Below are 144,179 nucleotides of genomic sequence, written 5' to 3'. Positions count from 1 at the left end.
GATTTGATCTTCCAACTCACTAATTGTTCTTTAGCTGTTTAACTCCTACTAGTTAACCCATCTATGGTGCTCTTTATTTTGTTACTTACCTTTTCCACACCTAACATTTCTACTTGTTTCTTTTTGGTGATTTTTTAAATTCTTGTTAATATCTTCTATATTTATTTATTTATTTATTTATTTATTTATTTATTTATTTATTTAATTTAAACTTATCTTTATTGTTGAATGTATTACAGATGTTCCTCATTTTCCCCCATTGACCCCCTCCTCCCCCTCCTGCCTTTCCCTACACTGTTGTCTGTGTCCATTGGTTATGCATATATGCATATAAGTTCGTTGATGTATTTCTTCCCACCCCCCAAACCCCCTTCTCTTTAAGGTTTGTCAGTTTAGCAACCAATTTGTTCTTCTTAATTCCTTCACCTTTTTCTTCCATTCCCCCAACCCCCCTCCCATCTGGCAACCAACAAAATGTTCTCTGTATCTATGAGATTCAGAGAACTGAACAGATACTGCCTGTTCATTTTGTTTGTAGATTCCATTGTTGATAGATATGTATTCATTGCCATTTTGTTTGTTCATATATTTTATCTTTTTCTTCCAAAAGACCCTTCAACATTTCATATAATAATGGTTTGGTGCTGATGAACTCCTTTAACTTTTTCTTGTCTGGGAAACTCTTTATATGGCCATCGATTCTAAATGACAGCTTTGCAGGATAGAGTAATCTTGGTTGTAGGTTCTTGCTTTTCATCCCTCTGAATATTTTTTGCCTCTCCCTTCTGGCCTGCAAAGTTTCTTTTGAGAAATCAGCTGACAGTCTTATGGGAACTCCCTTGTAGGTAACTAACTGCTTTTCTCTTGCTGCTTTTAAGATTCTCTCCTTGTCTTGAACCTTTTGCATTTTGATGATGATGTGTCTTGGTGTGGGCCTCTTGGAGTTCATCTTGTTTGGGACTCTCTGTGATTCCTGGACTTGTATGTCTGTTTCCTTCACCAAGTTAGGGAAGTTTTCTGCCATTATTGTTTCAAATAGGTTTTTGATTTCTTGTTCTCCCTCTTCTTTTTCTGGCACCCCCAAGATGCGAATGTTGGCACGCTTGAAGTTGTCCCAGAGGTTCCTTACACTATACTCAGTTTTTTGGATTCTTTTTTCTTTTTGCTGTTCTGATTGGGTGCTTTTTGCTTCCTTATATTCCAAATCGATGGTTTGCTTCTTGGCTTTACCTACTCTACTATTGAATCTGTGTAAATTAATCTTTATTTCAGTTAGTGCCTCCTTCATTTCTGACTGTGCATCCACCATTTCTGACTGGTCTCTTTTTATGCTCTTGAGGCCCTCACTAAGTTCACTGAGGTTCTCACTAAGTTCATTGAGCATCCTTATAAGCAGTATTTTGAACTCAGCATCTGTTAGGTTGCTTATCTCCATTTCGCTTAGTTCTTTTCCTGGAGATTTTTTCTGTTCTTTCATTTGGGACCTGTCTCTTTGTCTCCTCATTTTGGCTGCCTGCCTGTGTTTGTTTCTATGTATGACTTAATAAGAGATATGGGGCTAGCTGAGACCAGATGCTCCTGGTTTGAAAGATTTTAGGAAAATCTGAAGCAGGATCCAAGACAGGCTAATCCTATGCTTAAACAACTGGCAACAGCTTGGGTGGGCCTGAAAGTTGGGTGGGGCGGGGCCTCAGGGAGTCACCAGGGCGGGGCTACCAGTGTGAGCCAGGTTGCTGGAGTCCCAGGTATGGCAGCTGTCTGCTGCCCCAGGGAAGTGTTCACCAAATGAACAAAAGCCTCTGACAGCACATTTGTCCCTGAGAAAGCCCCCTCTCCAGCCCTCGCTCCAATGCCAAACAGCTCAGTTCTTCCCTGTATGTCTCTGGTGCCCCTCGAGCTGCCTCCCCTCCAAGCTTAGAGGGAGAGAGTCCGATAAGTCCGTGCGCGGGCCCTTTAAGAGGAGCTGCCTGGGGCTCCAGCAGCCTCAACCTCCCTGAGCCGCAGTTCCCGCTGGTTTTTCCAGCCAGAAGTTACGGGGACTTCTCTTCCTGGCACTGGAACTCTGAGCAGGGCACCTGGTGTGGGACGGGGACCCCTCAGTCCTCAGGAAGGACCTTCCCAGCCGAGGTGTCCTCCTGATTTTTATCCGCCACACGTAGGTGTGGGACCAGCCCGTCCGCCTCCGCCCCTCCTACCAGTCTGGATGTGGCTGCTGCTTTAATTCCGTAGTTGTAGAACTTCCATTCAGCTCGATTTCAGGCGGTTTGAATGACGGTTGTTCTGTAGTTTAGTTGTAACTTTGATGTGGTTGTGGGAGGACGCGATACCGCGTTTACCTACCCGCCATCTTGGCCGGAAGTCCTGCTGAGTGTGTTCTTGGATGGACCTGTGGCTCCTCATAAGACTAGACGGGAAACGCGGCCCGTAAGTGTGGAAGCTGGAAGGGCCCGGGGTGCCGGGAATTGACCGAAACAAGAAAGCCGCAGCTCCCCTTCTGCAGCCTTTGTTACGTGCGCCCAGCCCGTACTGGGGCCGCCTCTCCCGCATTTATTTAGGTGAGTTTATAGCACTTATTTTATTTTATTTTTATTATTTTATTTTTTATCCTCACCCGAGGACATTTTTCTATTTTTTGTTGTTGTTCAGATAGAGTGGGAGGGAGAGAGAGCGAGAGAGAGAGCGAGAGAAAAAGAGAGAGAGAAACATCGACGTGAAAGGGACACATCGAGTGGCTGCCACTTGCACGACCAACCAGGGCCGGGGACAAACTGCAACCGAGGTACGTGCCCTTAGCAGGAACCGAACCCGGGTCTCTCTGGACCACAGGCCGATGCTCTAACCGCTGAGCCAAACCAGCCAGGGCTATAGCACTTATTTTAAACTCTTGGCTCATCTGTTTGAATACTCCTGCCCAATGGCATATGTTGTGCAGTCTGTTTGTAGTTATATTTCTCCAGTCATTTTAACTTAGGAGCTTCTCCTCCTGTCCTCTCCTGGTATCACCTGTTACTCCTCCCTCTGCTCCGTTTTGTGATATGTGCAGGGAAAGTGCCAAAGACACTAACTGAGTCCGTTCCAGTGAGTTTAGGGAGATGGTGCCCTGGGCTGGAGAGTCCCTGGCACCACAGAATCACTGCTGATTCCTCTGGGCCTTTGGCTTTCCATCGGGCAGCTCCTCCGGTCAGGATTTCATCTTTACACCTTCAGGCAGGATTGGAAGGAGGCAGTCCCCTAGCATGCAACCTTCCACCCCTGAGGGTGTGGAAATAGAGGGAGTAGATGACTCAGAGGCTAGCTGTTTTGTCTCCATCTGCTCGCCTCACTTCCTCTGAGCAGGACTGTTTACTGCGTGGATCTCCCTGCAGACACCTGCACCGACAGTCCAGGCTGCTGCCTCCGAGCTCCGCACTGAAGACGCTGGCAACGATCGCCATAGGCCACTCCAGGGAGCTCAAGGGCAGCCTTCAGGGACGGTTCTCCTCCTGGTCCCATCACTGCGGCCTCTGGGTCCCTCCAGCTCAAGCTGCAGTCACCCCTCCACACCCAAGAGGTCAAGGCAACCTTCCCAGCATCTACTGGGGCAGGATTGTTTATTTCATTTGTTTTTGTTTGTTTCCCCAAATGCATACTTTCCTCTTGCTTCTCCATGTCTTCAGCATTGATGAGCAAACAGCCTAATTTAGTTTGCCATCTTCGGAGGAACCTAACATAGTAAATACTTAATAAATGTTTGTGATTGATTAGAGAATCTGACACAGAAGCATATCTTTCTCTCCAGTTTTGTTTTTTTGTGTTTGCTTTGATTCTTTAACAAGAAAGGGTTTTCAACTGATTAAGGTTTAGGTATATCCCTGACAGACAGGGACAAGAGAGAAAAGAATGGATTTCTCCTTGTGAGTTGACTAGGTGCTGGGAACTTGAGGTGGGGATGAAATTTACTCCACACAATGTTTCACTTCTCTAAATCAGGTAACCACTCTACGCCCCTAGTCAATCTCAGGGATGGAGGGAGCTTTCTCACCCTTGGGTCGTGCAAAAATCCCAAAAGAAGGAGCGTTATGTAGCCTAGAATGCTGTGGAAAGACCTACTTTCCAGTTCCTACTTGCATCTCGGGGGACTCTGCAGGCTTTGGACAGAGGCAGTTCTGCAGCTTCTCTGCTAGGCACCAGCCCAGGGGGTTTTCTCTGAGATTTTCAAAGCAACAACAGAAAGTGTACAATCTCCCTCCCTTTCAGTGCACACCCCATCTTCTGGGGGGCGGGGAGGCACACAGAAGTGGTATGAGACTAACCCTCACAAATCAAACTCCATGTCCACTTATCTGCGTTGTAGGGACTTTCTCTCCCCTTCCCTTTAATTCAGGACCATTTCCATCTCCATATCTCCAGATGTGTCTCCATTCCCTCTGGGCTGCGACCATCCATCCTGCTCCCCCAAATGAGTCTGAAACACAAAAGCTCTTTCTCTCCCCTGCGGGATGCTGCGTTGAAGGATGACAGCTCAGAACCTGGATAGCACAATGCCACCTTTTTCAAGAATGAGGTTGGGAAAAGATGAACCGGTTAGGTTGTATTCATTTAATTTTAATTCGTACCTTATTATACAGATGTGTTGTCATCTAACCTCCTTCGGCACCTTGTCACAGTTGCTGCAGTCCGATGCCCGGGTCCTCAGCTGACGGAGAGGAGGAGGACGTGTTTGAGTCACTTTCCTTGCTCAAGGCGACCTCGCCCGGGGGCAGCCAGGGTCCGGCAGCTGGCTCAGGATCGTGGGTGAGGCACAGAGTCTGCCCCCCTTCACTCCAGGTGGTACAGCTCTCAAAGGCCATCCACAGAGCTGCCTGTGAAACTGGCTGAGGCCTGTGACTGACTGTCCCCCGTTTGGCCCCTGCCCGATCCTGCTTCCTCCCCTTCCCTACACGTGTCGGCCTGAGGACACTCTCCAAGGAACTTCCTGCACACACGGTCTCTGCCTCAGAGTCTGTTTCCCAAGGAAAGCCCCGGAGATAGACACCATATAGTCACACTTTATGAATGAGGAAACTGAGGCTCAGGAAGCTGAAGTAACTTGGTCAGTGGGGAATGATAGTCAATTACAAAAACTGCCTGACTCCCAAACCTTGGATGCCTTCTTGTTCTGAGGGATTCTGGCCCTCACTGGGGCAGGAGTATGGGGTAATTCACTTGCCTGTTTGCTTCCAGACCCCAAACCTATAGTTATATTACACACACTCACACACACATGCTCCTTTGCATCAGGGTTACCATCTCTTTCATGTCAAAAATTCCCAAAGAGGAGGGGAACCACAGGCTGGGCACCCCCAGGCTGAGGCTGTGCTCCCCCTGCAGAGTTCTGAGGAGGGGAGGCTGCCACCGGGCTCCAGGGATGGCTGCCCCCTTGAGGGTCTCCCTAACATGCCCTGCCTCCCACCTCCCTCCTCACCCCCATTCCTGACCGCTCAGAGCTGGGGGCGTGCCGGTTGTCAGCTGCCACAGCAGGATCAGGAGTCAGTCCTTTTTTTAAATTTTAATTTAATTAATTAATTAATTTATTTATTTACATATATATGTATGTATTTATTTATGTTACAGATGTTTCTCCTTTTCCCTCCATTGACACCCTCCATCCCCCCTCCCCGCCCTGTCCCCAGTTTGTTGTCCATGTCCATTGTTCATGCACACATGCATATAAGTTCTGTGGTTTATCTCTCCCCACCACCCCCTCTTCTGGGGATTGTCAGTCTGTACCCCACTTCCACGTCTCTGGGACTACCCCATTCCTCAGACTGTTATGTTCATTATATTCCATAAATAAGTGAAATCATATGATACTTGTTTTTCTCTGTTTGGCTTGTTTCGCTTAGGATAATATTTTCCAGATCCCTCCATGTAGTCTCAAAGGATAGGAGCTCTTTCTTTCTTACAGCTGCATAGTACTCCACTGTGTATATGTAGCACAGCTTTTTTATCCATTCGTCTACTGATGGACATTTGGGCTGTTTCCAGATCTTAGCTATTGTAAATAGTGCTGCTATGAACATAGAAGTACATATATTCTTTCTGATTTGTGTTTCAGGCTTCTTAGGGTATATTCCTAGAAGTGGGATCACTGGGTGAACACATGGGACTACATCAAACTCAAAAGCTTCTGCACAGCAAAAGAAACAACCACCAAAATGGAAAGGCAACCTACTGCATGGGAGAACATAATTACCAATGATACATCAGATAAGAGGTTAATTTAAAAAATATATAGAGTGCTCATACAGCTCAACAAAAGAAAGACAAACAACCCAATTAAAAAATGGGCAGAGGAACTAAATAGACACCTCTCCAAACAGGACATACAAATGGCTAAGAGACATATGAAGAAATGCTCATCATCACTAATCATCAGAGAGATTTGAATTAAAACAACAATGAGGTATCACCTCACACCTGTCAGAATGGCTGCCATCAACAAATCATCAAACAACAAGTGTTGGCGAGGGTGTGGAGAAAAGGGGACTCTGGTACACTGCTGGTGGGAATGCAGACAGGTGCAGCCACTATGGAAAACAATATGGTGTTACCTCAAAAAATTAAAAAAGGAGTCAGTCCTTCTTTAGGAACCAATGCTCTCTGTTTTGGGGCCTTGGTTATAACCCACTCTCTCCTCTTCATGCCCTCATCAACACGCTGCTCACTGTAAACCTGTTGGTCTTTGCCTGGGGCCTTTCTAAGAGGTGATCCTGTTTGTGTTGTAGCAGAAACACCCTGAGCCCACCTGCTGTCAGAGCTATGAGCTCCACCCCACCTCGCACAGGGGGCCTGCTGCTCTCCCATGGACACCCCGCTGGGCTGCGCATAAAGGAGAAAATACAAAGAACCCCCTGCTAGATGTCTAACAATGTGCCCTCAGGTGCACAAACTGTGTGGCTCATTTCATCAAAATTACTGTGTGGCTTTGCAGTCCCCTGAGACCTGGCCAGGGCTCTTTCCTGGTGCTTTTCTCTCCCCAGGAAAATGAGGAGAGGGTGGGGACCTGGGGTGGCTGTCCTGTCCAATCCCAGCCAGAGACTCTCTGGAGTTGCCAGGGACACTGGGGAGAGGTTCGGGTCGGGCTCTCAGCACTCACAACCCTAGATCTGGCCTCACATGCCGTCAGGTGCCGCGGCTCAGAGGATCAGCCTCCTCTGTTGGTCGTTGATGCGATCATGCCAGGTTGTCTTGCTTGGCTTTTTTTTCCCCTCTAAAATTTGTATTAAAATATTGGAAGAACAAAAAGGTGAGTGGATCACTTTAAAAGCTTAGAGGAGTCCTGCCACTTTGGTAGCAGACAGGAATTATCAATGTGAGAAGCACAGCAGTTTGTGGGTACCCCAGCAGCAGTGGTCCCTGCACCCCTCATGTGTGCACCCACCCCGCAGGGTCCCTCCAGGGCTGTGGGCTTCCAGGACACCCTGCATCAGACCTGGGAACATGACGGTGAGGGGAGAGATCCATTTAAACCCATCAGAGAGCTTACCAAGTCCAGAGAGAAACACTAACACTAATGACAGAATTAGACGGATAGAAGTAAAGCTCTAATTGCCAAGAAAAGGAGGCACATGGGCCATGAGAGCGTGTCACAGGGACCTGACCGGGCAGCCTCCCTAGGAGTTGGTGACCAGGCTGACTGGGCAGGGGGACTGGCAGGGCAGGCGTGGCCATGCTGGGCAGAGGGGACGCCGCGGCCAGAGGACTGTGGGCCGGTGAGGACTGCGAGGGGCCAGGAGGGTGGGAGGGGAGACCCACAGGGGTGATGCGACCGAGGCAGAGAGGGCCCGAGCAGGCAGAACAACGGAAAGTCTTTACAGTATTTGAAGCGGTTACATGAAATGTCTGATGTGCACCTTCTAACAAATCACCATTGGCTGCAGCAGAGAACAAAACAGGAAGAGATGATGGAGACCGGTGAGGAGTGAGCACTTGGACCACAGTGATGGGCACAGATGGAGAGGAGGGAACATATTAGAGATCTTTTTGAAGAATCAGTTAAGACTTGGCAGTGGGTTTAATGTGGGAGTAAGGGAGAGGGAGGTGTCAAGGAAGATACAGGGGTTTTGGCTTCATAACTGGTTATATAGTAGAAAAAGGATCAAATCTGAGGGCAGATAATGAGTATAGTCCAGACATATTTAGTGTGAGGTGCTTGGAGACATTCGAGAGGGCAGGCAGAGGGGCAGCTGGCGACCTGTGACGGGAGCTCTGGGCCAGGAATCTCATCGGTGTTGTAGGTGGTGACCCCAGCCCTGGGCTTGGACGAGTTCACCCAGGGAGCAGTTCCAGGGCAGGAAGAGGGGAGGCTGTGGTGATGGAGAAGCCCAACAGGAACTCAGCCTGCAGGAGCTCAGAGGAGCCTCTAGAGCAGGAGACACAGCAGGGGAGTGTCCAGTGGTGGATACAGTAGAGGATACATTTCACCAAGGAGAGTGACCTGGGCCCCTTGGCTGAGGCGACTAAATGAGTCCATTTTTATATCAATGGACCTTCCTTGATATTTTTCCAATAACAGGTTAATTACCCCTAGAAGTAAAGAAATTTTGCCTAAGATTATAGTTGCCCTGTGTGTTGGGAGGCATTTGCAGGTACTTGTGCACTGGTGAATAATGCTCATTTTGATTTCTGTAATCTCTGTTACACCCACTATTGTACCGGTCCTCTGAGGGGGACAAAAGGAGGCTGGGCCTTTAAAATCGGAAGAGCAAGAAGAATCGAGGCTGCTGATGTGCCCCCCTAAGCCGGCGTAATGAAGCGCTCCTTTACAATTTGGCTGTGCGTCTCTGGTTATCTCGCTGACACATTGTAACATGAGGACTTTGCTTCTGGCCACAGTGGGACCAAACTGACCCCCACTTTAAACACCTACTAAAACAGACGAGGTTCTTCAGACATGTTTTAAAAAGGCAGCACAGAATGACTACCCCTGAGAGAAATGAATAGGGTGAGTCCCACACGTGACACAGTCTGCTGCCTGGGGAGCGTCCCGGCTGCCGGCTGGGAGGGAGAGCCAAGCAGAGCCTGATGGCCCGCCTTGGCCCAGGAGACAGGGTGGGAGTGTGGGGAGACCGAGTCAGTCTTTTCCTTCTCTTCTTCCAGAGAGCCTGGAACGCTTTGAAATCTGGGTCTCACATGGCACCTTCCGAGGGGGCGGGGCCCATGGCAGACAGTTTGGAAATAGCTGCAAGTAGCCTAGTGAGCAGGTAAAAGTAGGGCCTGCAGCCCAGATGGGAGAGTGAAGGAGGGCCCAGATCTGCTTGGAGCGAGCAAGTCCCGAGGGAGAGGGCCGCCTTCCCCGGCAGTGAGGGGCTGGTGAAGGGGGTAACATTCGCTGTGCGGATTTATAGAGCCTTAGGGACTTTCAGGTGCCAGCCAGTGCAGGCATCCCCACCCCCACCCCCGTCCCCTTCCTCCCACCCCACACCCTGCTGGGTTGCTCTTACTTGGGCAACCTGTGTTTGTGAACTTCCCAATAAGAAACAGCCACCAGAAGCCCTCCCACCAGGGAGACACCCAGCCCTGGAGAAGAGAGACCCAGCTGCTATATTTCCCTCCAAACCACTTTAGCAGGTTGTAGTTTACGTGGTCCCCAGGCTGACCCTCCCTGGCGGCCCAGTCTGGCACACCTTAGAGCCAGAGACAAGGAAAAACTTCCTTTCTTTGTCTTCAGCCAGCTTTGGGGACTAACACCATACAGAGGACGTGTCCCCAAATCAATCTGCCGGAAGGCTTGAGTGACCGGGGTCGGAGCCAGGGCTGCCACCACAGCCCCAAGGCAGCAATGCATCCCGGAGAGAAAGGCCCAGCAGACTCCAGCCAGCAAGTCTGCTCGGAGCGGGGCCAGCGGCCTGTTCACTCCCCGCAAGGCCTGTGGGGCTGGTGAGAGGGCCCGGGAAGGACGCGGAGGGAGCTGGGGCGGGGAGCCCGGGGCAGGGGGCTCCGGACCTGCAGCCTCGGCCACCATGCCTGCGTGACCTGAACCACGGCAGCTCTGGTCTGTGGTTTCTGGGTGTTTTCCTTGAGAGCTGGGTGAAGAGAAAGGCTGTAGAATATTCACCAGTCATTACATTTGTTTCTTTAAATTTCTACTTAGAACACTGTGCCTGTCAGATACGAGAGGAGCTCAATTAGGCTCCAAATGTCACAATTCCTAGTAATTATCATCATGCACAAACAATGCAAAATGCTCTACCATGAGTCTGATTTGAAACATTAACTTTTTAAACTGCTCACAAATGAATCATTTCATCTACAATGAACCTTTTTTTTTGCTCTCCCAGAGATATGCAATAGATAATTACTGAGAAAAGAGTTGGGGAAATTTCCACATGAATAATGTGTTCAGAAACACAGAAGCAAGCGTCTCTCCGACCTGTACAAAGCAGTGCCGCATGCGGTCTGTTACTGCAGAAACCTTCTAAAACGGATTCAGTGCAAGAAGTCCTCGTTGAAAAACATCTGTGATTTGAGGCTTGTCAAACTTGAAATATGCATGCGCGACATGGAGGTGTGTGTGTGTGTTCCCCGTAATAGAGTCCCTGTGCTCCTCTGTGTAGCCCACGCAGAAGTGGGCACGGAATGATTAATACAGAATCCCAAGTGCCGCATCCAAGGAGAGCAGCTGACAGAGTAACACAGAAAAGAGCAGAGTCAGTGACTGCCATGGTGGGAAGACTTGGTAACTATAGCAACTTGCTTTGGAAGTTGTTCTTTCTGTGCCCCAAGTCAGGTCAACTCTGTCAGCCCTCCTGTTGTCACACTGCAGGGAGAGAGAAGCCATTCAGGAGAGTCACGCAAAGGGCAGGAGAAGGAAAGTGAACATCCTTCAGTTCCCCATGGGACTAAGAAGTAGCAGGTTAGGAGCAAGAATGAGCAGGGCAATTGCAGAAGCATGGGTTTGGAACTCTTGCAAACAGAATGAGAATTCTTTGTACTGGATACATCCGTCCAGTTGTGTCCATTCTGATGTAGCTGGCGTGGGACACAGAAAAAGACAGCACCCTCTCGAGAACCAAGACAACGAAGAGGGCACAGGCAGGCTCAGGGTATTTCCTTCAGGCTCCAGGATAAGGAAGCCTTCACCCGGTCCACAGGGAGGAGGGACCGGACTGAACAACCAGACATGCCCCCACCCCATCTTAGATAGGTTTTTGTAGGTGCAGCAATTTAAAAAAATATTGAACTGCTATTAAAATCTAGATAGTTGAAACCACTGGGTGAGCTCGTTTCTTCTTCTCATCAAATTCTTTATAGTTGTCATTAAAAAACCTAGAGCAGCCCTGGCCGGTTTGGCTCAGCAGTTGGAGCATCGGCCTGAGGTCCAGAGAGACCCGGGTTCGGTTCCCGCTAAGAGCACGTACCTCGGTTGCAGTTTGTCCCCGGCCCTGGTTGGTCGTTTGATGTGTCCCTTTCACGTCGATGTTTCTCTCTCTCTCTCCCTTCCTCTCTCTCCCTCCCACTCTATCTGTACAAAAAATGAAAAAAAATGTCCTCAGGTGAGGATTAAAAAAACAAACAAACAAACAAACAAACAAAAAACCTAGAGCAAAATGAGCTCCTCAAATATGGTTAGACAAAGGTTTCCCATGTCACCAGTTTCCAGTTTTGGGGGTGTCTCTGCAGAGATGGTTTATGCACATACAAGCAAATATTGTGTTTATGAATGATCAGTAACTTGCTGTTTTACCCTTTGGCTCTTCTTCTGGGTATTTTTTAAGGGGGATGAAAGGGGCTCACACAGAGGGTCCAGAAGCTTAAAAGTTGCCACAATCGTATTTCTGAGTTCGTGGCTCAGTCATACCTACAGCATCCCACTCTCTTCCTTTCTCTTCTGTACCTGAGGGTGGACTCTTCAAATCTGAGCGTCCTTCCCCTCCTGAGTCCCTGACCCCTTAAAGCCTCTCCAATCCTGACCTCATTCAGCCTCTGGAGTCCTTGACCCCGTTAGGATTTTTCCTTCTTTCTTTTTTTTTGTTTTGTCATTTCTTTGTGAAAGTGCCTCTCAGTAGGAAGTGGTCCTGAGTTTGCAGTTAAGGTGAAACCATGCTTTTGAACAGCAGACCGTTGAGACTGCTAACCCCATGTGGGAATTATACCTCTCAGAGGAATGTATGACCCACGTTCACCCCGAGCAACCTTTCACTTAGGAACCTGGGCAAATGAGAAGGGTCTGAGCTATGATGTAAAAGCTGGAACACAAAGGAAGGGGTCAACAGGAGAAACAATGCAGAGAAACGGGATGCGACTGACAGCGGACTCGGTTCAGGCAATGGAGAGAAAGGAGTGAACGACCTCTCCGTCTTTGAATCTAAGATTTTAAGCTCAAGAAACCTGAAGAATGGGGGGATCACTGATAAACAAGATGTTCTTTGTAAAGGGCTTTCAAAAACCTTTTTTTTTTCTAGGTTGAATACTGTACGCATCAAATTTTGGAGCCAGACCAGGCATGGGAAAATCTGTGAGGTAATGGAGTTTCTCTCCGACCCTTCTCTGCACCTTTTCTCCCTCACTCCTCTGCCTGGTTCCAAGGGCTGTTCTTCCACTCGGCTGCCTGTCATCTAACCCCTGCTCAAGTGATGAACAGTGTCGGGTGGGGGCTGATAAGGGCAAAAGCTGTGCCCTCTCCCAGGGTGGCCACATTTTAAAAGGAGACTCGTGAAGAAATAAAGTCTTAAGACAAAAAAGAATGCACCTACATGAGTGGTATTAATGGGTCCCAGGGTTAATTTTTTCAGATGAGCTGGTAGTCCTCAAATCACACCATTGGTTAATCAAAAGATTAATTCCATTTTATTGGGACCACTTGATTTCAAAGCTCTTCTTGCCTGAACAGATGGTGGCCTACTGAGGGAGCTGTAGGCCGATTATTGTGTGAGGTACAAAGTTACTCCTAGCCATCCATTTATTTCTTTTAGAAGATAACATATTTCCTGATAGTCTGTTTTGGTGGGATTTTCTGTGGTCCATAGTAAGTCTTCCCTAAGTGGGATTATGTAACATTTAATAGCTTATTGAAGAAGAACAAAAATTTCATCACTATATCCAAAGCCATCCAAAGAGGCACATGGCTCTTCTAAAGAAACAAGTCCCCGCCTCTCCAGTTAAGTTGCACGCCACCGAAACAGCTGACCTGTTATCATGAGCAAGCACACTCAGACCAGAGCCAGGAACTCAATAAGGCACACACAACAGCCACCAATTCTAACGCAGCTGGGTTTACCAGAGGTCCAGCTAAAGGAGACACACACTGCTTCACCCACTCCAGGCATCTGACATTGGAAATGTCCCCATTGTATAAGAAGTAGACTGGTATAGTGGAGAAGGGCATGGGCTCTGGAGCCAAGATATTTGGGTTCAATACTAGTTCAGCCTCAAGTGACCTCAAGACATTTGTTTAACCCACTAACATTTGTTTGGACTCCGGGACCAAATTGATAGCCACCCTGCAGGGTGGTTTTGAAGACGAGATGACACAATGCATGTAACACTCAGAACAGTGCATGGCATAGAGTTAAAGCTACCAGTGCGGCTGTTGGTGTTTTCACTCACTAATGGAAATATTTCATATTCAGAATTTGCAGGCATTCAATTTTGCATTTTAGCTTGTTAAAATGCAACCAAAGCAGTATCTAGCTTCTTTTATTAAACCACTTTGAGTTTCCCACTGATGTCCCAGGGCCTAGTAATGGCTTCCACATGTAGCAAGGGACTAGAGCCGTTAAGCCACACACTCAGTGGCAGAGATGTCAGGGGACCTCCAGAGTTACCTTTAACTTGTTATTGCCCTTTGGGGCAACATAAACCCTTTTTGTACCCCTTCATTGTCACACTGTCCTTTGGTGAGAGATCTAATTTCAACTGAACTCAGCCAACAACTTCTCTCTTCTGCTTCAAGTAGGCACCCTGACAACGGAGATAAGGCAGTTAAAAGACACCACACAGAAATATTTTTCACATCCATGTCTTTTTTTTTTTTTAATGTATATTTCAAAGTGAGATTTTTGAAGAAGTGGCATGCAAATATTAGTTTCTTCAGCTAAAGGAGAAATAAGGTCCATCTGAATATATCATCTCAATGAAAGGCATCTGTGATATGTAAGGGTTTGGAGAAAACTGATACCATTGAGGACTCAAGAACATCTGATAAAACACTGAATGAATGGGTCTTTCTCATCATGATGTTTTATTACTATTTCACCATGGAGCCATACAAATATTTGTTGACTATTTTTGCTGAGTGCTTTCTCTTTATATAAAATGCCTATCATGTAAATGTTTATTAATCTATTAAAAAGTAACAGTAATATTAAGCATTTAAATTGGGTGGTTGAAAAATTTTATTTAGAAGTATTATCATTTAGATACTACATCCTCTCCGTTTGGCATTTAACTAGGGTACCTTTTTAAAAATATCACAGGAGAAAAAATTTCTATACCATATTGTTTTGAATAATGTCTATTTTTTGTGGATTTCAGCTGGATCCCAGTAAAGAAACACAGTGAGTTTAGTACTTTTACCTGTTAGCTTAGCTAATCAACACAAAATTAAAGTCATGTATAACCTCAAGACAGTTTGTACTGCTATGGATAAAATTTTCACTTTAATAGCATTATTTTAAAGTATGGAAATGGAGCATATTTGAAAGAACTCCAGAGATAACACTTTTTTTGTTTTTGAGAAGACAAATTATTTCCTGCTGAAAATATAAGGCTGAATCAAATACCAATGTTAGAGGTCTAATAAACTTTGTTGATGAATTACAGGAGCACACAAAATCACTGAAAGATAACTCATGCTAGGCAAATATATTAAACTTATATGCATAATATGCATTTTCTTCTTCAGTCAACTTTATGAGAAACTGAATAAAGTATTTTAACTTTAAGCCAGCCCAGAGATAGCTCTGTTTCATATCTTATTCTGTTACCAAATCTTTAATACTTTTATCCTATTTGTAGACAGACTAGATCTCCTACTGGATAATGGGATACCTGGCACAAATTAATTTATCCCAAGATATCAAAAGGTCACATTTAGGATAATTTGAGTTTTACCAAAGAAAAACAGGGTACTTCAGGGTCACATACATGCAACATTGGGGCAGGCAGAGCTGAGCTGGCCACACTGGCTGCAGCACGGCAGTCCTTCCTCCACAGCTGTGTTTGTTGAGATGTCACTTACAAGCTCTCTCTTGGTATTACAATCACAAAATAACCAAGACAACACAAAAAATGGAGAGAATCGGGAGAGAGAGGAAAGAACTCAGAAAATGGAGATAATCAGGAGAGAAAGGAGAGAATGCAGAAAACGGAGAGAATAAAGAGACAGGAAAGAATGTGGGAAATGAAGAGAATCAGGAGAGAGAGAGAGAGAGAGAGAGAGAGAGAGAGAACACAGAAAACAGAGAAAATCAGGAGAGAGAGGAGAGAATGCAGAAAATGGAGTGAATAAAAAGAGAGGGAAGAATGCAGAAAACAAAATCAAGAGAGAGAGGAGAGAACACAAAAAAAACAGAGAATCAGGAGAAGGAGTAGATAATGCAGAAAACAGAGAGAATCAGGAAAGAAAAAAATGAGGAAAATGGAGAGAATCAAAGAGAGAAGAAAACAAAGAGAACCATAAGAGAAAGGAGCAAACGCAGAAAATGGAACAAATCAGGAGAGAGAGAGAAAACACAGAAAACAGAGAATCGGGAAAAAGAGGAGAAAACACAGACAATGGAGAGAAACTAGAAAGAAAAGAGAGAACACAGAAAACGGAGAGATTCAGGTGAGAGAGGAGAGAATGCAGAAAACTAAATCACTAGAGAAAGGAGAGAATGCAGAAAACAGAGAAAATTAAAAAAATAGAGGAGAGAACACAGAAAACAGTGAAAATCAGAAAATAAAAGATAGAATGGAGAAAACAAAGACAATCAGGACAGAGGAGAAAAAGCAGAAAATGGAGAGAATCAGGAGAGAGAGAGGAGAAAACACAGAATACAAAGAGAGTCAGGAGAGAGAGTGGAGAACACAGAAACAAAGAGAATCAGACAAGAAAGAAGAGAACATAGAAAACAAAGGTAATCAGGAGGGAGACTAGAGAACGAAGAAAACAATCAGAAGAGTGTGGAGGGAAGGCAGGAAACAGAATTACAAGGGAGAGGAGAGAACACAGAAAACAAAGAGAATCAGGAGAGAGTAGAGAAAACACAGAAAACAAAGACATTCTGGAGAGAAAAGAAAGAATGCAGAAAATGAAGAAAATCAGGATGGAGAAGAGAGAAAACTAGGAGAGAAAAAAGAGAGCACAGAAATAGAAAAAAGTCAGGATAGAGAGGAGAGAAACCAGATAATAGAGAGAATCAGAAGAATGAGGAGAGAAAGGAGAAAAATGAGAGAATCCGAAGAGAGAATGTAGAAAACAAAGGAAATCAGGAGGGAGACTAGAGAACGAAGAAAACAATCAGAAGAGTGTGGAGGGAAGGCAGGAAACAGAATTACAAGGGAGAGGAGAGAACACAGAAAACAAAGAGAATCAGGAGAGAGTAGAGAAAACACAGAAAACAAAGACATTCTGGAGAGAAAAGAGAGAATGCAGAAAATGAAGAAAATCAGGATGGAGAAGAGAGAAAACTAGGAGAGAAAAAAGAGAGCACAGAAATAGAAAAAAGTCAGGATAGAGAGGAGAGAAACCAGATAATAGAGAGAATCAGAAGAATGAGGAGAGAAAGGAGAAAAATGAGAGAATCCGAAGAGAGAATGTAGAAAACAAAGGAAATCAGGAGAGGGGTGAGAACACTGAAAACAGAGATGCTCACAAGAGTACAGGACGCAGAAAACGGAGATAGGCAGGAAAAGAGGGTGGAACACAGAAAACGGAGAGCATCGAGAGAGCGGAGAGAATGCACATAATGGAGTCAGTAGAGAGTGAAGAGAACACAGAAAACAAAAAGGATCAGAAGAAAGAGGAGAGAAAGTAGAAATATCAAAGAATCAGGAGAGTGTGGAGAGACCGCAGAAAACACAGGGAGTCGGGAGAAAGTGGAGAGAACAAAGAAAACAGAGAATCAGGAGAGAGAATAGAAAGTAGAAAAATGAGAGAATCTGAAGAGAGGGGAAGGAACTTTGAAAACGAACAGAATCGAGAGAGAGAGGAGAGAATGTAGAACATAGAGAAAATCAGGAGAGAGAGGAGACAATGCAGAAAACAAAGACTCTCCAAGAGTGAGTAGATAAAGCAGAAAACCGAGAGAGTCAGTAGAGAGGAGAGGACATAGAAAGTAGACAGAATCATGAGGGAGTATAGAGAACGCAGAAAATGGAGAAAGTCAGGAGAGAAGAGGGAATGCAGAAATGGGAGAGAATCAGGAGAGAGACGAGAGAAAGTAGGAAAATGAGAGAATCAGTAGAGAGTAGAGAGAATGCAGAAAATGGAGAGAATCAGGAGAGAAGGAGAGAACACAGAATGTGGAGAGAATCAGAAGAGAGATTAGAGAATGCAGAAAACAAAGAGAGTCAGGAGAGAGGAGAGAACTCAGAAAACAGAGATAATCAGGAGACTGTTTAGGGAATGCAGAAAATGCAGAGAATCAGATCATGTAGAGAAGTCAGATAATGAAGAGAGTCAGGAAAGAGTGAAGAGAATCTACTAACAAAGAGAATCTGGAAGTAGTAAAGTGATCTCATAAATTGGAGCTAACCAGGAGAGGGTGAAAAGATTGTGGAAAACAAAGAGGGTCAGGAGAGGTTAAGAGAACTAAGAAGCCAGAGAGAATCATGAGAGTGTAGTGAATGCAGCAAACTGAGAACCAGGTAGAGTGTAGAGAATGCAGAGACCAGAGAGACCCTGTGAGAATTAAGAAAATTCAAAAAATGGAGAGAATCAGGAAGGTGCTGGCAGGTAGGACAGGAGAGATGGGTAATGTGTGAAAGAGTGAGCAAGTGTGATAGAGAGTGTGTGTAAATGCGAGTGTGAGCGACAAACCTTGAGCAGTGCAAAGACCCAGGGCAGAGCATTCTAGTGCTGTGGATTGCTAATAGCCGGCTACTGTGGTGTCCAAGCCTGGGCAGTGCAGAGATGCTGGGCAGAAGGTTTCTGTGCTCCGTATGAGGAGCATCTGACTACTGTGGTAAGCATTGTATCAGAGAGCTTCTCCTTGTGTGGCCGGGAGGACCCACCATTTTGGAAGATCTCTGGTATTCCCTGGGAGGAGGAAGTGGTAGGGGCTAGGGCCCAGTGACCTGAGTTCACCAGAGCACCTTGCACTATCTGTCCAGTGGAACAGCACACAGTAGCGGTGCCATCAAGGTGCCTGCTGCAGTAGTCTAAACCAGCTGGAAGCCGAGCACCATCCCTCATAGCAGAAGCCTAAACTGAGCCCAGCAATTTCCCCTATAACAGCAGTGACTGGGCGGGAGTAGAGCCCCACCCCCAACAGCATTGGAGGCTCAGGGAGTTTCAGGAAGTGTGACCCACCCCCAAGAGCACTAGTGCCAGTTTGGGAGCCCAGCACCTACCCCCACAACAGTGACTGGACGGGACTGGAGCCCCACCACCAATAGGCAGTAGCTGCTCAGATAAGCAGCTTAGACCCATCCCCAGCAGCAGCAGCAGAGGCTGATCAGGAGCAGTGCCCTCGCCCATGAAGCAGGGCTCAGGCACTCGAGACCTTCCCCTCACAACTGCAGCAGCAGATTTGGAGTGGAGCACCTCCCCCCAGCAGCAGCAAAGTCCCAGGAGTGGAGCATCCTCACCCTCCAAGAGCAGCAAAGAATTGGGACTTGAGAGCACCCCCTGGTAACAGCAGCAGCAGAGTATATTGGAAGCTGACGCTTGCCCCAAGCAGTGACTGATCAGGAACTGAGACCCACCAGGCAGCAGCTTATCCCAGAAGCACATCAGTGAGACCCACATATTCCAGCAGTGTACCAGTGGGACCCACTAACCCCAGAAGCACACCAGTGAAACCCCCACACCCTAACAGCATATCAACAGAACCCACAAACCTCAACAGTGTGCCAGTGGAATCTACGCACTCCAGCAGCATACCAGAGGTTTCCCACACAACCCAGCAGCATACAAGCAGGACCAATGCACTCTAGCAGCACACCAGCTGGACCCACACGCCATAGGCAGCAGCAGCAGCAGCAGCAGCAGCAGCAGCAGCAGCAGCAGCACAGATCAGCAGCTGAGACCCATCCCCAGCAGCATCAGCAGAGGCTGATCAGGAGCAGTGCCCCAGCTCAAGCAGCAGTAAATCTCAGGTAGCCGAGACTTGCACAGCAAACCAATACCAGCTGCCAGTTGTCAGTCCTCCAGGACCCACAGCAGGCAAGAGGCGCCATACACCAAAACAGTCTAGGAGGTACATCAGCCTTATTTGATACACACTGACCTGCCTACATACTCCAACCTCCCTCATTGGGCCTAGAACTACCAGATTGCTAAAATGGTGAGACAAAGAAACAACACTCAAAGAGAAGAAATAGAGTAATTACCAGAAAAGGAACTACAGGAAATGGAAGGAAGCAACTTGTCTGATAAAGAATTCAAAGCATTGATTTTAATGGTGCTCAAACAATTTGATGAGAACTACAAGGAACTTAATAAGAATTATGAAGAGCTCACTGAACTACTTCAGCTTAAAAAAAAGAGGTGGAAGCTATGCATAAAAATAAAGAGGAAATAAAGAATGACATAGCTGTTATGAAAAATACCTTAGAAGGGTTCAATACTAGATAAGAAGAAGCTGAAGACCGAATCAGCAACTTAGAAGACAAGGTGGAAAAAAAACTCCACCCAAATAGAGCAGCAAATGAAAAAAAATTAAAAAGCAAGAGGAGAGTTTAAGGGAGCTGTGGGACAATACAAATGTAACAACATTTGCATTCTAGGGGTACCAGAAGGGGTAATCAGAGAAAGAAATGGAGAACCTGTTTGGGAAAAAAAAATGACAGAAAACTTTCCTAAATTGGTGAATGAAAAAGTCACACAAGTCCAGGAAACACAGAGTCCCAAGCAAGATGAACCCCAAAAGACCCACAGCTAGACACATCATAATAAAAATGGAAGGCATTAAAGACAAAGAAAGAATCTTAAATGAAACAAGAGAGAGACAGAAAGTTACCTATAAGGGATTTCTCATTAGACTGACAGCTAATTTCTCAATAGAAACACTGTAGGCCAGAAGGGAGTGGCATGAAGTGTACAGAGTAATGCAAGGCAAGAATCTGAAACCAAGACTACTCTATCCAGCAAGGCTATCATTTAAAATTGAAGGAGAAATAAAGAGCTTTGCAGATTAAACAAACAAACAAACAAAAAAACTAAAGCAATTTACTATCACCAAACCAGCATAGCAAGAAATGCTGAGCAAGAGATTGTTGTAAGAAAAAGAAGAAACAGAGAGAGGAACACAGGCATAAAATAAAAATGGCAACTAATAACTATCAATAATAATCTTAACTGTAAATGGCTTAAATGCTCCAATCAAAAGACAGGGTAGCTGATCGGATAAGAAAACACGACCTATATTGATATGCTGTCTACCAGCAACCTAACTCACAATGAAAGACTCACACAGAATGTAAGTGAAGAAATGAAAAAAATTTTTTCCTAGCAAATGAAAATTTAAAAAAAAAAAAGCTGGTGTAGAAATACTTATATCTGACAAGATAGACTTCAAAACAAGGCCCATAGTAAAAGACAAAGAAGGTCACTACATAATGTTAAAAGGATCAATTCAACAGGAGGATATAACACTGGTAAACATATATGCACCAAAATATATTTAAAAACTTCTGGAGAACTTCAAGGGAGAGATCAATAGCAATACAATCACACTGGGTGACTTTAACACCCCACTGACACCACTGGATAAATCTTCTAGACAAAAAATTAACAAGGACATAGAGTCCTTAAATGACAAACTAGATCAGTTGAACATACTTAATATTTACAAAACATTTCACCCCAAAGCTGCAGAATATATATTCTTCTCAAGTGCACATGGAACATTCTCAGATAGACCACATGTTAGGACATAAAGTACGTCTCTAAAAATTCAAGAGGATAAGAATCATATCAAGCATCTTCTCACATTACAATGGCATAAAACTAGAACTCAATTACAACAAAAACACACATAAATATTCAAACACTTAGAGGCTTAATAGCATGTTATTAATAACAAATGGGTTACCAACAAGATCAAGAAATAAATTAAAAACTTCCTGGAAACCCATGAAAACAAACACAGAACAACACAAAATCTATGTGGCACAGTGAAAGCAGTCCTGAGAGGGAAGTTCATAGCACTACAAGCCTACCTCAAGTAACAAGAAAAATTCTTAATGGACTTTCTAACCCTACAACTTAAAGAACTAGAAACTAAACAAAAAGAAAAACCCAGAGCGAGTAGAAGGAAAGAAATAGTAAAGGTCAGAGCAGAAATAAATGACATAGAGACTTAAAAAACAATTCAAAAGATCAATGAAACAAAAAGCTGGTTCTATAAAAAGATAAACAGGATTGATGGACTGTTAGCCAGACTCACCAAGAAACAAAAAGAGAAGACCCTAATAAACAAAATCAGAAATGAAAGAGGAGAAGTAACAACTGACATCACAGAAATACAAAGGATCATCGAAACATACTATAAACAATCAGACACCAACAAATTGGACAATCTAGGCAAAATGGACACACAGTCTCCCAAAACTGAACCAGGAAGAGATAGAAAACTTGAACAGAACAATAACAACAAAGAAAATTAAAGATGTTGTTAAGAAACTTCCAGCAAAAGAAAGCCCTAGGTCTGGATGGCTTCATGGGGGAGGTTTATTGAACATTCAAAGAAGATCTAATACCCATTCTCCTCAAATTATTCCAAAAAATCCAAGAAGATGAAAGACTTCCAAAGTTATGTTATAAGGTCAGCATAATCCTAATTCCAAAACCGGATAAAGACACTACAAAGAAAGAAAACTACAGGCCAATATCCCTGATGAACACAGATGCCAAAATCCTTAACAAAATATTAGCAAATAAGATCCAGCAATACATCAATATAATTATTCATCATGTCCAAGTGGGATTCATCCCAGGGGTGCTAGGATGGCACAATACTCACAAATCAATAAATGTGATACACCACATAAGCAAAATGAAAGATAAAAACCATATGATCTTATCAATAGATGGTAAAAAAGCATTTGACAAAATCTAGCACTCATTTCTGATAAAAAAAAAAAAAAAAAAGCTTAGCAATGTGGGAATAGAGGGATCATATCTCAACATAATAAAGGCCATATATGAAAAACCTAAGCCAACATCATACTCAGTGGGCAATAACTAAAAGCATTTCCCTTAAAAACAGGAACAAAACAGAGATGCCCACTTTCACCATTCTTATTTAACATAGTACTGGAAGTCTTAGCCATAGTAATTAGACATGAAGAAAATATAAAAAAGATCCAAATTGGAAAAAAAGGAAGTGAAACTGTCATTTGTTGCAGATGACATATTGTACATAGAAAACCCTAGAGACTCCATCAAAAATCTACTAGACTTAATAAATGAATTTGGCAAAGTAGCAGGATACAAAACTAATGTCAAGAAATTGACGGCATTCTTATACACCAACAATGAACTGACAAAAAAGAAACAAAAAAAACAATCCCATTTACCATTGTGGCAAAAAAAGTTAAGCTACCTAGAAATAAACTTAACCAATGATGTAAAGGACTTCTTCACAGAAAACTACAGGTCATTGAAAAAAGAAATAGAGGAAGATATAAAATAGTGAAGCACATACCTTGTTCATGGATTGGAAAAATTAACATCATTGAAATGTCCATACCACCCAAAGCAATTTATAAATTCAATGCAATCCCCATCAAAATACCAATACATATTTCACAGAACTAGAACAAATACTTCAAAAGTTCATATGGAACCAAAAAAGACCCTGAATAGCCACAGCAATCTTGAAAAAGAAGGACAAAGTAGGTGGGAATCACAATATCGAATATCAGGTTATATTACAGAGCTACTATAATCAAAACAGCCTAGCACTGGTACAAGAACAGGCACATAGATCAATGGAACAGAACGGAGAACCTGGAAATTGACCCAAGACATTATGCTCAATTAATGTTTGACAAAGATGGGAAGAGCATACAATGGAGTAAATATAGCCTCTTTAATAAATGGTGTTGGAAAAATTGGACAGCTACATGCAAAAAAATGAAACTAACCCATCAACTTACACCTTACACAAGAATAAACTCAAAATGGATAAAAGACTTAAATGTGGCTTGTGAATCCATAAAAATTCTAGAAGAAAAAGTAAGTAACAAAATTTCAGACATCATATGCAGCAGAATTTTCACTGATACATCACCTAAGGCAACAGAAACAAAGGTAAAAATGAATACATGGGACTACATCTGCACAGCAAAAGAAACAACCATCAAAATGGAAAGGAAACCCACTGTATAGGAGAGCATAATCATTAATGACACATCAGATAAAGGGTTAATTTCCAAAATATATAGAGTGCTCATACAACTCAACAAAAGGAAGACAATGAAACCAATTAAAAAATGGGCAGAAGACCTAAAGAGAAACCTCTCCAAACAGGACATACAAATGGCCAGGAGACATATAAAAAAATACTCAACATCACTAATTATCAGAGAAATGAAAATTAAAACAACCGTGAGGTATCATCTCACACCTGTCAGAATGGCCGCCATCAACAAATCATCAAACAAGTGTTGGCGAGGGTGTGGAGAAAAGGGGACTCTAGTACACTGCTGGGGGGGATGCAGATTGGTGCAGCCACTATGGAAAACAGTATGATGTTTTCTCAAAAATTAAAAATTAAATTGCTATTTGACCCAGATCCCACTCCTAGGAATATATCCTAAGAAGCATGAAACACCAATCAGAAAGAATATGTGTACCCCTATGCTCATAGTAGCACTATTTACAATCACGAAGATCTGGAAACAGCCCAAGTGTCCATCAATAGATGAGTGGATAAAAAAGCTGTGGTACATGTACACAATGGAATATTATGCAGCTGTAAGAAAGAAAGATCTCTTATCCTTTGAGATGACATGGAGGGACCTCAAGAGTGTTATGCTAAGTGGAATAAGCCAATCAGAGAAAGACAAATACCACATGATCTTACTTATTTGTGTAATATAATGAACAGGGTGGGCTGATAAAAGAAATAGACCCAGAGACATAGAAAGGAGTATAGTTCAGGCTGACAGACCTCAGAATATGGGGGTGGGGGGAATGAATGAAAAGAACAAAAGAACTTATATGCATGTATGCATAACCTATAGACATGGACAACAATGTTAGGGGAGAGAGGCAGGATGGGGAGGAGGGTGCCTAGGGGAGAAAAAGGAGAAACATCTGTAACAAAAATAAATTAATAAAAATTGAAAGAAAAAAATTTTAAAAAATAAAAGAAGTAAGGTACAGACTGACAAACCTCAGAAGAGGGAGTGGGGGGAAGGGAAGTGATAAACCACAGAACTTATATGCATGTACCAATGGACATACACAACAAACCGGGGACAGGGCGGGTGGGGATGGGAAGGAGGGTGTCAATGAGGGAAAGGAGAAACATCTGTAACAAAAATAAATTAATAAAAATAATTTTTAAAAAAGAAAAAAAAAAAAACGGAGAGGATCAGGAAAGAGTGAAGAGAACTCAGAAAATAGGAAAAACCACCCTAGAAGCTTTATTAAGCCAATATTAACCTGATTGCTTGACTTCTATCCCTCTGTGCCTCAGTCTCCCAATTCTGTCTCCTCTGTGCTCAAAACACCACCAGACAAGACTCCCCCGGGGCCGCCCGGTTCCAGCGCTGCAGCCAAGCACCCTTTGAGGATCTAGAAGTAGATTTCTCAGAAGTAGGACCCAGTAGAGAAGATAAATATCTCCTGGTTTTCATCTGTACTTTCTCCGGCTGTGTTGAAGCTTACCCCACACATACTGAAAAGGCAAGAGAAGTAACCAAAGCTCTACTGAGAGACATCATCCTGAGATATAGAATGCTATTGACTATAGGATCAGACGACGACCCAGCCTTCGTAGCAGTAGTACAGTAGGTAGCTAAAACTCTAGATGTCCAGTGGAATTTACACATGGCCTACCAGCCCCAGAGCTCAGGGAAAGTAGAATGCATGAAGCAGACCATGGCAAAACCATGTCAAGAAACCAGCCTGCCCTGGACTAATATACTACCCCTAGCTCTCCTGCAAGTACATGATACCCCTCGAGCAAAGATAGGGTTCTCCCCTTTTGAAATATTATACAGGACACCTCTCCCACTGATTAAATTTTAAGGGTATATAAAAGAACTGGGAACTTTGGAAATCCAAACACAACTACAAGGACTAGGAATTACCATTCTTTTTTTTTTTTATCCTCACCCGAGGACAATTTTGCATTCATCTTCAGATAGAGCGGGAGGAAGAGAGGGAGAAAGAGAGAGAGAGAGAGAAACACCGATGTGAGAGAGACACACTAAGTGGTCACCACCCACACATCCCCAGCTGGGGCTGGGGACAAACTGCAACCAAGGTACGCACCCTTAGCAGAAACTGAACCCAGGACTCTCCTCTACGCAGGCCGATGCTCTAACCACTGAGCCAAACTGGCCAGGGCTGGGGAAGCCATTCTTGAGGTACATAAGTGGGTAACTGATAGAATACCCATTTCCCTGGGAATAACTGTACACCTCCACAGACCAGGGGACCGGTCTGGATAAAAGACTGGGAAAGGGAACCCCTCAAACCAACCAGGAAAGAGCCCTATTAGTTATACTAACCACTCCCACGGCGCTCAAGGTTGCAGGTCTGAATACCTGGATCCACCACGCATGGGTGAAGGCAGCTCACCTGCCACATAACAATCCTAAAGAGTGACCACCAGCAGAACAATGCTCTGCAGGTCTCCCTCGAGAGGACAGCGGAACCTGCTGATCGGTCTATGGCAAGCACCTGAGGACTCTGCCAGTAGAACTGATGGCCATCACCTGCTGGACTGACCCCAGCACTGGACTCTGTATCCTTAGGAGCCTTACAGGATCAAGTAGACGCCTTAGCAGCAGTAGTATTACAAAATAGAAGGGGTTAGACCTACTGATTGCTGAAAAGGGTGGAATATGCCTCTTCTTAAATGAGAAATGTTGCTTTTATGTTAATCAGTCAGAAATAGTTAGAGACATGGCCCAGCCGTTAAAGGAACAATTACTGGGCATCTTGGGGACTCCCATTAGCTGGTCATCTCTTGATGGTTTTTATAGCGCTCCTCTTTGGCCCTTGTATTCTCAATATGCTAACCCGTTTCATTTCCTCTTGCTTAGAAACAATAATGCTCCAAATGGTGCTTTAAATAAGGACCCCAAACTACTCACCTCTGAATGGTGAATAACTCTAGTTGCTGCATCCCTCCCCTTCAATGTCCTTATTTCAGCAGGGAGGAGTCAGAGAGATCGTCTCCCCTCTTCCTCACGCAGCACTTAAGGGAACTCTCTGTCCAAGATATTCTGTCTGCTGGGAGCAGCTTGAGAATCAAGAGTGGGAGTGTAAAGGACAAACACATGCTATGTGAACATACAGTAAAAGTTTTCCCATTAGGCAGACCTTACCCCCTGGATTTGAAGAGAATGGCAAGAACTAGCTGCTAATAGATAACCACTGCATTGTATAGATAACCATTGCGTTGTGTACACCGAAACTGCTTGCTCCCTCAGGCATAACGGCTACCTGCAAATATCTGCTTCTGTACGTGCTTGCTCGCAAACCCTTAACCCAAATTCCTTAACTGGGGCTAAGACAACTATATAAGCAACCCCACCCCTGAGCTCGGGGCTGCTCTCTCCTCTGCGTAGGATGGGACAGCCCCCGCGCGGCTAATAAAGCTCTCTTAATTTGAACCCAGTTCGGAGTCTGAGTCTGGTCTGTCTCGTTGGTATATAACAGGGGGGGGGGGGGATGAGAAGGCCAGCCAGGTGCAGCCCCTTAGACAGTGCAGAGACCCCGCCCCCACCCCTGGCTTTTATAATTCCCTTACACCCCCCATCCACCTAAACTACAGTGGAACTAGAAAGCCCCCAAATACCTGGAGGCTTATCATGTATAAAAGGCGGCTGAAACCCAGGCTTGGGGCTCAGCCTTTGGAGGTGACTCCCCTGGGAGAGCACCAGTGTGCATTAAACAGTCCTTTTCTAATCCTCCCACTGTGTGCAGTTCTGTCTCTTCCCACCGACCGAATTTTTGCTACAACACGGGAAGACGCTGAAGGCCGTTAACAAACGGACTGTGAGACCTCAGGAGCTGGCCAGCTCCTCAGTGATGAAAACAGCAGTTTGGACTGCACACAGCTTTCGAGGAAACATCCCTCTCCCTTCATGCTGTGTTTTTCTCTGCTGTCTGTGCTCTGTAAAAGCTTGTGCTGGGAAAGCCAGGCACCCCGGTGTGCTCATCTGCAGCTGAGTGGAATTCAGCCCATCAGCTTCACCAGCGGCAGCCCGTGGGTGCAGCAGAAAACGTTCACCACCTGGGCTCAGGGAGCCCTAGCAAACCCATGTCTTTCACAACAGCCCTTTCAGTTATTTTTTCGTAATCCAAACAGTGCACTGAGGTTTTCTGAGACCTCAGCACTTTGCATAACAATACATAATCCTAATGTAGACACTCAATTGGTCCTTGGCCAAGAATTAGTCTCTGAGGGACTTGCAAACTTTTTTTCTCCATGATAAAGGCATAGAATGACCGTCTCTGTGAGGCTCCTTGGGGGTGGGATGGAGGACTGGAGGTGGCATCAGCTCTGGCAGGGGCGCTGGGAGCCAGCAGACAGCAGAGGGACTTGAAGCCCAACAATCTATTCAGAAGGTCTTCCCCCACTTTATAATTATTGTAATTTTATAATACAACGTATTTTAGTATCTGGTCAGATTTTCTTCTATTCATGATTTTGCTTTTCAGAATTTTCTATTCTTCCCCATTTTCACAGATGAAGTAAAATAAAGCAATTTAATTTTTTTTTAAAATGTTGCTGAGATTTTAATCTATATCACAAGGAATGTATAGACAACTTTGGGAAATAGTCATTATTATATGTTTGTTTGTTTTTCTATTCAAGAACATGATGTTACTTTGTTTATGTATTTATTATTTTATGTGGGAAGCATTTTAAAATTCCATGCAGGTCCTGCATAGTCTTGTTAAGGTTATTTCTAGGCCTTCTATTGGCTTTGTTGTTATTGTGTGTTCTCACTGATTATACATTTAAGTTACTGTTTGTATCTATAAAGAATATTTATTCATGCATCTTATGCTTGACAATTTATCCTGGAAGGTCCTGTTAGAGAGATGACTCTGGGTTAGCAGAAACACGTGTGTAAAAAGTGGTCGGTCCTGTGAACCTGGATGAGAGTCTGAATGTTTCTAAATGCTCAGACGCTAAATTACTATCGGGAAGGATCAGTGCAATACCTTTACGTTTTATTTTGGTGGTAATTTAGAATGTCAACTATGTTTTTCAAACTTTCAAATTTGAAAACAACATGGCTTATGTTAAATACACAGTTTTCCAAAACTACAAGTGCTCATTTGGCCTCAGATTTCCAGTTTGGAGTAGGAAATCAAATTCCTAAAATGCCTGGGCAGAAACCATTACTTTTGGATGATGTGTGATTAGTTGAACTGAATTTCATGATTATTTTAGAGTGCATTATTTTAATGTAGAAAGTGTTCTGGGGTCCATCTTTGTATTCGGGCTCTGCGGCCAGGTCAAACATGTAGGGTCTGTGTCCAGGGTCTGGGTCTGGCTCTGGCATCTGTCAACCTAGGTCATTGGCTCCCATTCAATGCCAACAGGAGTCCCCAAGTTGGGGTTCAGTGAGGCAGCCAAGGTGAATTCCCCCTTATCCAGACAGCTCAGCTCTGCTCTGCTGCCCGCGATGGTTTCTAGTCTGGTCCTGTCATTTCTACTTTTCTCTGCTCCTTTCAGACATCTTCATCCGTTCACTTAATGCCGGCGGAAGGTAGGTCAGCACCAATTCATCCTTGAAGTGTGGATTGTGTGAGAGCCTCTGTGTAGAAATGGCTGCCAGGCTCTTAAATAAATGAGCCCCTTTATCCACCCAAAGCCCTTCTTAGTAAGTATGTTCTTTTTCAGGACCCACATGTTTGATGTCTGGCATGTGCGGGGCACAGGATGTACTGGTGTAAGAGAGGAGAGACCTGGAGGGGAATATTTATGTATTGATTTTATTTATTTATTTTTTCTTTATTGATTTTAAAGAGAGAGGAAGGTAGAGGGAGAAGAGAGATAAAAACATTGATAAGAGAGAACATTGATTGGCCGCCTCCTGCATGCCTCCCATGGGGGATGGGCCCACAACCTGGACATGTGCCCTGACTGGGAATCGAACCAGTGGTGTCTTGGTGCATGAGTTGATTCTCAACCACTGAGCTACAGCAGCTGGGCTTATTGATTGATTTTAGAGACAGAGACAGAGAAGGAGTGAGGGAGAGAGAGAGAGAGAGAGAAACATGGATTTGTTGTTTCGCTTATTAATGCACTCACTGGTTGATTCCTGTGTGTGTCCTGACTGGGGATCAAACCTGCAACCTAGGCGAATCAGGACAGCGCTCTAAGCAACTGAGCTACCCAGCTAGTGCTGAAGGCAAATTTTTAATCTAAGCTCCAATCAATTTTTGAGGAGCAGAGAGAAAGGAGGTGCTGGAGACTTGGAAGCAAAATTTCTATTCTGACACTAGTCCTTTGTATGAGGGGTGATGGGTGTTTTGGTAAGGGGTGAGGAGTCATTGTTGTTGTAACTGGTGCTCTCTCACTTTAGGGGTCTTCCAGGGGCATTTCAAAGGTATGTCCTTCTGGGTGCCCAGAAACAATGCACAGAGCTTGGTTAAGGCAAAGATAAGCCTTTACTAAGGAATTTTTATATATTGGGTTTGACTAACCACCACATCCTGTTTAATTCAGAATTTATTAACAGATCACCAAAGGTTAATTTCCAGAGAACCCCCTTTTTTCTCCACATCATATATTTTCCTTGGTCAGGAGTCTATTCAGATCTTTACCCATGTTTGGTGGGGTTGTTTTAAGGTTCATTGTGTATTTTGAGCAGAAATCTTTTATCATATACATGTTTTGCAATGATTTTTTCCCCCCCAGTTTGTGGCTTTTTTAGTCTCTGAACAAGTTCTTTCACAGAGTAGTTTTTAATTTTATAAAGTCTACATTAATAAACATTTGTTTTCATTGATTTTTTTTTAGAGAGAGGAAGGAAGAGAGAAATAGAAACATTGATGTGAAAGAGAAACATTGATCAGCTGCCTCCTGCACACCCCCCACTGGGGATCGAGCCTACAACCTGGGCAGGTACCCTGACCAGGACGGAACCCAGACCTCTCAGTCCATGTGACGACACTCAGTCTGCTGAGCCACACCCACTAGGCTGTTGTGCTTGTACTGATGTTTTGTATAGTAAGGTTTTATGGTTAGGTATGTTTGAAATTTAGAGGTTCATGGTTTCACAGGTTAGGACTGTGGGATAGGGTTTTAGGGGTTAGGTGAGGTTTTGGAGTTATGCTCTTGGGTCCCTGTCTGGAGTCCTGTGGACAGTGTGAGAGTCTGGGGTTTGTGGTTCACCTCCTGTGTCTGGCATCTGGTTCCTGGTGTCCAGTGTCCAGGACCCACTTAGGGATCTTTGTTCCTAACAACACATGAGAGTTCCGACTCCAGGGTCCGTGGATCTGATGCAATTGTATTTGGCTCTTTGTCTGCTGTCCGGATTCTGGTCAAGTGTGGCTGGCTTCCTGGATTCGTGTGGGGTCCCTGTGCAGGTACGTCACTAGGGTCTGATGTACGGTGTCCTGTGTCACTCAGTCTTTGGCACCTGGTGTGTGGCATTCATAGTCCAGAGTCTGGCTTTGGGTCTGAGGTTTAGCTTTTGATTTGGGTCTTCTGTATGGACCGGGGTCTGTGTCTGGGGTCTCAAGACTGGCTCTGGTGTCTGGTGTCTGTTAACTGATGGTCATTCTCTTCAGCTGAACACCAGCTGGAGTCCCTAAGGTGGGGTGCGGTAAAGAAGGCAAGTGGCTCATTGTGACACAGCACGGCTGTGAGAAGCTCAGTGTTGTTACAGGGGAACCGTGAAGCTGCACCGCTGTGGAAACAGCTCAATATTGCTTCTTCCTAATTCTGCAGCATCATGGCTTTGAGGAGGCCTAGGGTGAGGCTGCCCTGGGAGGATTCCCTTTCAGGCTACACAACTCAGGTCCAGTTATCCACCAGGAGCCCTTCCTAATAAGTGTCTCTTTTCTTAGCATCCACATATCTATTGTCTACCATGGGAGTTGCACAGGGAGTCCTGGGGTGAAGGATGAGGAGAGAGCTGGAGGCGGGCTTTCTATCCTGGCTCCAACCAGCTAATAATAATTTTGACCCAACTGGTTCAAGAATATAAGTATGAGTTAAGTTTAGAAAAATCTATTGTTTTTATCTATGTCTGTATTTGATCTATTATCACACTAGCTGATTAAAAGAGATAAGCAAAATCTCAGCAGATGCAGAAAACACATTTTAAAAAATTGATGATTTAAAAAAAATACATTTTTGCAAACTTGAATAAATGAAAAATTCCTCAACCCAATAAAAGTTTTAACACAACAGTAAAAATCATATTTAATGTATAAAATAGAATCAACATTTGATACAATCGACACCATTAGAAATTATTTAAAATGCTTTTCAAAATAAAAATAAAAAGGGACTTCCCTAATAACATTTGTTAAATTAAAGCAAATATCCTATTTAATGCTGAAACATTAGAAGCATTCCCTTAAAATAAAGAATAAAATAAGGACTTTCCATTATTACTCTTTTTTGGGGGGAGGGGGACTTCACCTTCCAGTACAGAAAGAAAGAGAAGGAAAATTATAGATAAAAGAATTTTAAAGAAACAAAACCATCATTATTCACAGACAGTATTCATTATATAAATAGAAAATGGAAGATAAAAATAAACCAATTATTAGAATTAGTAACTGAGGTCAGAATGTATACTAGATCTAAATATATAAAAATCAATTGCATTTCTACAAAACAAAATATATACAATATGTATAATTTTTAAAGGCTATTATATACAATAGCAACAAAATACAAGGTACTAAAATAGAGGTAATAAAAAAATATATTTTTATGAAGGAAATTATAAAACTTTGTTGAAAGATATTAAAGAAATTCTATATAGGTGAAGATATAGTAAGTCCTCACTTAATATCTTTGACAGATTTGGCAACTTCAAGCAAAACAATGTGCAGTATAACAAAACTAATTTTACTATAGGCTAATTGATTTAAAAAAGAGTTAAGTTCCTATGACATTTCATCAATATTTTAATGAAACAACAACAAATGAAATAATGTAATTTGAGGACCTATTGCATATACCATGTTCAAGGATAAGAAGAATAAATATCGTAAAGCTGTTAAACCCCCAAATAATCTATAAAGCCAATATAATTCAGTCACAATCCCAACAGCATTGTTCATAGAATTTGACAACTTTGTCTTTTTCATTTTTATTTATTTATTTTTTAATCCTCACCCGAGGACATTCTTCCATTCTTTGTTCAGGTAGAGTGGGAGGGAGAGAGAGGAACAGAGAGAGAGAAACATCGATGTGAAGGGACACATCGAGTGGTTGCCACCCGCACAACCGACCAGGGCCGGGGACAAACTGCAACCGAGGTAGGTGCCCTTAGCGGGAACCGAACCCGGGTCTCTCAGGACCGCAGGCAGACGCTCTAACCGCTGAGCCAAACCGGCCAGGGCTAACTTAAGACTCTTTGGCCCATGCTCTAACTGCTGAGCCAAACTGGCCAGAGCAACAACTTTGTCTTAAAATGTATATAGAAGAGCAAAGAATCAAGTACAGACATGACAGTTTTGAAGAGCTTCTGGGTAAAAATCCTCACCTTAGCAACTAGGCAGACTTCCCTAAACCTAGAAGGATGAAGCAATGTGTTACTGGGACAGGGCCAACAGAGACTAAGGACAGAACAGAGACCCCAGGTATCAATACATCCATGTGAACACTTGACCGTGTGGCAGCAGTGGCTTTTCAAATCATAAATGAAAGGACAAAGCAGTCCAGCGTTTTTCCCATTTGTCTTCCCAAGTACCCACAGTAAGAAATGTATTTTATATTGCAATCCAAACCACAGTTTTGTGTACATAGGTAAATATATACATATAACTAAAACAAGTTTCAAGAAAATTAGTTACAATTACTATGTGTGATGCACTCTGGTATTTTCTACTCAGCCCCATTTTATAAAAAGGTAATCCTCAAAATTGCTGCAACCCACAAAATTGATTTCATAACTACTACATAGTTATGACTCATTTTGAAAGTCATGTACAATAGGTTCTTGATAAAGAGTTCTGTGCAGCTGGTGCTACCGTGTTAAACAACTGTTCCCTGCAGGTCGGAGAGGGAGTTCGTTTGTAGCATTTGCCCATTTCTGTGGTATAAATATCCCCACCATACTGATACAAACTAGCAACGTGTTTAACAACCAGCGAAATAAAGTCCTGAGAATTTAACAACGGACTTCCATGAGCTGGCATGCGGCGGCTCTGCACCACCAGTGATTCTAGATGCCCACCCATATGAAAGGAAGAAATGATTCAATCTCTACATCACACCCTACGCAACATTAATTTCAGGTCAATTAAATACCTGACATATAAAAAGCAAAGTTAGATGTGAATGGGGAATGGGAAAAACAAAAGTTAGGAAAGTAAAAAAAAAAAGTAGTATATCTTTTTGACCCCTGGGTAGGAAAGAATTCTTAAGTGATATGAAAAACATAAGCCACAAAGGGAAAGTTTGATACATCATTACACTTAACATAAACATTTCTGCGCATTAAAATGCATCACTTAAAAAGTGAAAAGACAAGCCACAGACCAGGATAAAGCATTTGCAACTCATATATTCAAAACTTTAAAACAATTCCTACAAATCAATAAGAAAAAATAAGCTAGTAGAAAAATAGACAAAAACACATGCATTTAATTTACGACAGAGAAAATCTAAGCACAAGAAAATGAAGAAGGAAGGAAGGAAGGGAGGAAGGGAGGGAGGGAGGGAGGGAGAGAGGGAGAGAGGGAGAGAGAGGGAAAAAAAGAAGCTGAATCTCCCTCGTGTTAGATCTATCAGCCGGGGTTCAGATCAGAAAGCAACATTCACATCCAGTCTTTCAATACAGGCATTTAAAATTGATTGATTGATTGATGAGAGAGAGAGAGAGAGAGCGCACGCGAGAAACACTGATTTGTTGTTGCATTTATTTATGTATTCATTGATTGATTCTTGTATGTGCCCTGACTGAAGAATGAACTCACAACCTTGGTTACTGGGGACGATGCTTTAACCAGCTGAGCTACCCAGCCAGGGCTAATCCAGGATTTTAATACAGAGACTTTAGAAACCCCAAAAGTAGGACAACCAAGAGGCATAACTGCAGGAACCTCCTTACTTTTGCGGGTGTTGTGCTCCTGAAACCTGCTGAGCACAGGGAGTCCAGCCTCGGTTTCCTTTGCCGCATCCTAACTGGGTGAGGGAGAGTGTTTTTTCTTCTTCTCATGGTTTATTTTGCACAGTTCCCACCTCCCTGAAGATTTACCATAACGAATTCAAGATTTAAACAATGTAAGTATCTAGGTTAAAAAACACCACTTACTATATGAAGGGTAACGATGAAAATCTACAGGCTGCACAATGACTTCTGTGATTTTTTTCCTGAACAGCACAAGAATTCGGCTAGTCTGAGAACTGCCTTGTGACAAATCTTATATAAATAAATAAAACATCACCTTGCTCAGTGAGAGACACCCTCAGCGCAACAAACACCGGGATGCATCTCACGGAAGATGTCAGCAGCCTCTCCCTGGGACGTGCTCTAGGAGCAGTTGCCGAGCACAGAGAAGTGCTTTTCTCAGACGTCCTAAAGGAGAGGAACTAGAACCGTAATCACATCTGCGCAGGCTGCCTCAGCAAACACTGCAATCAAAACACTCCCCCCGCTCTTCTCATCACAATGGGCTGGGATGGCTAGTTAGAAAATCCTAAATCAGAACCCAAGCTCTTTGCATTCGAAAGTTACCAGTGCATTTTCAGGTTTACCTCCAAGTCTCCGGCTGCTGCAAAGCAAGGACAATGTGAACTACAACATGGAAGCGGTCTGTTCCCCTACTTGCCTTCACGGCTACAGTTACGACCTCCAGGATTTACTGTTTCCTACCGAAGCAGAGTTGAAGGTGTCTCATCATGGTCCTGCCTCCCAGGCCTGTCCCCTCCAGAATGTCCCCTCCACGCTGGATTTCAGTCATTTACATGTCAACTTCACAGTTGCCTCATGTACTAGTACTTATTTTACACCTTTATTTTGCTCAGATATAGATTGGTTTGTGTCTCCAAGGTTGTTCATGCTCTACACAGCTGTGAGAGCACACGTGTGATTTACTGTCACACAACAGAATATTCACAAAAGTATCTGAGAGAGGGCTTGCGTATGGAATATGTAAAGATGCACCAGCTCAGTCACAAGAAGACAATCTCATGTAAAAATAGTAAAAGATTTGAATAGACATCCTACAAAAGACAATACACCAAGGCCAATAAGCACATGACGATGAAGAAGATGATGATAATATGTTCAACATCGCTAGACATCAGACAAATGCAGATTAAAACCCCAGATACCACTACACACTAAAATTTAAAAGATTAATAATTCAAAGTTGGTGAGAATATGGAATAACTGAGTCTCATACAATGCTGGCAGGAATGTAAAATGGTATGACCAGTTTGTAAAAATAACAAAACCCTGGCATTTCCTTAGAAGTTTGAAACAGTATATTCAAAAAGCATGATTATCTAACTGGTATACATATCTACTTTAGACTTAGAAATATATGCAGAATAAAATAGGGTTAAAATAAAGGTAAATATACAGTTACCATAGAACCCAGCAATTTCATTTGTAATTTTGCAATCAAGAGAAATGAAAAAATATGCCCCCCAAACGACTTGGACGTGAATCTTCTAGGGCTGGGGACAATAGCAAGTTTCTCTCTAAGTGACACAGCATTGTAAGAGCTGGGCCCCAGGCCCTCAGCTGCCACCCTTGGTGTGGAACCACACACATTCGGGCCCAGGACTGGTGTGCTGCACCCAACGCAGGGCCTCCACTCCACGAGTGGACGTCGGGCAGCAGAAGAGAACTTTAACCAGGAAAGAAAACACGTTTTTGCATTTAGCTAGAACACTCTGGCACTGTTTTGGGATCTGCCACACTGGCAACCCTGGGTGAAGATAACTCACAATAAAAACCAAAGCAGAAAGATACCAGGAGGCGGGGCCAGGTTGAGGTTGCTCTTCCTTAGCTCCAATTCTAAATATTACAGACAAAACAGAGTCTGGTTCACCTGCCCACAGCTGGGGCCTGTGGCTATCAAAGGAAGCAGCCCCGAACGTCTAGGTCAAGTTCACGTGCAGAGGCGGTGCACTGCAGAGGAGGTGGTAGCCGTCTTTGCCAGCATGATGAAGCTGAGGACAGGCGGGTCTCATTTTACTGCACGTCGCTGTATTGTGCTTCACAGGTGATGCATTTTATTTTACAGATTAAAGGCAAGCCCTCCACCAGCAGAGTCCTACTGACTTTCTGGTCTGGAAGCGACCCTGCAATCTCTCGGAGGTGTGCCTGTATTCTGGAGTGGAAGCTCCTCTCACCTCTCCCTTACATTAAGGGGGTCACTGAGGGCCCACAGTGAGATGTAGATAAAACACAATCACCTTACCTTCGAGAAGCTTCTCTCTGTTCTTCACAGACTGTGGTAAGCAGAATGGCTCCCCAGAGATGTCAACACCCTAATGCCTGCCACCTTTGAAAATGTTCTATTAAAGGGCAAAAGGGACTTCAGAGCTGTAAAGTTAGTTTCAGATCGGGAGGTTATCCCAGGTGACCTGGGTGGGCCCATCAGAAGTTTGGGGAGAGGTGAAGCATGAGGAACTGGATCTACCCGATGCTGGAGGGGGAAACAGACAGCATGGGAAGGGACTGTGGGCTGTTTTTCCCAGCAAGGGCTGTCCCCCAGCTGACAGCTAGCGAGGACATGGGGAACTCAATCTGCAACCTCAAGGAACTAAATTTTTCCAACAATCTGAATGAGCCTAGAAGCCCAACCTTCCCGAACAGCCTGCAGAGAAACACCCAGGCCGGCTGACAACCTGATTTCAGCCTTGTGAGGCCTTCAACAGAGGACCCAGCTGAGCCCGGTCGTGCCCAGATTTCTAACTATGAGATAATTAATGGGTGTTGTTTTAAGCCACTGAGTTTGTGGTGATTTGTCCTGGCAGCAATAGAAAATTAATACATTTTTAAAAAGAAGCAAGCAAGCAGAATTATTAAGCAAAAGTGACTTTGAGTGTAATTCTTTCCTCAGTGCAATGATTTGAAGCAGTTTTGAGTTCTTTGCTCAAGCACAGCCGTCACAATCTAGACTCCCACCTGTGCCCCACTGTATACGGGGCATTCCATGTGGGACTGAGGTTCTATTTGGGGGGACTTTCTCTCCAAGGCACAGAACACACAGGGATGCAGGATGGCTTTCAGTGAGATCGAGACTGCAACAGGAAGGCCAATCCTCCGGCTACTGTGCTAATCCTGGAGGATGATAGGCTATGGTTAGCTGGTATGAGATCAGATTGGAGAGGGAGACTCTGGTACCTAATGGGTCTAGAGAGGCTGACTAGGTGGAAAGTAGCGCCAGTGAATTAAAGATGGAATTCAAGAGGAGGAATAGGCTTGGGGAGATCACGGTGAAAGTTGTTTGGGACGTGTTGAGTTTGAGGGGCCTGTGGAAGGAACATCAAGGTGGTATCCGGCAGGTAAGTGGATATAGCCAACTAAAGCTCAGCTGATTCTCAATTTGGGAATTATTAACATATACGTTTGATGTAATGTGTCAACGAGATAACCAGAGATGCACAGCCGAATTGTAAAGGAGTACTTTATTACATCGATAGGCTGAAGGGAGGCTCTCCCCAAATCGACAGCCCCGAGCCTTCTTTGTTGCCTGCTTTTAAAGGCACAAACTACAGAAAAAAAAAACAACTTCATTCTCACCCTAGCCAGTTTGGCTCAGCGGTTTGAGCATTAGCCTGTGGACCAGAGAGTCCCAGGTTCAGTTCCTGCTAGGGGCATGTACCACAAAAACAAAACAAAAGTACATTCTCTTGGTGCCACTTTTGGCACCGTTAAGGGACAACTATTAATCTTTTTCTTGTGGTTCCTGAGTTTCCCAAGGCCTTCATTAACCCCTTATCTTTAGTTTTCTTTGGGTTTCTCAAGGCCCTTATGTTTACAAAAAAGAAACTGCAGGGTGTGTACATGCAGTAACTGAGGGTCAGAATGAAGTTATTACAGGTTGATAAAATCATGTGAATGAGATAACTCAGAAGATGCATGCGGGCTTTCTTTTACTTTAAAATATAAGAAAAGGAATGCATAAAGTAACAGAGGAGATTTTGTTTGCTTGAGGGAATTAGAAAAGTCTTGGAGGAGAAAAGGGGGTTAGAAATGAGAAAGCATCCAGAAGGGACACGATCCCTCTTAGGGGAGAGGAAGGGGGTGGTAGGTGTGGAGCTGAACGTTCCTATTAGCCGCCAAGGAGCACTGCCAGCCCAGGGTTAGATCCTGCCCAGCAAATGATGATGTGGGAAGAACTGGTCCCTCTGACACAGACAATAGCATGGTGATTACCAGAGGGGAAGGGGGTGGGGGGAGGTGAAACAGGGTAAAGGGGAATAAATGGTGATGGAAGGAAACTAGACTTTAGGTGGTGAACACAATACAATATACAGATGATGTATTATAAAATTGTACACCTATAACCTATATAATTTTATTAACCAGTGTCACCCTAATAAATTCAATTGAAAAAGAAGAGGGAAGCATAGGAAAATATGGGTGTTCAACTAGCCACTTGTACACAGGGAGCTCCATAAACTGGTGTTAGAACTTGAGTGTTAATACTGTGTTCCTCTTGGCTGCATCGTTCATTCCGTGAAGATTTAGCTATTACAAAATCATCTGCAGGGAAACTGCAGACTCTTCCCACCCCCGTTTCTGTGAAAACATTGCTGCTATCTTAAATAAGACTGAAAAATCGATTAGCTTATGTAATCGCCACCTCTGCATTCCAGTTTCCTCGTGAAAGAGCACAAAGACGTGTCTTGATACGCTTTCTGACTCCCACCCTGGGAGGCATTTGAAGGCTGCACACAGCAGCAGGGAGGGAGAACAGGGGCTCCCCACTGGACTGCCCGCTGGGGAAAGGACCATTCAGGACAGAGTGTTCCTCACTTTCCCAGCTGGTCTGCATGGGCTCAGAAAGAATGAAAATTTAACCCATTCCAAAGCACCAAAGGATTACTTTAGGCCATGGGACCAGATGCCACACTTTCATTACCTTTCCCAATGCCTCTGGTTTTGGCTAAGAATAAACCAGCTGTCGAGGTGCTCTTAAACTCTCTAGCACACCTGATCCAAACTGCATGGATCATCCCCAATCTTTTATTGTTGCCTTTTAAGATTTCCCTCAAACACAGACCCAATACTGTAGCATTCAAACACATTTCTAGGACAGGGATTAAAAAGTACTTAAGTATATTTTTATTCTACTCTGTATCTCTCTCTCTCTCTCTGTCTCTCACACACACACACAATGTTTAGATCACTTAATAAGTTATAACATTCCATGTTTTAATATTAATAACAAGAACATACACGATCATTTCCTGAGTTAACAGTGCAATGTAAAATTTAGTCTGTATTGCTAAGACATTTTACAGCATAGAAACATGATCCAAGTGATCATTTACTTTATTATGTCATAAAACACCAGAGCTCATTGTAGAACAGTGATACAATTCAAATGGTAAGAAACTTTGTGATTCATAACAAACAAACTGTACTTGTTTGTTGCTGTGATTGACTTTCCAGGTCAAATATCAGTAGTAAAATAAGTTATGGTATAAAATAAAGTCAACAGGTTATCTATAGTGAAGGAACATTTGATTTCATTTAAGAAACTGAAGCCTGGAGTCTAGTTAACCTTTTAGTATATACAAAAATGTTGTCTTAAAAAACCCTAAGCGATCACAAATTTACATAAAACAGTTGAATAAAAGACAATGACAGGTCTCCATTATGCTGTAAAACTGTGGATCTCATCTTTGGAAAAGTTAAGATCATGCAGTATCCTGGAAAACAAACACAAAGCACATGTCTGTTAAGGGAAATGTTTATAAATAAAGAAGTAAAATCAAAGTTTAGCACAGTACCTTTTCATTTTCCCCATTTACTATGTACTTTAAAAAAATCCACAATTGTCACTCCTAAAAAGTTAATAATTCTTTAATAACATCAAATAGCTAGTCAGTGTTCAGTTATTCAATTGTCTCATAAATGTCATAATTTTTAAAAGTTTATTTGAATCAAGATCCAATTAAAACCTACTCACTATGATTAGCTGATATCGTTTAATAAGATTCCCCTTCATCTCTCTCTGTACTGCACTTTACATGACAAAATCAGGTCTTCACATGCTGAGTCATCCACAAACCTCATTTTGCTGCATCCTTTTGGTGTATATTAATAACATGTACTCATTACTCGTATTGCACATAATTTTAATAACTGGGTCTAAAGGCTGTACCAGACAGAGGTTAAATTCTTTTGATAAGACTACTTCATAGGTAGTGTTCTCCTATCAGGAGGCTAAGACCTGGTCACCTCTTTTTGGATGCTAACAACTATCGATGACCTATGGTAGATCCACCATTAGTTCATTAGGGACTGAAATTGGTGATTATTCCACTTCTATCATTCCTTCTTAATTTATGAGCTGAGGAACTCTGTAAAAAAACCCAAAACTTCTCATTTATGTGTGGTTACCCTGTAATATAGCTCATATAGAAAAGGCAAAATAAATGCTTGATGTTTTCCTTCCTTTATTCACCAGTTTTCAAAGAAAGGAGTTGATCCCCACAGCAGTCTATCTTTACTCTCTCCACTGAACAGAAAAAGCAGAAATACTGCTTAAGGGTAATTCAGCTTAGAAAACACTACAAATGAAGACTAAAATCTTAGAAATGGCCCTGTTTAAAATGCTCCTGAACATAATAAACACTGATTTAGTACTCACTATATGTAGTCAGCGTGCTAAGCTGAGACAGTCTCTTTCTTAAGGAAGAGTTTATGATTCCCATCGTTTAAAACAATTTTTATACTGCACTCTATAAAATAAGCATTCAGACACTTAAAAAATAGCAGTACAGTGATACCTCGGTTCTCGAACATAATTCGTTCCAGGAGGACGGTCGAGAACCGAATTGTTCGAGAACCGAAGCAATGAAACCAATAGGAAAGCGGACTCCACAAAGCGTGACTCTCTCTCTGCACTCACACTGACGACGCAAGCAAGGCGCGCTGGGCCGAATGAACGCCATTCGGCTCAACTCGGCTCATCTCGGAAGTTCGAGTTCCAAATATTTGTTCGGATTCCGAGACAAAAGTTTCTCGAATCCTGATTTGGTCGAAAACCGAGGCGTTCGAGAACCGAGGTATCACTGTATTTTACTTCAAACCGTGTTATTAGTCTTCACTACAATTTTAATAATTTTGTTTGAGCTTTAAAAATGTAAAAGTTTAATAGTAATTAAAATGTTTTAAGTTGAGAGAGCTTAAGCAGAAGTACATTTTCCTGAAAGTACCAAAATCCAGAAATACACTTAAATTTAATTAAAATACCTTTTAAATACAACATGAAAACACTTTTTAATGTCTTTATTTTTGAGGTCAATTTTTTTCATTTAAAATTAAAAATAGCAAGAAAGAAAATTATTTAGAAAATATCAGGATTAGTCATATACCAAACAAGGAAAAACAGGACATTTAAAGATCCAAAAGTGGCTATATTTAACCAAATATTTTAAAGTGACATTTTAGACTTAAATCAGATCAAGGTGAATTTCAAATATGATAGCCACTACTACTGATTTTTATTATCTAGAGTTCAACTGTTAGTCTTGGCTTATTATGTTCATTCAGTCTTTCCTTCTTGTCATGCGGTCTGGCTTTTAATCATTGGATTATTTACTTTCACCCAGTTGCAAAGAATGAAGAAAGATCAAAAGCTACAATCAGATCAACGTTGCTTATTAATTATTATATAACACTTTGGTGGACGAGGAGGTTGAACCTAGAGCCCCAAGTAAGATCGTGGCTCCAATTGTGTGGCTGTGCCCACCCTGTCACCATGAGCAGAGACGCTGGGAGCTGGCTGTATCTAGCTTCTGTGTTCACGTCTAAGTCCACATAACCTTAGCTTCCAACCCTTCCCGTGCATGAAGGGTAAGCACTCTGTCATGTTCGCAGGCTGTAACAGACTACTGGAAGTGCAGGTTCGTATGGATAGGAGGCACTGAGAGCTACGCAAGGCCCTTTCACGGTCTCGGGGGTGCCCTTTGCTACTACGATGCTACTCACCTTATGCCTTGTTCCGTAAATGGCGTTGGTCCACAAATGCAGATGAGAACTCTGGACTTGTCTGAACTTCTTTTTAAAAATTCAGAAAGAAGACCTGGTGAAATGTGTTCCTTTTTGCCCTTCCATTCAGAAGTAGGTGCTGAGAGAACAAATTCAACATCAAATCTAGAGGAAAAAAACACATTTTTAAAAGTCTATTATTTTAACATATGATGAACATGTTTCAAGTTCGCTAAAACACCACCTCCCCCAACCGAAATTGATATAATATGTAAAAACTGATACATGTGTTAGAAAAGCACTGGACTAGATTATAAGCAAAAATTTAACAGAACATACAGGTAAATCCACATTTTCTAAGGATTAGCTTTAGCTACTGATGAGAAGAATAATTTGGCATTTTTTATCGAACTCATTAGAAAGAACTCCAAGGGATCTCAGAGAATTACACATTCCTATTAACAATCCGCTTGTGTAAGTCAAGTACAGAACAATCACCATGTGCATTTTAATCGGACTCAAACCGTTTATGAATTCTAGAGCCTCATAACCAACAGCATATTTGACTTTGTCCTGTTGCTGTCTTGAAGGCCTCAACCTCATTTTACAATCTCCCTATCTCACACCTGACGTTCTCTGTGGATGGTGCCACGGTCCACCGGGTCGCACAAGCCAGAAACCTGGGGTTCATCCTGGGGACCTCTCTGCCTCACCCCCATATCCACATCCTCACCAAGACCCAGCGCCCAGTTATTTGTGTGCTTCTCTCAGTCTTCAGGGCCACTCGTCCATTCTCCCCCTCCTCCCTGTAATGCTTGTTGTGCCCACTCCACGGTTCTTAGCTAACGACCACGTCTACAGGGAAGCTCCGAGACCTTTGGGGTCCTTTGTTACATGTGTTGCAGAAATATTTTCCTCGTCCTTTTCTTTAGAGACCTTACTTCAGGTTTTAAATGTGGTCACCAATATGATAATTTGATTAATGTCACCTTCCCCGCTAAATCATAAATTCCTTATAAGAACAGGGACCATGTTCACTTTGGCTACCACTAAGTTCCTATGGTCAACACAACAGAGGCACTTAACCACTATGGAATGAAACATATGACAGAAAAAGAAAGGGTACAGAATTAAAATGAGAAAGAAGAACATCAAACCAAGTTTCACAGTGTAACTGCAGACCATCCACCCTCCTCCCCACAGTTCTGTATTCTGTTAAGTGAATGGCTGGTGAAGAGTCAAGTGAATGACCGAAAATTCTATGCTGTAACTGCTCCCTTTTAGCAAAACACAATGAATTCTTACCATTTTCAGCAGCATTGGATCAAATGCATTTCTTTATTTTCCAGTGAGTAAAATATTTTCTCAAGAGCAGAAGGAATTAATTATACATTAATCTCAATCTGAAGAAAAACCTGAGCAGCTTCTCTTGTGAGGGGGCCTGGGGAGTGAACTATGAGAACAGAAACAGGACGCTGCGGGCGCAGCAGCTCATGTGGCTCAATCAGGTTAAGGTTCCCAAGAGCTGATGAGCCTGGCACAGGGACAGACCAACTCAGAGAGCCAGCCGGGGGCAGAACCCAGCCCAGCTCTCTCCTAGACCCGAGCCTCTGGGCCTTATTGCCCATTTGTGGAACAAGGTGGGAATCTACATCATCTCTTATCATTCTAATCTTCTGATTTTATATTTAAAAAGTATGTTTTATTTCTTACCTTCAAGGTTCCCATTTAGTTTTAGCAGATATACTAATCCACCTTATACAAAATAACCTCCTCAAATTTTCTTTCGCTAGTTTATTTTTCCTTTCTAGTATATAAAATTAAGATAGTTTTAGATAGCCCTGGCCGGTTTGGCTCAGCGGTTAGAGCGTTGACCTGCGGTCCTGAGAGACCCGGGTTCGGTTCCCGCTAGGGGCACGTAGCTCGGTTGTAGTTTGTCCCCGGCCCTGGTCGGTTGTGCGGGTGGCAGCCACTCGATGTGTCCCTTCACATCGATGTTTCTCTCTCTCTCTCTCTCTATTCCTCTCTCTCCCTCCCGCTCTACCTGAACAAAAAATGGAAAAATGTCCTCGGGTGAGGATAAAAAAAAAAAAAAAAAGATAGTTTTAGATAAATTTGGAATGTAACCTTTGTTTATTGTTCCATGAAGGTGAGACCCTTCATCTTGTTCAATGCTGTACCCACGCCTGGTCAAGGTAAGTGCATAAAAAATACGTGTTGTAAGCATAAAGAAATTTATTTACAAAGAAGCCATACTGACTATAAAGAAAAACTGTCAACATAAGAATATAGGCTGGCATCTATGAAATCACACATAAAAATGTCCGTGAATTCTCCTCTGTGCCTTTTTGAGGAAGAAGGTCCAAGGCTTTCATCAGATCATGAAAGAGGACCCAGAAGCAGCTCCAGAACCACTATCTTAAGAAATTTACCTTGTTGAATTAAAAATCTCTTCTGGCTCTATTTCCAACACGTCTGTCACTGGAATAAAACTGCTAAGATACACAAAACTTATATACTAGCAATCCTGTCATATAAAAATATTCATAACTTTCCTTTACTGAGATGCTTAAAAAAAAAAAGCCCAGTACTGGCATACTTTCTGCAGGCATCTGCTACGAGGGTAAGTGCCTGAGATCCTTACACAAATAGTGTACACTTCTCATGCATTTTGTATTTATTCACATAATGGTCCCCTGGCTCCCTGGCTCAAAGTTCTGGTTACTGAATAGAAAAAGTTAAGAGGGGCATGAATGCAATTTTTAAAAATATTGTAAAGAGCCCTCTATCCTGCTTAACTTCTTCACAGGACTCGAGAAGAACAGGTACAATCCCAAGTTAAGAATCAAGAATAATGAAGGATTTCTTACACCACATCAAGATACAGACGGCTACCATGGAGTCAGTCTCCTGAAGAGTTCTGAACGGAGGCCAACTTCCTGGCTTAAGCCATCACAGCCTTGGGGCACGAGAGGGCATGCACGAAGAGCCCGCAGTCACCCAACAACGAACTCGCCTCTAGCCAATCAGCTTCCAGAACCTACCTCTGTCATATTTCTCACGCGACCCCAACCTTCCCACTTTGACTGCTGCCACTCCAAATAAGGACCTATATCTAAAATACTGCTCTAACAGCCTGGGCCCCAACCCTCGTGACATGCCATCGCCAGTAGTTCTCCTGAAAGCCCAGATCCAATCTTACAATCTTTGCTTCAAAAGCTTCAGTGGTCTGTCACTGCCCAAGCAACAGTACTTCAGAGTGTTTGGGGCCCCAGCCTTTTTTGGTTTCTCTAGCTAAAAAAAAATACTAGAAACAGCAGGAAAACTTGGTATTTCCTCATTGAAAAATAGTTCACAAAATAAATAACTAGGAGGTAAAATTATACAAAATACACGTATTACAAAAACATTTCTCAAAATGAACCTATGAAACACTAATGTTCCTCTAGATGTTAGCAGGACTCCGTGAAAAAGGCTAACTATCAAATAAATTTGGGACTACTGGGTTTTAGAAAAAGTTAAATAGATTTCTTCAGAATTTCTCAAAGTGTTAAATATGCTACCTTTGGAGTAAATCTTCAAGAAGATAATATGGGACACACTGTTTTTTAAAGTTATTTAAGGGGGAACATATGAACATTCAAGAATCATATTCTATAAAACACACCATTTGAGGAGCATCTGGGAGAAAGTGGTAGAAGGGTCCAAATTAGGGGCCCACATATCTGTGAGCATCACTGGCTGGGGGAAAAAGGGGTTAAGGCACACTGTTCATTTTACTTATGCTTCTCAATCGCTGGCTTCTGCTAACTTAAATGGGAACAAGACACTGCTGCCCCAATGCTGACAGGAGTGTGGAAACAGTGGGCCATTCCCTAGGAGCCTGTCAGTAACAAAGGGAGACAAGCAGCACCTGATCTTAGCCTAACCCGTTTCTTCAACCATAAAACAGGAGGATTAGTGATCACCACTGAGATTCCTTCTAATATGCATAGAAAGTTTAATGGTTTTATTTTTACAGTTATTTCACATTGTTCTCCTTCATGCACTATATTTACTTCAACAAAATTTCTTCAACAAAACTGGACTCTGCTCTTTGATAAAATGCTCTGAACACCCTGTTCTTTTACTCATGAAATCTTACAACCCAGATTTCTCTTCCTGTTCTCAAAATGTTAACTGTTTCCCAAGGCCCAGCTCAGAAGCCCCTCCTGCCAGGAAGCGCTGATCTTCTCTCACAAAAACAGAATTACTTTCCTCTCCCTAGACTTCTCTAACCTGGGATTTGTTCCTCCCAAAGCACAGACTTGACAGTTGCAGCTGCAGTCCACTTCTCCCCCACTAGGGTACAGTCTTACTCATTCTGTATCTTTTTCCAACATTAAACACATTTTGCAAATAGCACACAGAAGCTTGAAGTGAGGCACGTGATCTGTTGGTGCACAACTGGGTACACAATCCTTTGCCTCTGTGCCCCACTCCCGTGCTGCTTGGAATCCTTTCCTTTTCTCTTTCCAGTCTGCTCCAACCACTGACCTCAGCCTTTCCAGAGCGAAAATAAGGACTTTAACAACATATGTGTGCTGGGTGCAATATGCTTTACATCTCTAGAGGGTATTTATCAAAATACCCTCAATAGCCTTAGTACACTTTCACATGGTGACTCTAGATGAATTTTTATCCTGCACAGTTAGAGAGGGTACAGAACAACTTCTTTTGACTATGTCAAACAATAGGGGATTGGTTACATAGATCATTACTCACATGACTGAATGCAGTGCAGCTATAAAATACCATGGTACAGCCTGGCCAGTGTATCTTAGTGGATTGAGTGTCCTCCCATGGACTGAGAGGTCCCGGTTCGATTCCCAGTCAGGGCACATGCCCGGGCTGCGGGCTCGATCCCCAGTAGGGAGCATGCAGGAGGCAGCCGATTGATGTTTTTATCTCTTTCTCCTTTCCCATCTCACTTATCCCCACCAAAAAATCCATAAAAAAAAACCACATTTAAAATGAAACAAAAAAAATCATGGTATAGTGAAGGCTTTCCCAAGTGGCATTACTGGCATTTTGGGTTGGATATCTCTTTGTTGGGGGCTCCTAGTGCACTGTAGGGTGTGAGCAGCATTCCCCACCACTACCAGCTGGGCACCCGTTGTACTCCCTCCAGCAGTTGTTATGATAAAAAATGTCTCCAGATATCAATGTCCCCTAGAGTATTGAAGGGAAGGGGACTAAATCACTCCAGGTTGAGAACCGCTGACTTAAAATATTCTATATATGGGCTACATACAACACACTAAGTAGAAAATGTAGTTATATAAAGTACAGTCAGTATAACTATTCTATTTTAAAAATACAGAACAAAAAAGTGTGTATGATGTGTCAGAGTGTGTGTGTGTGTGTGTGTGTGTGTGTGTGGAGAGCAAGAGAGTGTGAGAGGGAGAAAATAGAAAGACACAGACCATAAAGGTTAATAATTGTTCTTTAAATGGTAGGATTACGGGTGATTTTCCCTTACAATTTTTCTATATAATAATTATGTATTACCTTTATACATAATTTGTATTAACAAATTCTACTATTTATATAAAAGTATATGCTACTAGCTCTACTAAAATAAAGTTACTGTCTCCAAAAATGACTGCTTTGAAAGGGAAGAAAATACTTGTTATATTTATATATTCTACATGTTGCCCAGAATTCAACCTTATTGTCAAACTGTCCCACCCCTTCAAACTAGTTCTGCAAAGGCCAGGACCTCAGAGTCAGCGTATCTACTGAGGAGAGGAGTGGACCAAAGTGTGACCCTGAGCCAGCCGAGCCTCAGTAGTTAGGAGATGAGTGAATCTTAATTTGGATTTTAGCGTACATAGCAATTAGCTGCATCTGCTACAGTACATAACTGCTTTCTGTTTAGCAAGGTGGGGAAATGAACTTCCTTGGGTTGCATGAGAAAATAAGCCAGCACAGTGTCTTGTTCACTGTTGTATCCCTGTGCACAGGCACACAGCAGATGCTCACATGTATTTCACAAATGGACGAATGTTACAAACATGCTAATTCTGGGTTAGGCACCTACATATGCTGTCTCACTGCCTCCACATCCAAGCAATTCTGTAACGTAGGTATTGATATCCCTGTTCCACAGATGGAAAAACTGAGGCTCAGTCAGATCAAATAACTTGCCAAGGTCACAAGGTTAAAAGTTTCCATTATTCAATGACAATTCTAAGAATTTCATCTGCTAAGCAATAATATCATCTAGATAAATGAGGACAAGCACTGCATGCTTGCTGGAAATATTTGATCACATACCAGCCTCATTATCCATCCTTCCTATTCCTCTTTGTTCCACACAGAACTGAATGGAAGGCTGAGACCTAATGCTGACAATAAAGCACTTCACTTCTTTTAACTACAAAATGCAAGAAAAAAATTTTATATTCTAATCCAATAATAACTTAACCAAGGAGATGTGTTCAGATGTCACATTTTGTCATCAGAAACCTTATTACTAAAACTAGAAGTGATATATATGGAATATAATGAACATAACAGTCTGAGGAATACAGTAGACCCAGACACATGGAAGTAGGGCACAGACTGACATCCCTCAGAAGAGGGGATGGGGGGTGGGGGAGTGGGAAGAGATAAACCACAGAACTTATATGCATGTATGCATGACCAATGGACATGGACAACTAAGCCGGGGACGGGGCGGAGGTGGGGTGGGGTGGGGGGGTGCCAATGGGGTAAAAAGGTAAAATATCTGTAACAAAAAAATAAATAAAAATTCATTAAAAAAAAAAAAGAAATTTCTAAAAAAATAAAAGTGACATAGGAGAGTTAAGATGTAGGAAATGGTGACTTACTATATAAAAATTAGCTTTGAATGCTAACTAAAATATAGATGTGACTAATTTAAATTCCCTTATATTAAATCTGCACTTATACTTTCCATTTATGTATGAAACTCAACAACTATGGTTTTGAGTGCAGGGTACTAAAAGTGCATCAGTAAGCCTTTAAGGCTAGGTTTCTCCTGTATCACCATAAAGCCTCAGGATGTTGTAAAATTCCGTCTCCACAAGCATGGCTTTTTATCTCGCAGTGAGGGCACGAGTGAGCAGGGAGCATGGATTATACTGTGTCGGTGCCAGCCAATGCCTCCGCAAGGAGCGCTGTGTCCCCAGGAAGAGGAAGAGGTTGGGGCAGACAGGGAAGAGCACACAGGAGGCAGGCAGGCAGGGCAGAAGGGGAGGGGCAGAAGAGGGAGGATTATGGCAGGCCCAGGCGAGGTTGGCACACTGTCACTCCTCTCAGGAAGCTGGGGTGTCACTCACCGGTGAGTGCCGTCAGAGCCAGTCATCCAGCAGAGGGGAAAGGGGCCTTTCCTCATCCTCAACACTGCAGCCCATGCAATGCCACCAACCCAAATTATGTAGACCAAACAAGAAAAACAAAACACACAGGTGACTTTGTTAAAAGACACTTTATGCTCAGAGGCTATCGATACTTTCCGTTTTACCAATTACTTCTTAAATCAAGTGAAATTCCTATTAAAAGACTGAAAGTACAATGTCTGTTCATTAAAATACTGGAAAATGGATTTTTCTTTCATAAGGGGACTATTTTAAAGAACATACAAACACTGCCAAAAACGCCACTAAAGAAACCTCGCTGAGAGAGCCTATGCACGTGTTTGAATTCTCTCGTGCCCAGGGAAGCAGGAGCTCGAACAGTGGTCAAGAAACAACACATGTTCACAGAGGTCCTCCAGAACCACAGTCAAACCTGAGGCAGGGCCTCACTCCAAAGCATTCACACTCTTCTCGCCCTCACCGAGCCGCAGGAAGTGGGAAAGATGTCATTTTAGTTTGAAGCTAAAGAAACAGGCCCACAGAGTTAGACATTTTAAAATAAAGTCTCAAACTAGTAAAGGTGGAATAAAAATTAGAATTTAGGTCTTTAGGCTTTTCAGTAAGTGCTACTTCTAATTTTCCACTTGAAAATTAGTGTAAAAGACACTTAAAAACCTAGAAATGTGTATTTCTTTCTAAATCATGCTCTAGATTGCCATACTACTACCTGCGCATGGTAAATATTCTTAGGTTTATGTCTTAAGTATGTAAGAATAGTAAATATTTCAAGGATAAATAAGTTCAGGTCATCCTCAATTTGTGATAGTCATTTATTAAAAGAGAATGAGGAGGAAGATAGGAGACAACTGGAAGGAAAAAAACTAGAAAAGACCATAGCATTACCTTATTAAGAATATTCCAAAAATATTCCAAAGGACCTGGAGCCCCCGAGAAACAGCTGAGTTATGAGGTCTTTAACTTTAATTTTATAAAGCCTAGAACTATCCATACCACATTATTATAAACATATTTACTTCAGATACTTACAAAGTCCTGAAATTATTAGAAATAGCTTTTGATGATTACAGAAAGTATCTTAGGTTATCCAATTCACTTTTCTTCTAAACAATTTATCTACTGCTTTCAGATTTCCCAGGGGAAATATGGTATATGTCCATTTAAATTATCTTATTCCAGCTGCCTGTCTAGGGCTCTTTTTCCAATAAAACAAATTTTCACTTTGCTATCCATGCTTCCTCATTCTACCACTGAGTTCAGCCTAACTCAAACTTTTTCTATTGCCTACACCAGCATTTCCCAAAGTATGTAGAGGACCAGTAGTGATACAGCTATTAGTAAATGTTAATGTAAACAAACAAAAAAAGAGAATCTTGCTAAACAAAGGAAGTCATTTATGGACATTAGCATATTAAATAAAGGCTCTAAGAAATCCTGCAGTAAAGAAATCCATCTCGCCAAATTTATTTAAATCTTCAATTACCAAACTGGCTACACTGAAACCCAACTCAGTATAAATAACATAACATAAATATAAAACCCACATATTGATACACATATGATGCCACATTAATCTTATCAAACTACTTCTTTGGGGAAGGGGTATTAACATTATTTACATTTAGAAAATTATTGATTAGCCTATTTTTTCTTTGGAGAAGCTTCCTGGTCAATTAAAAACTCCACCCAAAGGAAATAATGCTAAAACTGACTACACATATATGAATATTTAAATGCAGAGCTAGTACCAGTTTAATACCTTTTATCGTTAAACGCTAATTTCTCCAACTGGCTTCTCCATATTATATCATCCTCTGTTTTATTGAAGAACATCAGCTTCACTTTCCTTAAAAGAAAAAACAATAACAACAACTCAAAAATAACTATTTGATTAAACTGAAAATATGCATGAATGGATCAAAAAGTGAACTAGCATAAATGTTTTTTTAGTGCCAATTAGGTAACCAAAAGAATCAAAATAAAAAGAATCAAGTTAATAAAGTAGCTAGGACTTGAGGAGGCAGAGTTAAAAATGAGTAAGGAAATGACAACATGTCTATTAAGGTCCACTAAGTAACTACATAATTTAGAATACCTTATACTAATCTAAGCCTCACAAAGCATAGTAATTAAAGATAAATTTACATACCTGAGACTGGACATATTAATCAAAGCATAATTCAGTATTTTAACCATCGGTGTGAAGCCTGTTCCGGCTGCCAATAAAAAGAGATCTTCTAATTCTTGGGGTATTTTAAAACTGCCCTCAGGACTGCTTACGGAAACAAGATCTCCTAAACAATAAAATATAAACTATATCAGAAAAAAAAAAAACAAATCAGGGAAACTGAGAAGGCTACAGTGAGTAACAGGATGAATGCTCAACTTTCAGACTACATCTCAGCCTTTAAGGTTTGTAAGGTATTTTTAAGAATACTCATCAGGCCCCCAAGTATGTCTGGATTACACTACTATAATCAAATTAATAATGAGGTTTTATTACACTCATTTCCCAACATTAATTTCCCAAACTATCTGGAGTCTCTAATTTTCAAACTACTGCCAAGTATTTAAGTACAAATTATCAATAAATACAGACTCTAAATAGATTGCTAAATTAAATTATAAGCACCTACAAAGCAGGGTCCATGTCTACCTGTCTCACACAGTACAAGTTGGAGAAAAGATATTTGGTACTTAGATATTCTTTTTTTTTTTAATCCTCACCTGAAAATATGTTTTTATTGATTGGGGGTGGGGGGGAAGAGGGAGAGAGAGAGAGAGAAAGAGAGAGAAAGCATTGATGTGAGAGAGAAACATTGATTAGTGGCCTCCCATACTCTCCCTGACTGGGGATCACACCCACAACCTTTTCGCTATACAGGATGGTGCTCCAACCATCTGAGCCTCCAGGCCAGGACTACATATTGATTCTTAACCACAGCAATAAGACTAGTAGGAGAGAAAATTGAAATAAAAATGTGTTGTAAAATCTTATGCTAGTAAATGTGCTGACTTCACTTCCATCAAATCTTTGAAAAGATGCATTAAAGCAAGAAGAGCTTGTTCTGAATTCAAATCCTATAAAAACAAAGCAAGATTAGAAATTGTACTTGGAGTGTGCTACTTCCCAATACAGAATCAAAGTAGTTGAGAAAACCATTTTGTGAAATGCAACTGACATAACCACTATGCACCACTCATATAAGAGAACTGTCTTTAGGACATTTCATAAATTTTCAATGTAATTTGAAAAATAAAAAATTAAGCTGTCCATATTTTAAAAATAATTTGAAATTTTTCAATGCTTAGATGTTCACAATGTTTCCTTTCTTTTCCATAGCAGGTTAGTAAGAATCTTGCAGTAACTGATGACTTATGCACCAGAAAGTAACAGAGCTCCTTGTTATAGTTTGAAAGAGACCAAAAGATCAGAATATCCTCAGGACATTACTAAAGAAGCCTCACAGAATGACACTAACTTGGTAACTTTTGTCCAGAGTCCAGTCCTTCCAACATCATAAAACTGATTCGACCCAGGCAAGGTACCTGATGCTAATTAAGTTCACAAGAGATTAAGGGATACATGCCACAAAGGTCACTGATTTACAGCCAGGCTATCTGTGTCTAGTTACCTGAATATTACACACCCTTTCTAGGGCATCTCATTCATGTGACATCTGAAAGGCCAAAATAATCAGATAAAAGTTGATGGTGAACATGGGATTGAACATAAAGTGGCTAATTTACAGTTATAGCGCAGCTTGCTTAGCCATGATGAGGCTGCACAGTTATCACTACCATGCCAGTATACCTTCCTCCCAGTGAAACAAGAATTCATGCCACGTCCAGCACCCTGGATAAAGCTGAAAACACACTGATCTTGAGCTTTAGGCTTTTCTTTTACATTCTCTAGGCTAACTCTCCACCCTGCTCTGCTCACTCAAGCTCTATAAACAGGCTATAGTACTAATGGTTAAGTTCCACTTGCTACATTACAACCATGTGTCAGGTCTTCACAAGATGATCGTCACCTTCACTAGATCTGTGGGTATTCCAAAATTACTTAAGTTCAAATTTATAGTCAATATTTTGATTTATGTACCAAAGGTGACTAGTCACATCGTTGTATAAGAGTTTTAAGCTTAACTTTCAGAAAACAACATGATTTTCTTTATTTCCAAATTTCAGTGATCTACTTCACTGTTACTCCAATGTACTGCTAATACTGCCATAAAAAAGGAAAGAGCACTTTTACCGTTAGGAATAGGCAGTGAAAAGGTAAAGACAGAAAGAGGAGTAAAAGCAGAAAGAAGATTCTCTAAACCTTAATAAATTTCATTATAGTCTTTTTAGTTATTCTTTCAAAGTAAATTTATTGAGAGCCTATTATGTGCCAACTGCCATGTGAGGTGCAGGATATATAAAGATTAAGACACTCTACCTTTAAACCCAAAGTCTACTAAAGAAGAGATATTACTAATTCTTAGCCCAGCACTATGAACAATGGGTAAGGTTCATAGGGGTTCAGAGGAGGAGAGAAGATTCATAAAAGAAGTGATATTTCGTTTGGTTCTTTTAAAAGGACACTTTATAGATAGAGAAAGGGGGCTGATGGGCATCCTAGGTGAGGTAACTATATGTACCTATGAATGAAGATGACAAGCTTGTGGAACTCTGAGTAGCACAAGGATCTGTACATTGAGAGATGAAGCTGGAGAGATCATGAAAGTCTTTGTAGGTAGGTCATGCAGGGGACTTAGGTAATGGAGACTCAGCAGAGGTTTCAAGGCGGCAGAGCAACATGGTTAAATCTATCCTCAGAGCAGTTTGGAAAAAGAACTGGAAACTTCAGATAGAAAGAGAAAGACCCCAGTTAGAGGAATTAAGAGAGACCTGCTAGAGGCCAAGAGAGAAATGATGAAGGCTTGATCTAAGAGAATGGCTGAAGGGACAGAAAAGAAAGATTAGAAAGTCACTGGGAGGTACACTCAACAGAACATAGTACCTGACTGGACTGGGAGGGAGAAAATGGGACTCAAAGATGGCTCAAGCTTCCAGGCTGGGTCAAGAATGAACAGTGAGTGATGCTGTAAAAAATAAAGATGAGTATGCAGTAATGATAGGTTGGGTGGGACAAAGAGAACATGACGCTGGCTGCAGACATGTTGAGTTTAAGGTATTTGACAGACTCCCAGATAGAGATAACTAGAGGGCAGTATAACGTGTGATCCAACAGAGAACACAAATGGGGTAAACAAACAAACAAACAAAAAACAAACACAAAATACTAACCAATCTGAAGCTGATCAAGCTCTGGTGTAAAGAGTCCAGCAGGATAGATTTTGATCAGAAAGTAGATGTATCTATTATCGGGAAAGCCTGGTTCCTTGAACTCTGGGAGTAAGGAATCAGACACAGGTGTATATGGCTTCACTATTTCAGTACCTAGAAAAAGTCACGACAAAGAAATTCAATTCTAAAAATCTAAAAAGCTCTGAATGAAGATAAAACATACAAATATTATGATGCAATCAGTATATATTTAAAACTGTATACCTAATGTTGATATAATTCTAACTATATATTCTAAATGTGTATAGTACAGATATATATATACCCCAAGCCAATATGAGCTGAAATAAATTTAAAAAATCAGTATTTTATCCATAGTATAAACAATCTATTTTTATTAAGTGTGGCATAAGACTGGGATTTATGTTAAACTCAGACAATCAACTATTCCATCAGCATATAAACTTTGTAATAGGTCACAATAATAACGACATCAAAAGTTTACACAGAAATTTAAGAAGGTACTTACATAATAAATTTTAATTATACATCAACTTTTTAGCAATGCTTACTGATCATTTATTTGGGTTGAAGAAAGGGAAAAATTTCACATTTTATGTTATAAATTTTAAATTGTTTTAATGTTTAATATAGTATATATTACTTTGGTAACTGAATGAAAAGATTATTAATACAACTACTTTTAAGAATATAATATTAAAATAGGGTAAAATTAAAAATTCATGTTATATTTTAGCTAGCCAAATTCCGGAGAGAGGAATCAACACACATTTGAAAGACCACACAACACTGCACATGGCCGCTTGAATCTATCTGGAAATTACAGTACATTGACGATAACTGCACTGGGGAGGATCCCAGCTGTTGAAGGATGACCTGGCATTGGATGATGGACAAAGACTTCCTAGTGCCATCGTAACAGACCACGCCCACCAGGTCCTGGCTGGCAGTCTATTAGACTGACTGCTGGAAACACCAGGACTGACATGGGAATGTTACCTTTTGCAGCTTGAAAACACCAAGAAAATGTTAGACATCAGTAAGAAGGGTATTTAAAACAAATAAATGAGGCAATTTTAGGATGAAAAGGAGGGAAAAATAATTCACACAGTAAGGAATACATTTACAGGTCTTCTTATCCTGGTGGCACATATAAGGAAATCAGTTATAGTCATCCACTCATCTTGAAATTTTTTCAAGTTTATAAATGACACAACTGCAAGTGGCCTCTAAGAGATGCTGGTGCGTGTTTCCAGGAGCTGCCTTCACGAGGGGCATGTGTGCACTTCCTCGCCTCTTTAAGGCTTGTTAGTAATAGATGACAGTGCTGGTGGAGCCACCTCTGTGACTAGTGGCAATTTCTATGGCACGGTTACAGTTCCAACATGTAGGAACACTGTACCCACAAACCTAGAATCTGGCCATCCCTAAATCTAGCTGCCAAAAGCACTTAACAGTAACCTAAATGGGTGCTTCCTAAAGCGATCAGCAGTGATTTTAACTGCTTATAACAGAAGAAAATGCTCCCCCGAAGCCTCGACTTGCCTTACCTGTAATAGTCAGCTTGAGGTAAACATGCTGCCCAGTTGGCACCTGAAGGTGAGTGCCTGGTGGCAGCATCAAGCAGAAGAGCTTCGTATCATGAGTGACATCTTCCTTGGAAATTAACTGGCACTTTCTGTAGTACAGACCTAAAAAGTGATTCATTTTCTCTTAGTGATGAATAAGTGAAGAAAGAATAACACTAGACCCACTAAGAGAAAGCACAGACTCAGCTTTTGCTCTTTGGTTGAGTCTGAATTTCATTGAAAGGTCTATATATTTTTTAAATTAATCAGTATTTTGAAAATTATGTAGTGTTAATTTTTTCCCATTTTATTTCCTGAGATATCTATTTTTCTAAAACCTTTGACTATTTCTATAATTTGAAAATAAACTTTATAGCCTAGCTGGTTTGGCTCAGCAGCCCATGGACCAATGAGTCGTGGGTTTGATTCCAGTTGAGGTCACGTACCTCAGTTGCGGTTCGTCCCTGGTCGGGTTGTGAAGAGGCAACCCGTCGATGTGGCTCCATCACATCGATATTGCTCCCTGTCTCCCTCCCTCCCACTCTACCTGATAATAAGTAGAAAAATATCCGCGGGTTAGGAATACAAAAAAAAAAAAAAAGGAACTTTATAAAATGAGCATTATATTCCTCAATTTGTTACTATACCATGTTAAAATTATAAGAGATTAAAACCTAATTTATTTCTTCCTAAATTCACTTTTTTAATAATTCCATCTTTTAAAGCCTTGTATTAACAAAATATATAATTAAATTATAGATGTGAAAAATATTCGACAAGCAACAAATCTACACTCTAAATTCTTATAGAATGAAAAAGTTCTGAGACTCAAGTATTGAAAGTTTAACAATATTATAACTATTAAATAACTTTAGAAATATTTCTTTGATAAAGGCTAGAAAAATATACATTCTTGTGTCTCTATGTTTGTATATATGTATACGAATTATAGAACATTTTAACTGTCAAAAAATGATTAAAACAAAAATATGTCTAAGGATGTAAGTAGTAATTATCTAAAAAATCAGTTTAATAAAACTGAAGATACCAGGTTTTTGGTGCTAAAATACAAATAAACAAAAGGAATCAGGTAGATCTATAAATACTAGAAATATTTGAAATTAATATCCCAAATTCAGAAAATATTATTTGTATACAGAGCAAAACAATAGCACTTAGGTTGGACAAACTTGTTACAAAAGTTCTGAAAGCATTCACATTTTCACTTGTAAATTCCCTTTTGGATGTAAACAGCATACCAGAATACAGTGATGATGGTGGTTGTTTCACTGTTTCCTCTCTTATAAAACAGCATTTACAGAGATGTACCAGAAATCAACCCTGAAAAAGCGTTTCTTATCTTAATTATTTTCTCTCTTTTTTTTACCCTAAAAAAACTTAAGTATGTGTCAAAAGATTTGTCCAGATCACAGGACCTGGATGCCTAATATATAATAAAAAACTAAAATTCACAATCCTAAGAAATTATTTTGGCCACCGATTCATCCAATTTCTCTTTTTTCCTTATCCCTTTTGGACCCCAAAGACCCCAGTCACTAAATTTTCTCACCTGCACCATGGCAGCTTGGTGTGCACGTGAGTTTAGAGAGCATCGCTGTACATAAAAGCTCAAGGCACCATTCAAGTCACCTCATTTTAGTGCCAGGGTATAGCCGGGACCAGATTACAGCTAAGGGTACCTCCCTAAAATTATCCTGGAGGCCTAATCCAGTGCTGGACCAAAACATACAGGCTCACCCACAAGGAGACATGAAGGTTCAAATGATCTCATTACTTCTAGACTTTTCTGGGACCCAGAGTGAGACTACAATCAGAGACCTACATACTACATGCCTAAACATTTACGTTATAAATTAGATGAACAACTGCTAAATAAAAATACGCTCTATACTATATCTTGAAATATATCTTCATCAATGTCCTAGGAGGCCAGGTTCAAAGTGTGGATTGCTGAACTCCTCAGAGTGCCATGTAGGAAGAGGGCAGGGGACGAGAGCTGCACCACACTGACTGTCCAGGGCTTGCCCCGTCTATTCTCAGCCAGGCTCTGGCTGACACGGAGTGAAATGTGGCCACGCCAGCCCTAATGTTCACCTTACCCAATAGCTCTTCCCATGAACAGTCTTGGGTAGTTCTTGTTTAGAAGTAGATTTGGGGCCATTTGTGTAGGGACATCTGGGTTCCAATATCTGGAGTGCAGTGCTGAAGAAAGGGTGTGAACTCCAGGTGGACACTTCTGGGCCTTCACACTCCTCTTCCTCTGGAGGGCGTGGCTGGAGGAGAGCCTCTGTGGAGTTCTCCATGTGAGTCCAGGGTGGGGGCCCCTTCAGCCCGTCTAAAGGCTGCAGTGTTTTCCTCTAATCAAATCTACTGCAGGCCCTTCTGACAACTTTACTGAGGGATGAAAAGGTTCGCCTCCAGACGTAACAATTTCATGTCAACTCCATCAACTCCAGCATTTGCCAGAAGGATCTGCTACAGTAAGTATGTATCTCTTCCACTATTCTTGAAACACAAGGAAACCGTGGGTATTACAGTGATTTACGGGCTTTCCTTGCTAGAGATTTAACACCACTGAGATCATTTCAACATCTTTCCTACAAAGTCTGCTAGCATTTCCAAAGAACATCCCAACTATAGGTTCTAAAAGTTTTAAGAAAAATTTTATAAAGTTTTCATATTTCAATTGGACTGAGGAGAGAAAACTACAGCTGACGCATATGAGGGGAAAGGCGTAGAAATCAGATGTGCTGCTCCTGCAGTCTGGACAATGCCATTATTTAAGTGTCAGGATTTTGGCTTTGTATGCATAAATAATTACACAAGAAAATGTGAAATTAAATTCTATACTTGACATGAGAAAGCATTGCATTAAAAGTCTTCAACTTATATGTATATTTTCAAAAAAAAATTCCTTTAAGCTAAGAAATTTCAGTAGGAGGAAGCTAGTATGCTAATTAATAATTTTAGTAATCTGTACTGAAAACCTAAGAACCATGTGATGGACTGAATATTTAAGGATACTGATGTCAAGTTAATCATAATACTTTGATGATATAAGTATTCAGCTTTGCTATAGTGAATAAAATAATCTACAGCTTTTGTCCTGGTTTAAGAAGGGAAAAGGACAGAGAAGAAATTATCTTTGTTAACTAAGTCAAATATTTGAAAATATCCCCTAAACTCTGAGTCATTTAACAAAGTAGAAAACCTAATTCACTGAAAAATATGTGCATGGCTCCAGTTTCAGACAAGAAAGCTAAAGCTACCTATGGTGGCTCGGGACTCGAGGAGAAATACATGGCGGGGATACAGACTTCATGGAAAGCCTTGGGAAATTACAGACAAGAATAACTGAGCAATGTTCATTCCAACCATTTCCAAGTGGAGGTCAGCCTTGGTTCTCAGTATCATTTATTTCTTGGCCTTGGCTTTTATTGGGGCAAGAGATTTCACTTTAATAATATCTTTTCATTTTTACTGTCTTTTGCCTAATCTCTTCGGATCTGTTAGATCATACTGTTATTCCTCTATATTCTCTATCCCCACTTCACACCACAAAATTCAGACCTCCCGCTCTGGTAAAATTAATCTATTTAACCTTTCCCACACATGACTTACATTTTTTTCCCCTCTACAACCTGCAAAATGCCTACTACAGTAAGTACCCATAATATTTCGAAGCTCTACCTGAAAGCCTCTCATAGATTTTGTAATTTTATTTATTTATTTATTTTATTAATTAATTTTTGTTACAGATGTTTCTCCTTTTCCCCCACTGATTCCCCCCTCCCTCTCCCTCCCTGCCCTTTCCCCAGTTTGTTGTCCATGTCCTCTGTTCATGCACATGTGCATATAAGTTCTGTGGTTTATCTCTTCCCCACCACCCCCCTATTTAGGGGATTGTCAGTCTGTATCCCATTTCCGCGTCTCTGGGACTACCCCCTTTGTAATTTTTTCTTAAAGCTACTTTCAAAACATTGCTTCAAATCCACTTCCTTCAGTGAGTTATTCAAGGTCAAATTCATCTGCATTTGTTCACTTGAGATTACCTCAGAATATGCTCAATTTGTACTATATAATTCAGTCTGTTTCACTATTAAAGTATTCTTAAAAAAAATTTTTTTTATTTACTGATTTGAGAGAGAGAGAAACATCAATTTGTTGTTTCATTTATTTACTCATTCATTAGGTGATTCTTATATGTGTCCTGACTGCAACTTTGGTTATCGGGACAACGCTCTAAGCAATTGAGCTAGCTACCCAGCCAGAGCAAAAAATATTCTTCAGTCTCATATTGGTGTATGGTTTTTCCTCCACCTGGAAAAATAATTTCTGATGCCTTTTATTTGTTCACAGTACCTAAAATAGCTTTCTACACACAATGTGTACTCAAAAGATGGCTATCTGATACTTTTCTGAAAATTAAAATATCCACAAACATTTTCATAATTTTAAATATTTAAAGATAGTAAACTGAATACATGCAGTTAGTTCCTTTAACAACCACACCCCCAAATAAAAGCAAAGATGTTTTGTGTGTGTGTCTGGTTGTTTTTTAAGGCATAAGCCTGAAAGGACAGAAGATCAAAAGTGTTAAACAGCAAGAAAACTGTGCGAGCTGAGAAGCCAAAGAGATGATTGAAACTGACATAGCGGACTCAATAAAGCTGATCCTAAGCCAGAAGTACAGAAAGCCAAGAATCAACAACCCATTTGTAATACAAGATCCCTTTAAGGCTCAAAAATTGGCAGGAACAAATACCTCTGGATCAGAGTGAAGGCAGAGCTAAAACCACTTTCTGGAAGTGGTTTTAAGATGCTTAGATGCCCCCCCTCAACTTTCCTGAAGTCTTCCTCTATTAGCACAGCTACATGACTGACCCTCTCTTATTCTGGCAAAACATTCAAAGTTGCTCTCCAGAAAGGATAAAACACAGGATTTCTGAATGTGAGTATGTATTATAGGTTGAACTGTGTTGCCCTCAATTTTCATATGCTAACATCATAACCCCAGCACCTCAGAATGTGACTATATTTAGACAAAGAAAAATAAAATTACGTAAGTTTACAGGTACTCTAGCATCCCCCTGCCCCCCGCCACATGACTTCTGAATTGTTGGGTGCAAGGTAGGAGAATGTTCACCCTGAGACTCTGACCAAATACTGGCATCAGACTTTCCCAAAGAAATGATCAGCCATACAGTGCATATATTACTGCAGACAAGCCATACCTACATGCGTAGTTTCCAATCAGCTTTTAGAGTTCCACCCCAAAATATGAGCAGAAGATAGTCAAGGATAAACAGAATTTCAAAGAAAGCATCTAATATATATATATATTAAAAACTTTAAGGACACAGAAATAACACAGAAAGAAAAAACTCTAAAACACTACAGTCATTTTTGGAAAGATAAGAGAAGCTAACAAGAAAAGATACTAAAACAAAGAAATAAAAATCAAAAGAGGTATTAGAAGTTAAAAATATGATAACAGAAATAAGTAATTCAACAGAAGAGCTGGAAGGCACAGCTGAAGAAATCTCCCAAAAAATAGAACAAAAGGACTAACCTGAAAATGAGAGAGAAAAGATCAGATAATTAGAGGACTGGTTAAGGAGGTTTACAATAAGAATACTTCTAGAAAGACAAAATAGACCATGCAGGGAAGAAAAATTAGTATTTGCAAAAAGTAAGGGTTATAAGTTTCCATAAGAATTCACACAAAAGAATGCATATCTAGCCCAGGGATGAAGAGAGCCCCACACTAAGGCATATCAAATTGTGAACCTTCAAAACACTTGTACGAGGAGAAAATCCTACCAATACAGTGTGTTCACTCTGAAAAGTCATCAAGTAGAACACTTGCAACATGTACCCTTTTCTATAAATATGTTGTTATACTTTGATAAAATGCTTAAAAAATAAAGGAAGAAAGAAAGTAAATGAAGAAATGAGATGAAAAAAAAAAACAAACGAATTACATCCTTTAGGAATAAACTGAGAAACTGGTCTAGGTAAGCAGAAAAACACTAAACATGTCTTTTTTAATAGAAAAAAATTAGATGTGTATATGAGGTATAAACCTAAACTTGTTTTGGTGCCTTTTATCAAAGGAAGCCTGAAGAAGTGAATGGTGGACACCAAGCTAAGCACAAGTGGGCTTCTCCATTCAGGTACCATTACCTAATGACTTTGTTTTGCCTAAACATTAGACAGTAGAATCTGAAATGTAATCTCTGTTGAAAAGAAAAAAAAAGTACCACTTCAACTTTTTTTTCCTTTTTATTGTATTTATTGGGTGACACTGGTTAACAAAACTCTACAGGTTTCAGGTGCACAGTTCTACAACACATCATCTATACTGTACACTATACTGTGTGTTCACCAACCCAAGTCAAGTCTCTGTCCATCACAATTTATCCCCTTATACCCTTCTACCCCTCTTATACCCCCTCCCCGTGGCAATCACCACACTGTTATCCATGTCCATGAGTTTTTTTTTCTCTTGCTCAATCCCTCTAACTTCCTGCAGTCCCCCTCCCCCCATTTCAACTTCTTAGAGGGAGACACAAGGACCCTTTCGCTCATCCCAAAGTGGCTCTCCACACTCTGGAACAAATGTGCCACTAACGCAATTTCTTAAACACAGGACTGAAAATAACAGAACAGCATACCTGCATCTTTCTTTGGAACAAATGAATTATGATTCTCCAGGGGACGACCAAGACATTCCCAAGAAGTATTCTCCTTTTTCTTTAGGGCAATCTCTATCTTTCCCACATTCTGAATAACCCGCACTGAAAAAAATATAAATTTCATTTATGTTCACTGATACTAAATATAAAATTTTATTTTAAAACCAATCGTTCTCAAACAATCCAATCTGTATGAGTGGCACTGATAATTAGTAAAATAAATAAGATTTTGTACACATATTCACCAAAATTTTTATACCTTATATGATGTTAAATCCAGCTTAATTTACTTTAAATTCACATGAACTTCTTTCAAGCTAATTCATCAAGGACCAAAATAATATGTATTGCTAGTTTTCATAGAAACTCAAATATAGCCATGGCAACTAATTAACATGTAGCTAAAAAAAGGGGGGGGGGTTAAATATACACATTAGCCATTGAAAGGACCCATAAAGGCAAATTTAATTTGCATACTTTTAACATTTTTCAGTTGGGACCTGAGGGGTTCTTAATGAGTGAATTCAGTAGACCAATACTGAGCCTAATAAATGCACAAACTGCCTCAGTAGAATAAGTCCCTATAAAGTGCAAGTGAATCTTTGACAATTAAAAGCCTTCTATGTTATCTTTATTTTTTTATTTATTTATTTTTTTTATCCTCACCCGAGGATATTTTTCCATTTTTTGTACAGATAGAGTGGGAGGGAGAGAGAGGAAGGGAGAGAGAGAGAGAAACATCGACGTGAAGGGACACATCGAGTGGCTGCCACCCGCACGACCAACCAGGGCCGGGGACAAACTGCAACCGAAGTACGTGCCCTTAGCGGGAACCGAACCCGGGTCTCTCCGGACCGCAGGCCGACGCTTTAACCGCTGAGCCAAACTGGCCAGGGCATTATCTTTATTTTTGAATGAGTAAAATAGTTTAGAATATATGGATAAATTAATAAACCACAGACTTTTATACACTGATTAAATTTTATGAATTGAATGTGAGTTTAAAGACCTAAAGTATAGTTCATTTTGTCTTTAGAAACAATCTATCTGTTCTCCCTCACCATAAACACAAAATTTCACAGCAATTCAATAACTTCTCATAATAGTCAAATGAATTCAATTCAATGAGCACTGATCTGAAGCTTACCAAACATAAAAACATGTTTATGACTTTAAAGAGCTAAATTTATGCAATTTATAGAGTTACTACATAGAAAAGTGTACATAGAAAAGGGGAGACAGAACCAGTATAAAGTATTCTGACAGTATTTTAAAACAAGAAAAAAAAATACACACACACACACACACACACATACACACAGTGGAATATCATTCAGCCTTAAAAAAGAAGAAAATTTGTCATGCTACAACATGGGCAAATCTGGAGGACATTATGTTAAGTGAAATAAGCCAGAAAGAGAAGACAAATATGACATAGCATCTCTTCTCTTATATATGGAATCTTAAAAACAAAACAAAAGTGAACTCGTAGAAACAGAGAATGGAATGGTGATTGCCAGGAGCTGAGGGGTAGATTGCCAGGAGCTGAGGGGTAGGGGAAATAGTTATAAGATGAATAATTTGAGAATCTAAGGTATAACATGGTGACTACAGTTGATAATACCATATAGTATAATTGAAATTGGCTAAGAGAGTAGAACGTATGTTCTCACCAAGAAAAAAAAAAGGTAAAATATGTGAGATGATGGTTGTGTTTATTAATTCAATTATGCGAATCCTTTCACAGTGTATACCTGTATCAAATCATCGTGTTGTACACATTAAATATGTTATTATATTTAAAATAAAGCTAAAAAAATCCCAAGAGACCACCATTCAATCATGAGTCTTCTGTTGTTAAAACAGCTGTGTAAAATCCACATTGTGTATTTATATGCAGCAATATTCATAATTTAACATGCTTTGTCAACATTAAACATTCAAATATATATACCCAAGAAAAATTTGTCTGATCTAGTGTATTTCTACAAGCTGAATGACAGGAGTAGGGCAGAGATAAGGAAAAATAAAAGAAAGACAAATTTATTACTAAGAAGAAAAGGGAAGAATAAAGAGATGGAAGGAACAAAAAGAAAAAAAGAGGGAAAAAAACTCTGAAATCAGAGAGAAGAGTATATTTAAAAATTAATGCATTCTTTATCTAAAAAAATCACATCTTTGTTTTGCAACAGAAATACGTACACGTGAATATAAAACAAATGCTGACTCCCCTTCATATATATACATGTATGTGTGTATGTGCATATCATGTACATACATAATTATTTTTGGGTAAAACTTACCAGAAAAATCTTCTTGAATCTCATGGCTTAGCTCTGGGAAAAAAAAAAAATAAAAATCTAACTTTAATTCATACAGTTGATGAACATCATGTAAGATCTTTTAAATGGTTCTTTTATGCGCTATTTCAAATCTCTCAAGATAAGTAAAACATATTCTGAGAGACCAAAAGAAACTGTATACAATCAAAATGTAGAGTCAAATTATTTAAACATACTAAATACATTTCTTCATTTTTCCCTAATTCTCCCCCTATAAATTAAAGAGTAAATACTCCATTGCTCACAGGTGGTAACCCACACTACTCCATGTGTGGTCCCTGACTGACAACCCTACAAACCAAGAAGAAAGCAGGGCAGGGAGAGAGGCCAGGCCAGGTCTAGCTTGGTTTTCCCTTTCTCACTGTTCTCTAAAGTTGAATGCTCATTCAGTTATTAGAGAGAGTTTACTGAACAGCTATGTGTACCATGCACTTTCTAGGTGTTATGGGTACAGCAGTTAGTGAAAGAAAAATCCCTGCCCTTATGGAACTTATATTCCAGAAGGAAACACAAGAAATATTTTTATAAACATCTGCTCTAAATTCCACTGTGTTAATATGGTTATATGGAACTTAAAATTTACAGCATTTTAGTCTTCTGATTCAATATTACCAACCAAGAGTTTCATATATATATATTTTTTTATCCTTACTCTAGGACATTTTTCCATTTTTGTTCAAATAGAGTGGGAGGGAGGGAGGGAGGGGGAGGGAGAGAGAGAGAGAGAGAGAAACATCGACGTGAAAGGACACATCAAGTGGCTGCCTCCTGCACAACCCCAACCAGGGCCAGGATGAATCAAAACCGAGGTACGTGCCCTGGACCGGACTCAAACCCATGGACCAACGCTCTAACCGCTGAGCCAAACCGGCCAGGGCAAGAGTTCACATTTTTTGAATGTGAAATTTTTGTGTGTTTTTTTGGTAAGTATGCTAGATATATTAGCTACATGCAGTGTGAACAAAATTAGCCATACTATTTGAAACACAGCAGATGCTGGTACAGAGGTTTTATTTTATTTTTTTAAATTATGACAGTGCTAATGAATAATGTATAGACATCTCCTATAAGAGGCAATTAACATTAGATCTTAGGCTAACAAAAAATAGGATAGGACATATTTCTAGCAGAAAGGTTGTAGGTTTGAGATTGATTAATGAATGTGGGGGGGGGTGGATAAGAAAGAAAAGCACAATGATCAGCTCTGACCAAATTCAGGACTGCAAGTACTTCATTAATATAGCAAAGCACCAAGCAGGATCCTGAGCTAGCTGAGATTTAGAGAATTTCACTCTGTGCTTTACAAAAGTTCTTTACATAAGAATTCATATGTTGCCCTGGCCGGTTTGGCACAGCGGTTAGAGCGTCCGCCTGCGGTCCGGAGAGACCCGGGTTCGGTTCCCGCTAAGGGCATGTACCTCGGTTGCAGTTTGTCCCCGGCCCTGGTTGGTCTTGCGGGTGGCAGCCACTCGATGTGTCCCTTTCACATCGATGTTTCCCTCTCTCTCTCTTCCTCTCTTTCCCTCCCACACTGTCTGTACAAAAAATGGAAAAGTGTCCTCGGATGAGGATTAAAAAAAAAAAAAAAAAGAATTCATATGTAAAACAATTATGAAGATTATTTTCTTCTTGCTGTTGTTTTTTGTTTGTTTCATTTCTACCTTGTAATTAGAATATAATCTTCATAAAAGGAGAAAAGAGTGAAATCCTAGAGTCAAGCTCATTATGGGTCAGAAATGGATTCAGAATCTGGTTTCTTTTATTCCAGATTTTAGTCCTGAGTTTTTCCTTCTGACAGATCTGTAATCTCTCAAGACGGAAGTGAACTGTATGTTTGGTCTTTGACTATGGAGGGATATAAACAACCTTGCAGTCCATGCTGCTTCACTGCAGCCTCTGACTTCCCTGTGACAGAGGTGGCAAGAAACAGGCCAATGAAATTAACATGCGGTGAAAGGTGCTCAGTAGAAACGTGACAGACAGGCTTCCGGAGATTTGTTTGTAGGTGTCAAGTAAGAGTCTAACAAAGCTGGGGCAATGTTTCATATTATTACTGATTTTGATTACATCTAGTTGGTTAAACTTGGGAAAGGTGAGGTTATATTGCCATTTGCTAGCAATTTCATTAATATAAAGAAGTATCTGAAAAAAATTGATCAAAAATGACCAAAATGATAGCATATTAAATATTAAATCAAAATAACAGCAGATAGCCCTGGCCTGGTGGCTCAGTTGGTTTGAGCGTAATTCCATACACCAAAAGGTTGTGAATTTGATTCCCAGTCAGGGCACATAACCTGGGCTGCATGTTTGATCCTTTTTTGGGGCACATACCAGAGGCAACCGATCAATGTTTCTCTCTCTCTCCCTCCCTTCCATTCTCTCTAAAAACAGATAGATAAAAAGAACGTACCTTCGGGCGAGGATTTAAAAATAAAAATAAAAAACAATAGTAGATAAAATATTTAGTACCTAGACTTCAGACCAAGTTACTGCCATATTTAACAGAAGCTGGAGTTCTTTCCACTAATAAAGAATAAGGTACTTACCAATATGTATAAGATATGAATAATCCTTGATGATCGTTTCTGCTCTAAAGGAATCATACTGATGATCAACTATTACTGAGTCTAATTTTAAATCCTTAAATAGAAAGCAAAAAGAGAAAGATTAAAAGGTATTTTTTCCCAGACTTCAACAGCTATACTTTTAAGATGATCAGTGGAACCTTACATGGCACTTCTTTACAGACCCCACAAGATACATAAACATTACTCCTGTTTTTTATCTCCTACAACCCAGTTCTCTTCAAAGCACAAATTGCAATCTGAATTACATACTTGTCTGTGCTTGCTATCTACCTTACTCATCTCTAAGCTCTAGGCATAAGGAACTGTACAGAGAATACTGCTTGGCATCTAGGAGATGCTTAATAAATATTTATTGAATAAATAATTTGACAAAAACAATTATAATCAGACCAGGAGCCAATATATTTGTGTTAATTTTAATCTTTCCACTATTGTGTGATGCTAGGCAAATTATACAGTCTCTCAACCTCAGCTAATCAAAAAAAGAAGATCACTGACAAATTTTTAGATGTCTCTAATTTCCACAAAGCCTTGGTGCAAGTTATTTGGGTACTTATCATTGATATCAGTGATTTTCAACTGGTGTACCATGGCAGGCCTAACAAATTTTTAAAACATGCAACACTTATACTTGATCTTAGCCAAAAACAGAAAAGAGGCACAGATACCTGGAACAGAGGGGAGAGGGGAAAGCGGATGGGGGACTGGATGAAAGGTGAAGGAATTAACCGAAAACATATATACATGACACACAGACACGGACAACAGTGTGGCGACAGCCAGAGTTTAGGAGGGTGGGGGCTAGATGAAAGTGGGCAAAGGTGGGGGTGGTGGAATAGGGATGGAAAGAGACTTTGCTTGGGGCAATGGGTGCACAATGCAGTGTACAGAAGATGTTTTATTAAGTTGAACACTTGAAATCTGTATGGTTTTGTGAACCAATGTCCCCCTAATAAATTCAATTAAAAAAAACAACAACCCCCCCCATGCAATACCTGACTATTTAAGCAAGAAAACTGACCTCTTTTCCCTTAGATTGTCAAATAAAAAAATGACAACATCCAACATATAATAATACGTAGAAACCTTCCCCCTTCCTGTAGTCAACTCTTCTCTGTGCCTCACTGATATTACTAATGGCAGTAGACGCCAGCTTCCCTAGGCTCTGCCCTCTTGGTTTTGGACTGTACAATGAGACAATAACTAGAGGGAGAGGAAGGAGGAGCAGGCAGTGCCTGTGGCACTCCTGCTATATCAGGCAGAGGCTGGTGGCTCTTATGGAATGGCCAAACCATGCTGCAAGAGTCAGAGGAACTCACTTGCTCAGATGTGGTTCTGCTACTACAGAAGTAGCATGACTTCTCAAAAACCCCTAGCTGCTAGAAGTTGTTTTTAAATCCACATGGTTCTTGAAATGTGGGAACCATGTCATTTTGCAGGCTGGGTTTGGAGGTGTTGTAAGTTGCCTGCTTATTTATCTAAATTCCCAGCTGGACTGTAAGCCCAATAAAAGCCAAGTCTCTATGTATCTGGCATATTCTTAGATCTCTGATATGTAAGAGAACGCTGCAAATAAAGTAGGTGTTCATCAAATAGTGAATGAATTACGTCCTGAATTTTAGTTTCAAAAGGGTGCCTGAACCCCATTAGTGGTTTCAGCATTCTAAGCCATAGCAATGAAGTCTCTCCTGTCTCTCAATTCACAATTTATGGTCAGGAAATTAGTTCTCATGGTGAAGTTAAATGGGATTCTCACTTTTGTCATCCATACTTTAAAAAAAAAAAAATCATAGAAAGGCACATAAAACCTTGCTATCCAAGTTTTTTCTAAGAGGCTGTAGCATGGTTAAGAGCATGTGCGGTAGAGCTGGCCTGCCAGGGTTCACAAAGGTACATCTGCCACTTACTGAATGACTTTGGGTAAATTACTTAATCTCTCTGTTTCCTTATCTGTAAAGCAGGGATAACAAAAGTATTTACCTCACAGCGTTATTGTGGGGGGGTAATAAGTCAATACAAGTAAAGTGCTTAGAAAAGTACCTGGCACATAGCTAACATTTTTCTTTTTCTGATTTTAAAGATGTGTTTACCTTCTGTTTAGTATATATGACAATGGTGACTAAAGAGGCTGTTTGAAACCAGTCATAGCTGTAAAATATCAAGAAAAAAATGAATAATTATATCAACAATCATGTGCATTAATATATAGTAAATCATTAATTGTCTAAAATCTACAGTGAGAAATATATTTTCTAGGTAAACTTTCTTTTCTTCCTAAATAATCATTGGTCTTACCATTATATAACTGGCAATATTTTCCAAATTTAAAATACCTACAGTTCCATGTGTTCCAATTTGGATTAAAAAAAAAAGATATTTTTGACAAGACACTTCTTATAAATGTTTCATTTCTCCTTACTAAAATCTTCTTTTATCAGAGCAGTAACAAAACACAAAATGTTTTCTTAAGGAACATAAAACCTACATGCTTATAATTACTTCTACACCTCCCTGTCACAAATATATTATTACTCAAGAAATTCATTCATCAAGGTTGTTTACTAGGTAAACAATAAAACTAAGTCTTCTGTTTTGTAATAGCTATTAAACTGATTGTTTTTTTTTTTTTTTTACTTATTACCTACATATAGACACTCATAACTAAATCCTAGAGGAAGAATCCTTAGGGCATTAACTTATATAAAAATAATTCAACATATTTTATATGAAATGATTTAACAGATATGCAGGATGCTGCTGATATAAAATAGAGGACATCTGATAAGTCATTAACAAAAAAATATATGAATAGCTTAATTTACTAAGACAATTAGAGTGTGATAAATACATTTTGAAAGATTTTCATTAAAATGATTTAACAAATTAGATATACAAAAAACAGAGTAATTAAATAAATTATGGTATGGTCATATAATGGAATGCAGACAAAAATACTTTTATAGAATATTTAATAACACAGGAAACTGGTCATAGAATACATCATAATACCAATATTATCAAAAGAGAATAATATGAAAATAGGTATTATATGAGTGAAACTGGGTGGAATAAACCAAATATTAAGACCATATACCTAGGGTTGAGGAGATTAAAATTGATTTTTTATCACTTTCTTTTGTATATCTCTGAATTTTCCAAGTTTTCTACCATTAATGTATATTTTATCATCAAAAAATATTTTGATAGTTTTTTTTTTAACTTTTGGTGTTTAAAACAAATCAAACTTCAGTATATTAAAAACTCATGTTTACAGAATAGTTTGTTCTCCAATAATGCCTAATAAATAAAGCACTGCTGTTCTGTGTCAAAGAAGCATGACTTTGAACATCGGCCTGCGGACCAGAGTCACGGGTTTGATTTTGGCCAAAGGCACGGACCTCAGTGGCGGGCCGTCCCGGGCACCGGTTGAGGTCATGTGGGAGGCAACCAATCAATGTCTCTCTCACATCTATGTTTCTCTCTCTCTCTCTCTCTCTCTCTCTCTTTCTCCCTCTCGCTCTAGCTGAAGATAAATATAAAAATATCCTCGAGTGAGGATAAAAAAAAAGCAGCATGACTAATATAGTAAGCAGTAAATCAAACCCATAGCTGTTTTATTTTTTTAATGTGTAGATTTTGGTCTAGAATTAATTTAGCTTTTAAAAAGTAAAATAAGAATGCATACCTTGGAGAAATAGGGCCTTCTTTGGCAAGTGTATCTGTCACTTGGCTCTTGGGAAGCATGCCTTCATAAAGAAAAATAAACAAAACAGCCACAGTTCATCATCGTAGCATTTTTCTTTCTTTTAATCTTTCCAGTAAACTTCTTATTGAAATATTATAAAAGGACACAAATCACAGATGTACTACTCAATAAATGTTCATAAAGTAAAACGTACCCTGGTAGCCAGGCACTGTTTGCACCCCTTCCCGATCACCACCCCGGCAAGAGTAACCACTATTTTAACATCTTGATTAGTTTATGCCTCTATTTGACCCTTCTAAAAACAGAATGGTAAGATATGTTCTCTTTCGGTCTGTCTCTTTTTTTGTCCAGCACTATGGACATTGTAGTTCTTTTGTCAAATAAGCATGATTGATAGTAAGCAATAAATCAAATCTGGAGCTTTGAGATTTTATCCATGCTGTTGAATGCAGCAGTAGTTTGCTCCTTTTTATTACTGAGTAGTATTATATTGTATGAATATACCAGAATTTATTCATTCTCCTGTTGATGGATATTTGGGCTGTTTCAACTACTATGAAGAGTGCTGTTATAAATATTCTTGTACATGTACATTCTTAAAAAACATATATCAACATTTCTGGTAGGTATACAGGGTGTGCATATGCTTAGCTTTAGTAGATACTATTAAACAGTTTTTCAAAGTGGTTGTACAAATTTACATTTTTCACCAGAAGTGTTTGAGAGTTCTCGCTGCTTCAGAACCTCACTGACATGTGGTATTGTTTTGTTTTGTTTTTTTCCACTTCAGTCCTTGTGGGCACACAGCAACAAAACATTCTAAAAGTCCACTAAGGCTGTGGTTTTCAAATTTTATTAGAAAACTCTGAGACATGGAAGAATTCTGGAGATTCTATAAATATTACATATTTTCCTCCCACAACAGGAGTGCATTGTTGTATCTAGAAGATTTTTTTTTTTAATCCTAATCCGAGGACATTTTTCCATATTTTTTCAGATAGAGTGGGAGGGAGAGAGAGAGAAACATCGACGTGAAAGGGACACATCGAGTGGCCGCCACCCGCACGACCCAACCAGGGCCAGGGACAAACTGCAACAGAGGTACGTGCCCTTAGCAGGAACCGAACCTGGGTCTCTCTGGACCGCAGGCTGATGCGCTAACTGCTGAGCCAAACTGGCCAGGGCATTTCTAGAAGATTTTGTTTGAGAAAAAGAATACTGCTGCTAAAGACTTTTGAAAATCACTGCATTGATTATATTATTTCTCAAACTGCATAGGAAAAAAATTAATGTTTAGTCTTTGGTGAGTCTTGAAATTTTCAAATTAGAAGTCATGGTAATTATATAAAGTTAGAGTTGGGAGGCACCTTTTAAGAGAAGCTAGTTTAGAGATTTTCAAGGTTCTTTTTAGTTGGAGAATTTCGTGTTGAAGAACAAGCTTAAGTGCAAGCACAGGTGTCAGATGGCCAGGTTTTGGGGATGGGGCTGACTGGGAGCCCTAAGTTCAGGCCTTACTCACTCAGCGTCCATCTCTTTCCATGTAACTCTGCAGAATACACTTACTTTTCAGATAAACAAAGGAAGTCTCTGAGATGTGACATAACAAGGCCAAAGATATGAAGCAATTAGCAGTGAGCAAAAGAAGAATGCTCCACCACAAAACTATAGGTATAATACAAGAGGTAAGACTACAACAATTAAAATGTATTCTTTGTAAAATGACCGCCCCCCCCCCAAAAAATAATAATCTTATTAAGTTATTTGAGAAGCCCTAAAAGATATTTTATTAAGAGATACATACTCTTTTTGGGCCTCACATAAATAAACAAACAAACACATCATAATCTAAGAATTTCTATAAGAAAAAGCTATCAATACAATTAATAAATCATTAGTCAATTTTGACCTTACATAATCTGATTAGTACCAGGAAATCTGGATTTAAGCTCAGTGTCAGCACTGTGACTTATGAAAACCACTGTTTCCTCCTCTTCAAATTCAAACCAGTACAGACATCTGTCCTGTAGTCTCATGAGAGAGCAAACAATTCCCAAACATTCTAAAATCTATAGTACCATGCAAATATAAATTATTAGAAGAGAATATGCCATAGGCTAAATAATATACAACACCTTACACATAATATCCTTGGGATAAGTTGAAGGTATCTGAGATGAATGTGGGGTGGAGTAAAATAATTAGGTAAAGTAAGTTGGACTGAATGGACATTCTCCCTCTCAAAAATGCTGATTAATGAACTGATGTCAACTTGAAGGAATGAAGAATCTAGTGAACTATACTAGTCTATCCCATTCAGTATTTTAAACAACTGTATGAATAAAGACTTGGAAGGCAGGTAGATCATATCTGCAAATACAATGACTTACCTCATGGACTTAAATGGGTCAAACATGAGAGGCACCTACTATAGCAAAAGTAGGTTTACAGTTGTGAGTGTGTGAAACAGTTTACTCTTGCATTATTATTACAATAATAACCTGCATGTCTTTTTCCCTACAACTTTTGCCTACCTGTGTGTGTGTGTGTGTGTGTGTGTGTGTGTAAAATCATCTTAGAGATCTATGGTCGTAAGAGGTAACTGTGCCAGTCAGACCACTGGTATGTTATAGTCCATTTTTAGGGCCACCTTTAACTGAGATATTAGTTAAATGCAGTGCATCCAAAGCAGGGCAATAGATTCTGGAAGCCATATGTGGTGGGAAATGAAATGCCCAGTCCATCAGTAATTAGTCTTTAAGTGAAGGCTGTCTGTGTAGTACCACAGAAGAGCCAATCATATGAAATTTAAGATCAGTGCCTCATTTAAGCAGTGTTATACTATTGGACAAGCAACTTCAGTTGTTACATCACAAACAGCATAAATTAATCTACAATACAGACTATTTTCTCTAGTTATAAAAATGTAACTCTTGCCCTGGCCAGTTTGGCTCAGCGGTTAGAGCGTCGGCCTGCGGACCAGAGTCCCGGGTTCGGTTCCCATGAGGGGCATGTACCTCGGTTGCAGTTTGTCCCTGACCCCAGTTGGGGTCGTGTAGGTGGCGAGCAGTCGATGTGTCTCTCTCACATCGATGTTTCTCTCTCTGTCTTCCCCCCTCTTTCCCTCCTGCTCTATCTGAAGATAAATGCAAAAAAAAAAAAAAATTAACTCTTCTGGCAATCTAGCTTATTAGCTGAATTTCTAAAACTTTCTTCTGCAGTGAGAAAAAACCCTATTATTAAACATACATTAATATAGTTCAGTCATAATTTCAAGTCAAACTGAATGGATGAAGAAGCCACTGCTGGGCCCAGAGAGAAGGCTGACAGGCTCTGAGCATCTGTACTCAACCACTGGAGGTGAGCTCACATGCCTGAGGGAGGTGACTTGTTCAGTCTTCTTTCCAATGACTACAACACTTCAAGCTGAGGGCCGATGAACACACGTTCAGGGATGTCATGGAAGGGACTATTATAAGAGTAATGGCTGAAATATGGGATCTATCGAATTCTGTCAAATCCTCTAAGTTTGGGCACGTAAAGACATCATTAGTATAAAAAAAATCCAAATACCCCAGATAATTTGTGAAGCAATATTATACATAATCATGTGAGTATAATTCATTTTTTACTATAAATTTATGACTTACCATTTAAGATTTTCTTTTCCTCATGATAGTCTGTACAGTGATTTAGAAAGAAAGTCATATAAGAATATTATAATGCCAAAGAGAATATCAGTTGATATTATTATTTTTTTCTTTATTGATATTAGAGAGAGAGAGGAAGAGAAAGATAGAAACATCAATGAGAGAACATTGACTGGCTGCATCCTTCATACCCCCTACTGGGAATCAGGCCCACACCTGGGCATGTGCCCTGACCGGGAATTAAACTGGAGACCACTTGATACATGGGTCGACGCTCAACCACTGAGCCACACTGGCAGGGCTCAGTTGATATTATTGATTTAAAGATACTAGCCCTTATATCTTGAAGGGCTGTCTTCTAAGGCCTGAGAGAGAAATAAGGGCCTATGTTTCAAAGAAGTTTCACTCTGAAGATTGCCACACTATCTCTCTGGGTGTTTGTCTCCCATTCACTGGGCTTTTCTCTACTTCTTTGGACATTTTTTTTTAATATCATGGTTAATTTTTTTTAGAAAGCATATTAGAACCCTATTTTTTCCAGGTTATCATATTCTAAATTAGTAAAAATTAACCAGAATTAGACTACATTTTATAAATGAAACATACATATTAATAACCCAAAGACCAATATTTTATTATGTTTCTCTTTTATTTAGGTCAGAACTTAAAATCACCCCTGTTACTCCAAATTTAAATGGCCATATTGTTGAAAATGTGTTAACTTTCACATATATATACAATGCAATTATTAGTGTTACAACCTAGAAAAAATATTAACAGGTATTTTCTTTCAGAATGGCAGCCAACTCACAAATCTATATATCTTGATCATGAGAGTTACACCATATGGTCAAAATAAAACCCTCAGCAAATTGCCAGGGTTTATAAAAAATAATTGAGCCCTGGATGGTTTGGCTCAGCGGTTAGAGAGTTGGCTCGCAGACCAAAGGGTCAGAGTTTCAATCCCTGGCCCCAGTTGAGGTCGTGTGGAAGCAACCAAATCATGTTTCTCTCTCACATCAATGTTTCTCTTTCTCTCTCTCTCCCTCCCTGTCTTAAAAAAAAAAAAATTTAATTAATGGAAAAATATCCTCGGGTGAGGATTAATAAAAAATAAATAAATAAAATAATTGAATGACTAGCTAACACAAATTATCCAAGCAATAAAGTGAAATATATCACTTGTTAATGTGATAACACCTTGTTTTATAGAAAAAGAAACTTAAATCAAAGCTTATAAAATTTTTACGTTCTGATTTTCAATCAACCAGGGAAGCCCATAATTACCTCCATTTCACTCACATGTCATAAAATAAACATGATTAAGGGGGCCAGATGACCCCCTTAATATTCACTTTCGAAAACAATTTTCATAGCTGAAAGGAATCTTAACAACATATAGCCAAGTATCATGTGATCCCTTTATTTATGATTGAAAACCGGGTCAAGGACTTGAATGAAAACCACAGCTCTTGAGCAGCAAAACCAAGATTAGACTTTATTTCTTCTGAAATTTAGCACCATACTTGTTACTACTAACACTGCTAGAGTTAACACTTACTGAAAACACAAAAGACCTAAAACCAGTTAAATTATACCTAAAAATGAGCTTTGTTTATCAAATGCCAGATAAAAATCTAGTCATTTCAATTTGCAAGGGATCGCTAATGTCCCTGCTTAGACACTTACTTTCAGTCAGTTTCATCTGTCTTTGCTACTGCACTTGTGATTATTTGCTTTATCTTAGAACAAACAGCAAACACGCAGTATCACAAGTAAACCTGTTTTCAGTATATCACACAGCTGGTAGTTTGATAAATTTCATTTATCATGTAAAACAATTTGTTTTTAATCTAAGAGGCTCTCAGATTTTGAAAAACTGCCCCATGTAATTAACTATTTTCTAGTGAAAAATATGTACTTACTTCTTCCCTGATATGAATTGATTTGAATCTGTCAGAATTATCTGGATCCTGATAAATTAGTAATTTTTCCCTTGGTCTTTTTTTTAATACAAAAAGTATTAAAAAGTATCAGTAGGAAGAGGTCTTCTACTTAAATGATCTAAATTACCTTTAAAAACTCTACTATTACAGCTCTTTTCAAAAACTGAGTATAGAAATACGAAGACTTGTTTTTTTTTTTTGCTATTAAAGAATGTAACATCTGAATCATTTCAGTCACATGAGACACATTCCTCTCTGACTAGAAATCTGTTATTCTGTCTTGATAACTAATTCTATCATCTTGTTGGCGCCATGGCCAAGAGAGTATCTTTTGTCATAACGTTGTGTGAACTGCATTACCCCGCTTAGAACCTCTGCTTTCTGGAGAGGTCGGCATCGTTAGGAAGGCTAGCACTGTGATCTACCAGCATTCTACTCCTCTTTGGAAAGAGGGCTGGGTAAGGATTTTTACTGTGACCCCAATCTAGTTCACCTCTGCTGAGTGGAGCCACAGGCAGAGTCCCTGGGATAAAAAAGAAGAGAAAAACCCTGCTTTACCAGTATGCTCATTCTTTTAACAAGTATTTGTTGATCTTCATCTTAACAGAGATACTGACACAGTAAGAAACCATTTGGATAAAAATTAGAAAAATATGAATATATATTCAGTTTGCTTATACACGCAAAAGGTAATTTAGAATGGCCCTGGCCGGTTTGGCTCAGCGGTTAGAGCGTCGGCCTGCGGTCCGGAGAGACCCGGGTTCGGTTCCCGCTAAGGGCACGTACTTCGGTTGCAGTTTGTCCCCGGCCCTGGTTGGTCGTGCGGGTGGCAGCCACTCGATGTGTCCCTTCACATCGATGTTTCTCTCTCTCTCTCCCCCTTCCTCTCTCTCCCTCCCACTCTAGCTGTACAAAAAATGGAAAAATATCCTCGGGTGAGGATAAAAAAAAAAAAAAAAAAAAAAAATTAGAAAAATATGAATATATATTCAGTTTGCTTATACACGCAAAAGGTAATTTAGAATAATTCACAATAAACGTAGAAATGTGGTTACCTTCGTGTGTGGTAGAAAGGGAAAAGGGTAGATGGGAGACAGGTAGATAAGGGCATTTCTCATTCTTAAATTGTGTGAATGAACTACTTATTTAAATATTCAGTAAACACAATTAAAATAAAATGTCAGTACGTTCTTTTTAATACAATGTGATAAATGCTATAAAAGAGGTATGTAGAAGATGGTATGAAGCCTACAAGAAATCTGAAAGACTCCACTGAGGAAGTAATGTTTTAAAACTATAAAGGCATTTGTCAGAAAGGCCCTGAAGAAAACATTTTAGGAAGAGAAATACCGAGCATTGGTAAGAGAATGTTTTATATTTATCATGTAACTACATCTCATCTTCCCTTCTTACTCCAAAAGGCTGATCTTAGCCACAAAGTCCAAAACATACCACCTGTGTTCCCTTTACTGTTGAGCTTTGCCAGAGACTCTCTGGCTCTTTACAACGTGTTTAACAACCATTTTTCTCTAGAAAATTCTTCCATATCTCTAAACGAAACTCCTCATAACACAACTTAGACCTAATTCTTGATTTTGTTTCAAAAGTTACATACTCATTTCTCACATCTTATGTAATTTAATAATTTTTATATTTAACTATCTTTACCTTTTACTTTCCTCTATCCTTCTTTATAATCATCTTCTGAATCATCTTTAAATGTTATACATTTCTCAAGCTTCAAGGCCCAGAATTACTCCCTATCTAGAAGCAGTTTACCAGTAGGGTTAAAATAAAGATTGAATAGTTCAAATACATACTCTGAAAAATGCCAGGATTAAACTCAGACGAGAGACTCTCTAGTCACAAAAGCAAACGAAGACAACCTGACTGAGATAACAAATTTGCTCATTCTATAAAGGCCATTTCATTATGCCACGCTACCCCTTTCCCTCCACTAGTAACTGTCTTGCTTCCCCCCTCCCATCAGCCTCTGAGCTGGTGTTTTGCCCACTAACTTGAGCCCTGAACTGTCCACATTTCACCAATGGGGAAACTGACACTCTCAGGAAGGAGAACTTTTACTCTAGAAGCTGAACTTCCAGCTGGCTACCAGCCCACCCAATGCTGTCTTGTCTATGTACCTGCTTCACATACATATGCCACTAACACCATCCTTTTTAAGAATAAAAAAATAATTCATATATGAGGGTTTCTCTACTTCAGCACTATAAAAATCTGGGGCTGGACATAGGAGTCTATCCTGTGTGTTATAAAGCACTTAGCAGGCTCCTGGATCTCCCCTCTACCCACTGACGTGCAAGGAGCATTTAGCTTAGTTGTGTCAACCAAAACATCTCCAGCATTGCCAAATATCCCCCACGAACAAAATCAACCCCAGTTTAAAACCACTGGCATATGCCAAAGGAAAATTAATTATGAAAAACTGAATGATTTTCAACCTGGCTGGTTTGATTCAGTGGTTAGAGCATCGGCCCGAGGACCAATGAGTCACAGGTTCAATTCCGGTCAAGGGCACATACCTCGGTTGCAGTTCATCCATGGCCCTGGTCGAGGTCGTGTGGAGGCAACTAATCGATATGTCCCCCTCACATTAATATTTCTCTCTCTCCCTCTCTATCCCTCGCTCTCTCTCCCTCCCTCCCACTCTATCTGAAGATAAATAGAAAAATATCCTCAGGTGAGGATTAACAATAAATGAAAATAAAAGTGGATGACTTTGATGAGGTGATCTCTGCCTTCCAAAAGAAAGCACCCATGATTTCTTTAAGTGGTGGGCTTCTCCAATTAAATAACTATAGCCTGTAGTAAGGAAGTTTACGTACAAGTCTCAGAATCTTTCCTTTTAAACTCAGGGTGTTAGAACAGCTCTAAAACCCTCTTCCACCTCTAAAGTATTCTATTGACCCATGGTTCTAAGTGATTTATAGTCATTAACTGCTTGAGAGAGTGGGCATCAAAACTAAAAACATCAAGTATTAGAAAACGTGACAAAGCAATGAAAAATTAAAGAAGTAACATTCTTGAGGCTGTACTCTGCCACTGGAAAATATGACACTTTAAAAATGTGACTTGTGAATTTTTTAAAAGTACATTTATGATCTAGAACAGCATTGTCCAAAAGAAACACAATGCAAGCCACCAGTAGAATTTCTAATTTTCTAATAACTACACTAGCAAAGTAAAAAGAAACAGGTTAAATTAATTTTAATGATTTATCTTTACTTAATAGAATACTATCATTTCAACATGTAATCAATATAAAGTTACAAGATAGTTTACATTCTTTTTTTCATACTGAAAGTCTCTAAATGCACTGTATACTTGATACTTGTAGCACATTTGTTTGGACTAGGCTATTCTGAGCGCTTGACAGCCACATGCAGCTACTGGCTACCATGACAGAAAAGGACTGGAGTAAGAACATATTTCATCTTTGCCAGAGAATGAAGAGTTCTCTGTAAGTAAATTATCAGCAACTAAAGCTTACCTTTTCAAACTTTTTCCTTTTATTCAGTATTGCTATCTTTGTAAAGCACAATACAAATCATAATATTTTTTAAACAAAGAATTATAAAAATCACACTGATTGTTTGCTTAATAAGGATCCACTGGTATTACATTTTACATTCTACTCTGTTGGCTTTTCTGTTTCCTTCCTAGATACCCAGACATTTCAACACTGCCACACTAAAAATCACCAGATAAAATGAAAACTATACTGCCCAACTGTGGGGATGCCCAGAAAATGCCAATTCTGAATCCCCTTGCATTGGTGTCTGGCAAGTCACCCCACCTAAAAGATGGTGTCATGGATCTGGTATGGAGAAGCCCACGTATAAAATTCCTCTTCAGTACGGCCACTGTCTCCCCACCACCTCACCTCAGCAACAGTTTCCACCTACTATTTCCACTTTATCTCTGTTTTCATTCTATGCTCCTACTTCATCTGTTTTCATTCTCTAGTTCTATTTAATCTATTTTCATTTTCTATTCGCATTTCATCTCTGTTTTCATCCTCTATTCTTATTTCATCCAGGAATTCTAATTATAGAGCAAACACATACCCTGGGTTGCCAGTCAATTTATCCCATTACCCCAGTATAATTACTAACAGAACCCTCTTTCATTGTCAAAATTGCCCAAGTTTGGAGAGACACAGTTATCCCATCTAGGAGTCTCTGTCCATAAGTCTCAGGCCAGCAGAGTTCAATGATCAATCCCTGTCTACAGAGGAAAGACATAGTGGTACTGTGAAAGCACACTTCACCTCAATTATCATGGGCATTCCTTATTTCTGACACATTAATTCTTTCTCTTTAGTTACTCTGTCCCTTTCATATGGTTTACTCATTCTGGTTAGCCTGGAGTTCACATGGTATTTTGCTAGATTTTCAGTCTCTACACTGTTACAAAAACCCTATCCATTTACTTGCAATCAATGCTTTTCTGATTCATAAAATTCTTGTGTTTTCTTAATGCCTTGCAAGTTGACTCTTATTACTACCTGCTACTGGCTTCACCCTAGTAAAACATTTTTAATCCAAAAAGGATTTATAACGAAACACGGATTCACAACCCCATTCTCACATGTCCTATCTATAATAATAATACTATTTTTTTTAATCCTCACCTGAGGACATTTTTCTATTTATCTTCAGGTAGGGGGGAGGGAGGGAGAGAGGGAAACATCAACGTGAGAGGGACACATCAACCGGCCGCCACCCACACGACTGCGACCAGGGCCGGAGATGAACCGCAACTGAGGTACATGCCCTTGACCGGAATCGAACCCACAACTCTTTGGTCCACGGCTGATGCTCTAACTGCTGAGCCAAAGTGGCCAGGGCAATACTTTATTTTTTATAGACACAGAACCATCTATCCTGGTAAAACACATCACACCACACTGGTGTATACCTGATTGATTGTAAGGATACAGAAAGGAACAGAAATGCAAGTAGCCTCAATACACAAGGAGTGGAGGGGTGAAGGCAGCTACAACAGCAACAACTACTTCTACTACCTCCACCACCTGTTGCTTCTTATGCAGTAGGTAGTCAGCAAATATTACTTTATTTAATCCTCACAGTGACGTTAGGATGTTTCATGCTTAAATCCCAATCTACTGCTAAGGAAAAACACTCAGATCTGATGCTAAAGAACACAAGAGCTTGTGAGTGGCAGAGATGAGATCTGAAGCCATGTCAATCAAGTCTCTATGAACTCTGCTCTGGGCGATGGGTGCAGCATTCAGTGTGCAGATGTTTTGCTGAGTTGTAAACTAGAAATATGTATGGTTTTGTGAATCAATGTCACCCCAATAAACTCAATAAAAACACAAATAAAATCAGGTCTTTAAAATATAAATTTTACTCTTTCTTCAGATCATGCTGCCTCGGTAATCAGGGCTAGAGATGGCATTAAAAAGGAAACTCCTAATTTATAAATACATAGTATCTCAGAGTCCATATCTCATTCTGGGTAAATAGAAGCTTCAGAGCCAGCTTATCATGCTGGCTTCTAACTACCCTTTTTTTGTGGATGTCTTGGATTTCCTTGAGACCTAATATGCTCATTTTAAATGGTGTTTGTTATATTTGGAGAAGCATTTTGAGGACTATCATTCATTTCCGGAGAGGAAGGACAAAAACCAGAAAAATCTTTTTACTAATTGGCAGAAGCCTAACGAACCTGGCATACTTTCTGATTACCCTGAAAGGTATTACAGAAGAACACATGACTTCTAGTACCAGATTGTGAAAATAAGATATACAACATTCATGATAAGGTAAAATTATTCATTTATAAATTTTAGTTCAGATCATATGTCCTATGGGCAGTGAATCAGTGAACCTAGGAACCAATTATGAGGAGAAAGGAACTGGTTTACAACAGTAAATTGTTTGGAAGAATTCCCAAACACTGAAGTTCAAACTAGTTTGCTTTTGGTATATATACATATGACTTATTCGTTTTGTAGCAAGAGAAACCAAAAGAAATAATCCTTTTTTTGAGCATCTATTATTCTCACTGTGCAAGAAATTTTACTCATGTTAATTAATTCTTAGCCCTATGAATCATTGCACAGATTAAAAAACAGAGACTCAGATATCAAAACTGGCCCAAAGATTGCATAGCCAATAGGTCTTGAAGCTAGGGTTCAAGTCTGGGTATGCCTGTGTCATTTCCATACTGCTAATGCAGGCCTCTAGCAACAAGGCCTTCAATTATAAAACTCACTAAACTAAATAAATAGAAGACTCAGGTCGAACAAGCCAATTTATTCCTAATTTGGGGTCAAAATTAGGAGTTACTGAAAACAAACAAACAAACAAAAACATACATTCCTTCCATCGTAAAGAATTAAGCAAACTATTCCTGCTATTCCTATTGCATGTCTAAAATTTTCAGAGTACTCTTCTGAACGAAGGTTAGGAGGTAAAGAGATACAGAAATCTCCAAAACCATGCAGATTGTAGGGCCACAGGTTAGAAGGTAAGGGAGGGGAAATGGGTTGTAGTTTATAAGTAGGTTAAAATCAGAACATGGGTTTTCTATGGCAACAAAGCAAGAAGTGGAAAGGTTCAAGGAAAACAGTAGACAAAGCTGAGAGAAAAAAATTACTATATAGCTCTTTATATTTCCTCATTTTTGAGTCATTTGACATATTCAAAACATCAAATTCTAAAAAACTACTCTAAAAGTCAACTTTTACCAAGTACTCTGACAAATCTGTGTATATAACAATAGAATAAAAGACTAGTGAAAACTAAATTAAGTGTAGAAAGTTCTTTCCCTTTCATAATGCTTAATCCTCACACTACCAATGTTCTCTCAAAATGTCAGAAATTTAAGGTGCAAGTCATTGTTTCATTCTAAAAAAGAACTAAAGTAAAGTAAAACCATTACAGTGGCTAGACTAGAAGGCCAGTGAAAATGAAAACAATACAGTGATTTATTTAAATCTATTTATTGAAATCCAAGTTAAAAAAGTACATGTACGCAACACATCAATGCCAGCTTAGCTCTGGCACCTCTTACCTTTAGGAACAGTAGGTTTAACTGCCATTCTGCCAATCAAGCATTCTTTCAGCATGGATTCATAATTGACCCAACGATGAACCTGGCATAAGACATAAATGACAGAAAAGCAACATGAGATGCTCTGATTTTATTTGAAGCAAAACTAAACATTTTTACACTGCTTCTGAAAAATGAAGAAGCAGACTTAGTTTGCCAACAAGGGAGTGACAAAAAGGCAGCATTATGCAGAGTAACAATGTTCTTAAAGTGTTATCCATAGAGTTGTGGAGGTTCCTGATGCCCTTTTAGACATTCATGAGGTCTCGATTAGTTTCAAAATATACTAAAATGTACTAGCTTTTTCCATTGTGTTGACATCTGCACTGATGTCAAAGTGCAATGGTGGGTAAACTGCTTTCATCTTCACACAAATTAAGGCAGTGATTTCAATCATTACATTTTGCACCAGACCCACAGGAGGTGTGGGTGGGGATTTGGTTTCATTTGAGAACATCTTTCATGAAGTAGAAAATATTAATTGTCTCAAATCTCAACCCTGAGTACAGATCTTTTTTATATTCTGTGTGACAAACTGGGGAGTCCTCAAAACTTCTACTGCAAAGTAAGATGGCAGCGCTGTGGAAAAATACTTTGGCAATTGTTTGATTTGCAAACTAAACTGAGTTTTCATCGTGAAAGGCTGTTCATGCTTAAAAGAAAAAGAATGACCTATAAACAAGCTGGTTATTCAGACTTAAGTACTAATAGACATTTTCTTGAAAGGAACAAAATGAGATTGTCATGTCAAGGAAAACAATTTAGGGTGTTTGTTGCCAGACTTACAGTGGGGATTAAGTTTAAACAACCTTTCTGAAGGGAACCTTCCTAATATGCAATAAAAGCCATAAAATATGCAGCTCTTTCATTAATTCATAAATTTATCTGAGAAAATATCTGCATATACACAAAGATACAAGTACCAGCATACTCATCACAGCACTACTTATATCATCAAAATATTGGAAACAACCTAAATGTCCAATTGTAAAAGATCAGTATAGGAAAATCACAATATTATTTGATAAAATACTATATAATCACTAAAATAATCAGGCCAAATAATTCTGATGTCAGAATCTTTATGTATGTTCCTGAGTAAATAAATATATACTAAAATAGAAGATATGTAATTATAAATGGTCACTTACTTATTAACATAAATTAAAATTTCATTTACCAAATATTCATGGAGCATCCAATAATGTAAAAAGCACTTTCTCTTTAACAGATGAAGAAGAAAGATATTCAAGGAGGCAAAGGTACATGGTTTGTCAATCATGCAACTGGTGATTTGCTTAAAACACTTCAGTTTGCTCACAGCAAGATGCATGCTGAAAGTATTTACCTTGATACAGTCTTTTTAGAGCCTCGAATAATGACTTTAAATTTATTCCACTGTCAATGGTGAGCCTCTGAGAGTTAAGAAGAAGGTGCTAAGATGACTGTCTTTAAGAATATAGTAGTCCCCCAATATCCACAGAGGATAAGTTCTAAGAGCCACCCCCATCCCCCCACAGTGGATGCCCGAAACAGTGGAATACTGAACCCTATTTATACTGTTTTTTATATATACATACCTATGATTAAGTTAAATTTTTAAATAAGGCATAGTCCGAGATTGACAATAACTAATAATAAAATATAAAAATTATAACAGTAAATATTCTGCAATAAAAGTTATGTGAATGTGGTCTCTCTCAAATTATCTTACTATACTATACTCACCTTTTCACTTAAAGGCAGTCCTTGACGGCTTCTCTCTGGCATATCAGAATTGCCAGCATCACTACTCTCACTTTGGGGTCATTATTAAGTAAAGTAAGGGTTACTTTACAGCAGTTCTCAACCTGTGGGTCGCGATCCCTTTGGGGGTCGAATGACCCTTTCACAGGGTCGCCTAAGGCATAACAGTAGCAAAATTACAGTTATGAAGTAGCAACAAAAATTATTTTATGGTTGGGGGTCACCACAACATGAGGAACTGTATTCAAGTGCAGTGGTATTAGGAAGGTTGAGAACCACTGCTTTAACAAAAGCACTGTGATACCAAGACAGTTGATCTGATACCAGGACAGCTAATCTTAGTACCAGACAGCTACTAAGTGACTAATAGGCAGAAGCATACCGTGTGGATATGCTGGATGATTCATGCCCCAAGTAATATACAGCCGGACAGCGCAAGATTTCACCATGTTACTCAGAATACTGCACAACTTACAACCTATGAATTGTTTATTTCTGGACCACAGATGACCATAGGAAAGTGAAAGGGCAAGTGGGGGACTACTACACTAATCTAGTTGTCATGTTATCTAAGTTGGTACTGAAGGTAAAAAAATCAGGGCAGTATTAAAATTGTAGTGCTAAAGAAGGTGATGATTTGATCTAAGGCAGTGGAAAGAGAGAAAAGAGTTGTAATGTTTAAAGACAGTGATTGGATATGGGGCACAATGAGAGAAATCGAAGATTACTCAAGTGGCTTCAAGTCGCCAACTACCAAAAACAGGAAGCAGAGGGAAAAGGGAATAAGATGAGTTGATATTATTTGAGGACACACTGAGTTGAAGTGCCAGCAGATTATCAAATTGTCCATCAGGCATTTGGAAATAAAAAGTCAGGGGATCAAAACTAGAGACAGAAATTTGTAATAAAGAGATTACTTAATATTCTTTGTATAACTCAAATACTAGGCATGAATAAATTCTTAAATACTTAAAGATACAAGAAGCTTCATCACATTTTCTAGAATATAAAGTTGTTTACTTTTGTGGTAAGTAAAAGTCTTTAACATCATTGAGCTTATTAAAGCCAAGGGGAATGCAGAAATCTGGTAACTAAAGCATTATTTAAACTGATAAAGAACTTCAGAATATAGCAGTTCTTGTGACTTCCCTTGTGACAGCATTCTTAAACAAGGTCCATGTAACCTCACAATATGGAGGAATACAAAGAGAATTAAATTTTACCAGAAATTCTTCTTGTGGAAGAATACATTCAGTATCAAGAGGTTATAGGACATATATAAAGTACGACAGACAAGTTTTCATGGAAATGAAAAATGTTCCCAAACTTTTTTGTTTGGATTGCATTTCTAGACAAAAACAAATATCAAATTACAATAGGAATTTTCCTTAAATCAGCAATAAGAACCTCCCAAGGAGAATGCTATTGAGACCAATGGGCTAACATGACTTTTCTCCAACCTAGGAAGGACATAAACAGCAAATGGGATTCTGCTATTTAAGCAGATGCATCCAAGAACATTTAAATATAAAACAAATTATATTTCTGGAAAACTAGTGAAAAAAATACATCCTAAAATAGATGAGAAAGTAGGAGAAACAGAAATTAAAATTACGTTTGTTCAGAAGACAATCTAAAAATAACCCAATCTGGTTCAGGTATCTCAAATGGTAAAAACGCAGTATATGGTTAATAATCAACTAAAATAAAGCACATATGAGACAAAGGCAAATTTCTATTCTTTTTCAAGACTGCTGTTTCAAAATACTCTGAGTTCAGCCAATTGATAGTAATTAACATATTCTATATGATTTAAATAGTATAAAAACTAATGTTTATTTTTAGTAAGTATAAGGGGAAAAGTGACTAATTTGTGTATCTTTTCACATATACATACAGAATCTCTGCCAGCACTGTAGGAAAAACAAGGTTTTACTCATTAGTCACCTAACTTTCTACATGATACGCAGATTCAGTATAGCAAGACAAACTCATTATATAGCAATCCAAATGAGAAGAGAGTAACAGCAAAGATGCTAAGTGACTTTTGCTTTCCCCTAACCATCACTGCCTCCCATAAGTCAGTCATCACTGCTATCAAAATTGATCAAAACTGAGGAAGCAACTGCCCGCACAGGCAGTAAGCACTTCAGGGCAGACTCCTAGACACAGATTTGACATCATCTTCAAAATTTTAGTAAAATATTTCAAGGCAAATTAAATGAACCATTGTTACTTTTGAGCATCTTCCCACACTTCAAAATTCAAGCCAACACATCTGAAATTCATGCAACTATTTTCTTTTTCCTGCAACGATCACACTGCTAAATCTGAGAGTACTCTTCCACTGTAACACTGTGATTACTTTCAGCACCTTACCTGATCAAAAAGGTCCGTGCCATCCGACCCTGCTGCTCTCATTAGTTCATCTTCTCCACCAGGATGATACTCCATATATGGGCTGACATTATAAACACACCCTATGGCAAAGGAAAGAGAAATAATATCCTAAATGAAATTCTTAAAAATTGTACAAACTACAAATATGAGTTCCAATAAATTTTTCCAAATACATCCTATTTATTAAATCAAAGTATTAAGAATATAAAAGGTCTGAGATTTCACCATACTTGCAAGCTAATAAGTTAGCCTGCCACTTTCATGGGTCCTGTAAGAAAAAAATGTAACTTCTAGGTCAGAGACAAAGGACAGTTTAGTACTCACATCAGCATGTGCATGTTTCCAGAATCCCAATTCCCACAGAGCTTTGTGGCCAGGGCCAGATAATACCTGTATACTCAATGTGCTATATAACAGGAGAAAAATCCTAAGCTCAGGAAACTTGAATCTTTGTAAGGGGCAATAAGTAAGCCTGCCCTTTGTTTTGAAGGGAGACATTAATATACTGAGCAGTAAGCAAACCTCTCTGAGGAAGACAATAACTCTACTGCCATCCAAGGTTGTTCACTATGCAAACATCCCTGAAAGGACTGTCTAGAACAAAGACAGTCAGTGCCTCTGCTTGCACAATTTTCTCTCTTTCTCCCGCCCTCCCTCCCGCCCTCTCTGTCTCTATCTCTTGTAATTCCACTCCATCATCTTCCATGTCTGATCATTTTAGGAAAGGCAGAGCAAAGTGACTAGACCCTTAGGCATGCTCTGTGAAAGCAAGCACAATTATTTACTGAAGTTGCCCAAGGAACAAAGATAGTCGTTTAGATCTTAATAATCCTTTTATCTTCCCCAAATATTCATTTCATCTGTTCGTATATTTACAGAATTATCTTTTCACAAAAAGAAACAGGAAACAACAAATAGAGAACAGCTCAATGAACAGCCTTACCAAGGAAGTGTGTTGTTTTTTAATCCTTAACTTGAAAACTAGGTAATAGGCAAATACAGCCCTCCAGACACCTCATGAGCACAATGAGAATAACTGGTTTTTCCTTTTTTTGTTTTGTTAATCCCTACCTGAGGATATTTTAGTCATTGATTTTTGGAGCCAGTGGAAGGGAGGGTGGGGATAAGAGAGAGAAGAAACATCAATGCAAGAGCGCCACATCAATTGGCTGCCTCCTGCACATACCCTGACTGGGGCTGGGGATCAAACCTGCAACCCAGGTATGTCCCCTTGACCATGAATAGAACGCACAACTCTCTAACCACTGAGCAACACTGGCCAAGGTACAACTAATTTTCTTATATCTAGGACTATTCTCTCTTTATATGATGACTTCCATGAATTTAAATAACCTCAGATGATTTAGAATGCTCATCCTATATACAATCTTGGAAGGACAGAAACAATTGGATTTCAGACCCAAGAAAGCACTACTGCAGTTTTTCCACCAATTTAATTTTAGAAAATAACAAAATAGTCAGGTTTTCTTCATAAAATTGCTCATAGGCAATTTAGACAACAAAAATACGTAAATTCACAGAATACCTCTTCCAGCAGTCCTCAAAATAAGTCTGGGGTAAAAAAGAAAGAAAGAAGAACTATTAGAGTCTGCTCCTTTCTCCTTCCTATATACCTTTCCCCACCCAATTTAGAAAGAATTTACCTATTGTTTAATGCTCCAAAATCCAAAGACCAAAAATGTCAGAGATAAGGATTAGGATCAAAATTATTCCCAATAGACTTTTTAGAACAGAGAACTCCCTTTCAAACAAAATAATTCCACACGTTCTCTGCTGCCAAACCTTGACTAGAGTTCTAGAGTTTCTCTGGAACATGAAATCTACAACACATGATCATCTAACCTTCTGAATTTCACGTGTTTCATCAACCAGGAGGAAGACAAACAGGTAGCTTTCACATCTACCAATGACCTGCATATAAAGGCTGAAATGTCCCACATGTTCTCTGCTTCCTCCAAACTCTTTAGAGTGACACCTATCCTCTTGTAACCTTCCTTTCCTCTGACAGACTAGGATCCAGACCTAAAGAACATCCCATCCTCACCCTGGCCTGTTTGGCTCAGCGGTTAGAGAGTCAGCCCAAGGACCAAAGGGTGCTAAGCTATTAATTTAGTAAAACCTATATCCTAATAATAATACTAATAACAAAAACAGGCAGAAATAGATTCATGAAACATTATGAAAGGTGCTTTTAGGTCATTTACATGGGTGACCTTCAGTGGCAGAGGGAGATTTAGGGAGTCAGTCAGTCTGTGTGTCTGTCTCTCTGTCTGTCTATCTACCTCCTTAATGCTAATACTTTATTTTGTTCTGTATTTTGTTTTTTAAACTTTAACCAGGAATAGATACAATAAAAGGGCTGACTACTGCTCAGAAGAGAAACTTAATTTCACAATATATACATACACCAAACAATAATGTTGTACATCCTAATTTTATACAATGTTATTTTCAATTACATCTCAATGAAACTGGGAAAAACGGTATTTTTTTAAAAGGATGAAGAAGGAGGAGGAAAAGGAGGGGAGGGAGAGGGGGACAGCAGCAAGTTATTAAAATTAAAATACAACAGTTCAGTTAGGAACATATACCCTAATGTTTAAATACATCATTTTTAAATGACCTAGCAATATTCAGGGGTACATTTTAGAGCTCATTCATCCTAGCAGAGGTGCTATACAATTGAGAACACACATTCAAAACAATAGCTATACTGAGTTCTTAAAAAAAAATTTTTTTTCTTTATTGATTTTAGAGAGAGAGGAAGGGAGAGGGAGAGAGAAATAGAAGCATCAATGAGAGAGAACATGGATTGGCTGCCTCCTGTATGCCCCCCACTGGGGATTGGGCCCACAACCTGGGCATGTGCCCTAACCAGGAATTGAACCAGTGACCTCTTGGTCGTGGGTCAACGCTCAACCACTGAGTCACACTGGCTGGGCTCTACTGAATTCTTTAGGCACAGTACTGGTAGTACCCGTTCTAATATTTTCAACACTAAATTATCTTTTTTGTGTTATATGCCTGGACCTTTGAGCTCTCAAGTAAGTTCTTAGAATAAAAATTATCCACTTTAAAATGACCACTCAGTGCTTTGTACTGTCAGAAACTTACACTGAATGACAGTGTAAGTTTCAATCACAGAATGACAGTCTTAAGACTGCGAGAACTTTAAAGGCAGTTGTTAGTCTGATCTCTCATTCAGTATAGGATTCACCTCTACAGAATCTTCAGACAGATGGTCATATAGAATCTGTTTGAACAGTACTAGGAGCTCACTGCTTGTTTCAAAACGTAAAGGATCAACATTACTTTTATGCCAGAAAACTAAACTTTCCATTTTACACAGAAAGAACTTGTTTCCATCTTGGCAAATGCTGCATCTAGTTTCTCACAGATACTTTGTATATTTGTTGTCATTTAAAATCCAATTGTTATTGATAAAGACCATGGGCATCTTACAATAAAATGCTTAAGTTTGTGTGTAAAAATTTAAAGAACCCACATGAAAACATGTAAAAGAAAAGAAAATACACTGGTTGCCTAACCTATGATTGTTAGTCCTGAACTTCCTAGCAGCAAAAGCCAAGAGACATTAGTAACAGTGGTCTCATTTTCTGATCTTATAAAACATTAAAAGGATACAAGCAAACAAACAACATAAAAAGAGAGAGCTTCATTAGTTCTTTTAAAAAGAAGAAACTCCCTTTGAGTGTTTGCTATTGATATTGTGAAGAATTATGAGTTCCTATCTAGGGGCCATTGATCACGACAAACAGTACAAGCGAACACTATGCAGAAACATGCTTCAGGCAGCATTCCTCCCACCCTCCCCAGCCCTAGGTAACCACTAAAGTACTTCCTGCCTCTTCAGATTGCATCTTTTGGGCATTTTGTATAAATGGAATCATACAATATGTGGCTGTTTTGCATTTGCCTTCTTTCACTCAGTACAGTATTTTCAAAGTTCATCCATGTTGTTGCATATATCAGTACTTCATTCCTTTTAATGGCTAAATAACATCCCACGTGTGGATGTGCCACGTTTTGTTATTCATTCATTAGTTCATGAACATCTACACTGCTTCTACTTTTTGGCTATTATAAACAATGCTGCTATGAACATTCATGTAAAAGTTTTTGCATTGCCCTGGCCACTTTGGCTCAGCGGATAGAGCGTTGGCCTGCGAACCGAAGAGTCACGGGTTCAATTCCAGTCAAGGACACTTACCTCGGTTGTGGTTCAGTCCCCGGTCCTGGTCGGGGTCCTGAGGGAAGCAACCAATCGATGTGTCTTTCTCACATTGATGTTTCTCTCTTCCCCTCTCTCTCACTCCTTCCCTCCCTCCCACTCTATCTGAAGATAATTGGAAAAATATCCTCGGGTGAGAATTTAAAAAAATAAAAAAGTTTTTGCATGGACATACATTTTTATTTCTTTTGAGTATATACTTAGGAGTGAATTTATTTGGGTCACATAGTCATTTATGCTGAACCTGTGGAGAAACTGCCAGACTTTTCCATTTTCAGCAGCAATGTGTAAAGGCTCCAATTTCAGAGCTCTTCTTGGTCACTACTCCAACTTCCCAGAGAGAGGAAACACCTTTTCCCACCCACAGGACCTGAATCACACCACATTTCTCAGATAACTGAGCTCAGAACTGGATTACAGCATGCTCCAACTTATTTTCAACCTCCAGATCTATATGAGACAGTACAATATTAGACCTAAGTGACCTTTTGTACCTACCTATTTTACCTATCTCCCAGATGAGGCTCCCACAATTTTTCAGGTTAGGCAACCATACATGGGAACCCTAAGGGCCCTCCAGTAAGAAGTGACCTACATCTCCATAGTTCAGGCTACACACTTACTATGTAATAATTTTTCATTTTTCCTTTGTCTTATTTTGTAAGTCAGAGTCTAAAGCATGGTTCAGGGGTGCCAGAGGAAGCTCAAGACTCTTTGGGTGGTCCAAGATCAAAACTTTTTCATAGTAATACTTAGATGCTATCTGCATATTTTTAAAAATCTCATTTTTTCACAAGTGTATGAGACTAAATACAGAAGGTAACATGGGAATGCAGTTGTCATCTACTAAGCCATACAGTAAAAATATTTGCCAAATTGTAAAACAATACCAAGTTTCCTCACTAATTTTTTTTTTGTAAATGTAGTTATTTTCATAAGATATGTATTCTTTATAACATAATGAGTTGATTTTAAACTTTTAATTTTAAAATATTCTTTAAATTTCTTAATTTTAATTTCTGAACAGAGCCATCATAAACAAAGCTCTTTGGGGCCCGCAGTAATTTTGAAAAGAGTAAAGAGATCTTAAAACCAAAAAGCATGAGAACTACTGTTCTAAGTAAATGTGGTATATTTATAATTTGATTTTAAAATAATTGTTGCTTAAAAAATTTAATCACAGATTTAACTTCAAAGCCCCACATTATATTCATTCAACAAATTTTTTTTTAATGCCTATTATGTATGTGCCAAGTATTATGTCACTATACTGCAGTATTCCTGTTAATTTCATTAATCACCACTGTTCATTCTTTTGGCTCTAAAATAAATGAAGGTAAAAGCTATGTTCACATAATAAAAGAATGGCATGTTTCACTGCATTCAAATACACATGCATTTTTGCAAGCACTGTGACTACTGTGCCATCTTGTGTTTAGTAGAGAAATTGCAGTGTGTGTGGTTCTTTTTTTATGCAAGCAGAGGATATTATGTGAATTGTATTAATCAATTTTCATTCTGCTTAAATTAAAGACAAAACAAAACACATTTCTTCGTTATTTGATTTATGTTAAGCTAGACAATCACAGACACCACAAGGGGCACCTCAAAACCTAATGAAAGAAACAGACATAAACAACTGTTTTATAATGCAGGGCAAAATAAAAAGGCAAATAACTGTGGTAGCAAATTATTGCAGGAGGAAAGGAGAAAGCAAATAAGGTAAGTAAGAGGGGTGATACTGAAGGATGAGAGGATTTCCAAAATTGCACAAAATATGGAGAACGGTGGAAGGGTATTCCGACTGTGAAGCCTGACCCAAGACTTAGAAGTTTGTAAGCTTATTTTTGGTGATAGCATAGCTACTCACAAGATGCTATGCAGAGCGCAAGAGCTGTCCAAAAGTATGAAACACTTTTTATCTATGTCCTTAAAAGTCTTTTTTATATTTTTATTTCTTTTCATAACTCTGTATTGTTACATTACCTTGTGACTTCCTGGAATCCCAGGCCTATTTTTTTTTTTTTTTTCTATAAAATTATTCCTCTCTTTGGCTTGTTTCTTAAAAGTCTTGCTCTTCTTCTCCTGGGTAATAATCAGTTTAATCTACATAAAAGATAAAGTAATTCGGTTATGCCTCTCAAATAACTCTTTCCTTAGAATTAGTCTCTATCCCTCCCTGCCTGACTTAGAGCAACTTACCTAGGACATGTTAGTGGCAGTGAAAGCATGGAGAAGGTGATGTATAATTACTTGTAGTGCATTTCAATTCTTTATTGTTTATATATGCCTATAGATTTTCTGGGGTAGTCCCAATTTCAAACATTTTTCCCCAAAGTGCTCACAAGTCACCCTAGTAGCCCAGAAATTCCAATACTTTCACACATTAAAATACATGTTACATTTCCAATGCTGGTTCTTTTAAAGGGAATACAATTCTTGGACAGGTCGTATGTCCTGACACTGGGTTTGAAAACTATAGGAGCTGAATTTTCTTTCAGTGTCAAAAAGAATATGCCTTAGAAAAGTTTTCTCCAGTTACATCTTTGATTGTTGGTTCTATTCCAACTGCTATGTTTTCTTTCTTAAGAAAGTAGTTCTTAAGTTGCATATTCCATCTCTATTCTTTAGGCTTTCTTTAGGCAGGAAAATATCTTTCAAGCAGGTTATCTTGTGAATTTCATGGTGATTTTGTTGTCTGTAGGTCCTTGATGTCAATCTTAAGCCTACAAGCTTGAGGTCTCTTCAAGGTTGTGAAGAATCTTGGGTAGAACTTTCATATATTTGTGGATGTGGAGTTGTTAAGTGACTTTTACCATGTTGGCAGATCTCCTGCTTACATAGGTCATAACATGGCTGACAGTTATTTTTCCTAGTAGTTATCAACAGATCAGGCATTTTCCTTTCATGATGGTGTTAGTTTTGCTGTTTGTATCCAAAAGAACACAGGCTGTGAGATCAGAGAATAGACAAATGTTCTAGATAAAATGCACACTATTTTTATTATTTTATGTCTACTGATGTTTACCTATAGTTCTTCTAACAATTGCTAAGACAGTGTGTTAAAATAGTAACAATGATTGTGGGATTTTAATTATCTTTCAATTCTATTAATGTTTGCTTCATATATTCTGAAACTTTATCAAGCATAAACATTCTTTGTGTTACATTTTTAGTGGCTGTCCTAGGGATTAAAAAATATATCCTTAACTTTAACCAGTTCACTTGAGTTAATATTGTATACGCCTTCACACTTAATATAAGGACCATTTACCACTCTCCATCCCTATACTTTATGTAAAGTCACACACAGTTCAATGTTACAATTTTTGCTTTAAACAGTCATGTATTTTTAAGAGGGGAAATGAGTAATGTTATCTCTTTACTCATATATTTACCATTTCCTGAAGATCTGAACTTCCATCTGGTGTCATTACCTTTCAACCTAGTGAACTTCCTTTTAGAACTCTTTGTAGAATAGATATGTTGCTATTAAATTCTCAGTTTTTGCTATCCAAAAAAGTCTTTATTTCATCTTCATCCTTAAAGAATTCTGTATCTTTAAGGATAACTCATAATAGTGTTATTTTTGCTCTTCAGTGATCATTTTTATTGTCTCCAGGTATGCTTTTGTTCTGCCTGCTTTCACGATTTTATCTTTATCCTTGGCTTTTGTGGTTTGAATATGATGTGCCTCTATGTGATTTTCTATGTATCGATTATGATTGGATTTACTGATACTGAATTGACAATTTTATGTCCTTTACCAAATTTGGGAAATTGTTGGCCAATATTTCTTCAAATATATTTCTGTTCTATTCTCCCATTTCTCTCCTCCTGGAAGTCCAACTATACACATATTAGACATTTTTATTTCATCCTATAAAATCCTTGAGCCTCTGTTCATCTTATTCCCGTCATTTTCTTCTCCATTATTCTGATTGGATTGTTTCTATAAATCTACCTGCATACTCACTAAATCTTCCTTCTATTACCGCCAGTCTGCTGTTAGGCCCATTTGGTAGAGTTTGTTTTACTTTGTACATTATATTTTTCATTTCAAGATTCGCATTTTTTTATAGTTGCCATTTTTCTGCTGAGATTTCCTATTTATGCATTCATTATACACACATATACCCTTACTTCCCTGAGTTATAATAGGTGCTTTAAGATCCTTGTGAACTAAATTCAACATGTGGATCATCTGAATGTCAGTCTTTAATAACTGCCTTTTCTCTTGAGTATGTCTAGAAACTTTAGATTATATTCTGGCCGTTGCAAATAATATGGTGTAGAAACTCTGGATTCTACTACATTCCTCCAAAAAATATTGACTGTTTTAGTAGCAAATTAACTTGACTGGACTCCAAACTCTCTTTCCTCTTCGGGGGAATAAAAACTGAAACCTCTGTTCAATTCTTTTAGCCTTAGTTGGGCTGCTTAGAGTCTATCCTTAAGCAAGATTTAGACAGTTTAAATCCCTCTGGATCTCCCTTTTTCCTTTTCTCCCTCACTTTCCAGTTAGTCCAAATGCCACAAATTCTGTCATCTAGTTTCGTCTAGTTCTTCAAGCTAGTGAGAATGGAAGTCTCCATCTGCGTTTCAGCCACCCTTATGGTACCAACCTGGGTATGACTCAAGTTAAATACTATGACAAATAGAAAAACCAAGTAGTGACAGTTCCTTCTTCTAAATATAGATTACCCTTACCCTCTAGTTTCTCCTATTTCTGGTTGCTTACCAGTGCTTCTAGATATTTTTTAGAAATATGTTGTCCTGAATTTATATAGTTGGCATTTGCTGGAGTGTTAGTCAAATTGGCTATAATCAAAAGCAGAAACTTACATGTTATTTTAGAAAACTAGGCAATAATGTTTGCTAATTTCAAAGAAGACTAATGGAAAAGAAATTAATGAAGGATAAATAGATTTTATAATGATTTAAAGTAAATGTGTCCTTGGTATGTTAAGAACAGTGACTAGAATGTAGGCTTCTGAGGTGTTGGATAGCATTTGCCTCTCACACTCCTGAAAACTTTCTAAAATGACTGCAAAAACCAAATAAGGCATAACACCACTAGAGTCACAGAAGTCAGAAGTGGAGATGGCAGCAAGAAAGTTTTGCAAGACTAAAAGCCAAAGGGATGTGTAATTAAATACTTAGCAGAATGAAGAAAGGTGAAATAAGGCCTATGTGTACATTGGAGGAGTACCTATAAAAAAAAACAATATATGCAACAGAACCCCCAAAAGATGCAGGAATCAGATTCTAGGTAGCTCTGAAAGTTAGGGTGCAGGGGTTAGAGGTTCAAATTCAATATAAGCAGCAGTATGACCCTTAAATCCCCTCCCTCATCCCATTCAACCAAGTAGCAACTCCTTCCCAACCCAGCAAGAAGTGTAGGTTTACTCTCTAGAGAGGCTAAACCAGACAGACATTACACTGAGGGAAGCAGACACCCCTACTGGGTAAGGGTTTTAAACTAAAAACAAGAAGCAAAGTCTACATGTCAAAACATTAAGATCCACTTCCTATCACTCAACCGATCAGCTCTCTTTCCCCAAATGAATACCAGAACACTTATTTGCAGATGGTTGGAAGAGTTCAGCCCAACAGAAAAGACACATAGTAGACTGGAGGACCCTACCAGTGTCACTAGTCAATTAATAAAAGAAAAGTGCTCATACACGAACCTTCCATTCAGCTTTCTGGTCCATCACTCTCACCATAAAAGGAAAGCCTATAATATTAAAATTAGTGTTGAAGTAACTCATTAAATTATCAACCTCGGGTACATAGTTTTTAAAAGGGGGGGGGGGGGAGACGACTAGAAATGAGACCAACACTACTTCACAGAAATTAGAAAAGAGCCAGGCAGCAACTGTGCTGACTAACGTAGAGCTCGTAACTGCACCTAACAACTTCGAGATGGCCAATTCAACTGACGAGCTCAATCTGCTGAATGGCTCAGTTTGCACAGGGAAATTTAAACAGGATGTGATAAAGGCTTCAAACACCTGAATTCAGAAGGTCAACTGGGCATAATTATCAAAGATCATCTAATATGACGTATTAGTATTAGGAAAAACAACCCTGACAATAAAGTAAAAGGAAACTGACCAGTAAAAGCACTAAAAATTAACCAACATTTTGAGCAATCAGTTACACTCTGAGTATACTGAAAAAAAAATCCACAAACTTCTCTTAAGGAGAATAATGACCAAAGATCACTAGTAGTAGCCACTTTTACTATTCCTAAACTGAATTTACTTGTATCAATATTAAACAAGGTACCCTCTCTCTAAAAGATCAGATATCCTGCTTTTCTCCATCTTTTTCCTATTCCATGGGGACATTTTCTTCTGTGCCTTAGGTTGACCAGTGACAGCAACCAGCACTTAATTGCTTTATTAGTTACTTAGGAAAAGAAGGCAAATATGTCCTTATGCTTCGGGTTATTTCCTATTTTCCAAAATAAGTCAGCTGCAAAGATTAATTAAGATGTAACGATGAGCTTTAAGAAGTAGAAAACCACAAGGAAAAGTTTCTCCTACTCTTAATAAAAAGAAAAAGCCATATAATCCATAAAAATCATAACTTTTTGAGCCTATCAGTGAGGTGAGGGTATAAGGCAACCAATTATCTAAATTTCAAAGAGTGACAAGCCCCTCTGAGGAGACAGGACACATGAATTATCTCACCTTTGACACAGCACAGAAAAAGATGTCACTTTAAAACATCTGAAATTTTAACAAACTGTTTAAGGGTGAAGCATGCACTAGTGCCAAGTTAGAACCCTGAGAGCCTCAGACACAAGGGGATTCTGCACCTATCAACAATTCTTTTTTCATAGTCTCCCACCTCAGGAGATGATCATGAGAAATAGTGTGAGCAGGGCAGACATGAGACAGGTTCATTGGTGGTACATATGTGTAGTACCTGCTCCAATATTAAAAGGTAAAGTAGGTATCAAGAAAGTCCATCTACACTTTGGGCCTGCATGAATACAAGGTGATTATCAGCAACTACTGGGGTAGGAGCAAGAAATTCACCCATGCCTCGCATTGAACCCAGATGTGGCAAAAGCTCTCTGTTGCTGGAAAGGGACAGTAAAGACTCTTACCCGCAAGTCTCTGCACTGATATCAGGCAGAGATCAGTGCCTGCTGGAAAGGGTAGGAAACACACCTTCTTTACTCTGTACTGACACTAAGCAAACACAAGCTAAACACTAGAGGAGAGACAGAAAGCCCACTCATGCCAGATTCTGCACTGATATAAAACAGAGCTCTTTTAGCACTGGAAAAGAGGTAGGGAAATTGTTCATATCCTACATCTTCTTCCCTGTCCTTCCTCCTTTATTGATATAAGACAAAGCTTGGCTGTTAAGGGGAGACAAAGAAAAGCTGCCTGCATTCTAGATTCTGCCCTGAGTACAAGACAGAGAATATCACTGGGTAAATGATAGAAGTACTGAGGAGGCTCAGCCCCTGGGGCTCAGATCCACAGGACCTGCCTAAGACAAAGACTAAAATACGAAAATTGCAAAACCTTCTGACCCCAAGTAATAGTGTGTCTTGTACCAAGTAACAAGCAAGAGCAGTTTACCACTGGGAGGGGAGCAAGAGCATGGACAGAGAACCTACGCAGGTGTGTAGGGCAAGCTGTCAGCTAAGAGTGGAACAGGAACAACAAGAAAAATCCTCTAGTACTGCTGGACCTGTAAGAAAATCGAGGTAGAGTAACCCACTGATGAAGGAATTTTAAGTCTGTGGTACACTGATGATATGCCAACTCAACAACTGATTAGACCAAGTCAACCTACCTGTCTGCCAGAAAAAGTAAACCTATTTCTGAGTATAAATTTGACTATTCATCGACATGCAATGTGTGACAATCAAAAATTATAAGACACAATTTTAAAAATGATAAAACCCATGTCAGGAGAGAAAAACTGTAATACAACCAGACTTAGAGATGGTGCACATGTTGGAACTATCAGATAGGGATATTAAAGTAACTATAATTAATATCTTAAAAGATCTATCAGAAAATGTGGATGACACTTAACTGATGGGAAATTTCAGCAGAGATGAAAACTTTAAAAAAGAGTCTAATGAAAATACTAAAAATAAAAAACATGAAACAGAATGTAGAATTTCTTTGATGGACTTATCATCAGACTGTACACAATAAAGGAAATAATTAGGAAACTTGAAAGAAGGTCAACAGAAATTATCTTCTAAAACACAAGGAGAAAAAAATGAGTGACAAAGTAGAATGTTGCATGTAAGAGCTATGGGACACTACGATCTAATATATATGCAACCAGAATCCCAAAAGAGGAAAAAGTAGAAGAAATACTTGAGGAGATAATAGGCAGAAATTTTACAAAATTAATTTATGAAACTAAAAGGAAAACCAAATCATAGCCAAACAGTTGAAAACCAAAGATAAAATCTTATAAGCAGTCACAGAAAAAAGAAACCTCACATATTATGGAAAAATGTTAAGAATGACAGCAGAGTTCTTATATATGCAAATTAAAAGCCTGAATGACATTTTTTAAATGCTGAGAGAGGGAAAAAACTTGTCAACCTAGAATTTTATACCAACAACAATACATGTTTAAGATGAAGGCGTAAGAAAGATGTTTTCAGATGAACAAAAGCTGAGGGAATTCGCTGACCTGCATTACAAGAAATGGTTTCAACATCTTTTTTAATTTTTTTGTTTCTTACTTTTTAGAGAAAGAGGGAAAAAGAGATAGAAACATTGATGTGAGAGAGATACATAGATCAGCTCCCTCCTTCACGCCCCCTACTGGTGATCCAGCCCACAACCTGGGTATGTGCCCTAACCAGGAATTGAACCGGGACATCTCAGTCCATGGGATAATGCTCAATCCACTGAGCCACACCAGCCAGGAACAGGAAATGTTACAGTAAGTTCTTCAGGGGAAATCTGGGCCAACACAAAGAGATAACAAGCACCAAAAATGGTAAAAATGTGTGTAAATATAAAAGATAATTTTTTATTAACTTAATCTCTTTAAAATATAAGTGGCTAAAGCAAAAATCATAACACATTGTGGGTTTTTATAGCATATAAAGAAATACAATGAATAACAATAGTACGAGGCACAGGAGAGTGAAAAAGATGTATAAGGTTCTTACACTACATGTGAAATGATGTATTATTTGAAAATAGACTGATTAGTAAAAATGTATATCATAAACTTAGAATGAATACTAAAGTGAAGACAATGGGATATAAAGAATACAGTAATAGTGTACATAAAATGAATTTATTAAAATATAATGATGATTATATCAACAATGGGTAAATCCATGTAGATAAAGAAAAGGTTTATAGAGTTCACTCTTATGGAGTTTCACCACTCTTGCAACTTTTTTTGTAAGTCTGAGCTTTTTTATTTTTAAATAAAAAGTTTAGTTAAAAATATTGAATGACAAAACGGCCCTTAAAAAATCTTCAATATTTACCCAATACCCAAAAAAGAAAATATGAAGCATACAAAGAAAAGGGAACATATGACCCCTTCATGCTGCAGCTGACATTCTAAAATGAGGCTCAAAAATGAAAAAATAACCATTAATATATCAGAAAATTGTCCAGAAATAACAAAGTTTCTTATTAAGGAAATTGTATGTAACTCCAGGAGCCAGTAATCTAGAAACATCAAAAATGAAAAGTCACTCAATTGGTTAACATTTTGTGAAATCATTAAGATATCCCCTGCCATAATGTGGTTTTAAAGTTTTATACATGATTCAAAGAACATTTATTGACCACTAACCATGAGTCATGCCCTGTGACAGGTGCTAGGGTTAGGGAGAGAAGCAGTATATTAATATCCTAAAACTCAATTTAAATGGAAAGAGAGAAATATAAAAAGTGACCAAAAAATGTTACAGATGTTATAACACAAGTCTTGCACTAAGTTCTGAGGAAGAAAGCAAAGTCAGAGAGGGCCAGAGTCAGGGCTTCAAAGATGAGGATACTGAAAGGAAGACGCTATTGGAAGAAAGAAAGGAAAGAACTGAAGATGTTAAACAATGCAGGATGAGCAATTAACTGCCCAAGATCACAGAGAAAGCTGGAGAGAAAAGAGCATATAAAGGAACTACCCTTAGGAAAGAGTACCTTAGAAAGAATAATGTCTTTGAAAGGAGTATGTCTTTCTGATGCAAGATAAAGTAAAGAAAGAATACTGACATCACTAACTTTTTTCCTTATGTTCACAGCGAGTATGTGTGTATATGTGTGTACATGTGGTGTGTTCTCTTCTCCCTCTCTCTCATACTATCACACCACCCAGCCTTTGCACATGCTTTGTCAAGGAGCCTGGAATATTGTTTTGATTAATCTTTCCCTAGTTTTATGTCCTATTTGTCCTTCATATCTAGGCTCAATCTTCAGCAGTCTTCACTCAGCACAGCATACCTCTCCTTCACAATATCCAGCAGACTTGATTAATACTGCATGTTCCCCTTCAGATTGGAAATTACATAAGAGCAGGGGCCACCTGTTTTAAATTTGCATGTTATCCAATAACTTGGTACAGTACATGACACACAGTAGACCCTTGAGAAATATTGATTAAATAAATGAACCTATAAAAGATAGAGAAAAAGTTAAAATCTATCTTTTCTGTTTTTTATGAGTGACAACTACAGACACAAAAAAGCAAAGCTATATTTCATTAAATTACTAATATTAAAAACTGACCCAGAAGGATGGTCTGTATGACTGTTAATTAACAATGTTAATTAGCACAAGAGAAGAACTACAAGTAATGGCACCCCATGCTAATTTCTTAGTGAATAAATTTACATATAGCACTCAAAGTAATACACAAATGCTAAACCACGATTAAATCTAGAGTTAAATATGGTAAAACAAAATGTCACATAGTTTAACCATAATAGCTCAGAATCAGGCTGCCTAGGTTAAAATGGAGGCTCCATTCTCATTAACTGTGTCTTGGGCAATTCCTTGATTCTAATCAATATTTCCTCTACCAGCATCCACTTCCCTTCCAGCAATAAGGTCACTTTTTTTTAAAGGAGCTATACCCTCCCCAACTATCAGTCATGTGTGCTTCAGTTTGGACCCAACTAGGCAATAGGATGAAACCTGTGGCCTAGGTTTGAGTGATTAAATACATGATTTGCCTCCTAAATAGAATTATTGTTACAGCCATATGAACATATATGTGTCCATCAGAGCCAATTCCAAGACTTTTATTTTACCTATTAGATAAACTGAATAGAACCTGACAATAACTAGGGGGAGAGCTGCTATGGTCAAATTTCTGCTATAAATTGCTGGCGAAGGGATAATGGCAACAGCTAAAACATAAATGAGGGCAAAAATCACATTACTGAATTTGCCACTACCAAGTAATTGAGACATCACCAGAAATATAATGAGCAATGAGAGTTATTCTAAGTTATCACCATATATTGGTGATATATATATTGATGCCAATGCTGGAGGAAAAAAATCTTAAAATAGTCATCTCCCTAATAATGGTAAGACTAGAAATCAATGAAACAGAAAATGGACAAACAACAGAGAAAACCAAAACCAAAAGTTCATGAAATTGGTAAACTTCTAGTAAGACTGAAGAAAAGAAAAAAAAAAGAGGAAAACCAAAAATTAGCAATATCAGGAAAAAAAGAGGGCATATCACCATAGAACCTACATACAATAATGAGATAAAGGAACATTGTAAACAACTTTATACCACTATGGTCAATAACTAAGATAAAATTAACAAATTCACTAAAAAAATAACATTAAAAAACTGACACAAGAACAATAGAAAGTCTGAATAACCCTGTATCTTTCTTTAAAATGAATTTGTAATCCAAAACTTACTCATAAAGAAAATTTCAAAATCTTGGCTGAAGTTTGTTCAACCAGATAAACACCTGAAGGTTAGATAAAGCACAGAGAACACATTTTTTCCCCTCTACTCGATTTTTAGTGAATAGAAGGGAGGCACAGACAGAGGAAGAATTAAAATAAAGGAAGAAACTGAATGACAGTTAAGCATATCAAGACAGAGTAAAAGGAAGCAAATAGAACTGATAAAATCAACAGACTAGATCATCTGCATTAATGGTGTACAATGGGCAACCTGAAAAGCATTTAGGTTAAGGAGCTTGTTTAGGATACAAACCAACATTTTTAAAGGTACAACTGCCTTTATTCATCCATTTCTAATCTAATACATAGGTTAAACAAGTGATAGCAGAAGAGTTGTTCACATTTCTGCTGTCAAGAAAAAAGTAATGCAACGGGCAACAACAAAAAGCACTCCCCTAAAGAACAGGAACAAGACAAGGATGCCCACTTTCGCCACTCTTATTTAACATAGTACTAGAAGTGTTAGCCACAGTAATTAGACATGAAGAAAAAATAAAGGGGATCCAAACTGGAAAGGAGGGAGTGAAAATATCATTATTTACAAATGACATGATATTGTATAGAAAACCCTAAAGACTCCGTCAAAAATCTACTACACTTAATAAATGAATTTGGTAAAGCAGCAGGATATAAAATTAACGTCAAGAAATCAACAGCATTCTTATACACCAGTGATGAATTCACAGAAAGAGAAACTAAAAAAACAATCACGTCAACCATCGCAAAAAAAAACAACAACCAAGATACCTAGGAATAAACTTAACCAAAGAAGTAAAAGGACCTCTTCACAGAAAACTACAGGTCATTGAAAAAAGAAATAGAGGAAGAAATAAAAAAGTGGAAGCATATACCTTGTTCATGGATTGGAAGAATTAACATCATTAAAATGTCCACACTACCCAAAGCAATCTATAGATTCAACACAATCCCCATCAAAATACCAATGACATATTTCACAGAACTAAAACAAATACTTCAAAAGTTCATATGGAACCATAAAAGACCCTAAATAGCCACAACAATCTTGAAAAAGGACAAAGTAGGTGGGATCACAATACCTGATACCAGGTTACTACAAAGCTACTATAATCAAAACAGCCCGGTACTGGCACAAGAAAAGGCATATAGACCAGTGGAACAGAACGGAGAACCCAGAAATTGACCCAAGACAATATGCTCAATTAATATTTGACAAAGGTGGCAAGAGCATACAGTGGAGTCTAGACAGTCTCTTCAATAAATGGTTTTGGGAAAATTGGACAGCTCCTTGAAAAAAAATGAAGCTAGACCACCAACTTAATAAACTCAAGATGGATAAAAGACTGAAAAGTGACTCATGAATCCATAAAAATTCTAGAAGAAATGCAGGCAACGAAATTTCAGATATCATATGCAGCAGAATTTTCACTTATACAACACCTAAGGCAAGAAAAACAAAGGACAAAATGAACACATGGGACTACATCAAACTAAAAAGCTTCTGCACAGCGAAAGATACAATCATCAAAACGGAAAGGCTACCCACTGTATGGGAGAGCATAATTGCCAATGATGCATCAGATAAGGAATTAATTTCCAAAATATATAGAGTGCTCATACAACTCAACAAAAGGAAGACAAACAACTCAATTAAAAAATGGGCAGAAGATCTAAATAGATACCTCTCCAAAAAGGACATACAAATAAATGGCCAAGAGACATATGAAAAAATGCTCAATGTCACTAATCATCAGAGAGATGCAAATTAAAACAACGAGGTTTCACTTCACACCTGTCGGAATGGCTGCCATCAATAAATCATCAAACAACAAGTGTTGGTGAGGGTGTGGAGAAAGGGGGACTCTAGAACACTGCTAGTGGGAATGCAGACTGGTGCAGCCACTATGGAAAACACTATGATGTTACCTAAAAAGTTAAAAATTGAACTGCCATTTGACCCAGCGATCCCACTTCTAGGAATATACCCCACGAAACCTGAAACACCAATCAGAAAGAATATATGTACCCCTATGTTCATAGCAGTGCTATTTACAATAGCCTAGATCTGGAAACAACTCAAGTGTCCATCAGTAGATGAATGGATAAAAAAGCTGTGGTACATGTACACAATGGAATACTATGCAGCTGTAAGAAAGAAAGATCTCTTATCCTTTGAGATGACATGGAGGGACCTGGAAAGTATTATGCTAAGCAAAACAAGCCAAGCAGAGAAAGACAAATATAACATGATCTCACTTATTTGTGGAATATAATGAACTAAACAAACTGATGAACGAAACTGGCCCAGAGATGGGGTACAGACTGACAAACCTCAGAGGAGGGGGCGCTGGGAGGGAACAGATAAACCACAGAACTTATATGCATGTATGCATGACCAATGGACATAGACAACAAAGCTGGGGATAGGGAGGAGGGTGTCAATGGAGGAAAAAAGAGAAACATCTAACAAAAACAAATAAATAAATGAATAAATAAATTAAAAAGAAGAAAGTAATGAGGATGCCATGTGGTTCCGCTGGTTGGAATGTCATGTCATACACCAAAATGTTGTGGGTTCAATTCCCAGTGAGGGCATATACCTAGGTTGTAGGTTCGATCCTCGTTTGGGGCATGTACAGGAGGCAACCAATTGATGTTTCTCTCTCTCTCTCTCTCTCTCTCTCTCTCCCCTTTCCTCTCTCTCTAAAATCAGTAAAAAACTTATCCTCGGGTGAAGATTAAATAAAAGTAATTATTGTTTCGATACACTCTATACTACTATAAAATATTCCATTAGAAATTAAAACGTTAGTGCCCTGGCCAGTTTGGCTCAGTGGTTAGAGCGTCGGCCTGCACTCCAGAGAGACCCAGGTTCAGTTCCCGATAAGGGCATGTACCTCGGTTGCGGCTTGTCCCTGGCCCTGGTTGGTCATGCAGGTGGCAGCCACTGGATGTGTCCCTTTCATGTCGATCTCTCTCTCTCTCTCTCTCTCTCTCTCTCTCTCTCTCTCTCTCTCTCTCTCTCTCTCTCTCTCCCTCCCTCCCTCCCTCCCTCCCTCCCTCCTACTCTATCTGAACAAAAAATGGAAAATGTCCTCAGGTAAGGATTAAAAAAAAAAAATTAAAACATTAGTTCCAAATTTGAAAAGCTGTTCCCAGAAAAAATTTTCATATAGAAAAGTTTCTCTGCTAGAAATAAATACTGCAGTTTCTCAAAATAGAATTAAAGCAAGGAGTTAAGGAAAACTAAAGAAAAGAACTTATGTTTGAAAAACTAGCTCTATTCTTGGTGGGTTTGGATCTAACCTAAAAGGTATAAAACTTACTTTATTATTACTGCAGTATAAATAAAAAAGCCTACACAAATAGTCAATTATTTTTATTCTTGGCAGTTATGTTCTACAAACTTGTTGCACATGCTGAACTAGTGAATACTGAACCACTGCTCTTAGGGGAAAATACAAGGTTAGGTTCCTGTGAGCATCTGGTAACAATTTTTGTGAACCAATCAATACAAAGCCTAGTTCAATATGTGTTTCTGTTTAAAGACACCTTATTCAATATGTATTGTTATTCATGAACACTGAACTCACAGCCAACAGCACTGTAGTTCACTCCTACACAAAGCTTACCTAACATAGGTGTTTACTCCATAAGGCATATTACAGCCTTCTTACGACAGCACTCAGTAGTATTCTTGGGGCCATTTTAAACAGCAAAATCACCAACAAAAAGCACAAAATGTGAAAAACATGGCACAAACAGACTGCAAAAGACATTTGTTCACAGCACGAACGCTGAAAGGAGAAGGCAGAGCACTGCCTTGTTTAACCGCAGACATAAATTTTCCCTGTACTGTGCGTGTCTGCAAACGACTAGGAAAGATCTGTGTCTACGTCTGTACCCTTGTTTAGACCTTTCCCTCTATCTGGGTGTACCTCCTCCTCATTTTCTGTTGAAATCCTGTCCAACACTTCAAGACGTATCTCTACCACAAAGTGTCTCTGACTCTGTAACCCACGTCTCCCTCTCTTCAATCTGATATCACTTTCCTTACAGCCCTCTCACCGCACTTCACTCAGACTTGTCTAACAGTCAGTCTTTTATCCTCTCCTACTGGAACTGAAACTCTATGGGCAGGGCCTGTATTAAATAAGTGTTTCTGGATAAAATACAAAACCAAATTCATCCAAAAGGTAAAAAGAAAAACGGACATACCTTATTTCTGCAAAGGGTGCAAAAGGGCCTTATTATTAACAGAGTAGAACCAATTCTCCATTTTATACAACAGAAACTTGTATAAAATGGATCCTCAAATCAACACCTTCATCAGGTCCCATGCATTCAACCCAGTACAGGAGAAATGTAACTGGGAGCAGTGTGCATGACTTCTCAAACATAGCAAACCAGTCCCTTATCTCCATCAATACATCAAATGAATAATAAGTGTGACTATATTATAATAGTGCCTCATTTACCTGATATCATTAGGATATGAGGGGCTCACATAAGTGAGTTTTTGGAGAAGTGGCTTCTTATTGAGAAAACAGAGCTCAGACACGCCTGTGGCCTGAGCCAGCTGAGCAATGCTTCTGGGAAATGGGCCCCCCATGTCACCAGTCTAGCAGAAAACACACAGGCAGAGTGGGGAGGTCATTTTGTACCAGTTTCTTGCACCTGGTAAACAGATAGGCAACATGAAGGAAGGGCAGTAAGTGTATTAAAAACCCTATAAAATGACAAAAGTAATGTGTTGCATGGCAGAATCCTCATTCCAAGTTGTTGGTACTATCCATGGTTGCATTTCCCTGAGAAACCTAGGGAGTTAAGCAGCAGTTCTGTCTTGGAATGAGTGATGTCATCATCTGCTGCAAGATTCCATCCTCTTTGTCACTGAAAACATTTCACACTCTAATTATTTGTTGTGGGTTGAATTATGCACCCCAAAATCCCTATGTTGAAGTCCTGACCACCAGTACTTCACAATGTAATCTTACTTGGATATAGGGTCACTGAAGATGTAACTAGATGAGGTCATACTGGAACAGGGTAAACCCCTAATGAAATAAGGCTGGTGTTCTTATAAAATCAGAAAATCTGGACACAAGTACACAAGGAGAATGCCATGTGAAGATGAAGGTGGAGATCAGGATGATGCTTCCACAAGCCAAGAAACTCCGAAGATTGGCAGCAGACCTCCAAAAGCTAGGTAACAGGCACTGAACAGATTCTTCTTCACAACCCTCGAAAGAAACCAACCCTGCCTGCCTGCACCCCGATCTCAGAATTTTAGTCTCCAGAACTGGGAGACTATAAATTTCTGTTTAAGCCACCGAGTCTAGGGTATTTTGTTTGGGCATTCCTAGCAAACTAATTGGTATCTATTGTTGTCTTTCCATTTATCATATCACCAATCTACTGTGACAATCATACATCTCTTTAAAAAACCAAACTTCTTAAATATTATCAGTGTTGTATTCAAACAACAAATACATATTGATAACTTCTATGTGCCAGGTACTATGGATAAAAGAGTGAAACTGACATGCCCCTGCCTTCATACAGGTTAGTGTAATTGGGATAACTGACCACATGCATAAATTACACAATAAAAAATTCCAGTTGTGGTAACAGCAATAAATGGCACACTTCTAACGGAGAATAGTAGACATAGTAACCACTTCTGAATGACTCAAGGACATCACTATGGAGAACCACTGTACAGTTCTGTGCCCTTTGTTTTGCTCCCTCTCTGGAATGCCAGCTTGTTGGATACCATAAGTTCTGCTTGTTTTGTTTTGTTAATCCTCACCCAAGGATATTCCATTGATTTTTAGAGAGAGTGAGAGACACAGACATCGATGTAAGAGAGACACATTGGTTGGCTGCCTCCCTCATACACCCTTGGGGACGGGAACTGAACTTGCAACCCAGGTACATGCCCTTTACCAAAAATCAAATGTGCGACCATTTGGTGTGTGGGCTGACGCTCTAATTAGAGCCACTCTGGCCAAAGCCATAAGGTCTGCTTTTATCAGCTACCCTCTTATCTCTCTGCTCACCTTCTCTATTCCACCCATTTCTAGTTTGGAGCTCCCAATTCACTATGGGCCAGAAAAATCAGGTAACTGATATTGCTAAGAAACATACATTAAATAATAAAGATGGCTAAAGTGAGAACTTAAGATTTGGCTTTAATGTGGGCTTTCTGATTTACTTCAGATTCTGAAAGACATTTTTCTGACAGAATTCTGTTAAAAAGCACTAAGGTGGAACATTATTCTTTACAAACGAGGTGTTACAAAATAATTTTACTACTTTAGTGTTGAATTGCCTGGCAAATACTTATTTTCTTTCAAAAGGAATATAGTGTGGATACTATGGAAACCATTCCGGAAGGAAGAAATGTTGTCCAAATTTGGAATTACACAATTTATTGCCCAGTATAAGGCACATTTTTATTATCTAATTGTGAATCATATCACCAAATAGCATGAAGCATTACAACATATTACCAAATAATAGGAAGCATTACAAACGGAAGACCCAGCCTAAATTTTTTGCAATATTTCATAAAATATCACCTACCTCTTATGCATATCCAGCAATCATCTTTTTTGTTGTGTTTTTTAAGTTCTTCTTCAGTTACTTCAATTAACCTGCCTTTTAATCCCGTTAGGTCCTTTCCACTTTTGGTCATTCGAATCCAATCCATAAGACTTCTGCCTGGTTTTAGAGGTACCTAAAAAAGGAAAAGGAAGAATTAAATGTGGCTTCTTTGAGTTAGCTGCTTTCCTTCCTCTCCTGCTGCTTGTCTTCAGGCTACTTCATTACACTTATTCCCATCCAAAAGAGTAAGAAAATGCAAATCTAACAATTTTATAATTGTTGCTTTACAGCTTTAGGAGGTTGTCAAAATTACTTCTTACAACGATAACTATAAACAGAACATTATATAAAGCATCTGGGCTATGAGGTAGGGCTTAGAAATGTTCATCATAGTGGTAACAAGAATAGTATTAAACCTAGAGTCAGAAATGACTTTTGGTCCTGGCTCTGTCACTAATATGTTATAGTCGCTTAACAATTTGGACCAAAATTTCTTTGCCTTAAAAATCAAAAGAGCCTGACCAGTGTGGCTCAGTGATTGAGCGTTGACCCATGTACCAAGAGGTCGCTGGTTCAATTCCTGGTCAGGACACATGCCCAGGTTGTGGGCCAAGTCCCCAGTGGGGGGCATGCAGGAGGAGGCCAGTCAATGTTCTCTCTCATCAATGTTTCTGTTTGTCTGTCTCTCCCTTTCTCTCTCTCTAAAAATCAATAAAGGTAAAAAAAATTAAAAGAAAAAAAAATCAAGAGATTTGATAGAAGAAAATATAAACAACTGGCTAAAGTTGATTTTTCTGGATTATCAATATATACAGAACATTGGAAGTCACTAGCAGCAATTAATTTTCTAAAAACCCACTGAAAAACAAAAGTTATCAAATAAAGGAAAATAATAAAACTGTAACACTGTAGGAAAGGGGCTGGCAAACTGGCCCAAGCCTGTTTCTGTATATCCCTGAGCTAAGAATGATTTTCACACGTGGTGGTGGAGGTGGTGAATCCTCATATGGCTTCAAAGTCTAACATATTTATTATCTGACCCTTTGCAGAAAAGTTTGCCTAACTTTGCCCAGAGGATTTAATAACAGTATGTTTGAATTCTTGTGGGGTTTTTTTCAAAATACATTTTCAAGACTTTTAGATGAGAGGTATTTGTTAGTGTTCTAACCAATTAAGACGACCTAACAGAAACTTTCAACACATCCCTATGGAATAGAACTACTGTCTAAACTTGTATAATTAATTTGTAACATAGGACCAGAGGAATGTTCAATGTGGAAGTAGGCACATTCAAGGAAGTTTATTGTTTAAGGCTGAATGTTTGTGTCTCCCACCCCCAAATCCTTATGTTAACATCATAAACGCTAATGTGATGGAAATTAGGAAGTGGGGCCTTTGGTAGGTGATTTGATCATAAGGGCAGAGTCTTCATGAGTGGGATGAATGTCCTTATAAAAGAGGTCTGAGAGAGATCCCTCACCCCTTCTAGCCCTTTGAGGACCAGGGAAAAGTCATATGAATCAGGCCTTTACTAGACATAGAATTGGTCATGGTCCAGTGCATTGACCTTGAACTTCCTAGCCTGCAGAGCTGTGAGAAGTAAATTTCTGTTGTGTATCAACTATCCAGCCAATGGTATTTTGTAATAGCAGCCTGAACCGATTAAGACATGTATATACCTCACTTTCCTGAGTCATACCTATTTTAGGCATTTATTTGCTCCCAAAATAACCAAGTTAATAGGTCTATGGTGCCTTTTCAATTTTACATTCCTTTCTATCAATCTACATTATCTCATTCTTACCATCACTGAAATTTTCTAGGTCGATTGGTCTCAATAAACAAGGTAAAGTGTGAGACTATGATATTTTCCATCCCAAACCAAAATCACTTGACTCTCTCGTCTATGTGGATTCCATCACTGACATGGTACTGAAAAGTAACCTTTTGAAAATACAAATCTAATCAGGGGCCCTCCCTCCTTCAGTGGTTCCCCACATTACCTTATAATAATGTCTCTAAATTCCCTACAGTGGTTTATCAGGCCCTTCAGAATCTGGTCATAGTTTACCTCACTATCTCCATGTTTTAACTTTTGCTCTTTCCCATTTATATGCTTTAGCTAAATGGAAAAATGGGAACAAATTCCTTGATTTCTATGAAACACTTGCTCCATGCCTGGATTTACACCCTGCCTCCCGAAGACATTATGTCCTCCAGAAGCCTTCTCTGATCCCTGAAAGTTAGTAACCTTTTAAAGGGTAAAGGTAAAAGCTTGAAAAAGGCAGAAACTGTGAAAAATGTGTTGCTTGCATGACCTTTGCTCAGCTTTCTGCTGAGCGAGGATTATCGGATTATCCGCAAGACAATGAATCACCCAGCAGATGTAGGGCAAAACACCAGACCCATCCAACTGCAAAGTGGACAATGGGCCAGGCAGAGTACGTCAGCAGGAACTGCTAGAAGCTAAAAGTAGAGTATACAACCTACACCCCAGCTGTTATTCGAGGCTGACCTCTTTTTGGCTCAGCCTGCCTGCACCCAGGCACATGATAAAGCCATTTTGCTCTACATTGGCCTTGTGTTGTAGATGTGATCTCCCGCCGGCTCAGACCTTTTAATCCCAACTTGTCATAACACATTATTTTAGTATTTGTGGCATTTATAACTGCCTACTAGTCCATGCAGCCTAGTAGGCTAAACTCCTTGAAGATACATATCTCTATAATAAGGTAGCTATTCAATAAATATGTATTTACTAGCATAAGTAGAAATAATAACAGCTATCTTATATTGAGTGCATACTTTAGCCAGGCACTGTGCCAAGGGTTTTATACAACAATCCACATCTAAATAAGAGATGAGAAGTATTTAGTTCCATTTCATGAGTGTTTTCCATATACTAAGACTGTGCTGAGAAACATTATTTCATTTAATCCTATAAACAACCCCATAAAACCGGTACTGTTATTCCCATTTACACCTGAGGAAACTGAGAATTAGAGCTTGAATGGTAGAGTTGGGGAAAAACCTGGGTCTTTCTCATTCAAAAGCCTGTGCTTTTTAACAATTACGATATACAACTTCCCCAACTAGGTTCTATTTCTCAATCTGCCCACTTCATACAACCCTGACTCAGCTTCTAACATGTTCAAAAGCACCTTGTTTCACAAAGGAAAACAAACAAAAAGTCTTAGCTTCCCTCTGAATTGCACGATAATTTTATTTTGTTCTCTTTTTGGACCCAAAGACTCACCTTTGCCATCACCATCTGTGAACCTTTTGTCTTTGCCTTTAAATTTTCTCCTTTAAATGTGTGTTGAGAACATGATTGGGAGTTTTAATGGAGAAGGGCAGAAACTCATAATTTAATTCACAAATTCTTTCTCTGGAAAGGCTATACTATTCAGTCAAACATTTAAGTTAAGGAGAGAAACAGGTCAAATATCAAGGAGGAGGGGACAAATGATTAGATGGTTGGATGATATGTGGAGAAATACATAAAATGTCACAGCCAGAGTCATATCACATCAAGCCTACAAGATCTAGGGCAACACTCCCAGTTTCCTTTTCTGTGAAATGGGGATAACAAATGCACCCAGTTCATAGGATCATTGTAAAGATTAAACAAGTTAACACCACATGTACAGCAATGAGAACCCTTAGAACATACACAGCCATCAGTAAGCACTGAATAAATTTCAGCTGTATTATTATCATAGTTGAGCTTACAGACTTCTGAAAACCTAATCAAAACTACTGACCTCTGAACCTATAATTCTGATCTAGAGTCAAACTTCAGGTCTTAGTGGAGGGGAGAAAAAAAAAAAAAGTCCGTGAAGGTCCCAAATGATGCTAAGACCCAAGAGTCCAGAAATGAAAAAGGAGTGGTCCAAGCAGGTGGAAGTCTCAAAAACAAAACATGATGTGGTTAAAGAATGAGGAATCAACAAATAACAGGAGCAAGCAATTCATGTTGCAATGAACGAGGGAGATATTTTATTATATTTTGCAAATTAAAATACATTTGTATTCTACCTGTTGCTAGCTATAACTAAGTTCAACAAAAACTTAGAGCACATTAGCTTCAAAGTCATCTAGTGATATCAGTAGAAACGGCAGTGATATAAAAGTGAAGTACCAGAGGAAGAAAGCAGGGCAATATGATTTGGAGAAGTCTCCGAAAACCTAACGGGGTTTGCAGGCATTGGTTCTCCCCTCTCTGATCTCCCCTAACTCAGGGAGTCCCCACCCGTCGAGGGATGGACACTGGTCACAGTCGCCACTGCCCAACCTTTCCCTTCTGCTAGGGAGCCCACATCACTCAGAACCCCCTCGGAAAGTGAAGAACAAAAGGGTGGAGAGAAAAGGTTGAGGAAAGGAAGCTAATGCTCTACCTATAATCCAGCAAGCACAGTGCCTGGCCCTCCATTTACATTTGTTTAGTTCGCGGGGAAAGGCTTGGAAGAAAGAAACTGACAACAGGGTTAAAGGGCTGGGAATGAAAGGCGACTAGTAGGTGAGAAGGAGGTTGGGAGGGTTCGAGGACTGGAGACGGTGCGGGATCAGAATGGGGTCGCTAGCTAGGGCAGGAGGGGCCGAAAGTTAGGAAAACAGGAGGTGGGAGAGAGGGCGGAAGGAGAGAATGTGCGGGAACGCGGACGCCGGCGGGAAGCCAGCGCGGAGCCAGACCCTCGGTGTCACCCGCTTACCTTGCTACGCCCCTCGGAGGAAACGCGCTGCTGGGAGCTGGGGGCCGGAAAAGATTGGGAAGGGACGTTCAGCATCTTGGACCCCTGGCCCGGGCCCTTCCCGGGGTCCGCTGCCGGGCGGGGTCGCTCGGGGAGACCCCTCTGGAGTTTCACGTCCTGCTCCGGCTCCAAGGCCGGGCAGAGGCCAAGCCCCCGACCCACTTCCGGGGTCGCCGGGGGTAAAGCGCGCCATGACGCAGCACGTCGAGTCCGCGGAGGGCGGGGCCAACGGCACGGAAGGAGAGACGGCTGAGGGAGGGAGGCGGGGCCAGGGGGAAGTACGAATGCTGCGTTAGTTCTGCCCCTGAACTTCAGCACCGCAAGGAGGTGACAGCTATTCCTCAGAAAGATAAGAGAGTGAAGCTGTTCCTTAGCTTTGGTGCTGACCGAATTTGAGAATAAAATCTTGTATACAGACCCACAAGTGTCTGTCCATTGTTAAGCACTACTATTACACAACTTAAAATATGAAATGAAATAATACTATTAGAGAATTTTGATCTCTCTGAAACTCTCTCCCCTAAGACACCGGTCTGTACAGGAAGAGAAACTTAAAAGCCAAGATGTCAAATGCAAACAGACACTCCTGTGGGGTGAAGAAAAAACTTCACCTTTAAGAACCCTCCCTAATGACTGACATTATGAGTCAAAGATATCAGTAAAATCTTCTGCTCCATTCACCTGCTCACAAGTTCTTCCTCCTCATCCAACTTCCTGTCTTCCCTGAAAGATACAGGGAATTGTATACTGATGCAGTCCACCCCTAACTACCATCAGGTTTAGTTTGGATGCTATCTCTGCACTTGCACCACCTAATGCAAGGTAATTTAGTATCTCAAAGCCTCATTTTCCCATATTCATAATGAATTTAAGTTTCAGTAGGATAAATAAGATGTCATATACAAACTACATAATACAATGCCTGATTAAAAGTAGATACTCTATAAATAGCCGCGATTCCTCACACTATTCCAACATGTCAATGAGAAGCACAAATACTGTGCAGGTAAACAACCATCTCTAAGTCTCCAGGTTCAGATCGGAGACCTGGTGAGTTTTTCCTTGGGGAACATACACATCCTAAGAATAGAATGCAGTGAAGGGGAAATTTTTTCAGAAGAAATATAGTTCTAAATAACTCTCCCCAGTCTCATTCTATTTCTAACTTTTCCTGAGTCTGAACCATGGTTTGAACTTTCCCTGTTTCAATTGCCTTGTCCTTAAAGTGCCTGTAAATTAATGTCTGTTGCATCTCTTCAATTAGAAGAAAAAGTATGGGAATATAAGTAGCCATTCAAGTAAAACCATTTCTTAGGGAGGTAACCATCTCTGACCTTCACCTCTGCCTGTTATCATTATGAAATATTATAGAAACATTCTTTATTTGCAATTGAAATGCTTATTGTGAAAAAATGTGTTTGAGCTAAACAAGACTTCATTACCACAGTTTACTATGTTACCTTTACCTTGAAAACTGCTCATTTTATCTCCCATTAAAAGATAATTTATTCTTCTATGAATCTACTTTAAAACACTAATCACTGAGAATTTCTTATTTCACTTTCCATAAGAATTTTTTTACATGAGTATATTAGGAGCAGCAAACCAGAGCGAAGGGAGGTGATGTTGTTGGAGAATGTTTCATATCTGCCAAAATTTCCTCTTCGATAGAAAATGGAAAAAATACTATCAGATTCTGGCCTTTTGGCTGCCCTTTTTAAGACTCCACTTAAATCATGCCCATTTAAATACTGTGTTTTAATTCTGGGGATTCCTCAATGTACTGCCATAAGTTTTGAATATTTATGCTATTTTACAACTGGATTTAAGGACAGCAGAAGAGTATTAAAGAAAATTTCTTGAGTCACCATTCATTAAAAATGCCTAAAATTTAATAGCCTTAACACTGATTCTCATTCTCAATTATAGACAATGATTTAAAGTATTTTTCACCATCTGCTCGAAAACAGAAAACAATAATGTATAATTGGCAACATAAGGTTATTTTCTTCATTATCTAATAATATTCATCTGTAACTACAATATCCACTGGAAATCAATAGGAAATAGCAGATGTTACAAGATTCAGTTGAAAAATATTGTCATTCTCTGCAGTTATAACTAAATATTCATAAAATTATAACTAAAGATAAACTTTTAATTTGATGAAGAGATCAAAATTATCTTTTGTAAGTGTCAAATGTTTACAACACAATCAAGACGTTTGTAAATGGCACCTACTTTTAAATTCCAGCATTGGATAATAGTGTAGGGATTTAAAAAAGGCCCAACTACCATAGTAATTACAAAATATTTATTTTATTAATAATTTACATACAAATAAATAAGCTTAAAGGATTATGATACATTTTCAGACTAAATTTAAATCCTACAAACTTTTACTGTCATCAAAAGTAACTAATCAGATTAATTTTCACAGATCAGTTCCTCAATTTCATCTTCACTATCAGAGTCTTCATAAAATGAAATTGTGGCTTGAATTGGAAAAAATTTCAGAAGAGCTTCTGCTTCTTGGTATAAGTAATCATAACACTTTGATTTGGGCCAAAATAGTCTGAAAAAAGCAGACAACATAATACACTTTATCTTTTTTATATTTAGAATCCTTATACTCATGAAATGTTCAAATTTTAAGAGCTCCATGTATTTAACAATTGACTTATGCATTTAAACAGTCTTAAGATATAGTTTTAAAATGTTACTATCACAGCCCTGGCAGGTTTGGTTCAGCAGTTAGAGCGTCAGCCTGCGGACCAATAAGTCATGGGTTTGATTCCAGTCAAGGGCACATACCTCTCGATGCAGTTTGTCCTTGGCCCTGGTCGGGTCTCATGAACGAAGGCAACCAGTCTGTGGCTCTATCACATCGATGTTTCTCTCTGTCTCTCTCCCTCCCTCCCTCCCACTCTATCTGATGATAAATAAAATAATATCCTCGAGTGAGGAATTTAAAAAAAAATGTTACTATCACAGTTTGCATGGAGCCTATTTGCCAAAGTATCAATAACTGGTTGATTATTTGAAATCTTTATTCAAGTTGTAAGTGGAGTCAAACAAATTCACACTGAACCCTGTGTAAGCCTAAGATCAATATTTATTTACTACAGGCATTATAGATATTTTTATTCTTAAAAAACAAACAAACAAAAGGCTTATCTTCCAGTTTCTAAATTTCTTAGGGAAGAAAATGAATCTCACCCTTACATTAAAAATTCTGATAACCAACTTTATGAAAACAACAAAATATTATGCCCTTACACAGAGGCAGAAATCACCTAGAATCTTGCTTAAAGCTCACACATTTAACTCTTAAAGATGTAGCCAATGTAAGTTTAAAAAAGTACAAAAAGCAGTATTTTTTAAAGTTCGTCTATGCACTCACCACTTGAGGTACAGAAAGACTACCTCTGAGCCCAATCTTGACCCCATCTCCTCTCCTTTCCCCATCCAATTAAATTTGGGGACACCTTCGTGAGATATTGAGAATGACATGACACTGGTTTCATACAAATAATTCACATGTAAACATTTTTACCTCAGAATTTCAAATTTCTAAAAAATATTAAACTTGCCATCTGGTCTTCTATTATTTTTCATCAAAGGAAAAGAAAAGAGGAGGGAAAAGGCTGAATCTCCAACTACAGTGTAGTCATTTTAGTGTAAATAGCCACATGTACTCATGTAATAGAGTGATTCTAGCAGAGATGGTACATTATGTCCAATATACTGCATTGAAAAGACAAAAAGTAGGCAATGTAATTTATAACTTTTTTTTAGCAAAATGGTAAAACATAGTTTATAATTTTGGTGTCAAATTAGTAACCATTCAATCATTCAATAAATATTTAGTGCTTTCTTGTGCCAGACATAATTCATAATTCGAAGATGAATAAATCATGATCTCTACCCTCTAGAAGTTGACAATTGAGTAAAAAGAATTAGAAATACATAATACTACTCAAGATAGAAATTAAGAAAAGTAAAATAAATTTAAGAGAGGTGCAAACATAATGCTAGACATAGTAGTTCAGAAAAGAAAGGAATAGCTTATATAGGAAAGAACTGCTTTTTTAACGTGTTACTGGAACTGCCAAACCCAAAGAATGATGTTTAATTGTTATTATATTCTCCCAGAATTTCTCACTGACCATTTTTCTTCCAGGGACTCTGTAGGTCTCTGAATTTCCCATTCTGAATGCTTCTTCTCTGTCTCCTTTATGGACTTTCTTTCTTTGTATACAGGTTAGATGTTGGTCTTTCCTCACAGTTTTATCACAAGTGACCATCTCTCCTCTCTGATTCCCCAGGATGACCTGACCCACTGCCATGCTTTTCCAGCTGTTTATTTACCAAAAGCTCCCAAGTCTGCATTTCTATTTAAGAACCTGTTGATAGCCCCCTGGTTTATATATGCAGCTCTCTAATGGACACTGCCATTTGGATGCCCACAGGTACATTAAAATCCATAAGTGAAAAAATTAGACTCATTATCTTGCTCCTCAAATCTATTTTAACCCTAATTTCCCGTCTGTTAGTATAGTATTCAACCTGGTCATCAGCCACAAACTTGGGAACCATTCTGTCTTTTTACCTTCTTCTTCACCTACCATATCCTATACGTTATAAGTCTAATCTATTTTGTCACCTAAGTATTCCCCAAATTCACCTAGGCCTATCCTCACTTCCAATGCCTTAGAATGGCTCTTTATCATTCTTGCCTGAACAATTGCAATAATTTCCAATTTCACTTTTGGTGTTTCAACTAAGACTATATACCACTTCCTTGGTGATTTTTCTTAAATATAAAATCTGATCACCACCACTCTTCTGTTTAAAATACTTTTCGGCCCTGGCCGGTTTGGCTCAGTAGTTAGAGCATCGGCCTGCGGACCAGAGTCCCAAGTTCAGTTCCCGCTAAGGGCACGTACCTTGGTTGGGGTTTGTCCCCGGCCCTAGTTGGGGGTTGGGGTCGTGTGGGTGGCAACCGGTCAATGTGTCTCTCTCACATTGATGTTTCTCTCTCTCTCTCTTCCTCCCTCCATCCCTCCCGCTCTATCTGAATATAAATGCAAAAATGTCCTCGGGTGAGGATAAAAAAATAAAAATAAAATCCTTTTTGTAATCCCCAGTGCTACCTACAGGATCAAGACAAAACTCTGTATTCAGGTGTACAATATCTGGCCTCTGGCTTCCATGCTAGAATGACCACAGCTTCACACACCCAAATTTCAGCAACTCTCAATGCTTGCAGAGGAGCTATGCTGTTCCTGAGCCTGTTATCTCTTTCCCTATTGTTTCTAGTGGAAAATCTACCTACCTTCCCCATCTACCATCCATTTGGCTAACTTCAAAACCACAACCTATAATACACACTTTCCTGGCCCTTCCCCACTCCCTCTGACAGTTAGGCACTTCATGCCTTGAGGTGTAAAACTGACCAAATTGAACTCTCTCATAACACTTCCCACAGGGTTGTGACTATTTTTTTTCCTGTGTCCTTCACTAGTGCTAGCACATGGCAGGAAATTAATCAAAATGCTATTAATAAATACATACGCATTTTACAAACATCATATAGCTCTTCACCTAACTGCTCTCTGAAGCAAGCAAACTGCAAAATTAACTTTTTACCTGGTTAAAGGTGACAAAGAATCCTACAGAAAGGCTGGCTTCCTGTGACTGGAACAGGAAACTACCTCCTCATTGTTATGCCAAACAACTTGTGATCCCTTTTATGATCCTTAGTAACCTTTAGAATTTTCATCACATTTCTGTTTTCTCTTACACAGCAAGCCTAGTTTGCGGAATTTGCTATAAAACTGTAACTGTGAACACCATTCTTCCTTCTGTTTTGCAAGGGAATAAGAATGTACACACTCTACCTGGTGTGAAGTCAATTTCATTCAGACCTCTTGGCATTAAAAAAAAGAAAGAAAAAGAAAAAACTGTTCTGCAGGTACAAGATATCAACGTTCAACTTTTATTGTATCATCATCCACTGTCCTTCTTATTACTATATTTCTTAAGCTTTTACTGAGTATGCACTAATTAACAGCTCTTCTAAGTGAGAGCGTAAGCTCCTACATTTTTTAATTAGATGAGTAAAGGATCTCTGGGACTGAGAAGATAAAGTAACCTTGAAGGTAGATTTTCCAATAGAAAAAACTGCAGAACCAGCTGCTGAGCTGGGCTGTGCGAAGTCCCCAGCTCTTCCTTGGGCTGAACGCGCAGGAGAACTTCGGTTTGGCCTGTCACTTACCTGACTGGGTGCCTGTATCGAGAAAGCTTTCCAGAGGCTTCGGTCATTCGGGACATCTGGGGACGTAAGGAGATGAATCATAGTTACGACTCACCTTTTTCTAGAAACCGGAAACGCGCGCGACCAAGCGATCCTCGCACCCGCTGAGAATGTGACCCCCGGGCTCTCCGCAGCCTCGCTGTCGGTCCGATCCTGGTGCCGCAGTTGCTCTGGAGGACACGCTCGCCTCATCAGCACCGACAGGGTCACCGGGTAGGGCCACTGCAGTACCACCGACAGGCGCGATCTTAAGCGAGGGGCAGGCGGGGCGCGTGTCTGCCTAGGGCCGTGTGTTCCCAGCCCTGGAGAACCATCTGCGCCCCTCGGAGACACGGCCAGCCAGGCGCGGCTCACTCACCCCCTCCGCGGCGTGGTGCGAGGCCTCCTCCTCTGGCTTGTCTTGGGCGTCAACCCACGGTCTCCAGAAGTCTCCGGATCTGCGGGGTGGGGAGCAAAGGCGCGCAGAGGAGACGTGAGGCCAGACCCGACACAACCGATAGCAGATGAGCGTGGACCCGGGGGAGCGGAGGTGGAGGGAACGGAGAGGAGGAGCTGGGGAGGCGCGGACAGGAGAGATGGGGTAGGGGAGGTTCAGGGCGGTGCTGAAACATGGTACCCGGAGTCCGCGCTCCCGCGCCGCGCGGGGCCGTCGGGGGCCGCGGGCAGCAGGCGGTGGCAGCGCGCGCGCTCGCCGGCCTCGCTCTCCGAGCGCTCCGCGGTCTCCATGGCGCAGCGGGGCTGACAGATGGTCGCTGCCAGCTCGCGGAAAAGCCTGCCCTTTGCACACACCAGGCCCAAGACCGGAGCTTATATAGCCTCTGCGGCCTGCTGCATATTGAGAGGTTCGCTTCCTCTCCGCCTGTCTCTGCCCTGCTAGCCCTATAAACAAAACGGCTGCGCGTGAAGGCGCAGCGGACTGAACTCGGTGTGAACGCGTGCAGCTCCCAAATGGCCAGGGAAGGCGTTTGTCGAGCGAGTGTTAATCGCTCTTCACACATGGCTGCGGGAGAAAAAACAACTTTCGCCCGAGCAGCCAATTTCCAAGTGAAAAGGTTAGGAGGGGATAAAATTAAGTGATTATACACCTTTTGTGTATTTCTGCAAAAAGGCCAAGTGGCTGGTAATTGCTTGACTCGCCCAAGTCTCCAGGGTTTTTGGCCTTTAGCAAATGAAACTGGTTCTGCAGTCCGTAAAAGATGGGATGCTGAATAAATGAAAAGGAATGGCCTTACTTTCTCTTTCTGGCACAATACAAGATGGGTGAATGAATGAAAAGAATATCGGGGTTTAAAAAAATGTATTAACAGTCTGGGTTCATATATCTGCCTATTATTATTTGAAGATGATACGAAATTCAGAAGAGATAAATTGTAGTATCTTGAATGTTCCAGCCAAGAGGGCCAGAGACTGGAGTCATGTGCTTTATAATATAATCTTCTCATAATTTAATGTTGTGATTTTTCCTAACATCTTATTAGTCCCCTGAAGTCTTGAGTTTCATCTACACAATTCTGTCACTTCTTGGCATTTGGTCACTCAATGATAATTATAAAATAATTTGGGGGGGATGTATAAAATGATAATGGAATCTTAAAAAGTTATGATACGGGACAAGTTAGTCAGCTTTTTTGTGCCCTGTCTCTTGTATAAATTAGTCCTCATTTACTACAGAGGTCCCTTAAACATAGTAAAAGAAAAAGTGTTATGCCTCAAAGGAAAGATGATATATAAATGCTATATTTTTCAAAATGTTTTAAATAAAAGAGCTGATTTCCTCTTAAAAGTTGTAGATTAAAAAAAACATTTTTTTTTAACCTTGAATGTAAGCTATATTGTGTCTGCTATTCCTTCAGTTACTGCTTAGGAAAATGATCCATTGAATTAATGCCTAGGACCTATAAGGATCTATCAATTAGGAAGGTGAGATATGGTTTGCTTCATATAATGAAATCTGTAACAATAGGTACTTAACGTGTGTCTCAATCCCCTAGAACAGCGATTTTCAACTTTTTTCATCTCATGGTACAGATAAACTAATTACTAAAATACTGTGGCACACCAAAAGGGGAAAAAAAAAATGTTTTTTTCCCATCTGCCAAAAAAAGTTGGGTATAATTTTGATTAATTCACACTAAACAGCTATTGTGTTGGCAGTTGTCATTTTTTATTTTTTTTATTTTTTTGTAATCCTCACCCGAGGACATTTTTCCATTTTTTGTACAGATAGAGTGGGAGGGAGAGAGAGGAACAGAGAGAGAGAGAGGGAAACATCGATGTGAAAGGGACACATCGAGTGGCTGCCACCCGCACTACCAACCAGGGCCGGGGACAAACTGCAACCGAGGTACATGCCCTTAGCGGGAACCGAACCCGGGTCTCTGTGAACTGCAGGCGGATGCTCTAACCGCTGAGCCAAACCGGCCAGGGCGGCAGTTGTCGTTTTTTAAAGTTGACAATCTAAGGCAGAAGAGGTCGATGCCCTGACTAAATAGTCAGGTATTGCATGTTTTAAAAATTCTGTGGTGCATCAGTGTGCCATGGCACACGGGTTGAAAATAGCTGCCTTAGAATTATTGTTAGGTAAAATAAAATAAAACTTACGGAATGCTTACTACAGTGCCTAACACATAGTGAGCGCTCAACAAATCTCAAGCTATTTAAAAATATATAAGCCTTTAACAGATGTTGAGCTATCTGATCAAATGGCCTATCATTTAAGTTCTGTAAACATCGTTTGAGGTACCTGTAATATGCTAAGTACTGTGCTTTCTGGATGTAAGGGTGAATAAAATAGTTCCCCTATCTGTAAGAGGATTATGGTCATCACCATCTATAGCCTTCACAGTGGCCACATAAGCAAAGGTTTTTTAAAAGTGCCATATTCAATAACAAAAGCACATTTTACTCAGAGGAGTGGCACGAGAAAGGAAAGAGGTATGTCTGTTTGGGACAACCACGAAAGCCTTCTTAGAGTAAACGGAACCCACATTGGAATTTCTTGAAGGATCAATCAAGAAATAGAATAGCGTGTGTGTGTGCAAGCGTGCATATGTGTGTTTGTGTGTGCACGTGTACTCGTGCAGGAGTGGGAGGAGGAGGAGGAACAGTGCTTCTAGGGTGAGGTATTCTAGGGCAGGGATGTGGCCGAGGAGACAGAAAGGACTTGGACGATTAACAGCCTAATATGCCATGACAGAGCATTTCATCTTTATTCTGTAAGTGCTGGTGAAAATTGTAAGCGGGAGAGTGGAATGGTCAAAGTTTGCATTTTATGAAAATCACTCTGGAAGCCATCTGGAAGATCGATTAAGGGGAGGGTGGTAATAGAGACAGGGAGATCATTTACAAAGTCACTGTAATATTTCAGTCAACAGGTAATGAGATGTATTTAAGGATATACATGACAGAATATATTTGAGGGATACTAAGGGAATAAAATCTATAGAACTAGCCAAATCACAAAATGTGGATGGACATGAAAGTGGAGACTGGATATGCCCCTAGGTTTTCTAGCCTGGTTAAGTGGATGGAGATGGTGATGGCTTAGAGACAAGGAAAACGGGGAATATAGGAGGAAAGCAGGTCAGATGCTTTGCTGTTGTTTTATCTGTTAATAGAGTGCAGGGAAAAATTGAGGAATTTGGTTTTGGATCTTGAATCAGTCAGGTCAGGCTGGGTTACAGGGCAATAATAAACTACTCCAAAATCTCACAGGCTTAACTTAATAGAAGTTTATTTCTCACTCATGCTGTATGTCCACTTTTGGTGGACATACAGCATGAGTTGGTGGGAGATTTGCTTCACATCACCTTTGCATGAGTTGGTGGGAGATCTGCTTCACATCACCTTTGCATAAGGAACAGGTGGATGGAGCCTCTTTCCTCTGCAGTGTTGCCACTTATAACATAAGAATGGGAACAAAATTATGTGTGTGTGCCAGCTTTTCAAAGCTTCTGCCTAGAAGTGACACACATCACCTCCAATATGTCCCACTGGTCAACATAAGTCATAAGACACACCTAATTTCAAAGGAGCAGGTATGCAGTTCCACCAAGTGTCCAGAAAAAGGAGAAACAAGAATAAGCCACATTATGAGTACCAGAATCTGCCCTTGTGGCTACCAAATATTCAGTTAACTTTCCTTCTTGCATGTAAAGTACAGTCACTGTAAAGAAAGGAACTCAGAAGTGATCTAATAGATTTTAGAAGGCTTGGTAACACATTTGTGGAGAAGATACCCAGGGGACAACCAGAAATATGAGATATGGAGTTTAGTAGAGAACTTAAGGCTAAAGAGTTACATGTGGGAATTATAATAGGATAGGTGGTAACTAAAACCATAGGAATTGATTGGTTTTCCCAGAGAAATTTTGCAGCTTGAAAACAGGACCAAGGACAGAGCTCTGAGAGTACTATTTGATTGTAAACATAGAGGGTATGCAATAAATAAATTAATTAGCTCTCTCACGGAAAAGGAATGGTGAAGGTGGTAGAAGGTGCATTTGTGGAGCAGGTGTGGTGGAAACATGGGATGAAAGAATTCCAACAAGGAAGGAAAGGTCCGAGACATTAAGTGTCACCAAGGGTCAACAAGATAAGGATACGTGTTAATTAAATTTAGCAAGTAAAAGGTTTAAGTGACTTTAAAACTGTATCTTGAGTATATGCAGACTGAAGCTTTTTTTACAGTAAGTTGAACTCTAGAGGTGAAAAAATAAAATCAATGAGTTGCTACCCTTTTGAGAGGGAAAAGGAAAGAGAAGGAGAATGCTGGATCAGTAGAGGGTTTTTTTGTTGTTGTTGTTTGTTTTTTAAGGTGTAAGATAAAATGATGAGAGGAGGCAGGAGAACAGTGACCTCTATAGAGAGGGGACAGGATGATGGCTTTTGGTCCCCTAGAAGGGAGAAAGAAATGAGGTTAGTAGCCCTGAGGAAGATTCTCATGCAGTCGGAGAGTGTGCATCAGTGATATATAAGTGCTGGATGTATACATGATGTAATCCACATCTGGGAGCACTGGAGAAACAAGTTTAATAAAGGTGACTAGATCTGGTGTGGAGGAGTGATATAATATGATAATAAGATATAAGTCTGAGAGAATATCAATTGTCCTAAAATTGTGAGAAAAAGAATGCATTACTAAAAAGAAAAAAAAAGGTGAATCAAATATATGGCAAGACTGACCAAATTTAGGTAAATTGAGAAATATAAATATGGATTATTAGAACTATAAAATCCCAAATTTTCCATTTATAAATTCTGTGTATGCCACCTATTTACACTGAGGTTGAAATTGATTTACAGTGTGGGCAGGCCAATATAACTTATTCATGTTCCATTTTAAATTTCTTTTAGAATTCTCTATGACTTCTTTTTGTGGCTGAATAATATACATATATATATATATATATATATATGAATATGTATATATATAATCAATGGATAAATTGTCCATTGATGGACTCTTAGGTTGCTCCCATGTCTTGGCTATTGTAATAATGCTGCAGTGAACATGGGAGTACAGATATCCTTTGGATAAATACCCAGAAGTAGAATTTCTGGATTATATGGCAGTTCCATTTTTTGAGGAACCTCAATACTGTTTTCTATAGTGGCTGCACCAATAAATATTTCCAACAAGAGTGCCAAGCATCCCCCCTTTTCCTCCTCCTCACCAACACTTGCTATTTCTTGTCTTTTTGATACTAGCCATTCTGTCACCTTGAAGTGGTATCTCACTATGGTTTAGGTTTGCATTTCCCTGATGATTGGTGAGGCTGAGCAACTTTTCAGGTACCTGTTGGTCATCTGTATGTCTTCTTTGGAAAAATCCTTTTAGATCCTCTACCCACTTTTTAACCAAATTGTTTGTTTTCTTGCTATTTAGTTGCATTTGTTTGGATATTAACCCATTATCAGATACATAATTTGAAAATACATCCTCCCATTTGGTAGGGTGTCCTTTTATTTTGTTGATGGTTTCCTTGGCTGGGCAGAGCTTTTAGTTTCATCTATTTCAACTCATTTTATTTTTGTTTTTCTTGCCTTTTGTTTTGCTTTTGGTGTCAAATCCAAAAAAAATCATCACCAAGACCACTGTCAAGGTGCTTACCACCTATGTTTTCTTGTAGGATTTTTATGATTTCAGGTCTTATGGTAAGTGTTTAATTCATTCAGAGTTGATTTTTGTATATGGTGTAAGATAGTGGTCCAGTTTCATTCTTTACTATGTGGCTGTCCAGTCTCCCCAACACCACTGTCCTTTCCTCATTGTATATTCTTGGCTCTTTTGTCATAAATTAATTTACCATATGTACATGCATTTATTTCTGGGTTCTCTGTTCTCTTCTATCTATCTATGTGTCTGTTTATATGTCAATACCATATTATTTTAGTTTATATTCGTAATATAGGTTAAAATCAGGGAGCATGATGTTTCCAGCTTTGTCCTTCTTTCTTTCTTTTTTTTTTTTTTTTTTATCCTCACCCGAGGATATTTTTCCATTTTTTGTACAGATAGAGTGGGAGGGAGAGAGAGGAAGGGAGAGAGAGAGAAACATCGACATGAAGGGACACATCGAGTGGCTGCCACCCGCACGACCAACCAGGGCCAGGGACAAACTGCAACCGAAGTACGTGCCCCTAGCGGGAACCGAACCCGGGTCTCTCCAGACCGCAGGCCGACGCTCTAACTGCTGAGCCAAACTGGCCAGGGCTGTCCTTCTTTCTTTTATTCTTTTTTTTTTTTTTATCCTCACCCGAGGATAACATTTTTGCATTTATCTTCAGATAGACTGGAAGGGAGAGAGGGAAGAAGAGAGAGAAAAACATCAATGTGAGAGGGACACATCAATTGGTTGCCATCCACACGACCTCAACCAGGGCCGGGGACAAACTGCAGCTGAGGTACATGCCCTTAGCAGGAACCAAACCCTGGTCTCTCCAGTCTGCAGGCCGACGCTCTAACCGCTGGGCAAAACTGGCCAGGGCTTGTTCTTCTTTCTCAATAGTATTTTCGTTATTCAGGTCTTTTGTGATTCCATACAAATTTCAAAATTGTTATTTCTATTTATGTGAAAATTTCCATTGGAATTTTGATAGGATTACACTAAATCTGTAGTTTGCTTTGGGTAATATAGACATTTTAGCAATATTAATTATTCCAATCCATGAGCACAGAATATCTTTACATATATTTGTGTCTTCAATTTATTTAGTCAATGTCTTACAGTTTTCAGTATACAGGTCTTTCACTTCCTTGGTTAAATTTATTCCTAGGTATGTTGTTCTTTTTGATACAATTGTAAGTGGAATTATTTTCTTAATTTCTCTTTCTGAGAGTTTGCTATTAGTGTATAGAAATGCAACTTTTAAAAAAAAATATTGAGTTTGTACACTGCAACTTTACTGAATTTGTTTATTAGTTCTAACAGGTTTTTTTTTTTTTGGTGGAGTCCTTAGGGTTTTACATACATAATATCATGTCATCTACAAAAATAAACAGTTTTATTTCTTCCCTTCTAATCTAGATGCCTTTTATTTCTCTTTGTTGCCTAACTGCTGTGGCTAGGACTTCCAAAATGTTGTTGAATAAAAGTAGTGCGAGTGAGCATTCCTGTGTTGTTCCTGATCTTGGAGTAAAAACATTAAGCTTTTCACTGCTGAGTATGATGTTAGCTGTGGGTTTGTTTTATGTTTTTATTATATTGAGGTACATTCCCTCTATACACATTGTTGACAGTTTTTATCATAAATGGGTGTTGAATTATTTTGAATGCTTTTTCTGCATTATTGAAGTGATCATATGATTTTTATTCTGTGTTTTGTTAATGTGGTTTATCACATTGCAGTTGTTGAAACTTCCTTGCATTTCATTTGATCATTGTGTGATCCTTTTAATGTATAGTTGAATTTGGTTTACTCATATTTTGTTAAAGAACGTTGCATCTATGTTTACGAGGGATATTGACCAGTAATTTTCTTCTTCTTATAGTGTCCTTGTCCAGACAAGGACCGATTTCAGTGTAAGGTTAATGATGGTTTCATTAAATGAGTTTGGTAGTATCCCCTCCTCTATTTTTTTGTAACAGTTTGAAAAGATTTGGTATTTATTCTTTAAATGTTTGGGAGAATTCACTAGTGAAACCAACTGGATCCTGGACTTGTTGGTTGAGAGAATTTTGATAACTGATTTAATCTTCTTACTAGTAATCAATCTGTTCATATTTTCTATTCATAATTCAGTCTTAGTAGGTCATATTTTGTAGGAATTTATCCATTTCTATAATATGTGCTTTACATAACATTATCAACACACTTTTCATAACACATCAGTGAGGTAGACAAATCTACACAGTCTTTTAGAATTAAAAATATTTAAAACTTTATTTAGGAAAGAACTTCATTTGATTACTTTAACAAGTATTTCATGAACACCTCCTCTGTGCCAGGAGCTGTTCTCGGAGCTCGGTGTATGTCAGTAGATAAAACAGACAAAACTCTCTACCTTCATGGAGCTTACATTCTAAGCCATCTAAGCCTTCCACTTTTATATTTTACTAAAAGCACGTCTTATAAATTAACCTGGCACATGGTGCATGTGTACCTAACATGCTTTATTTTTTATCTTTGGACTTTTCCCTACCTATAAGATGACAAACAAGAAGTGTACCCTGAAGAAAGGGAGCCAGGTGATGTTCCCTGAGGAGGAAGAGTGGAAGAGATCAAGAGTACATAAAAGCACCCTGGCCGGTTTGGCTCAGCGGTTAGAGCGTCCATCTGCGGTCCAGAGAGACCCGGGTTCAGTTCCCGCTAAGGGCATGTACCTCACTTGCAGTTTTTCCCTGGCCCTGGTTGGTCGTGCTGGTGGCAGCCACTCGATGTGTCCCTTCACGTCGATGTTTCTCTCTCTCTGTCTCTTCCTCTCTCTCGCTCCCACTCTATCTGTACAAAAAATGGAAAAGTATCCTCGGGTGAGGATTAAAAAAAAAAAAAGTACATAAAAGCAATATGTATGTGCTTCCATTATCCAGAAAATATTAACTAATGAAAAAAAAATTACAGCTTGAGCTAGGTTCCCATTTTAAATGTGACCTGATGCTGCCCTGCCCTTTTCCACGGACAGGATGACCTCAGCAGGAGGATGACTTGTGCTCCACTTAGAGACTGGTGAGAAAGAGAAGTGTGAAGGAATGAGAGGAATATAATGACTCACAGCTGCTACTGCCCCCATGTGCCATCTGAATAGGGCCAGTTCTGCTTGTACAAAGGCGAGGCCAGTCTTAGTTCATACACATCCCCTTTTATCCAGGATTTTATGAAAGTTATTTAAGGAAAACACTGATTTATGGCTAAGTATTCTCCTTTTAAAAAGACTGTACATGCAAAATGGGCTCCTTTGTAGGAAATTTTTCATTTGTGTCTGAATGGCAACAGAGTCAAATTTATTAACAATTTTAGTATTTTATTCCACCTATGTAATTGTTTTTATGCAGAAAAGTTGTGAAAAAGTCCACTAAAAATCCCTAAACATAATATATATATATGAGGGATCTTTTTGGAATGACAGAAATGTTCTAAAATTGGATTGTAGTAATAGTTGCACAGCTCTGTAATTTACTAAATGTCATTACCTTGTGCAATGAAAATGGGTGAATTTTATGGTGTGCAATGTATAGCTGAAAATAAAAACTTTAAATATGACATTAGAAGATTTCTAACCACACTCTGTCTGGACTTGAAGAGTAAATATCACAGTCAGAATCACGCCTATTTTAAATGTTTTTGATTTGTAGGTTTTTATGAACATGCATCTTTGGTAGGAAGAGTGTTATAATGTCTATTAGAACTTTGGAATTTGTTTCAAGGCTTCTATTGCATTTACACTGGTCTCTAGGCAGTTCTAGGTAGTTTTACTGCAGGGCAGTCTTCTTGAGTCTTCATGTTGGATGCTCTGATCAGAGCAGGTTCTTTAGAAAAGATTATATTGGATCTGCACTACAAAGCTAGGCCTCCAAAATATTGAGTGCAGTGATACACCATCTGTCAGGTCTTTGTCAGTGAGATCTCCACTATTGCTGGTTTGCCAGAATCCAGAGCTCACACTGAGGCCAGTATAAAAGGAACATTTGCATCCCCGCAACTTGAGATTCAACTAAAGAGCAAGCAAGTATACTCAAGTTATTACGAATTTTACTTTGCATCATTAGAAAGTTAACATATGACTGCATCCTTAACTTACCAGTAAGTTAAAATACACCACCCTCACAAGTGGATAGGAATTTCTGTGGTCAACATTTTATACCCTCCCTCCCCTAATCTCGTTTAAAATAGTTGATTTAATAGAAGTCTTCTTTAAATTTGAGGATCAGATCCTTAGAGAAAGGTGGAATTTCCAAGCTTCGGGCACTTGAAAATCTTCCCAGGTTTAAGTAAAGATAACAGTTGTGGTAAAAACTGCTTAGAACTGAGCAGAGCAAGCATGTGTTGTTTTAAACCAAGAAGGTGCTCACAGATGGCTCAGAGAGAGATTTAGCAAGTCTGTGCTAATCACACTCATACATGGGAATATCTCCATTGAAAACACCGAATTTCATTGTACCCTTCAAGTAACTTTCTTACTTGGTTATTAACAACAATGTTATATTAAAGGGCCTAAAATATTCCATGCTTTGTATTATAGTTACAGTTTGATATATTATTGAAACCAGAATGTGAGTCCTGAGAGGCAGTTCCAATTTCAAGTGTATTGAAGACACAAAATATTTACAGAAGTTTAGATTTAGGCAAATAAATTATTATGAGTTCTTGATGGTTTCACGTCTAGAGATTTCTAAACTTTTGTGTTGGCCCCAAACAGGTTAATTTCTCATTCCTAATAATAAAGTATATAAAATGTATCCACTTGACATAAAAGAAATTGACTTATATTTTACTATGTTTTACCACATCTCTCACCTTATGTTAAGTGTTCGTTAACAATAACATTTTAATATTGCATAATATTAAATATAAATTCACAAAATACAATAAACACTGGGATTTGGTTTTAAATTTTGCTTTTAGAATATAGCATAAAATAGATAATTCAGAAAAGAAAACTGTACTCAAATATCTATGTGCCAGACCCTGTATTTAGCTTTGCACATGTAGTGTACAATAAGACCAACATGTTTTCTAGCTGTCATGGTATTTATATTGTAAATGAGAAACAGAAAATAAACAATGCAAAAGGAGACACTTACAGATTTGCAAGAATACTATAGATAGAATTAGAGGAGTGATTTAATACAAAGTAATAAGAGGAGGCCTCTTTTAAACAGGGTGGTCAGGAAAGGCCTCTAAAGAGATGACGTTTAAGCTGAGACTTGAAGGAAAAATGACAGATGACCATTTCCTAAATGATCTATAAATCATTTCTGCTATAGCCAGAAAACACAAAATCATAGCAGAAAATATATGCCTTCCCTGATTGGCTCATACTATCAGGGAGACCAGACAGCTGGTATATGGGTTGTTCCATAAAGAGAAGGACATATTGAATAGTATTTTTCTGTATTTGCTTCTGATTTGTATTAATTACTTAGATAATTTATTGTACTATAGAATGAAATTTATATTCTTTGAATATATGAAGGGTTCCCAGTTTTATCGGGAGCCAAATTTTAACTGAAAGTGTTAAGTTTAAAAGGTGTGATACTATAATATGTTAGTAACAACACATACATGATAATTTAAATAAGAAAACAAAAATGTAGTAGTATGACTGAGTAGAATTGACTTTTTGTTATTATTGAATGAAATGTTACATGGGAATTTACAGAAGACTAATGAACTGTCAATGAAGATTTAAGAAAATGAGACTTTGTATATCTTTAATGCTGCTAGAAATTCATTAGGTTCTTAGTGGCTAATGATTAATTGAAAGAAAGAAAACAGGCAAGTATAATTTTTATAAAACTTCTCTGAAATGTACCCATTATCCCACAATAATCTCAGCTACCATGATGAGAAATTTATCATGGTTGTGCAAAACCTACTGGTTGCCTAGTCTATTCACTCCTTCCCCCACATTCTTACTAAAAGTACCCCAATTTTGTGCAGATATCAAGAAGTAAAGTGCTTTTGTAAAAGCTAGGTCCTTCCTCAACCACAAAGAGAGAATCATGATTGATCTAAGCCAATCATGGCAACCTCATTTCTCTTGCCAATGATTAGTCTGAGCAATCATGTGATCCAATTTTGATTGGTGATATTTGAAAAGGAATCAGTGTTAGAGTGCCAGGGTGCTTCGGGGAAAAGTCTTTCTTGCTTCCTATAAGAAAATCATGTAAGGAAACACATTACTCCTCCATGTTTCACCTCTTGATCTTGTATTTACTTCTGACAATCAGGATTTTGAGCTACCAAGAGCTTACATGAGCCAAGATCCCGAAACTACCAAGTTGGAGTCTAGAGCTATTGTCCCTTTGATCATGGCACTAGGTATGGTATAAAATCAAGTTTTCTCTAAGTTTGGATAGGGGAGATGGCAGGGTAAATTGGTCTACAGGGATCAGCCTTAATCACTGAATGCTACCTGGAGAAGATTATATATACAGGATGATCTTTTGGCCATAGCATATTTATTTTTTATAAATTTTAATGTTGTACTATTTCAAACTCATGAAAAAGGTTGTAAAGATCTTTTGCACTTTACCTAGGTTCACCAACTGTTAAACATTTCACACAACTTGGTTTATTGTTCTGTGTGTGTGTGTGCACACACACATTTATCTCAATCACTTGAAAGTAAATTGCAGACATCATGCCCTTCTATCCCTAAATACTTTAGTATATATTCTAAAGCCAAGAACAATTTCTTTCATAATCACAGTATAATGAACAAAATCAGGAAATTCTACCTTGACACAGTGACTATTATCTAAGCCATATTCAAATGTCACCAATTATCTCAATAATGCCTATAGTAACTTTCCCCCCCACCCCTAGCCCAGGATTCAACCTAGGATCACACTACGGGGTAAGGATTTCAACATACGTATTTTGAGGAGACACAAATATAAAGTTCTTGAAATTGTCTTTGAGCTCAATGTACTTGTTATGAGTCGTTTTTTGTTTTTTCTTTTATAAAAAACTGAGGTAAGTTCTTGGCACATTAAAACTATCAATGATTTGGAAGCATCTAAAAATTTATTTTAGGTAAAGAAACTGAGGCACTGGGAAGTTAAGTAACTTGTCTAAGATCACTTAGAGGGTAACTGGCAGAGCTCAAGTTTGAACCCGAGTAACTCGACTCCAGAGACTGCTCTGTAACCACTGTGTTATAAAGAATTAATGACCAGAGCTGAACACTGGTACTCACTAGAATGCAGTGTCTGGCTGGCTTGTGGAGAGCAGGCTTCCTTTCCTGGGCTGGGGTTCATGGTCCTGGATTCATCCTGTTCCCAGAACAGAGAATTATCAAGAGCCAGAAAGGCCTCAGCCCTAGGAGGGCCTTAAGTTATATTTGTGAATGATAGATAAGAAAGGTTATGTTAAGATAGACACATAAATATTAAAAACTTTGGAACTTATATGGCAACTGATTATTTTGTCTATCTAGTTTTTAGAGTGTACGATGCGTCCTTGTAATAGGTATATTTAATCCCTCCATTATTTCAGTACAATGCCTCATGCACACTTCAACCCTGCCTGTTGTCCTCAGATCCAGAACTTGTCAGGATCCAGCTGTGGTGGGGGTGGGGTGCATGTACTGGGGAAGGGAGAGGTCATCTAACTGCTGCAAATATAGACTTTAACTAATTCTTCTGTGTTCAGCATCTCCCCACGTTCTCATCTTCAAAGGTAGCTGGTACCTCCGATTCTTGAGGCTTCTCAGGGCTCTGCAGCATGAATCAGCTTGTTTCTGGTTGTTGCCTTCTCTTAATGCTGGTTTGGGTGTCAGCTTTCCTCCGACTGATGTGTCAGTTACTAGTTCTCCATTCTCTCCTCTTCTCTTTGCTCTTGAGCATGTGTGCTTTCTTCCATTTCTTTTCTTTTTTTTAAAATTTTATTTTTGTTACAGATATTTCTCCTTTTTTACCCAATTGGCACCCTCCTCCCCATCCACCCCCCCCACCCCATCCCCGGCTTTGTTGTCCATGCCCATTGGTCATTTGAGTAGAATTTTAGGGGAGAACTGAGATAAATGTGTGTATTCAATCCACACTTTCACATATCTCTCTATCAGATATCATCAAAGGATGCTGGAGTTTGAGTGAAAGAATGAAAAGGTTAAAGAAACCCAGAGGGACTGATGCAGGAAGCAGGGAATATGGACCGTGACCCATGAAACAGCCTGCTCAGTGTGTTGCTGCTGAGGCTGCCGCTGAATAAGAATCATCTTCAGTGTGTCCCCATTCTTGCTGTGCTCTCTCAGGACTCAAGGTCGAGGATGTCCTTGCCACTGTGAGAGGATGTTCTCAAGTTGCCCACAACTGTGAGAAACTGGAGTGGATCCTGCCAGGCAGGTCCTTTCTTGGTGTGTACAGCCTGCCTCTCAGTGTCATCCACTCACGGATAGGGGGCGCTTAGGTCAGATAGAGGACAGATCTGTACCACTGGATTTCAGCTTCTGGGAAATGGGAGGTACAAACAAGGAATTCCTGTCCCAAAGGCATCCCCCATAAGGAGATCAGGGTGCTGTCCGGAGGGGGCTGTGCATTGAACACCTGCTGGTCCTTCACATCCGCTCAGCCTCAGCACAGTTTACAGCCTTGGTTTTGGCAAACAGTGCTGCGGGGGCTTCAGACAGCTTCAGGCTGCCAGCACGGCGCCTCCAGCACGCTCTGGGCATCTCTGCCTGCCTCAGGGCGGCTGTGCCAGCACCGGGGAGAGTGCTCCGCAGGCTCCCAGGAGCGGCCCTCAGGTCAGGGGAGTTACTGCTCCTATTGCCACCCTCAACCAGTGGGTGGTGGATAAATATTTCTCTGTCGAATTGTTTGCTAGACAGTTGTGAGGCCATCTATATGCTCCTCAGCAGGCCATGGTGGGAGCAAGCACCAAATGTGCCAACTGCCCCAGATAAGTGGTGGATAACTTGATAAATATCCTTGTAGTAGTTTCTTCTTCTTCCCTGTTTTACATCTTCTGGTCCCTTACTCCTGCTCCCCGAGATGATGTGTGAATAAACAACTTGCACACAAGTCCGTGTCTCAGGCTCTGCACGGGGGTGGGATCCCGACTAAGACAGAAGAAATGTGGAGGCTCCAGAGCAAAATCAGCTTTGGGGGTGATGTCTATGAATGAAGGGAGCAGCATTTTTGTGGGATCTGCTCATTTGATTTTTAAACATGGGAATAATTACAACAATACAGTGTATCCAAGGTGTCAGTACCTGCTACCCCATTTCAGAGGTCCCTTGCATGGACCTCACATATACAGGTCAGTCCCCCTAACTACGAGCCAGACCTTTCTACCACTCTGCTATCTGACTAGGTGTCCAGGACCCAGGGCATCCTGAAGGGCAGTGGGGTTCACCAGGGGACAATCAGGAATTCCAGGAAAGTCTTTCCAATATGACCTTCCTACTGTTCACTCACTGGGTCTGGTGTTGGAGCCCCCAAAGTGATGTTATCTGGGGAACTAAAAGCAAAATTAGTTGGTGTTTTAGTCATGACAGGTGAAGCTATGCTGCATTAACACATATGCCCCAGATTTCAGTGGCTTAACACAATCAAAGTTTGTTTCTCGCTAATGCCAAGTTCAATGAGGGTGCTCTTCATCAGACAGCTTTCTGGGCAGAGGTCCTCCAAGTTCTTTCCATCCTGTAGATTCACCATGTACATGCTTGTAATCCCCAGGGAAAGCAGGATCGAGCACAGATTTCTTATATCCCATCCATATCACATTGACCAGACCAAACACTCGGTCCCGCCTAGATGCTGGGGGCCAAGGTAGAGTCCCTGTGTTCCCAGGAGGAAAAGGAAATGATTTGGTGAGCTAAGGAGTGTCTCTGCCTCATCAGGTGGTTTGTGAGAGCTTCATGCCCCTTCTCAGGTCCACTCTCATGGCACTGGTATTTTCCTCTTTTTGGCCACTTCCCCAAGATTCATTCCCAGGCTTCGGGAGTCCCACCTGGGATTGCCCATCTCTTACTCCTCTCTTATTTTTCCCACCCCCTCAATCTCCTTGTCCCTTCCTGTGATCCTTGTTCTTGCATAAAAGACTTCAAGGGATCATTCCATGTACAGCCTAAATCAAAACCAGCCAAAATAGTCGAATCTCTTTCTCTAAGGGCATAGAGGGCTCAATCTTTGAACCCACCTAAGGAGTAAGAAATAATCACATTCCACCCCTTTATTTCAGCAAAGAAATGGGCGGAAAAAGAACAAAACAATCAAAAGTTGACATTCAGAGTAACTGCATATTGATGTTCTGCTATGACTGTTTTACCTCCCTTTTCTCCATCCACATTGTTCTTCTCCCAATTCAGGTCCTCACCATCTCCCACCTGGACTGTCATAAGTCTTTATCTCTACCCTGCAGACATTGTTATCTTCTCACATGAAAATCTGGCCAAGTGTAGAAGCCTGTAATAGTTCCTGATAGTCCTATAGATATTCTTACACTCAACAGCGTGTTACCTATGGTAGGTAAAATAATGGACACCCCCATTCCTGTGAAGATGTCCACACCTAATCCCCAGATCTGTGACTATGTTATGATAAATGGACTTTGCAGATATGACTAAGGATCACGAGCTGGGATATTATCCTGACTTATTTGGGTGGGTCCAAGGTAACCACAAGACTTCTTATAGGACGGCAGCAGATGGATATGAGTAGTAGGAGACGTGACGGTGGAAGCAAGAGGTCTGAGTGTGTGAGAAAGAGGTCAAGAGCCCAGGAATACAGGCTGCCTCTAGAAGCCGGAAGAGGCCATGATTGCATTCTCCCCTGGAGCCTCCGAAAGGAACTAGCCCTGAGATACCTTGATTTTAGCTCCATATATATATATATATATATATATATATATATATATATATATATATATATTAAACTTCTGGTCTATAGAATTATAAGAATAAGCTTGTATTGTTTTGGCCACTAAATTTGTATCAATTTATTATAGCAGTACAAGGAAACTAATATAGTTCCCAAAGCTCTTTCCATCCTGCTCCCAGGATACTTTCCCAACTTCATCTCCAGCCTCTCTTCCTCTGTATCCCCCAACCACATGGAAGAATCACTGTTTCTCAACTATTTTGAAACCCTGTCTCTGCTACCCCTCTACTCCTGCTTTTTATCCACCTGATAAGTTACTAAACTCTTACTCAGGCTCCAAGGTTCAGCCCAAATTTCCTTTACTTAAGCACAGCATCTTCCTTCTCTCGCTGCATTTCCACCACTTGGATGGAATGTATGTAAATGATATATCTAATCATTTATTTAGGCCTTTCTCCCTTGCCAGAGAATAAGCCTCTCTCTAGAAAAGATCATTAAAGTATTTCTGGTTTTTAAGCCAATGCCTAAACTATTATGCTAGTAAATGTTTACTGAAGAAATTTAATTTTACACAGTTGTCCATGTGAAATGCTTAGGTGTGCAAAAAGACACCCACAGCAATCAGGTGAGGCATTTAGTTCCACATGATACAGACTTCAAGCTTTGCCCAATGTTATAGAATCATTTCGTTGTTAGGTAATCTCCTCACTACACTATCCCCACCCATTTTTAAATTGTCATAGGATCAGAAGTAATAATGATACATTGGAAAAAATCATGTATTGGATCTGGGTTAAATTTTATAAATCTACTTTTAGGTAATAGATAATATGTATATATTGTTTCTGCTCCATCTACTCCACTTGTAAACTTGAATGTGTACAAAAACTTCAGGACAATATAACAATCATAACAAAGTTTCATGTAATAAAATTAACTAATTTCTTTGAATGAACACGGTAAGCAATAAAATCCTGATATTTTAACAAGTGTAATCTAGTAGAAAAATAAGTTTTCCTATAAACATACACAGATATAAAATCACAACATCAAACATCAGGTTATATTATCTAGACACAGCTGCCAAGAAATTGATCTTGAGCATAAATTTCCAAGCCTTTGGCTTAAAAAATCCAAACTCTAAATATTTTTTGAAAATATGACTCAGAAAAATTTGGGGCTTCCCCAATGTTATCTGTTCCCTTGACTGAACAAAAGAGGCACACAGAGCATGCCGCTGTAGAAATCTAACCCTTTCAGAATTTACAGGAAGAGCAAGAAACATTCACAACCCCACATCCATCCACAGTCTCCTGACGACAGCTGGCAGTCAGTGTGTTTTCATGATAATTCTATCTCCACCCTACAGGTGAGGAAACTGACACCAGGAGGCTGAACAACTTAATTTCAGGTCCCACAGCCAGCAAAGGACGGTGCTGAGATTTGAGCTCCTGCAATCACGTCCAGTGCCTATGGTCTCAATTACAGGTCTATACTGCCTCTGAGGGAGGGCATCGATTGGCCAACTGCTGCCTCCAAAAAGCATCACTGTTTTCTAGTGCCTTCCACAGTAGGTTGGCTTCTAAACCCCACAGTGATCACAACGAATGGGCAGGGGTTGAATTGGGCTAAGATCTACAAAGCAGGTGTGAACACTCTTGTCTCTATTGTTGGCCGAAACATAGAATGAATTTTATTAGTGAGGATCCAACTTATTGAATTCTTAAGTAACCATGGTTTCTTCATACAATGAAACAAGAAATTATACCTTTGAGAAATTCCTCACCCTGACTGGGTTCTTGTCCTAACCCACATTTCTGGTTCTCTCTTTTCTGTTAGCCTTGATAGTGGAATTAAGTCCTTTTGTATCCACAATTGGGTATGTATTCTTTTCTCCCCTCTTCTATTCCTGACCTGGAAGAAGCTGAAGATAATGCTGTCACAAAATTATATACAATAAATCTGCTTTTCACTCTGCCTTTCCTGAAGATTTTGCTTTGTCTTCAGATCTACTTATGGGCAACGTAAACAAAGACAAAGGCCAAATGAAACTCTACTGTGGGTTTAAATCCATGTTGTCTCTGAGGGCTGGTTCTTTGACCCTGAGAGATGACACTATGTTCTTAGGCTTTGACTGGTCTCTAGTTTAAGAAGCCTTCTGCATAGGCTATAGGTTTCCCCACAGTCCCAGCCACCAGGGTAACTGCTCGGCTGTTGGACATTAGCTGATGACTGCTAGGACCTAGCTCTGGAGGCAGAGGTAGCTTCAGGGAAGCACAGGAAGTGGGTGTTTGGAGAGACCAACAGACTCATCTCCAATAGCACCTGCTATATGAAGCTTTCCCTTGTCTCCTTGTCCTCCAAGTAGAAATAACTCTCCAATAATAGGAGTAGGGCCAGCCTCATCTGTAGGAGTGGCAACCTGCTCAACAGCTACAAGCATTAAGCCATCATTTCAGCAGAGGACCGGCTGAGGATGGTGACTCACCCCTCTCCTCCCCACTAGAGCCGCGAATAGCTATGCTCATATTCTCCGATGTCAGAACTGGGGTCGGGGGAGGCTGACAGACATCTTGCGCAGCTTTTCCAGGCATCCTGAGCATGGAGAGAAGAGCCCAACAGAGCAATTTTTTTGCCCTTGGCTCTTTTAAACAGTTAATGAGAACTGTGTTCTCAGCTGCAGGACAGAAGTTTCTTCCCTGAGAAAACAACATAATGGAAAATAAATCCATATTTTACATTCAGTTAGAGGGAAGATACATAGAAAAGGCTAGGGCTTCTTATTCCCCAAAACCATAAAAATATATGTACAAGGGTGAACATAAATAAAGAAATGGTTAAATTAACTATGCAACACAACACCCAAATTTCAGAATACTGCAGCTTTTTAAATGAGCAAGGACTAGCTATGAGTACTGACAAGTAAATAAATATAGATATATAAATCTAGATATACTTTTAAGTGAAAAAGCAAATGATTTAATTTATGCTTAAAAAACCCCTATAGCCCTGGCCGGTTTGGCTCAGCGGTTAGAGTGTCGGCCTGCGGTCCAGAGAGACCCGGGTTCGGTTCCCGCTAAGGGCACGTACCTCGTTTGCAGTTTGTCCCCGGCCCTGGTTGGCTGTGCGGGTGGCAACCGCTCGATGTGTCCCTTTCATGTCGATGTTTTTCTCTCTCTCTCTCTCTTCCTCTCTCTCCCTCCCACTCTGTCAGAACAAAAAAATGGAAAAATGTCCTCGGGTGAGGATGAAAAAAAACCCTATAGATGTATATGTATGCTTATGTATTTTGTAAAAGCAACTGTCCATAAGAAATATGCCAAAAAATTGTGTCTGTGGGAAAGAAGTGGGAAGAAAGTGATAGGTAACTTTAATATTTGCATTGTTTATAATTTTATATTGTTTATTTGTTATTTATTTATTTTATCCTCACCCAAGGACATTTTCCCATTTTTTGTTCAGATAGAGTGGGAGGGAGAGAGAGGAAGAGAGAGACAGAGAAACATCAACGTGAAAGGGACACATCGAGTGGCTGCCACCCACATGACCAACCAGGGCCGGAGACAAACCGCAACCAAGATACATGCCCTTAGCAGGAACCGAACCCGGGTCTCTCTGGACCGCAGGCCAGTGCTCTAACTACTGAGCCAAACTGGCCAGGGCTTATTTTGTTTAAATTTTATAATTAATATCTATTTTTTATTTAAAAACAAAAATAAAGAAATAATTAAATTACCAGAAAAAAGAAAAATGGGCAGCCCTGGCCAGTTTGCCTCAGCGGTTGAGCATCGGCCTGTAGACCAGAGTCCCGGGTTCGGTTCCCGTTAGGGGCATGTACCACCAAAAAAAAAAAAAGAAAGAAAAAGTGGGCAAAGGAAATGAACAATTTTTAAAAGAAAACAAATTGCCACTTCCAAAAAATTTGAGTGCATATTTTAACTAGTTTTTTTTTTATCCTCACCGGAGGACATTTTTTAAATTTTTTGTTCAGATATAGTGGGAGGGAGACATCAACATAAAAGGGACACATCGAGTGGCTGCCTCTCGCACTGCCCTGGTTGGGGCAGGGGACAAACTGCAACCGAGGTATGTGCCCTTAGTGGGAACCAAACCCAGGTCTCTCTGGACCACAGGCCGATGCTCTAACCGCTG

The 144,179-nt window shown here is 39.5% G+C and overlaps 2 protein-coding genes across 5 annotated transcripts; both read right to left on the bottom strand.

Moving 5' to 3' along the window:
* Positions 1–39,853: 39,853 nt before the first annotated feature.
* Positions 39,854–116,889, bottom strand: LOC118621020 (cytochrome b5 reductase 4). Of its 4 annotated transcripts, none has more exons than XM_036248210.1 (16): positions 111,952–112,059; positions 95,414–95,533; positions 89,134–89,234; positions 84,970–85,051; positions 75,959–75,988; positions 72,291–72,351; positions 70,696–70,753; positions 68,564–68,657; positions 65,976–66,008; positions 63,652–63,774; positions 56,936–57,076; positions 55,365–55,517; positions 52,219–52,363; positions 51,829–51,915; positions 42,688–42,852; positions 39,854–40,400 (listed from the first exon to the last, which is right to left on the bottom strand). In XM_036248210.1, the coding sequence occupies exons 3-16, from the start codon at positions 89,206–89,208 to the stop codon at positions 40,346–40,348; spliced, it is 1,302 nt and encodes a 433-aa protein (XP_036104103.1). In that variant the 5' UTR covers positions 89,209–89,234; positions 95,414–95,533; positions 111,952–112,059; the 3' UTR covers positions 39,854–40,345. The 4 variants fall into 4 exon arrangements, with proteins under 4 accessions (XP_036104103.1, XP_036104101.1, XP_036104100.1 ...); XM_036248207.1 differs by lacking the exon at positions 95,414–95,533 and adding an exon at positions 116,685–116,889 and having other exon boundaries at positions 39,989–40,400; positions 111,952–112,105; XM_036248208.1 differs by lacking the exons at positions 75,959–75,988; positions 95,414–95,533 and adding an exon at positions 116,685–116,889 and having other exon boundaries at positions 111,952–112,105.
* Positions 116,890–119,136: 2,247 nt separating this feature from the next.
* On the bottom strand, positions 119,137–142,621 carry RIPPLY2 (ripply transcriptional repressor 2). The gene is given in 6 exon segments (XM_036247739.1): positions 119,137–119,298; positions 123,004–123,059; positions 123,401–123,479; positions 123,659–123,778; positions 123,780–123,921; positions 142,516–142,621. Coding segments are annotated over 6 exon segments (651 nt in total). The 3' UTR covers positions 119,137–119,150.
* Positions 142,622–144,179: the final 1,558 nt, after the last annotated feature.

Source organism: Molossus molossus, unplaced genomic scaffold (genome assembly GCF_014108415.1).
Source record: "Molossus molossus isolate mMolMol1 unplaced genomic scaffold, mMolMol1.p scaffold_m16_p_8, whole genome shotgun sequence".
NCBI classification, from domain to species: Eukaryota; Metazoa; Chordata; class Mammalia; order Chiroptera; family Molossidae; genus Molossus; species Molossus molossus.
This window is presented reverse-complemented; position numbering and strand designations above follow the sequence as displayed.

Coding starts and splice junctions, on each gene's coding strand:
- LOC118621020 (XM_036248207.1), bottom strand. CDS start 116,759: ATGCTGAACGTCCCTTCCCAATCTTTTCCGGCCCCCAGCTCCCAGCAG. Junction 112,106..116,684: donor CCTCCGAGGGGCGTAGCAAG/GTAAGCGGGTGA, acceptor TTCCTTTTTTAG/GTACCTCTAAAACCAGGCAG. Junction 51,916..52,218: donor ATTAATATGTCCAGTCTCAG/GTATGTAAATTT, acceptor TTTTCTTTTAAG/GAAAGTGAAGCTGATGTTCT.